This window comes from Typopeltis vanoorti, chromosome 11 (genome assembly GCF_054136105.1).
Source record: "Typopeltis vanoorti isolate ZY-2024b chromosome 11, IOZ_Tvanoo_1.0, whole genome shotgun sequence".
NCBI lineage: Eukaryota > Metazoa > Arthropoda > Arachnida > Uropygi > Thelyphonidae > Typopeltis > Typopeltis vanoorti.
This window is the reverse complement of record NC_143559.1, coordinates 4886675-5030853: the sequence shown is the minus strand read 5'-3', so window position 1 is coordinate 5030853 and position 144179 is coordinate 4886675. Positions and strand designations below refer to the sequence as shown.

General features: G+C 36.6%; 1 protein-coding gene across 1 annotated transcript; it reads left to right on the top strand.

The window, feature by feature from the left end:
• Positions 1 to 27836: 27836 nt before the first annotated feature.
• On the top strand, positions 27837 to 88891 carry LOC150101278 (uncharacterized). Its single transcript, XM_090400578.1, has 4 exons — positions 27837 to 27913; positions 57065 to 59428; positions 75780 to 76089; positions 87976 to 88891. Exons 2-4 carry the CDS (start codon positions 57098 to 57100, stop codon positions 88545 to 88547), a joined length of 3213 nt encoding a protein of 1070 aa, XP_090256704.1. The 5' UTR covers positions 27837 to 27913; positions 57065 to 57097; the 3' UTR covers positions 88548 to 88891.
• Positions 88892 to 144179: the final 55288 nt, after the last annotated feature.

Sequence of the window (144179 nt, the reverse complement as noted above, 5' to 3'; positions counted from 1 at the left end):
CTCTGGATTTCTCTCCGATAATTCCTCATGACCAAGAAACCCAGACCTGAGCACAGTAATCTAGATGTGGCCGTATCAAGGCTTTATAAAGAGGAATCATAACTCATTATCCCTGTCAGTTCGTGTCTTCAATGACAAAATTATGCTATCCTGGTTACTTTAGAAATATGTTCTCTAAACTTCAATTCTCTTTCTACTGCTATCCCCCACATCCCTAGCTGAAATGATTCCCTGGAGTGATCTCCCTCGGTGTGGTACACAGCTTGTAATCTTAGTGTCCCATAATGCATAACTTTACATTTTCCTCATTAAATCGATATCCATTTTGTTCTGCTCATACTTTCATCCTATTCATATCATCCTGCAAGCACACCGCCCCGAAGCACATTACTAGTCTCCTGCATTCTCCTGGATTCTGCTCCATCATATACTACTTATTGGTATCTGTCCATGAGCCTCCCTTTTATCCACATCGCCAGTTTCATATCCATTCCCATCTGTTCCAGTTTTTTTACAATAGGGTCCCGTGTGATATCCTGACAAATGCCCTTGTCAGCCATTCCCTTTATCCAAAATCAGTGGACGCCCTATTATGAAACGTAAATGGATTACTTAGGATTGAACCTAACCATTACTCGAGCCTGGATAAAATTAGGGGAGATAGAGATGGTACCGTACCTCCCGTAAAAGGGGCTCACGGACGTTGTATCATCATACGAAATAAATAAAGTAAATAAAACCTAACCTTCACAATGCCATGCTTCCCCCTCATAGAGTATCATATTATTATCCACCAATTCCTGAATTATCTTTGTGACCAACGATTCCACTACCCTTGTCCCCACTCCTGAAATTCTGCTTGGCCTATAATTTGGCCTATAATTTTTCAGATGACGTGTATTGCGCTATCTGAAACAATCAGTGCCGTTGACATCATCGGGCAAGCATACTCTTGCAGTTCTGGGACGGTCAGGCTAACATGAACGAGCTGAGCCGAGTCTTCTTCTATCTAGATACAAATCAACATCCATCCGTTTTTCTATTGGTTCTCTAAGTTAAGCTTCGAAGTCAGCTGAACAAATTATTCAATTATTGTAACACTGGAGCATTTGCGATAACGTCTACAACGGCTGTGTGAAGAATTTCATTACTGTACATGCGTTGATTGTGATGAGCTATCTGCTGTTCCAATATTTGTGAAAGTATAGTCCGATTTTCAAGAAAGGTAATTAAAAACATATACAAGATGTCTTCATTTTGTAAATCTATTTAACATTTAAATTTGTTTAAAAACTTTTTGTACATTTTTATCAAGGGACGAAAAACGTTTTTGCAAAAGGCACCTTACATGTTAGTGATAGTGCTGTGAATAGCAGCGGTACAAGAATTTATTCCTGGGTATCCCAGGAATAAATTATTGGACCATTGTTATTTATATTTTAAATCTAGTTGATTCTTGTATGAGGGTCTGCTGAAAAGTTCTCGTAATTCTCGAATTTTTTCAAACTTTTGACAGGTTTTCTTCTACATCCTAAAAGAAAAGAACAAATTATTATATTTGATAAAATATTGGGGTTAAAGGGTTTTTAAATGTTCTTTGTTCTTATGGTGATATCAGGTGCTTTAATATGATTTTTGTTCTAGGTGTTTATCAGACCTTTTCCGTCTCCCCTTGTTCCTATCCATTAGCCACCCACTTATATGTACAAGTCAATATTTTATGTTCCAATTCCATTTTTCCTGATTTATGCAACTGCCTTTCATGTGCTATCCTATCAAATGCCTTGCCAAAGTCTGACAATATCATGGTTTGTCCATTTCCTTTATTAACCTAAGCCGTATTATTTTTAAAGTAAAATATGAGCATTTTATTAAAAACATGATAATCTTTTGGTAAATCCATTCTGTTCTTTACAAAGCATAATTTCTCTGTCAATCCATTTCTGTATGCCAGTTCTTACCAATTTCTCTAAAATCTGCACCAATCCTCTAGAGCAGGGGTTCTTAACCTTTTCCAGTAGCGTACCACTATATTTAATTCACGATATTAGATGTACCAATAGGCAAATCTGTTTTCGTACCACCCGGCAGTAGCTCACGTACCACCAGTACGCATACCATAGGTTGAGAATCCCTGCTCCAGAGATATTGATAGAGCAGCTAGTTAGAAATATTGATTTTACTCCGTTCTTGTATAACGGAGTTATCACACATTCTTTCGATTGCATGTTGACCTGCTTGATCTTTTTGAGCCGGGAGATGTTATACAATCATCTTCAAGCGACAAGTCATTTCAGCTGAACGTTCTCTAGCACATGAGCAGATATCCCACCTGTTCTTCTTGCTGAATTGATATCCAGGTTAAACAGTAGCTCTTGAATCTCATTCTTATGCACATCTAACTCTTCATCTTGTGTTGTTGTAGCATTACGCATCATGTTACATACAACTAGTTGATAGATCTTAGCGAAGTGAGTGCTCATTATTTGAACTATCCAATGTGCTTCTGCTACAAGATACCATCTGCATTCACTGACATTATTCTTCCAGATTCCTTTTTTTTTTTACTTGCAGCATACTAATTAAATTCTTTTGAGTTGGCATTACGTGCACAACTAATTTCTTTCTATATTCCGGCTTAGCTATCTCAACTATACTCGTAAATTCTCTTGCCTGCTCTTTATATATTTCATAACGCCTCTGACACATATTTGCATGATATTTCTTCCAAATTCTTCTTATGGATCTCGAGATCTCGAGGGACACATTCGAATTCAGAACTATCAAACCTTCCAACGCCTTACTGATATCTATCATATTCACTTAGAGATAGTATTCGCTTGAATTTGGCACAATTTCCAGCTTTGTAATTTAACATTTTACCTGTCCTAATTGAAATATTCACACAGTTAGCTGCTTACCTTAAGTGCAAGTTAGACCCAGAGATGCCAAGGTTGAAGTAATGCAGGGCTTATAAATATTACCTATAGAAGTGGCCACAAGGTGCTTTGACCTTATTAAATAAAAATCTCAGGATGACAGAAAGATGTAGAAAGTTTTTCACCTTGGGTATACCATATGTTAAAGATACCAAGCAATTTTATAAACTTGGTTTTAATCCTTTATCCCAAGTAAGCAAACAGAGAAGTAAATCAAGTTTGCGTCTGAAGAATTTTCAGGTCTGAGGCAACTCGTGGTAAAGGTGGACGTATAGTATATCCAAGGTAAAAAAATTTCTCCATCTTTCTCTCTTCTTCATATTTTTATTTAATAAAATCAAAGTGCCTTGTGGCAACTTGTATAGGTAAAATTTATAAGCTTTGCATTACTTCAGCCTTGGCATCACTTGGTCTGGGTCCCACTGACGAGACCTCAATAAAGGTCAAAACCGGTCTGGTTAGTGGCCCTTTACTTAATGCATAGCATCGTACATCTCCGCAAGGAAATGTGCTTTGCATTAGGGGAGATACTAAGGGAAAGTGTTCAGAGCTTACTCCACCTTTACCACGAGTTACCTCAGAACTGAAAATATTTCAGGGGCAAACTTAACTTATTTTATTTGTTAAGTTTGTTATTGTATTGTGTTAAGTCATTAAAACTTTGTTATTTCATTAACAAAGTTTTAATGAAATAATACAACTAGTTTCGGCTTATAACAGCCTTCATCGGGTATTCATTACAGGAAGAGAATAGTAATAAACATTAAAGTATCTAAAAAACAGGTAAAATTTGCAACATATAATTGATACACAAAAAAAGCTGAATTTTTTCAAGTCGTTCTAATTGGCGTACCATTTTTTATTGCGTGTGTTCTTGCAGGCTCTCGTGAACGCCAATATTGAACAACTCCAGTATGGCAATCTGGGATGTTATAACTCAAATTGCTGTTTAAGTGTTCAGGATTCAGGGGAATTTCTCTGGATTCTACGATTTTTCTTTCGAATTCATCACCGCAGCGAAAAATATTTTCTGATTTATCCCAACAAACGGAATGAATTTGGAGATCATCGTTAGGATTGTTTGAAAAAAGAACATGACTGGACAACATAGTTGCACGTGATCTTTTGTAGGAGATGTCTCTCTTATGCACTTCTATACGTTTTTCAATAGATTTCTTGGTTTTTCCAAAATAAGGGATATTGCAATCGCACCATACTTTATATACACTGGGATATTTTAGGTTGTGATGATTAGGTTTTGGATGGCTGATAAGAGAACGGATTTTTGGAAGTGTGTTAAAGAACGTCCTGGTGTTGTATTTTTAAGGACCTTAGCCAATTTGTTAGAGACTGTGCTAATGTATGGGATGGAGATGCTACCTTTAAAATCAATAGTTTCTCTGGTGCACTGCTTAGGAGGATCCAGAAGAAATTTCTTAATCGTTTTTTCGGAGTATCCATTTTGTTTAAAGATAAGAGAAAGGTGATTAATTTCTTTTTGGAGCTCATCTGGTTCATTTAAAAGAGAGCGTGCTCTGTGTCCTAAGGTAGATACTATTCCAAGCTTCTGTGGTGGAAAATGATGAGATTGACTATGTAGATATCTATTGGTATGAGTAGGTTTCCTGTATATAGAGATTTTTAATCTTTCAGAGCATCGTCTAAGAATTACATCCGGGAATGGAAGGCAGTTATTTCATTCTAGTTCGGCAGTGAATTTTATATTAGAATTTTGGTTGTTAAGATGATGAAGAAAATCCATGAGAGATGTGTGTCCGTGACTCCATATAATGAAAATGTCGTCAACATAACGTCTCCAAAGTTTCGGCGTAAGTGAGTAGGACGATATGGCTTTCAAAATCTTTCAAAATCTTGCAGGATAATGTTTGCTAGAACCGGAGATAAAGGGTTGCCCATGGCTAGTCCTTTGTTTTATTTGTAAATGGAGTCCCTATATATCTGACGTAGCCAGATTGAATACAATGTTTTAATAAAGCAAACTTTTTTTGGATAATTTGTCCTTTAGTAGTACCTCGTCTGTAAGAACGTTAGTATTTCATAGATGTCATTTTCCATCTATGAAAATGACATTAAATATAATGTCATTTTCATAGATGGAAATATCTTTGATATAAGAAAACAAATCTGTGGAGTTTTTGATGAACGATGAGGATTTATTGGAGAAACACTTGAGGTACTTTGCTAGATGTTTGAAAAGTTTATAAGTAGGTGAAAAATCAATTCCTTCCACGATTGGGCGAAGAGTGGTGTTTTCCGCATGTATCTTGGGAACTCCATCTATGGAGCTCCCAAGACACATTCCCAACTCTGAAGGGAACACAAAACACATCTGGTCATACTAAAGCCCGCATTAATCCTGAAAAAGTTGTAGTGAACAAATGTTCTCATATTTTAACAGAGGTGGAAAAGATATTCTTAGCAAAGGTCTCAATTTCATTCCTTCACCAAGATTTACCCCTACAGAATCTCTTCTTACAAAAATAGAAAAGCAAGTTCACTCATTCCTAATCATTTGGCGAAACTTCTTCGAATTGAATTAATTTTCAGTATCAATAATGCTAAACCTTAAAACAGATAATATTTCTCCTGCTGAAAGACAAGCCCTGAAAAACTTAAAAGAACATTAACATTGTTGTTTTACCTTCAGATAAAGGAAATTCCACGGTCGTCCTCAACTCTGAAGAATATCATAGCAAAATGCTTCAATTACTTGAAGACACCACGACATATTCAATTCTTCAGGAAGATCCTACAAGGGAATTACAAAACCGTACAAACAACTTGTTAAAGACTACGAATGAACTTCCTCATAATGTTCGCCTTTCCTTTTGCTCTCTACATCCTTTTATACCATGCATCTATGGAGTTCCCAAGATATATAAGAAAAACACCCCTCTTCGCCCAATCGTGGAAGGAATTGATTTACCTACTTATAAACTTTCCAAACATCTAGCAAAGTACCTCAAGAGTTTCTCCAATAGTTCAATCCTCATCGTTCATCAAAAACTCCACAGATTTTGTTTCTCATATCAAAGATATTTCCATCAATGAAAATGACATTATAGCTAGTTTTGACATTATCTCTTTATTTTCTATCGTTCCTACAGACGAGGTACTTATATTACTAAAGGACAAATTATCCAACTAAATGTTTGCTTTATTAAAACATTGCATTCTTTCTGGTTACTTTAGATATCGGGCCTCCATTTACCAACAGAAACAAGGCCTGGAAATGGGTAACCCATTGTCCCCATCTCTAGCTAACATTTTCCTAGAAGATTTTGAAACGAAAGCCATATATTCCTTCTCTTTTAAACCAAAACTTTGGAAACGTTATGTTGATGATATTTTCATTATATGGAGTTACGGGCGTACATCTCTCATAGATTTTCTTCATCATCAACCAACATCCTAATATAAAATTTACTGCTAATCTAGAACAAAATAACTCCTTACCTTTCCTGGATGTAATGCTTACACGATGCTCTGAAAGATTAAAAATCTCTATATACAGAAAACCTACTCATACCAATAGATATCTACATAGTCATTCTCATTATTTTCCACCACAGAAACTTGGAACTATATCTACCTTAGGAAACAGAACACGTTCTCTTTTTAATGAACCAGATGAACTCCAAAAAGTAATAAATCACCTCTCTCTTATCTTTAAACAAAATGGATACTCCGAAAAAACGATTAAGAAATTTCTTCTGGATCTTCCTAAGCAGTGCACCACAGAAACTATTGATTTTAAAGGTAGCATCTCCATCCCATACATTAGCCCAGTCTCTAACAAATTGGCTAAGGTCCTTAAAAAATACAACACCAGGACGTTCTTTAACACACTTCCAAAAATCCGTTCTCTTATCAGCCATCCAAAACCTAATCATCACAACCTAAACTATCCAGGTGTATATAAATTATGGTGGGATTGCAATATCCCTTATTTTGGAAAAACCAACAAATCTATTGAACAACGTATAGAAGAGCATGAGAGAGACATCTCCTACAAAAGATCACGTGCAACTACGTTGTCCAGTCATGTTCTTTTTTTCAAACAATCCTAATGATGATCTCCAAAGTTACTCCGTTTGCTGGGATAAATCAGAAAATATTTTTCGCTGCGGTGATGAATTCGAAAGAAAAATTGTAGAATCCAGAGAAATTCTCCTGAATCCTGAACACTTAAACAGCAATTTGAGTTATAACATCCCAGGTAGCCATACTGGAGTTGTTCATTGTTGGCTTTCACGAGAGCCTTTACGCACACACGCAATAAACAATGGTACGCCAGTTAGAGCGACTTAAAAAAATTCAACGTTTTTTATGTATCAATTATGTGTTACAATTTTTACCTGTGATTTCCAGTTTTTTAGATACTTCAATGTTTATTACTATTACTTCCTTTAATGAATACCTGATGAAGGCTGTTATAAGCCGAAACTAGTTGTATTATTTCATTAAAACTTAATAAGTTATCTTGGTTTTAAGTCATTAAATCTATTTTTCAAAAAATTTCAAAAAATGTATCACAACAACCGAGTAGAAGCCGATGATTATATATATAAACACACACACACACACACACACACACACACACACACACACACACACACACACACACACACACACACACACACACACACACACACACACACACACACACGTTATTTCCCGTGATTTGTGTTTTTTTTTCTCGGTGGCAATACCGATTTTCGAATCGATTTTAGCGGAATTCTGTGCATTTCTGCTCTCAGATAGCGTTGCTTTCGGCTGTAGTTTCGTTTCCGCCATCACGGTGACTTGCGCGCATGCAGCAGTATTCTAGTGATGAGCGATACCGTGATTTTTCAATCACAGTACGAATTGATATTGCAGAATTTCTGCAACGTAATTTAGCGTGTGAAAATTGCTTTCAAGTTGCGGTGGTGGATTATCCATGTTAGTAACATGGAGAAAAAAGACAGAAAATATATTTCGGTAGAAGAAAATATGGCAATTCTGCGACGTGTAAATTGGCATGCCGGAATACGTGTGCATTTAGCATAAGATCTTAGACTCTCCGTGTCCACTTTGAACACGATAGTAGAAAAACAAATCAAGCATTAATGCAAAGCAATATGGCGCTAAGTCAAAAAAAAAAAAACAAAAAAAAAAAAAACGAAAAGCAAAAACAATCAACAATTAAAGATTTTTGTAAATAGATAAATGTAAGTACATTGTAAATTCATTTATTTTCAGTTATTAAATTTTGTAATCTAGTATGTAGACTCACACACTAGCAGTAAGTCATCTTTTAGCCTTTTTTTAACGGTTTTTTTTTTACATTTCCTGCTATTTACACTTTCCTGCTATTTGCACTTTTTCCCATCAGTCCCCTGAAAAGTGTAAAAAAAGTGTATATATATATGTGTGTGTGTGTGTGTGTGTGTGTGTGTGTGTGTGTGTGTGTGTGTGTGTGTGTGTGTGTGTGTGTGTGTGTGTGTGTGTGTGTGTGTGTATTGCTGAGCTTCTACTCGGTTGTTATGGTACATTATAAAGTATAAATATTTAATGACTTTAAACCGAGATAAAATATTAAGTTTTAATAAAAATGATACAACTAGTTTCAGTCTTTTACAGTCTTTGTCAGGTGTCCACTAAAGGTAGAACACAATAATAACAATTGAAGTTACAAAAAATTGAGAATTACAGGCAAAAAATGCAATACATAATTGACACAAAAACGTTGTATTTTTCAAGTTGTTCTATCTAACGCGCTATTGTTTGTTGCATGCGTGCTTGCAAGTTCCCGTGAACGCCAGTATTGAACAACTGCATCATGGCTATCAGGGATGTTGTAACTCAAATTGCTGTTCAAATGTTCAGGATTAAGGAGGATTTCCCTGGACTTTTCCAGGGAAATCCTCCTTAAATCCTCCTTATGCATGTGATCTTTTATAGCAGATGTCTCTATTATGCTCCTCTATACCTAGTTCAACAGATTTGTTAGTCTGTCCAAAATAAGGAATACAATCGCACCATAACTTGTAAACACCTGGATATTTCAAGTTGTGATGAATAGGATTCGGATGGCTTATAAGAGAATGGACTTTAGGGAGTGTAGTGAAAATTGTCCTGATGTTGTTTTTTTAAGGACTTTAGTCAATTTATTGGAGATTGAACTAATGTATGGAATGGAGATGCTACCTTCAAAATCAATAGTTTCTGAGGTGCACTGTTTAGAAGGATCCAGAAGAAATTTCTTAATCGTTTTTTCGAAGTATCCATTTTGTTTAAAGATAAGAGAAAGGTGATTAATTTCTTTTTGGAGCTCATCTGGTTCATTTAAAAGAGAGCGTGCTCTGTGTCCTAAGGTAGATACTGTTCCAAGCTTCTGTGGTGGAAAATGATGAGATTGACTATGTAGATATCTATTGGTATGAGTAGGTTTCCTGTATATAGAGATTTTTAATCTTTCAGAGCATCGTCTAAGAATTACATCCGGGAAAGGAAGGCAGTTATTTCGTTCTAGTTCGGCAGTGAATTTTATATTAGAATTCTGGTTGTTAAGATGATGAAGAAAATCCATGAGAGATGTGTGTCCGTGACTCCATATAATGAAAATGTCGTCAACATAACGTCTCCAAAGTTTCGGCTTAAGTGAGTAGGACGATATGGCTTTCAAAATCTTTCAAAATCTTGAAGGAAAATGTTTGCTAGAACCGCGGATAAAGGGTTGCCCATTGCTAGTCCTTGGTTTTGTTTGTAGATGGAGTTCATATATATCTGAAGTAGCCAGATTGAATGCAATGCTTTAATAAAGCAAATATCTTTTTAGATAATTAGTCCTTTAGTAATGTTAATACCTCCTCAGTAGGGACATTAGTAAATAATGAGATAATGTCAAAACTTGCCATGATATAATTTTCGCTGATTGAAATATTTTTTATATGAGAAACAAAATCTGTGGTGTTTTTGATGAATGATGAAGATTTATTGGAGAAACACTTGAGGTATTCTGCAAGATGTTTCGAAGCTTATAAGTAAGACCATCAATTCCTTCCACAATTGTGCGAAGAAGGGTGTTTTCCTTGTGGATCTTCGGAACTCCATAAATGCGTGGTAAAGAGGATGTAGAGAGCGTAAAGAAAGGCGAATATTGGTCTTTAGCAGATTGTTTGTGCGGTTTTGTAGTTCCCTTGTTGGATCATCCTGAAGAACTGAATATGTAATGTTGTCTTCAAGCATTTTATTGTGGTAATCTTCAGAGTTGATGACGACTGTGGCATTGCCTTTATCTGCAGGTAAAATAATGATGTTTTGTTCTATTTAATATTCTTTAAGGCCTGTCTTTCGGCAGGAGAAAGATTATCTCTTGGAGGTTTATCATTATTGATAATGAAGATGGATTCAATACGGAGAGGTTTTTGCTAAATGATTAGGAATAAGTGAACTGGCTTCTACTATTTTAATAAGTAGTGATTCTTTTGGAATAAACTTAGATGAAGAAATGAAATTTAGACCTTTGCTTAGAATATCTTTTTCTGCAACTGCTAAAGCATGTGCCGAATTATTTACTAAAACTTTGTCAGGATTAATACAGGCTTTAGTAGGAACAGATGTGTTTTGTACTCTCTTAAGAATCTCAAACTTTTTGATAAGATTGAGATTATTATTATTTTGTATCCGTGTTGCTTGCGCTTCATTGTTAAAGATAAAATCATGAAAATTATCATTATCCATAACCTCTCCAAGTGTATATATATACACACACACATTTTTATAAAGAATTGAATGACTAGAACCGAGATTTAAGCAAAAAGGTTTTAATATAAAAACACGACTAGTTTCGGCTTGCAACAGCATTCATCATGTGACATAATAAAAGAAAGAAAAAAGAAAAAACACTAAAATACTGAAGCTTAAATAAACTATGATTATAGAGCATCATAGAGAGTCTCTATACATAAGGGTGGTAAGAAAAGCAAAAGCGGATTACGAAGAAAATTGGCCATGCAGGCTAAAGAGAATCCCAAACAGTTTTTTCAATATGTTGCAAGTAAAAGGAAAAATGTTCATAGCAGAATGATTTTAAAAAATGCTGAGGGTAGGGAGGTAACCGAATCAGTCGATATAGTGGAATTACTGAGCGAGCACTTTGCAAGAGTATATCATCCAGGTGATGGCATTGCAGGAATGGAAGAACCAACAGCTTATACTGGAATTGTGATGAATGAAGTAGAGGTAACTAGTCTATTACAGAACCTCAATGTCAATACATCTGTGGCATTGGTTGGTATACCAGCTCATGTCGTACGTGAAGCAGCTAAAGAATTGTCAGTGCCGTTGACTATTTTGTTTAATTTGAGCCTCGGGTCTGGGTCAGTCCCAAGGGGGTGGAAAGAGGGGAAAATAGTTCCGCTGTATAAAGGTGGTTCCAAGGCTGCTGTTGAAAATTACCGGCCAATCAGCATAACAGGAATCATTATCAAGGTCTTGGAGAAAATAGTCAAGAGGAAAATACAAGATTGGATAGATGAAAATGGGATACTGTATCGGGGACAGCATGGTTTTGTGAAGGGTAGGTCATGCCTCGGTAACTTGCTCACGTATTATAACACAGTGACGGCTGAACTGGATAAGGGTAATGGGTTTACAGTGTTTCTACTGGACCTTGCCAAGGTCTTTGACAGGATACCACATGGAATTGTAATCACTAAATTGCAGCATAAGGGGACGATGGATAGAAGGGTGGTTGACAGAGAGATATCAGAGAGTGGTTTATTCAGGAGTAGAGTCCACAAGACGCCTGTGACTAGTGGTGTGCGACAAGGATCTGTTCTTGACCACTGCTGTTTAATTTGTTCATTAATGATATAGGAAAGGATCTGAGAGGAACAGTTCATTTGTTTGCGGATGATGCAAAGTTGGGTAGGGCAATAGTGAATGCAGATGATGTCAAAATTTTGCAAGATGATTTGGATAGATTGGAGGTCTGGGCTAAGGAAAATGGATCAATTTAATGTGGCAAAATGTAAGGTTATACATTTTGGGGTGAAAAGATTAGCAGCAGTTTACTACATTGGTGGAACTGTAGTCCAGGAAATTGATGAGGCACGAGATTTAGGAGTGTTGGTGGATAAGGAGTTGAAGTTTAGGGGGCACATTGCAAAAGTGGCCAAATCAGCTCATCAAATCATTTGGTTGCTGAAGAATATCTTCAGCAACCAAATGTTCCTCTGTATCGAGCCTTGATAAGACCCAATCTAGACTACTGTGCCCAGATTTGGTCACCTAGGTTTCTTCTTGATGGGGGAGGAGGTTGAAAGGATCCAGAGGCGAGTGACCAAGATGATAGCAGATCTGTGAAATGAACCTTATGAGAACAGGTTGAGGATTTGTGGGTTGCAAAAATTGGTTGATAGGCGGAGGAGGAGAGATATGATTGAGACATTCAAATTACTGAAGGGTTTCTATGAAATTAAATCAGAAGATATTTTTGAGAATAGGGCTGTTTGTGGGAGGACTAGGGGAACATCCATGGAAACTGGGCAAAAGTGTGGTTAGTAAAGGTGTTAGAGCTGGGTTCTTTACTTTTAGAGTGGTGAATGAGTGGAATGGGCTGCCAGAGTCTGTGGTGGATGCTGTGACAGTGGATGAGTTTAAGGCGAGGTATGATAGATACTGTATGAATGCCGAATAGTTGTGATGAATATGATTTGGGGCCTCCCTCGATGAGTCTAATGACTCCCTGGAGTTGCCCGTAATAATAATAATAATAATAATAATAATAATAATAATAATAATAATAATAATAATAATAATTGACATTAAATCGTTGTGGTTGTATTTAAAGCTGTTCTTTCGTTAGTTGTATTGTTGGGAAAGTGCGTGCTAGTAGCAACTCGTGAACGTCAGCTGAATAACAATCTGGGAGGTTGTAGCTCAACTTATTATTTAGATGAACAGGATTGAAGATAATTTCTCTAGATTCCACGATTTTTCTCTCTAGTTCATCATTGCAACGGAAGATGTTAGTAGATTTTTCCACACACACACACACACACACACACACACACACACACACACACACACACACACACACACACACATATATATACACACACACATATATACAGTGGTATCTCGCTAATCCGAACTAATAAAAACCGTGCTCGTTCGGATTATCGAATTTCCCCCCAAGAGACAACAATAACTAGCGTTTAAGACAAAAATAAATCAGATTCTAATGGTACATCAATTAAATTCTGTAAATAAATGAAGTAACTGATAGGAAAAAAAAAGCTACTGTATTATAATGTAAAATTACAATACACAATTACAAAAAAATAATACAGTACACGAGTTTATTTTAGTAAAAAGTTTAATTTGTATGTACCTGTATATTGTTGAGAATTCTGATTTAATAAAATTGCATAGTTCAGTACTTAACTTAATTTGCATAAAAAATTTCACTTTCTTTTACACAACACAAATCTTTTTTTTATTTCTTTGTAAAAAAGTCACTACTTTTCTTTTGCTTCTTGGAAGCTAAACTTTTTTCGAATGCTTCTTCTCGGAGCTGCATTAGCAATAAAATTTTGTGGAATGGCGTATCATTCTGCTTAGCCCTTGTTAAAACTGTCAACTGCCTCTTTATGTTTTACTTATTTTTCTTCGAGTTCTTCATCGTCATCATCATCTTCTAATTTATTCTGTATCGTCATATTTATAATTTCAGCATCTGATTTGATTTCGAATTCACTTTCGGTTCTACCTGTAATCCATTTCCGTTGAAATTTCACAAACATCTGTTTGTGAAATTTCAACATTTGGATTTATATTTTTAACCAAATTATGCACGTTTTGAATTTCCTCTTTTTGTGTATCACCGTAGTTATCTTGGTAAATTCCAGAAGGCCTCAGTTTTTTCCATGACGCTCAAATTGCTTCAGGTTCGACGGCGTCCCAACAGTCTTCAAATTTATAATTTTTATTGATGTGGTAACGTCATAATTTTGGAAAATTCAATTTAAAAGCAGGTCTTTACAATAAATCAAAATAGGCCTGCAGTATAACCGTACAATCGACACTATGAAAAAATACTGTACTGTAATAACAATAAAATAAATCATAATAGTTCAAATAATAATTATTAAATAAAAATAATAATAGTACACAAAATAATAATACGTAATAAATAAAACTTTTTTTTTCTTTCAAACCGCAATTCGGATCACTGGAGGGTTCGAACTAAACAGGTTCGGATTAGCGAGATACCACTGTATATACACACGCACGCACGCACGCACACACACACACACACACACACACACAGATATATATATATACGCACACATGTATATATCTACACACACATGCATATATATATACACACACACATGTATATATACACACATGTATATATATACACACACATGTATATATATATATACACACACATGTATATATACATATATATACACACACACACACACACGTATATATATTTATACACAGACACAGATATACACACACACACACACACACACACATATATATATATAGTTCGCCCACAGATTTGAGGTCCCTCGACACTTCTGCGCATGTCAGAAAAAGGAGAATCCATTCCGATAATAGGGTAATCAGTCTGTCTTCTGGGATGTAATAATAAACAAATTGAGTTTGTTTATTATTACAGGTCGGAAAATTTAGCTTTTCTTTTACTAACATTGCTGTTTTTAAAGTGTAACTAGTGCAACTGGTTGTATAACAGTTGGAAAAATGTACGTAGAGTGTTAATACCTGCAAATACTGCGTTCTACATAAAACAATGTCACTTCGCTCCATGATAAGTTTCCTTTTATTCTGGGACTTTTTAAACCAAAATCCGATTTCATGAAGTATTTTCCTTAAAGTTTCTCTTTTCCAAGGAAAATTAATTTTTTCTTTAAGCACAGGAATCAATTTCGGAACAGTTGGCACTCTTTTCTCGACCACGTAAAATTCGTGAATAGCTCTTCTTATAACGTCTACATCAAAATCATTCAAAGCTACGGTTTCGATGGTTTTCTTTCTCTGGCGCTTTTTTTAGGAGATTTAAATTTTAGCTTACCTTCACCTTTTGATTCCCTACGAATTCTTTTAACAGTCGATCCCCATACGCCCGCAATTGCACTTGCACGTTTTATGACTTGAGAAAGGTGAACAAGAAGACGGCCTTCTGACGATTCTTTTTCGCAGAATGTCAGCACATTATTCAATATTCTTTTGCAAGAGCTACTGAAACGTGTAACAATAGAACTTGTTGACTGTACTGGAGCCATCATACAAATTAATAATAAAAAAATAATGCAAAAAAGCGACAACAAAAATCAAGCTAGTACTAGTACAGCGACAGACAAGAAAGCACGTGATTTCGCATGTTGCCGACCAATTCGTACATCCTTCATTACTTTCTCCCCTTCAGCATGAATCGACTATTCTTGGCATCAAGCCAAGAAGGGATCTAGAAATGGTGGGCGAATATAAACACACACACACACACACACACACACACACACACACACACACACATATATATATATATATATATATATATACACACACACACAAGTAACAGACAAGTAAGTTAAGTTTGCGCGTGAAATATTTTCAGGTCTGAGGCAACTCGTGGTAAAGGTGGAGTAAGCTCTGAACACTTTCCCTTAGTATCTCCCCTAATGCAGAGCACATCTCCGCAAGGAGATGTACGATACTATGCATTAAGTGAAGGGCCACTAACCAGACCGGTTTCGACCTTTATTGAGGTCTTGTCAGTGGGACCCAGACCAAGTGATGCCAAGGTTGAAGTAATGTAAAAGCTTATAAATTTTCCTATACAAGTTGCCACAAGGTGCTTTGATCTTATTAAATAAAAATATGAAGAAGAGAGAAAGATGGAGAAATTTTTTTACCTTGGATATACTATACGTCCACCTTTACCACGAGTTGCCTCAGACCTGAAAATTCTTCAGACGCAAACTTGACTTACTTGTCTGTTTCTTACTTGGGAAAAAGGATTAAAACCAAGTTTATAAAATTGCTTGGTATCTTTAACATATGGTATACCCAAGGTGAAAAACTTTCTACAGCTTTCTGTCATCCTGAGATTTTTTATTTAATAAGGTCAAAGCACCTTGTGGCAATTTCTATAGGTAAAATTTATAAGCGCTGCATTACTTTAACCTTGGCATCTCTGGGTCTGACTCTCACTTTGGAGACCCCAATAAAGGTCGAAATCGGTCTGGGTAGTGGCCCTTTCCTTAATGCATAGCATCATATATCTCCGAAGAGATGTGCTTTGCATTAGGGGAGATACTAACGGAAAGCGATCAGAGCTTACTCCACCTTTACCACGAGTTGCCTCAGACCTGTAAATACTTCAGGCGCAAACTTGACTTACATGTCTGTTTGCTTACTTGGGAAAAAGGATTAAAACCAAGTTTATAAAATTGCTTCGTATCTTTAATTTGATATATATATGTGAAACATAGAGACGCTGAATGAAAAGGAAATTCAAAAATTAAGAACAACACAATTTAGAATGGAAAGAAGTATGCTTGGTATCACAAGATTGGCTCACAAAAGGAATACATGGATAAGAAATCAAACCAAAGTCTCTGACATCATAGGAAGAGTGAAACATCTGAAGTGGCAATGGGCTGTGCATATTGGTCGAAGACAAGATCAGCGATGGACAAAATAAGTATTGGATTGGATTCCACGAAAGGAAAAACGACCGCGACGCCGACCTAAATCGCGGTGAATTGTTGATGTCATCAGATTTGCGGGAGTGACATGGAAAAGTAGAGCCATGGACAGAGAATTTTGGAATAACAATGGCTGATGATGATGATGATCATATATATATGATCATCAGCCATTGTCGATCCACTGCTGGATGAGGGCCTCTCTCTATATATATATAAAATCAGGACTAAAAGAGTGTTAGAGGAAAAAATACTGTCATAGAAATTTATTATATACGTATATTTGTTGATCATGATTTAAAAGATAGTTGTCCTCTTTCGGTGACCCCGAGAGTGCGATAAGATTCGAATCGGAATAATAGCAACATTCTCTTTGCATCCTTCTGTGTTATTGGATGACATCAGAGCACAGTAAACTGTCAATTGCTTTGTACCGAGCCCTGATAAGACCTCATCTCGACTACTGTGCCCAGATTTGGTCACCTCGGTTCCTTCTTGATGGGGAGGAGGTTGAGAGGATCCAGAGGCGAGTGATTAAGATGATAGCAGGTCTATGGAATGCACCATATGAGAACAGGTTGAAGATTTGTGGGTTGCAGAAACTAGTTGATAGGCGAAAAAGGGGAGATATGATTGAGACATTCAAATTGCTAAAAGGATTCTATCGGATTAATTCAGATGATATTTTTGAGATCAGGACTGGTGGTGGGAGAACTAGGGGACACCCGTGGAAGCTGGGCAAGAGCGTGGTTAGCAGGGGTGTTAGAGCTGGGTTCTTTACTTTTAGAGTGGTAAATGAGTGGAATAAGCTGCCAGAGTCTGTTGTGGGTGCTATGACAGTGAGCGAGTTCAAGGCAAGGTATGATAGATACTGTGAGAATGTTGAACAGCGGTGTGAACATGATGTTTAGGGCCTCCCTCGATGAGTCTAAGGACTCCTGGAGTAGCCCGTGGTAATAATAATAATAATAATAATAATAATATTGGCTAACGCTAAGATGCTGTAAACTTGATTTCGAAAAAAAATCAGGACTAAAAGAGTGTTAGAGGAAAAAATACTGTCATAGAAATTTATTATATACGTATATTTGTTGATCATGATTTAAAAGATAGTTGTCCTCTGTCGGTGACCCCGAGAGTGCGATAAGATTCGAATCGGAATAATAGCAACATTCTCTTTGCATCCTTCTGTGTTATTGGATGACATCAGAGCACAGTAAACTGTCAATTGCTTTGCATGTCTGCTGTCATAAGGTTGTTCGAGAAGATGGAGCAAGATGTTCAGAAGAATACATTTCTTCTGAATGTTCAGAATGCAAGATGTTTAGCAGGATAAAAGGAAAAATTACAAAGATTTTTTAATCTCCATTTGTTTTAAACAACAACCAGTTTCCACATGGGCGTTATTGTCTATGGCTTGCATAAGTAAAACTGTGATGGCTGTTTTTTTTTATTTATTTTTTTATTATTTTTTGTAAACCCCTTTTTGAGTATTGATATAATGCATCAATTCTTGAGAAATGCGGATCGATAAATTTACCAATCTTCCTTCTGTAGTTTTTACCACATGAAATGATTCACTCTTTTATGGATTTCTGGTCTTATTGGTTCCTCTTATCAGAAATGAAATGAATGAAGTCAACATCAATAACGCCTTTTAATCCTGGTTAGGGAATAGGCGGAGTGTTTTAGTCCTATCTAACTTTTGGAAACTAGGGGTCAGTTCAGTCTCCACCGGTAGCTAATCAGAGATAGCTGGCCCAAGACTATAACTCATTATACATGGCGTCCGGTGAAGAAGGTCGACTGGCAAGTGCCGACATCTCGTGATCCCTAATCCTAACGCCATATATGTATTGTCTGAGATAGTGTGGTCGATGGGATTCTGCATCGATTTTCTTGAGTTTATGGGAAGAAAAACCTGTTGTCCGTGCCAGAGATCGACTAACTTGGGAACCAGTCGAAAAAAGGCTTAGTAAAAGTCCTAGAATCGAACTTACGACGCTCTCTCTTCGGGTAATTTAGTGCCGTGGAAAGCACATGTTATCTCCACTGAGTATATTTAGTTAAACAAATGAATTTAGATAAAAAATGAATACACGGCAGTAAAAATAAATACATCATATATTTACATATACTTTAACCTCCTTAAGGGTTAAAGGAGGCTAAACAGTGAATTAACAGTGAATAATTACATGACGCTAATTACATTTTTAGTTACATTCAGGTTTTAACTCTTAATACTTTTGTTTCACTGTTATTATCTATTTAATTGTTAGCTATTTTAACACACAAATATTTGCAGACTTCTGTGGCTAATTGGTTCAAAAGATTACAGAAATTTATCTTTTGAACGCAGATATTTGATTACACATTTTGATTTCTTAAAGTTCACTTAGAATTAATTGTCTTGTTAACTGATGCTCTCTCTCTCTCTCTAACACACACACACACACACACACACACACACACACACACACACACACACACACACACACACACACACACACACACACACGATATATATATATATATATATATATATGAATAGATAGATGAAAACAGGAAGAATATTTATTTATATATATATATATATATATATATATATATATATATATATATATATAAATAAATATTCTTCCTGTTTTCATCTATCTGAAAGGTAGCCTTTTTGATGTGAAGTGAATTCCTAAGTACTCCCATTCCTTTGCGTTCATCTTTTTCTAAAGAACAGAGTTCCTCATGACATCTTGGAGGTATCAGTGGAACTTTGTTTGGATATTTTCATCACCTGTTCTGTCATAACTGTATGTCCAAATAATATACATAGTTATAATAATTATGATTGTTTGTACTCTTCTTGCCGTTTTTCTCCTTTAGCCAAAATATTAGATTTTCATTTATTATTTGATTTTGTGGCATCCATTGTTTCACAAGAATCAAGATTTCTTCTGCTTTCCACTGAGCTACACAGGCGCTGGGAAATAAGTAATTAATAATATTATGAATTTCTTTTAAGAAATTTAATACAGCACGGCAGCATTTATCAGTAACTATAGATTTTCATATGATGGCGGAACTTTTCTTCCTGGAGAAAAAGTTGTTTTTCAGGCAGAATACTTAAAATTCTTAATTTCCTTATCTGTTTGAATAAAAATCAGTTAGTAATTTATTCATTATATATTTGTTGGGGCTTATACTTTTAATGGTCAAAGTTTCCAAGTTTTGAAGAATCATCTTTAATACCAGATAATCAATAACTTTATAGCCATCTTTCAGGTTGGGAAAGTTTCGTTTTGGTATCGAATCTTATTTGTACTCTATTAGTCTGTACTATTTTAACGTGTTATCTTTATTACAGTGCAAGCGAATTTTTCTTTTCTTTTATTTATTTATATTTAGACAAAAAATATTCCTATGTATTAGTCATAGAGATATAAAGATAGGAAAAACTGTGTGCAACACTCATATAATAATCTTTCTTTACTCTTATGCAGAGGCAAAATATTAGTTGCGTAGTCGCCATAAAACTGATCAGCATCACATGGCTAAAGTAGAATCTTTTACGAAGAATCTCTGAAGACTCGATGATTCGGCAATGAATCAAACAGTACGGCAAATAAATGATGATAAGTGATATATCTTAGATAATAATAATAACATGATGATGATAAAATAGTCAGGACGAGAAGTATACAATGTAATGCAATACAATACATTGCAATATGTAAATAAAAAATTAAAACACTAATATACCCGAGTATTGTATGAGGAAAATTCTATTTTCTGGACCCCTTTAAGTGGATAATTGGAAGTTACAATGCAAATGTTTAAAACAGTACAAATTAAAAATTTCTGATTTTACATAGCACAAAAGTTTAACAGGACGAAAAAATAGTCATCGGAGAATGCAATGACAAGATCAGTGGAGGCAGTCATCTATGGTAATATGGGATTTTGTAGGGTTTCTGCAATTTATAATATTTATAGCAACCACGTATTTTAGAGATGTGAGGAAAGGGGCGTTTCTGATAAAGAAAAAAACTAATGGTAACACATTTTTATTTATAAGTTTCATCAAGCAAAAAGTGACAAACTCCTATAGAGAGTGACCAAAATTTATGCGTAAACTGTTTATTCTTCGTTTTCGTCTAAACTCTTATTTAGTTTCACCGAAATATGATTAACACCTGTGATATCCGTGACTTCTCTAGATCTATCCTTTATTGTTCGTACCCACAGAATGAATTAAGCCTACTGGTGAAAGGTTACATTTCACAAAATGTCATTTTTCATTATTTCATTCATAATTAAAATTATTATGATCGATAATGATAGCAACCGTTACTGGCTCTGTAAAGAGCTTATTATTACCACTATTAACGCATTACTTCATCCTTAATTAGAATTAGCAGCGGACGTTTTAGGATGGGAGAGTCAGCACGAACAAACGAAGAAAAAAAAAAAAAAAAGACGGTATCATTAATGAGAATCTTTACAAGCTGTATTTTTAGGACGATTATAAAACCGTTTTTTTTCCGGCCGGCAGGATTTTTTACCGATTATGGAAATTGTCAGACTACAAAGTGCGCTTAGCTATGAATTTGCCAAGAGCGCTAAAAGCATAGCTACGCTGCTGGACAGCTATGGACACATTAATTTAGAAAATGCGTTGATATGCAACTGGAGGAAAGTATCATTCTTTCCGGCACTCTCCTGTCGTCTTTCCATTAGTGATTTCATATTTTAAAAAAGATTTAGGATGATTTAATTCTCTTGCAGTTGCACAGACTGATTGATGACTAATGTCTATGCTATGCTTGTATTGCTGACATATAGCGATTCTTCGCTCTAAGTCTGTTGGCTCATAACTATATCCTATTCCTGATATTGTACACTACAACAGTTGTTTAATATATTTCCTTATTCATGAGATGGCCAAGATACAATGACTGATTTGAAGTGCATTGTATGAAGGTTTAGGGCTAACGAGGCCTAAACCTTGGAAATCTAAAATGTAGATGCACTTGATGTTCCACGTTGTGAGTATGTGCTAAACTTATGTTATGTCAGATCATTATACAGAAATCAAATTGCTATTCACATCTTCAAGTTGGTGGATCTGTTAGCAGCAATATATACAGTATATACTGTATACATACAGGGTGGCCATAACATAACTTTTCCTCTTTGGAGGCATCTGTAGCTAAAAGCAATAAACGAAATGAGACCAAATTTTATATTGAAACTTTTGAAGGCATGGAGAGGTGATTTCCGCAAAAAAAAAAAAAGATTTAGTACCAAAAGTCGCCGATAGGGGAAATTTTGGCGCTGGCGAAGCCGAAAGCAGTCAAATATTTGCAATAAACGCAGGTAAAAAGGATTATGCAAATTTTACTGTGCGTACGTGACAGCAGCGCCACAAATTCCACTTAAAAAGGGATTGGGAATGTTCAGGCAGTTATTCGAATGACTGGCGAATTGTGCTCAATATGCATCCTACCTTGCCTCAGCATGCTTTACTTGTTAAGTTGTTTTACCTTAAACAGTGCAATGCCGTAGCGACCCTTCGGGAATTTAGAAGGCTTCATAACCTGCGTACAGGTCTTATGTCAGCTGTAGCACTGAGGGCTATGATTAAGAAGTTTGAAGAAACTGGATCACTAGGAGTTAGACCTGGCAGAGGACGGAAAACAGTGCAAGAAGAGACAGTAACAGACGTTGCCACGGCGGTGTTCGACGACACAGGGACCAGTACTGGTCCAAGCGGTCGTACTATAGCTCGAAAATTTGATACGGTTTATGGTACAGTCGGGAAAATCTTAAAGAAAATGCTTCACTTCTATCCGTATAAGTTCAGTCGTGTGCAAGCACTAACTACCGCAAATTATGATAAGCGCATGACTTTCGTGGTAACATTTCTTGCCCGAATGGAGGTCGACAATGACTGGCCTTGGAGAATATTGTCGGATGATGAGGCTCGTTTTTATCTGAATGGGTCGGTCAACACTCACAACTTCAGAATTTGGGCATCTGAACATCCCCAAGCGATCCAACAAGTACCACTGCATTCTCCTAAAGCAGTGTTTCTCAAAGTGTGGTACGCCTACCCCCGAGGGTCCGCGAAAGGTCTTCAGGGGGGTCCATGGCAATTTTCGGCTATGCCTCAATAACGCATGGAATAAAATTTAAGTTTGAGATCGTAAAACGTTCCTATTGAATAAGGTACAGAGACATCTGCAGGCTGTGTAATATGTTTCTCAACAAACAGTGCAATTAGAGACAACTGGCACTAACTAATGAATCGCATGACCCCTCCCACATAAAATGCTGTATAGTAGACAATCAAAACCATATGGTGCACCGGCAACATATGGTTTTGCTTGAGTGAACGTGTTAAAACTAAGAAATATATAGTGAATGTGTTTCAGATATTATATAAATAATTCGGTTGAAGAGAATTAGCATTTCAACTGAACTGTCGGCTTGCCTTTGTCAATTAGTAGCGCGATCTTATGTTAATACCGCACCAATCATATGAACGTCTTCATAGCTACTTTATCTCTGCTGGCCTGCCATCGCTGTCTGTTTCAAGTTCTGCTTTCACTAGCCATTTGTTGAAGGACTGTTCGTTAAATACGGTAATTTTTTTTAGCTTTCAAATTCTTAAGTATGGATCACTCGTTAAAGACTGGATTTTTAAAATGCGCAAAAGAGAGGAACATAGTAGATACAAGTTGCTGTCAGCAACAAGAAAATGTTGACATTGTATCTGGATCAAGTGAAATTGATAAGTGTGTGCCGTTTGACATCTCTAAAGAACCAACTAGGAAGAAGATGAAAAAACTTCGTAAGTACGATATAAATTACTTGAAATGTGGATTTTCATGGACGGGAAATGAAGAGGAACCTATTCCATTATGTGTAATTTGCGGTGAAACTTTAAAAAATGAAAGCATGAAACCATGTAATTTAAATCGCCATTTTGAATCGGGACATAATGAATGCAAGGACAAAGCTGTCGAAGTTTTTGAAAATAAATTTAAAAATTTAAAAGAATCTCAAAAATTGATGTCGATCGTGTCAGGAGGTGAAAATATGAAGGCTTTAGAAGCTTCATATCGTGTGTGGCTATTAATAGCAAAACATGGTGCAGCGGAAACAATTGGTGAAACTTTGGTCAAGCCTGCAGTGGAAATTATGATCGGAGATAATGCAAAAAGATCTTTTGATCGGATTTGCCTTTCAAATAGTACCGTTCATCGAATCCCTGAAATGGCTAAAAATATAAAACAAACATTGTTATCCGATATACGTAAGAGTCGTTATTATGCGTTGCAGGTAGATGAATCCACCGACATTACAAATTTTGCAAATCTTCTAGTGTTCGTTAGGTACGAAAAAAATCAAAAACTTATGACGACCTATTATATATTACCAACCCTTGCCAGAACATACAACAGAAGAAATATTCAACAGTATAAATACCTTGATGCATCAAAACAAGCTTGACTGGAAAAGTTGTGTTGGAATAAGCACAGACGGAGCGAAATCCATGGTCGGATCTAAAAAAGGGCTTGTTTCAAGGATTCAAGCTGTTGCACCAAATGCAAAGTCGGCACACTGCTGCATACACAGGGAGGCTTTGGCTACACATATGATGTCTACAGACCTAAGAAAAGTTCTTGATGAAGCTGTAAAAATCATAAATTTTATTAAAGGCCGTCCTCTAAACGCCAGACTTTTCTCTCAACTTTGCAAAGAAATGGGAAGCAACTATACACAACTTCTTTTCCATACCGATGTTCGTTGGCTTTCTCGTGGAAAAGTTCTTACTCGTTTATTTGAACTTCGGAATGAATTACAAGTTTTTCTTGATGAAAAGTTTGAATTGAAAAAGCATTTACATAATTGGAAATGACTCAGTCAATTAGCATACCTGGCAGATATATTTACTGTATTAAATAGTCTTAATTTATCTTTACAAGGCAAGGAAATTTCTATATTTCATGTCCAAGATAAAGTGAACGCCACGTTCGCAAAAATGAAGTTATGGCAAAAGCGGGTTGGTAATGAAGAATTTGATATGTTTCCATCGCTTCATGAATTGCTCGAAAGTTCAAATGAACAAATTGATGATGATGTGAAAATTACTATCATGCAGCATTTAAAAAGCTTGCAAATGAATCTAGAAAAGTATTTCCCTGAATTGGACATTAATATTGAGTGGATAATATACCCCTTCAATAAAAACAAATTTATGCCAAAGGGTCCATCGTCAATAGAAGAAGAACAACTTTTAGAACTAGCTTCTGATGGTTTCCTAAAAAATAAATACAGTGAGAACACGTTATCATCATTTTGGCTACAAATACAGAATGAATTTCCTGAATTGACAGATAAAGATCTAAGGTTCATTTTTCTATTTCCAAGTTCATATCTGTGCGAAATTGGATTTTCGGCCCTTGTAGATATTAAGACGAAGAAGAGGAATCGCATTATAGATGTCGAACCGCATCTGAGATTGAAATTAACAACTACAAAGTCAAATTTTGTTGAAATTTTATCTATTTCAAGTAAGTAAAACTTTATAGTATCTTTATAAAGTTTGTTCTATTAAAAATGAATCATATTTTTGTTTACATAAACATATAAATTCAAATAAAATAGATATTTAATTTTTTAATATTTTAAATTAATTTATTAATTTTAATTAATTTATTCGTTTTAATTGATTAATTTATTTATTTTTGTTTAATTAATTAGGGGGTACTTGGTAATAATGAAAATTTAAGAAGAGGTCCGCGGATATCTGAAGTTTGAGAAACACTGTCCTAAAGTAACCATGTGGTGTGGCTTCACAGCCGATTTCATGATAGGATCATACTTTTTAGAGCGTATTATCCTACAAGTCCTGTAACCTGCTCCATTACTGGAGATTTATCGACGAATGCTGGAAAATTTTGTAATTCCTGCATTGCAGTAAAGACAATGTTTGGACTCGATAATTTTTATACAGGATGGAGCACGGCCACACATTGAACGTTCAGTACAGCGCCTTTTTACGCCAGCATTTCAGTAATGAGAGGGTTATCAGTCAGTTCTTTCCGATGGCATCACTCCATGTGACTTTTGGCTGTGGGGGTATTTGAAATCCGTTGTGTATGTTGGTGGCGTTTCCAACTTTGCCTTGAAAGAGAACATTAAATGGGCTGTTATGAACATGCAATCCGACTCCTCACACTCAGCTGTACAACATATTGCACACCGGATGCAATTTGTTGTACACAAGAAAGGTCAGCACATTGAAAATTGTGTATGTGGTCCAGGGTACTGATGAATAAAACATTATTTCCTGTGAGTTCAATCACTACATTAATTTCTGTCTCTCTCGCAAGTTGTTATTTTAGTTTAATTATTATTATTCTTATCATTGTAACGCGCCACATATCCAGCTGGAATGAGTGACGCGGCTGTCGCTTACACCGTCGAAATGTTATTATTTCATTTTATCTGCCTTTAATGTAATTATCCGCTTGTTTTCGGCTCCGCCAGCGGCAAAATTTCCCCTATCGGCGACTTTTGGTACTAAATCTTTTTTTCGCGGAACTCATCTCCCCATGCCTTCAAAAGTCTCAATATAAAATTTGGTCTCCTTCCGTTTATTGGTTTTAGCTACAGATGCCTTCAAAGAGGGAAAGTTATTTTATGGCCACCCTGTGTATATATATATTATTCAAAATTAAGTGGACATTGAATACCACATTATTTCCACATTATATAATACCACAGTATTATATATATAAATGCTTCAGCGTACAAAGCACCACTGTCTCACAGCTCACTGTAATGCCACCAGTTAAGTTGTTGGCAGCGCAAAGTAGCTAAAAGAAATAACAAACAGTATATTATGACTCACAGGTAATGCCCACGGTTAAGTTTTTCCCTAGTAATTTGGATCAGGAAATATATTGCACAGTGGCATGATGTCTTATATAACTCTATCTATCTATATGTTCACTGGACATCCACAGATGCCGTATGGTCACTCCGATGCTCAGTGATGTGCCACACCAGGCCTCGCCATGTAGTCCTGTTGTTTGCTTTTCTGGAGACTTCAACTCTCTGAAGATTAGTTGCTCCACACACACCATCCATTCATCTCATTGTTGGTTTACCCCTTCCACTTTTTCCAGGAACTTTACCTTCTATTACTGTTCTGAGAAGTCCTCCTTCCATTCTTTCAATGTGTTCAAAATATTTTAACTTTCTTTTGTAACACTTTAAACTCTGAAAACTTTAAATTCCGAGTCACTTCATTACAGAGCGACTCAGAATTTTTTTTCAAGGAGACAGCTAAAACAATTATTCCACATATCCCTTCCCCAGATAATAATATTAACATGAATGAATGGAAAGTAATGGTCATACTTTAGAAGGAAGCCTGGTCAGCGAGTTTAGACTTGTCTAAACTACGATTTATCGAGGTGTATCGCGGTATTTTTTACGCGTGTTGCTTAGTAAAGAACCACTTTCTGTATATTCCTTCTCCTTCGCATTTCATCTTGCTATAAAGCAATACCAATGAAAGGAAGCAAAGAAATTCAGATGTAGAGGATTGTCATCATAGGGTGTCACCACTACCATCCTGTTGGCTGCTATTATGCAAATACATCCTGCCACTATGCAAATTACTCCTAGTGCTTTCTTCTCTTCTTCTTCTTCTGAAAACGTAAAATTTGTATACAATCGTTCTAAAATACCTTTTAAGAGAGCCCTCAAATTAAAATATTGTCTTTTGACATTCTTCGACTCGAAAGGAAAAAAATAAAATAAAAAAAGGAACAAAAAAAAAAAGAAGATAAATAACCAGCAAATAGGCATAAGACACCAACGCCCGACTGTCGCTATCCGCGAACCCATTTAAAATAACTGCTTATTATTTATGTAAAGAAAATATTTAGTTTCTCGTCTGCATGTTATTCGTATTTTAATGTAATTTAATTTTAATTAATGAGGTTTTGCTATGCCTCACGGTCATTAATTTACTCGTTTTACAATTGTTTGTTAATACGTATGAGCACGTGTCACTTCGTCTCAGGTTTTTATCCTTCAGCGACCTCTATCGAATTTATCGACGTGAAGCTTCAACAGCTGTTTTCCTCAATGAAACTTTGCATGACTGCTGCATTTAAAAAATGCAACTTCATTTCTGAGGTAAGTACTATTACTAGAAAGTTCGATTAAATTTCATATAACTGGAAAGTTTTAAACAACTATTGCATAATATTATATTTTTCAACTGACCTATATTTTATATATGTTATAACTTCATATAGCTCCTGTCCTCTTCTCTTCCTCAACACATTGGTTTAGAATGACTTGTTTGCCATTACATAATTAATTTCATACGGGGGAAAAGGTAAAGACAAATGCAGTATTTCCCCTTGCCATTGTATATATGCATACAAAAACACTTCTTGGTGAAACAGACCAGTTTGCTCGAGTGACAGCTGTCAGCATTAATTCTTTTCGAAATGTTTCTGATTTGTTCAGACGTATACTGTCATTCATAGAAACGATTAACAGTGATTTCTCGAATGTGGTATTAATCTTAATCGCGCTACAAAACTTCTTTAAAATATTCCAGTACGTTGTTCTGTGAGCGATAAAAAACAAAACTTCGTGCGACATTGCTTTCGGAAGGACAAAAATTCTTCATGCGACGTTGCTGCTTAAACCGGTTAGACAAGTTACTGCTCGTGCAGTCAGTGGGAGTGAATGGAAAAGTGGGTCATGGGTCTAACATACTTCAGTTAGCGCTGCTGATATTCGAAATTGTGTCTGATTTACTGTGCCTTTGTAAAAGAGGAATTGAATTACTTTATTTGTTTTCATTATTCATTCGGTTCCATTTGGACGTAACGTGGCAATAACGCCAGTGATACTAGGTAGAATCAACTGTTAAGAGAGATTACTTAATTAGCTGTAATAGACTATTTTTCTCTGACTTCATGAAATTCTTTAATAACTCAACGTTTTACTAACACAATGTTCATATGGTCTTACGCAATCCAAGTGTAATTGCTAATTTTTTACCTTCAAGCTTTTATCTTACAAACAGAAATTACCTTCCCCACCTTATTTTTTCTTGTCTTCTTAAATAACGGTATTAACAGAATGATGCAAGCATTTTCCTTATAATATCTTTTTAAAAAGACAATTTACTTAAATTACTTGAGGCATTTACTGTGTGTTGTAGATGAAGTCGACGTCTGAAGATAAATAAGTTGTCCTCCTTTTACAAAATTTGTGGCAGCGGACTTTCACTGCTTGTACTCTCGGTAAGTTCATTTCAGCAAACCATAACGTTCTCCAGCTTCCTACCTTCCCTGAAAGTTTTCGTACTCTTCACGTGCCGGTTTAAGTATCTTTTAGTAGGTTATACCTATGAAATTTTTATTCAGTAATTCTGTTGCAATTTTTATTTTCGAATGAGCTATTTTTGTTACTACTTTTAAAATCTAAAAGTTTATAATAAAAATTAAGTAAATCGATTATCTTTAAATAACATTTTATATATATTTTTAATCCAGACTTATTTAAATGTCAGTTTTATTACAAAACTGATTAGTCTTGCCTAGGGCAACGGGAAAATGTACAAGGACATGTCTTTCTTTTGCACATGTGCTTATATTATTCACATTATGGGTTGGAATATCTATCTACTGTACAATGAATTGCTGTAAATGTGAAATATGAGTCTCTACGTGTAATTGCTTAAGGAATTTTAGTGGGAAACGTAGGCAATTTTAAATCTACAGTTAACTGTCAGTGTAACTAACTTTTATAATCCACCTACCTGCTTATAACGCCCCTGATGTGTATTATCAGTTTCGTGAACCCTCGTGTGCAGAGTTAATTTTAAGTGTGTGGCAGTACATTTGCAGTAATAAATAATTTTTTTAATCAGTTCGTATATTGTCAACTCATTAACAGCTGGGTGGATTTTAATAGTATCTGAGGTATGTTTAAAAATCTGAGTAATCTAAATTTCATTTTTTTTAATTTGTTTATTTTTTAAGCCTGTGAAACATTTGTTTCAATAGTATATATATATTGCGGTTAGGTATTTATTAATAAAATTAAGTTTTGTTTGAAAATTTATAATTTGAGTTTCTGGAAAGTTCAATTTCGATAGGGGAGGGGCGTTGCCGATGATATCGGATGAACTGTAGCCAAAAAGAATAAAAGATAGGCGAGAGGGTGGCTATTCATTTGAAGCAATCTGGTGAAATTAAAGCCAGAAAGCAAAATATGCAGTTGGCTGTTCCTATAGACTAGGGAGTTCCAAGGATCAATCATCCGGAAGATATGCATTGGCAAATTAGTACAATTAATACAGGTCGAGTGATTATAATGGGCGTTCAACTATGGAGATATAGACTGGAATAAAAGATCATGGCAGGAAAGAAATGAAATTTATACACTTACTGAGAGATAATTACTTGAGGCAGTATGTGATGGAAGGGACTAGGGGTGGGAGAGTATTGGATCTGGTCATAGGATCAGAAGAGCTGTCCATAACCAAGGTGACCACATTGCTTCCAATTGGTGAAAGTGAATATGCAGTCATGACTTGGGAGATTGTACAACATGAGGAATATTCTGTCAAGAAAGGGAACTACAAGGCAGATGATTATGACAAGCTTTAAATCTGTGCCATAGCATAAAACATTGCAGCGTAAGGATATTAGTAGTGCATGGGAGATACTTAAGGATAATATAGAGAAAGCAATATTAAGTTGTATACCTAAGGTAAGGAGATTAATCAGCTAGGAGTTGGATGGATAAGCAATATCATCAAGCACGAGCTGCAGAATAAACTGCTGTGGACAGTATATAAAGAGAAAGGTGATCAGCAAACTCATGAACAATACAAGGCTCGGCCAAGAAAGGTGACCAAATTCGATTATGAGAAGAATCTAGCCAAGCAGGCCAAAGGAAATCCGATGAGTTCTTTCATCATGTGACAAGTAAGAGGAGGAATAACTATAGAAGATTAACCTTAATGAGTGATGATGATCACCAGGTGACAGAAACATTAAATAGTCGAGTTACTGAGTGACCACGTTGCAAAGGTATATCATCCTATTGAGGTTACTGCTTTAACCTATGTGACAGGCACTAATATGGGAACAGAGTTGGATGAATTGGAGGTTCTTAGGATATTCCAGAATCTCAATGTAAATACACCTGTGGAATTGGATGGGATATCAGCTCGGGTTTTGTGAGAACCTCTGACTAGTCTCAGCTCTAGTGCATTTCCAAGGGAGTTTGAAAGAGGGCAAAATAATTCCCTTGCATAAGGGAGGTTCTAAAACTGCAGTATCAAATTATAGACCAATCAGTATCTGGTGTGAGGTGGTAAAAGTACTGGAAAAATTGGTCAAAAACGGAATTCAAGAATGGGCAGATAAAAATATGATACTGTTATGAGGGGCAACATGGCTTTGTGAAGAGTCGGTCATGCCTTAGTAACTTACTAACTTTTTATAATACAGTAACGGCAGATTTGGATAAAGGAATGGCTATACAGTGATTCTGCTGGATTTTGCAAAGGCATTTGATAGAATACCGCATGGAACCCTGTTATGCAAATTAGACAACTGGGGGATGGATATGACACTTAAGTGATAAAACGGTAACTATTGGACAGATATCAAAAAGTGTTATATGGAAGGGCAGAATCGAAGCAAAAACAGGTGACTAGTGTCAAAAGGTTGAGTGCTTAGATTATCGGTATTTAATTTGTACATAAATGATATAGGAAATACTGTATTTTTTCCGTGTATAAGACGAACCCTACTTTTTCAAACCCAAAATTAAGAAATATATTTTTTAAACATAAAACAGAACACATTTGATATTTTTATAAATATTAAAAGGATACTTACTAATTAGGTAATATTTTTAAGATGCATTTTCTGAGCTAACTTGGTTCTTGTTCTCATGGCCAACCCTTCTCTCCTCATGAAGTTGAAGCACCATTTTGCCTTTCCTGTTAAATCAACAATGTTCATTTCTCTTGCAAACCTTTTTGCCTCGTATTGATTAAGCTTGGTTGACACACATCTCACTCTGGCGCTGCTCCATAATCCAAGTCTTAAGCCTTTGCTCCAAGTTTGGCCGTTTTGCTGGTTTTCCTCTTAAGGCCCTCTTCTTTTTTGGCATCTTGAGTAGTTGTTTTTTTCCTGTTTTATCCACTGTCTAATCATACTCTCAGTGGAAGGAGGTCTAAACTATTTCTCTGAAGCTTTATTTCCATGTTCTTTTGCGTAATTGAATACTTTTAACTTGAATTTTGAAAAATATGATAATGTTTTTTTTTTTTTTTTTTTTTCGGACATTTTTATGGGCTAATGCTCAAAATATTGTTAATGCATTAACTTACCCCTCCAACGAGTTGTAGACGTATTAATGCTTTCAGAGTTCTGATCGGTTTATTCAGAATCAGCCGTAATGACATCAATCGACAGAGTTAACAAAAGCTAGTGATTGGCGGATGCCTGTTCGCGGAGACACGGAACCGGCAGTTTCGCCATGGCAACCCCGGGTTACCGGTTACTCACCGTATGTAAGAGGAATCCCAATTCTTGGCCTAAAAATTTTAGAAAAAAGTAGCGTCTTATACACGAAAAATTACGGTAACTTGAAATATTCAGTGTTTGCTGATGATGATGCGCAATTCGGTAAAGCAGTAGTTAATCAAGCTGATGTGGAGAGCTTTCAGGCCGATTTAAAAAGGTTGTCTGTATGGACAAAAGATAATTAGTAGCAGTTCAATGTGGAGAAATGTAAAGTTATGCATTTTGGGATAAACAGGTTATGCGCTGTGTATCACATTGATGGCCATGTGCTATACGAAATAGAGGAAGCTAGAGATTTATGAGTGGTGGTGAAGAGAGTTAAAGTTTAGAGGACATGTTGCTAAAGGTAGTCCATAAGGTTACTTGACTATTGAAGAACACTAACAAGTAGAGATAAGGAGGTTGTTATTCCTCTTTAAGGCCTTGATACGTCCACATTTGAATTACTGTGCTGAAGTCTTGTCTCCTGGGTTTCTTGGAATGTGGAAGCGGTGGAGAAGATTCAGAGGTGACCAAGATGGTGAGTGGTCTGAGGAATGTTCTCTTTGAAAATAGATTGAGGGTGTGTGGATTGCAGAAGTTGGTTGATATGAGAAAAAGAGAGGATATGATAGAAACATTTAAGTTGCCTAAAGGGTTTTATAGGATTGATGCAAGGGAAATGTTTCAGCACTTGGCTGGAGCGGCCAGAACAAAGGGTGATCCCCGGACGTTTGAATAAAGGTGTGGTTATTAGAAGGTGAGGATTAGATTTTTTTGCTCAGAGTTGTAAATGAGTGGAATGGGTTGCCAGAGTCGGTTGTGAGTGCTTTGTGTGTTAATGGGTCGAAGGAGAGGTATCATACTGGTGCTGGATAGTTTGGGTTTCCGTCAATGAGTCTTCGGACTCCGTGCGGCCGCCCGTACAATAATAATAATTTGCGTATAAATGTCTCGCCAAATTCTGTTCCCTGAAAAGGGAACAGAATTTGCAAGACAACTTTAAAGGATATGAAGTAAAAATCCTTTTTTTAAAAAAATAATGTGTGGAGTCATTTCAGTTATGATTTCATCGTTGTTTCAGTGTAATAGGTGGCAAAATTTTTTGAAATCATACAAAGCCTCGTGCTGACTGAATAGAAATAATGTGGAGTTAACATTTCTATTAAAATTGGTTGTCTCAATTTTAATTTAAATCTGATAATTTCAATCATAATATTTTTCCACAAAATTCGAAACTATACAAAATTGTACTTTGCAGATTGTGTGTTTCTAAATTAAATATCTGCAACACGCATTATCGTTCTCGGACGTCTCTGGCGATTTCTGAGACGGTGAAATCTTAATGGCCAGGATCAGTATAAAAACGGACCTTCAAATTTAAAGTTATCGATCTTTGTCGAACTTGTCGATCATTCTTTACGTAAAACATCTTTCACTGATAACAAAATTGTGTACACACGTTAAAATTGGGTGGGAATAAAAGAAAGTTGAGTGAAACACCATTTAGTCAAAGTACCCTACATATATGCATTACATCAGCGTAAAAACTATTCTGCTTTGATAGTGGTAATAATTAATGTCATCACTATAGAAGAATATTTTTGCACTTCTAGAATAATAAAGTACGGAAATATTCGTTAATTCTTGTCTCATTCATGGAGTCTCAGAACTTCATTGAAGGTCGCTCTTAGTCGACTATATTTCACTCCGCAGATCACGACGCTTTAATTTTCCACTTTCAGTTTATTGCTTAGGTAAGGCTACATTACTTAGAATCTCATCCACTTAATGTCAGTTTCGGTTATGACGAGGGTGCTGTTCAGAAAAAACGTATATTACTTAATGTGATTTAGGAAGTGGAGTGGTGAATAAACTGATTTTTGTTTGGATATGTTTTCTCTCTCTCATATATATATATATATATATATATATATTTACTAATCAAGTTTACTTGTTATTTGCCTGATTTGAGAAAGAAAATGGAATTTATGAAAAAAAATCCCTCCACAAAGCAAGCCAACTTATTGAGCATTGTATATTCTAATGGGATCTCTTCACAATATCTCATTCAGTCTTCTAGATATTCTGTTATGAATTATGAAATTGCTAAAAGAGTGATGACTCAATCCTGAAGATAGAGATCCTCACTGGAATTAAGTCTTCACCGTTTCCATCTTTATCCGTCAGTTCACTGGATGGATAAAGATGCCGCAGTTGCCGCATGGTCACTCCGATGTTCGATTATGTGCCACACTGGGCCTCGCCATGTAGTCCTGTTGTATGCTTTTCTGGAGGCTTCAACTCTCTGAAGGTCAGTCACTCCACACACATACACACCATCCGTCTATTCATTTCATTGACTGTCTACCACTTCCTCTCTTTTCCACAGGAACTCGACCTTCTATTACTGTTCTGAGAAGTCCTCCTTCCATCCTTTCGATGTGTCCAAAATATTTTAACTTTCTTCTGTCAATATCCTTAAAGAGCCTTAAAATTCTGCTGATCTTTTCTAACATCAAAAGCAGCTATCCTTTCCTTATCTGACTCTTCAGATTTCAGGTCTCGCATCCACAAGTCGTTGTTGGAAAAAAAACTGCATCCAAAACCCTCAACTTTGTTCTCCATCCTTCCAGATTTTAGACAAGTCTCTGACTGTTGTTTTAGCCATTCCTAATCTTCTTCTGATGCCTTCTGAACAGCAATTCTTCACATTAATAATGGATCCTAGGCACTCAATTCTTTCTCCATTAAGGTACACTTGTTTCTTAAGAGCTTCCGTGTTTGTATTTGCTTCTAGAACCATAATCTTTGTCTTGTAAGGATTTAGTTGGAGTCCTCTGTTATTACTGATCTTGTTAACTTTATGAAGAATTTGTCCTAGTTATTTCTTGTCATTAGAGAGGAGTACGGTATCATCGGCATACATCAGATTACTGATCAATTTACCACTTATCCTAATTCCTGTCTTGACCTTATCCCCTGCTTCACGCATGATGTCCTGTGCATATATACTAAACAAGTGAGGCGAAAGTAAACATCCTTGCCTAACTCCTTTTCGCACGTCAAGCCAATCAGTCAATCCAACACCTGTTCTTACCATGGCTTCTTGCTCCCTGTACAAGTTGGCTATCAACTTGATAGTGTGTTGAGGAAAATCCATTCTTTTCATTACTTCCCACAGTTTCACATACTGACCACAGTCAAAAGCTTTAGTCTAAGAAACACATTACCAGTGGGAGTCTGAATTCTTTATATTATTCTGTGATCTGTCTAAGGCAAAGGATCTGATCTCTGGTGCCCTTACCTTTCCTGAAACCTGCTTGTTCCTCGGGCATCTCTGCCTCAATCCTATTTAGCATGATCTTCAATAAAATTGTGCTTGCATGAGATATTAAACTAATAGTTCTCTAGTACTTGCAAGCTTTCATATCTCCCTTCTTATGTAGTGGCATGAAAACCGACTTCTTTCAATCCCTAGGCCATGATCCTGTCTCCCATATCCTTGTAATCAATCTATGAGACACTTGTTCTTCCATCCCCTGTGGCCTTAATTAACTTTGCTGGGATTCCATCTGCACCTGGGACCTTATTGCTGTTAAGCTGCTTAACTGCTCTTTCAACTTCTTGCTTAATTGGAGGAGGTTCCAAATCGGAATTATCTTGGTGAGAGGGCTCCTCCAAAGTTTCTTTATCCACTGTATTGTACAATTGCTCACAGTATTCTTTCCATATGTTTTAGATTTCCAAAATCTTCTGTTAGCAATGCTCCATTTCTGTCTTTGATGGCATTCAACTTAGGCTTAAACTTGTGTTTTAGGTCACGAACTAAATAAAACATCCTTTTATAATTGTCTCCTCATCTGGAACTCTCTGTTCACATTTATTAGTATAGAAATTTCCTTGTCCAGCTTGATGGCTCTTCTGACTTCTCTATGTAATCTTTTATATTTTTCAGTTCCTGCATCTTTGTGTTTTTCCAACCACCTTTTTTGATTAGTTTCCATGTTGAATCTGATATCCATGGGTCTCCTGGTGTTCTTATTTGGCCGAGATATTTCTTGGCTGTATTCTGTATTATCTTGACTCCTTCCCAAAGCATTTCTGGTGAGTTCTCAATGTGAATCTACTAGGAATTTCTCTAACATCCAATCTGGTGGAGTTGAAAACCTTCAAGTCAGGCATGAAGTGTGCCTGACTTGGAGGTTTCCAGAGTCTTAGTCATATTTTGGCTCTTACTAGCTGAAGCTCTGTACCACAATCTGCTCCATCATGTGCATACATCTCTGACATGTATACACATCGGAGATGCTTGTCCTCCACTGCTGGAGAGCCAGAATGTAATCAATCTGGTACCTTTACCTGTTAGTGTTAGATATCCAAGTATAGGAAGGTCTTGGGTGTTTCTGAAAGCACGTATTGGTAATAACTAATCTGTTAGAATGGACAAATTCCAACAGTCTTTCACTACGGGTGTTACATTCACCCAAACCAAACATGCCACACTGTGGCCTGACTCTCATACTCTTTTCCACTTTTGCATTTAAGTCCCCTAATATGTAAAATATGTCTCTCCTTGGTAGGCAGTCTAAGTTCTCATAGAATTCTTCACTCTCTCTTCTTCAAGTCTGTGTGTGGGTGTATAAATTATCATGACTGATACATTGCAAAGCTGAGCTTTAAGTCTAATAGAAAGTATCCTATCATTATCTAGGTTATAACCAAGAAGGCTTCTTGCCTGAGTGGCATAACTAGAGGGGTATGGAGGGGATAGTCCACCCCGGGCGGCACTTTCAACATTTTTGAACTTTTGCAGTTAATTCTAAAAATACAGTCTCGAGAACTCGGATCCAAATATTTCAATACTATTGCGAATTTTCCTCACAATTCCAGTATGTGTTTTTAGTTGTGAAAAACTCTAAATAAAATCACATTTTATTTAGAGTTTTTCTAAATAAAATGTGATTAAGAATTACCTACATTACTATGAAATAGACTTCGCCAATGTTATCGACGATTTTGCTAACAGAAAAGCAGTAAAATAACATTTTAGAATGTTGAAATTAAAGTTTTACTTCAAAAATAAACATAGTAATTTAATATATTTCCCTCTACATTGTTTTGACTTTCTGTAATAATTTTCGTTTGTATTGAGAGGGGTGGAAAACTCGGGACCGCCACAGCTCTATCTATGCAACTGTCTTGTCTGAACTGTCTTTAGTATCACAACTATCCCATGATGCTTTGAGTCACCACCTGAGTAAACAACTAGCTGCCATCCTGTCTTTTAAAGTGACCTTAGTAGTATGCCAGGCACTAGTGGATCAAGATAAGATAAGGAATCATGACATGATTGGGTGTTCAGATGATGACGTCATTGTGTGTGTGACGCGATGCGTTTGGAATGTTTGGAATTTTTCTGGGGAACATATGTACCAGTTACTTCACGTTGTTAGTTTGGTTCACATTTGGAATTGTGGGTGATGGTTGGAAGTAAGAAATCATGTCGTGATTGGTGGGGCAGTATCAACAAAAATAGGGGTAGGGTGAATGGGGGAAGCAGCATCCATATCCTGGATGTGTATTGTTATCAGATGTAGATAAGTGATGTAATTTGTTAGTTGTAAATAAGTGACGTTATTGTTTTGAATGGAAAAGGGGAGATATATTGTGGATAAGGATTTGTGTTGTGATTGGTGGGGCAGTATGAACAAAAATAGGGGTAGGGTGTATGGGGGTAGCAACGTCAGTGTCGTGGATGTTTGCTGTTATCAGACGAAGATAAGTGACATCAATAATTTGAATGGAAAAGGAAGATGTATTAGTGGATAAGGATTGTAAAATAATCAAATTCTAACAGTCGTATTGTTAGAATTTGGTGCAACTGTTTTTTTTCTAGTCTGGTGAAGTTTTCTACAGATATAGTAACAAAATTGTCACTTTTCAGGTGAAATCTTCTCCACTAACATTCACTATTAATTTAATACCCGATTCATTTTGCTTTCAAGAGTTGACACAGTTTCTTGAAATATTGAGGGCTTGCATGAACAAATAAGACGTAATTTACTGCGTGGATTTTCAAAAAAAAGGCTCTGGCTAGTTTATGGCAAGAAATTTCACAAGAAAAAAAAATTCACTTGTACTTTATTCATTTCAAAAGACACAATTACATCATTAGCTATGACATCTGTCTTTTTTTTCATTCTCCTAATGGAATCGTATGTGTTAAGTTTTGAAAAAGTAATTATTTTTTTTAAAACCAATACATATAATTCTAATCAGAATAACTGTGGGAAAAAAAGAAATAAATAACTGATTGGCCTTCTCGGACTATTAATTTTACCTTCGATAAAATATCTACTGCTTCTCTGTAAAATAGCAATATTCTAACAGTCATACTTTAAGTATGAGTGTTTTTTCCTAGTACCATAGTAACAAAATTGTCTGCCAGTCATGTTTTTAAACATTTATCATGTACAAATATTTGAAAAGAAAAATGTATCCTTCTTTTCTACACCAAACGTTTTTTTAAGAGTTTTGGTAACGTTATGGGTTAAAATATCTACTGTCTCTGTAAAATAACCAAATTCTAACAGTTTTACTTTAAGTATGAGTGTTTTTTTAGTCTGGTGGAGGTATATACATATATAGTAACAAAATTGTCACTTTTCAGTTCATTGGTACTTTATTCACAAAACTACAATTCCATCATTTGCTATGGTCTCTGTTTTTAATTCCCAACACTAGAATCTATGCGTGGTAAAGTTGTGAAATAAGTTTTGACTTGCACTCATGTCACTTGATTTTTACTTTTATCATGTACAGATCTGTGAAAAGAAAAGTAAAACGTACCTTCTTTTTATTTTTGAAAGCAGCATAAATGTTTTCTGCCTATTTCTTATTGTTACCTTGCTACGAACATTCATTTATCCTGTCTTCTCACTCCCAAAAATTTGTATTTGGGGAGTTGAGAAGTTTTAGAAATGTTATGGGTTAAAATAGCAGCTGACTCTATAAAATAACAAAATTCTAACTATTGCATTGTTAGAATTTGGTACAACTGTTTTTTTCCTAGTCTGCTGAATGTATCTACAGATATATTAAGAAAATTGTCACTTTAAAGTTCATTTTTGTACTTTATTCAAAACTACAATTCCATTATTTGATATGGCCTCTGTTTTTGATTCTCCCAACACTAGAATGTATGGGTGGTAATGTTGTGAAATAAATTTCGACTCGCACTCAAGCCACTTGATTTTAACTTTTATAATGTACAGTTGTGTGAAAATAAAATAAAAATGTACCTTCTCTTTATTTTTGAAAGCGGTGTAAACATTTTCTGCCTATTTCTTCTTGTTACCTTGCTATTAACATTCATTTATCCTGTCTTCTCACTTGTCAACTCCCAAAATTTGTATATTTGGGGAGTTGAGAAATTTTAGTAACATGAGTGGTTAAATATCAGCTGTCTCTCTGTAAAATAATCAAATTCTAACAGTCATGCTGTTAGAATTTGGTACGAGTGCTTTCTTCGTTTGGTGGAACTATCTACAGATATAGTAACAAAATTGTCACTTTTCAGTTCATTTGTACTTTATCCACCAAACTACAATTCAGTTATTTGCTATGACCTCAGTTTTTTATAACCCTATACTAAAACAGTATGGGTGGTAAAGTTCTGAAATAATTTTCGACTTGCAGTCACTTGATTTTAAACTTTTATGTACAGATGTGTGAAGAGAAAAGAAAATGTACCTTCTCTTTATTTTTGAAAGGAGCATAAATGTTTGCAGTCTATTTCTTCTTTATCCTGTTTTGTCACTCCCCAAAATTTGTATTTGTGCTATCTGCACACAGTATGATACCTTTTTTTTATTTTCGATACCAAACTTTTAAAAAGTTTTAGTAACATGAGTGGTTAAAATATCAGTTGACTCTCTGTAAAATAACCAAATTCTAACAGCATGACTGCTAGAATTGGGTATGAGTGTTTTCTTTTAGTCTGGTGGAACTATCTACAGATATAGTAACAAAATTGTCACTTTTCAGTTCATTTGTACATTATTCACAAAACTACAATTGTTATTTGCTATGACATCTGTTTTTAATTTCCCTACACTACAATAGTGTGGTTGGTAAAGTTGTGAAATAAGTTTTGACTCACAGTCACTTGATTTTAAACTTTTATCATGTAGAGATGTGTGAAAAGAAAAGAAAATGTAACTTCTCTTTATTTTGAAAGCAGCATAAACATTTTCTTTCTATTTCTTCTTGTTACCTTGTATGAATATTAATTTATCCTCTCTTCTCAATCCCCAAAATTTGCATTTGTGTTATCTGACACAGTACGATACCTTTTTAAAACAGAATTGCATTAAGGTATCTAAAGTGATGGATTTATTTATCAAATTCTAAACAGCATAAGTGTGTAAAAATTTCACTGTGAAAACCACAACAACAATAACACATCTTTGTTCATTTAAGTTTATAAATGCATATTTTAATTTGCTGAAATATTATTTACAGAGAAATAAATTAGAAACATGTAATTACCTAAAAAAAATATTCAAAGACCTTTGTGGTTCACTCAATATTTTACTTTACTGGACCAAAAAACACCACAACACAATATGATAGCTGCTCTGAATGAACGAATTGGTGTAACTGAAAAGCCACTCGACTCTATTGTTTTTCCTTATAGTACTGTTTACCTGACCCTTACCCTGACCGTTCCTTCTAAAATGAAACATTCATGCAGATGATGGATGGACATGTTGTTGGATAAGATGTTGATGTGAGATTATCTTACTTTGTGACATCATTGGGCAAACCTTATCTCTGTGGCTCGAATGGTATTCTGTGTTATTTATCCTTACTAAGTATTTTATCATCAAATGGCATTTTTGATGTTAGACCATTTGAATATTTCTCTCACTCATGTGTCCGAAATTGTTGGGAGATGGGGAAAAAATATACCATCCGGTGGTGGTTGTAAAAGGGTAGTCAAGAGGGTGACAATGGTCTTCCCTGCAATACTCCTCACCCATCTCCCAACCCCCATTCGCCCCCTCCATCCTCCTCCTCCAGAAGATGTCTGCTCACCCTAGTAGAGATGAGCAAGCTCATCATCGTGGATGTCTTTTAGTGATGTCACTTCGAACTGATACTGATAACTTCAGAGCAATAAAACGCATTTTTTTTGCTCTGAAGTTATCAGTATCAGTTCGAAGTGACATCACTAAAAGACATCTGCAATAATGGGCTCGCTCATCTCACTGGGGTGAGTGGACATCTTCTGGAGGAGGGGGGAGGAATGGGGGTTAGTGGATGGGTGAGGAGTATCACAGGGAAGACCACTGTCACCCTCTTGACTACCTTTTCACAACCACCACTGGATGGTATATTTTTTTCCCATCCCAACAATTTTGGACATATGAGTGAGAGAACTAGTCACATGCTCTAACATCAGAAATGCCATTTGAGGAAAAAAATACTTAACTTAGTAAGGATAAATAATATAGAATACCATTCGAGCCACAGAGATAAGGTTTGCCCAATGATGTCACAAAGTAAGATAATCTCACATCAACATCTTATTCAACAACATGTTCATGCATCATCTGTGCAAAAGTTTCATTTTAGAAGGAACGGTCAGGGTAAGGGTCAGGTAAACAGTACTATAAGGAAATACAATAGAGTAGAGTAGCTTTTCATGTTGAAAGTTTATTTCAGGCGTAAACATTGTTTGCTCACATTTAGATAAAGGATTAAACTAAAAAAAAAAGAGTAGCTTTTCAGTTACACCAATTCATTCATCCAAAGCAGCTATCATATTGTGTTGTGGTGTTTTGTGTCCAGTAAAGTAAAATATTGCGTGAACCACAAAGGTCTTTGAATATTTTTAGGTAATTACATGTTTCTAATTTTTTTCTCTGTAAATAATATTTCAGCAAATTAAAATATGCATTTATAAACTTAAATGAACAAAGATGTGTGTTATTGTTGTTGTGTTTTTCACAGTGAAATTTTACACATTTATTCTGTTTAGAATTTGATAAATAAATCAAATTTAGATAACTTAATGCAATTCTGTTTTAAAAAGCATCGTACTGTGTCAGATAACACAAATGCAAATTTTGGGGATTGAGAAAACAGGGTAAATTAATATTCATACAAGGTAACAAGAAGAAATAGACAGAAAACGTTTATGCTGCTTTCAAAATAAAGAGAAGTTACATTTTCTTTTCTTTTCACACATCTCTACATGATAAAAGTTTAAAATCAAGTGGCTGCAAGTCGAAACGTATTTCACAACTTTACCAACCATACTATTGTAGTGTACGGAAATTAAAAACAGAGGTCATAGCAAATAACACAATTGTAGTTTTGTGAATAAAGTACAAATGAACTGAAAAGTGACAATTTTTTACTATATATGTAGGTACCTCCACAAGACTAGAAAAAACACTCATACTTAAAGTAAGGCTGTTAGAATTTGGTTATTTTACACAGAGACAGTAGATATTTTAACCCATCACATCACCAAAACTCTTAAAAATGTTTGTCATAGAAAAGGATACATTTTTCTTTTCTTTTCAAATTTGTACATGATAAATGTTTAAAAACATGTGACTGGCAGAGAATTTTGTTACTATATCTGTAGATACCTCTACGGGACTAGAAAAAAACACTCATACTTAAAGTACGACTGTTAGAATTTTGTTATTTTACATAGAGGCAGTAGATATTTTATCGAAGGTAAAATTAATAGTCCGAGAAAGCCAATCAGTTATTCTGATTAGAATTATATGTATTGGTTTAAAAGAATTTTTTTTTCAAAACTTAACACATACAATTCCATTAGGAGAATGAAAAAAAAAGACGTGTGATAGCTAATAATGTAATTGTGTCTTTTGAAATGAATAAAGTACAAATGAATTTTTCTTCTTGTGAAATTTCTTGCCACAAATTAGCCAAAGACCTTTTTTTTGAAAATCCACTCAGTGAATTAAGTCTTATTTGTTCATGCAAGCCCTCAATATTTTTGAGGGCTTGCATGAACAAATGAAAAAAAGAAACTGTGTCAACTCTTGAAAGCAAAAAGAATTGGGTATTAAATTAATAGTGAATGTTAGTGGAGAAGATTTCACCTGAAAAGTGACAATTTTGTTACTATATCTGTAGATAACTTCATCAGATTAGAAAAAAATGGTTGCACCAAATTCTAACAATACGACTGTTAGAATTTGATTATTTTACAGAGAGACAGCAGATATTTTAGCCCTTCAGGTTACTTAAACTCTTAAAAAGATTGCTGTAGAAAATAAAAAGGTATCGTGGTGTGCAGATAACAAGTGAATCAACATGCAAATATTGCTCGCCATAGGATGATAAAAACCAAAAGCATTATGACTTAATAGTCAGACCTGTTCTTGGTTTAAATGATACCAAATGATGAAAACAATATGGGTATGAATTTCAAAACTTTGAAAAGCTGATGAATTTCTTGCTTGCTGTGATCATAAATATTTATTTGAAGGTAAACCTCTTATTTTTCTTTAAGATTTTTCTTTCTTGCTTGCTTTCTTTATTTTTTATTTATTTATTTTTTGATAGTTCAGATTGTTTTCAAGAAACATGATAAGCCTACTTATAGACAAAATATATATAAATTTCCCTACTGTGAAAAAAATGTTGGGCTGAGAGGACAACAGTCAATTGGTACTAACAGAAATGAGTCAAGCAAGGAGTTCGTGGTAAATTGTTGCTTCTCCTGTAAAAACCAAAGTTAATCTTGTTTGGAAATGTCACATGGAGAAAATCACATGAATTACACATACTGTCTAAAGTTCCCATAGTCTGAAAGACTGGGGAAAACGAAGTGAGCAGAAATTAATGAGTAATCTTCAAGAAAGACTAATGACAAAATCTATAGTGTGTGGGGAAAAAAATTCCCACACATTTACTTATTTATTGCTCAGTTATTCTGGCTAGAAAATGTAGTTAACTGATTTTAAAGTAAAAACGAGAAAAAAAAATTACTAGTCCTAGTACGAAATCTACCCGAATTCCAAAAACAGGGAATCACATGTGGCCAAGGTTCCCATTATGTTTTACTAAAATCTGGGACATTTTGTAAAAAAACCAGGACATGTTAAAACTTAAGAAAACCAAAAATAAAACATATTATATATGTTGCACTTTAAATTAAATACTGCTATAAACATAGATTAACATTAAATCCACTTTAATAAAGGATTATTAATCACAAATATATTTAATTAGAAAAATATTTATCAGATTTATGGACCTATTCAATAATTTTGTTTTCTTTTGATATTTGATCATAGAATTCAGCACAAGAGAAATTCTTAAAATATGCCTTTACAATGATTAAAGCTTTTATTGTCTCAGTTTTAAGTCTGTTTTTTTCATCTGTCGAGAGCACATTTATTAATGAAAAAACACATTCAACAGCTGCATTAGTTTCTATCAGTGCTAAACAAAAACTAACCAGGCATTTAATACTCTCAGAATTTATACTCTGCTTTGTAAAATGAGCAAATATTTCCCACCATTTATCACTGACACTTTGATCCTCCTGTTCACTCCACACTTCAAATTTGCTTTCACAATATTTTTTCACACATACAAACTCATCAAATAAGTCCTCTTCATTCACTGTAAAATTTGGTGACACTGTCTGCATAAATATGTAGCTTTCTTGTATGTTCTTCCAAGTCACACGATCCTATCCCTTGAAATAATCCAATCCATAGACTGAAGAGGTGTGAGAAATGATGTACACCCCTCCTGAATATATATTCAATACAGTTGCAGTAGAAATCTACTGCATAGCTTTCAAACTTTTCACTGTTATGTATTCTTCTTTTTCTAATTCTTGCAACTGTTTTCTCACAGTAGTTGTAAGAAACGTTTCTGCCTTCCTACAATTTAACCTTTCCACCAATTTGTTTGTTTCATCCTTCACTTCAATTACTGTTATATCTTGCTTTTCAATACATTTAATGGTATCATAAAAGGTTTTTAACTGGCTGGCAAGGAAATGAAGGAGTGTAATTGAAAGTGGATTTTCAAAGAAATTTTTGCGACTGATAGGACATTTGTCAATAGAAAGAAAATACGACTTCAATGACGGGAACATGTGAATAATCCTCTGGATTGCAGGCAAAAGAGAGAGCCATCTTGTCTTGCTGCTACCCAAAACAGTTTTATACTCTGTGTTTGCGAATTCATAAAATGATTTAAGTTCCTCAACTCATACACAGTATATGTGGAAATGTTTGTAAATCTTGTTAATTATTAAATGAAGATCGATAGGTAAGCAATCTGAAGCATTCTGCATAGCATTATGTATCACATGTGCAGGGCAACCAATTCCAATTAAATTGTTGCATTTTGAAGTACAATTATTCTTTCCCTTTCTCTTCTTTCCACCAAAGTTTGTATTTGTGTTATCTGCTAATATAGAAATAACTTTTTTCAGGAGATATAACTTCTGTAATACTTCTAACACATAAGAAAATAAAACTTTTGAAGTTTCACCACCTAAATTAACTAACTCCAACACATTCACCTTCGCACCGTTTTCTGGATGATAATAACTAATGACCAAAGGCACTAATTTCATATCAAAGTGGTTTGATGAATTGATTAATACTAATATAAAACGAACTTCTTTTAGCTCTTCCTCAATCTGCTTTGTCGCCAACTGTGCAATAACATTGTTTATTATTGCCTTGCACTTTTGTTTGCAAACATCTGAGTTTATCGTTGAAAATGTTTTTCACGATGGTGGTTGTGCAGTCCATGGAGTTAAAGCTGTGGTTATGCATCGATGTGTGATATGCAAAGGTTGCTTCCTGCACTGCCAGTGATAACTCTTTTTCCCTTTCACTCTTGGTTTTATTATTATTATTCGTGACACCTCCAATGTCAGACGTATTTTCACAATTAAAAAATTACTTACACTGCAGTTAGAAGCCTTACTTCGAACAGCAGCGTTATTTGTTGATTTTCACGTGGTTGACTACATCTGACCAACCATCATGCGAAATGCAAAATTTACAGTACATTCCACATTTTCATCTACACACCTTAAATGAAAGGTAATTCTCTTCTAATATTATCATTAATACTGCACTTACATTTCGGCATTATAGGGGCAGAAAACGATAAAAATTATAACATGCAAAGTATTGATCAAGTAAGATACTATTATAACAGAAGTATGGGGAAAAAGAACATCGCCATTAGTTACTATTAGTTATTATTAGTTAGTTATATCATTTATAATACTAATGCTTATTATTATAAATAAAATTTATTATCAACAGTGTAATTGAAATTGGTACTAAAAACGAGATAATATTCGTTTATTCATTTTTTTCTGAAGGACACTTAAAAAAGCGAGACTTTTGGAATAAACTGGGGACATTTTTATAATAAAACGGGACGAATGGGAACCCTAACGTAGCCTCAACTCTATGATGTCATTTGGACAGAAAGCATGGGAAAACATAGCACGAGCACCGTGCGAATGCAATTAATCAAGAGAAACAAATTGACAAAAATCTAAAAGAAGAAATAGTCAACTACATTTCAGGTTATTTTCAGAAATTTCGTTCTTTCAATTCATATGTTTCGTGTGTGTGTGTGTGTGTGTGTGTGTGTGTGTTGGGCTGTGGATAAGTAATTCAACTATTTTGGAATATCTATTAGCATTAAGAAGTGCCATTCTGGAAAGACTGTGAGTAATTTAAATTATCATTAGAATTTCTAGACTACATACAAAAGTTGTTGTAATTCATTTAAGTCTCCGTTTATTTTAATTTAATTTTTTAAATGCCGTTTGGTTTTTCTCTTGACTGTAAACTAAAAATACCAATAGCCAACATTTTGTAAAAAAAGATAACGTTAATTAGAAAAAGTAATGAACTTTAAGATCTTAAATGTAGACAAATCAAAATATTCGGATATGTTATGTATATGAGAATAAAAAAGTGTGTTTGATGGGGACATCAGCATATAATTAATTATTCTGAAAAGGTTGAAACGCTGCCACCATCTGGACTCTACTCTAAGAATTCCCATAATCAGGAAAGAAATATCACACACTTATTGGAAAATTAGTACAGCCATCTGTAGACAACCAAAGACAAACCTTGATGACAATGACGGATGTTTGTCACCCTGGGAAATTCCAAGATATATTATCTCAAAAACATCACCCACAATTTCATAGGCAAACCAAAACACCATGTGATGTTACTGAAATTTATTTCCCATAAATTTCCAAACACATAATGTCATGACTCCTTATCTCTAAACATCACCTATAATGCAATATGCGACCGAACATACCACGTGATGTCCGTGACAGAAGCGGAGCCCCGAGCGAAGTTGTAAACATTCCAAACTTTATCTTATCACTATCCATCACCCATGATGCCATATGCAAACCATTTACTTATCTACATCTCACAACAGCACACATCCATGACACTGACGTCGCTTCTCCCATTCACCCTACACCTATTTTGTTTAAAGTGTCCCACCAATCATGAGACGAATCCTTATCCACTAATATATCTTCCTTTTCCATTCAAATCAATAACGTCACTTATTTACAACTACAAATTACGTCACTTATCTACATCTGATAACAACACACATCCACGACACGGACGTCGCTTCGCTCATTCACCCTACCCTTATTTTTGTTCATACCGCCCCACCAATCACGACACGCTTCCTTATCTCCGTCAGCACCCACAATTCCATACGCGATCCAAACTAACAACGTGACGTCAATGGCACACATGTTCCCCAGAAAAATTTCAAACATTCCACACTCATGACGTCATAATCGGAACAACCAATTACGTCACGATTCCTTATCTTATCTCGATCTTGTCACTAGTTCCAGCCATACCACTGACCTTCTCCATTCCATCTGGTCTCTAATTATGAGGATGTTAATTTTATACCTATCCATATCTTTACTGACAGTCTCAAGAGTACCCATCTGTAGACCCAGAACATTCCATGTGCCTATGCAAAATTCCCATCTGAGATTAATCCTATACCTTCTGTGTTGCTCATTCAGAATATCACTGATTTCTGTTGGAGACTGTAACATACTTCTCGAACAGGACCCTCTGCCTAAGCCCTGAACGTGGCTTTGATTATTCTGCGCGAAAGCCGATACAGCATAATATGTATTATAAGGCACAACCATATTAGGATTTTGGAGTGAAGTCACTACAAGAAGAAAGTGGTAAGGTTGTAGAAGCCCTTCCCACATAAGATGAGATGAAATAGCAAAATAGGAATTAGCCTTAGCTCTCGAATACTCTAATAGCATCGGGGGAAGGAGCGAGAAGAAAAGAAAAAAAGGGGAGGGACCAGTCTATGGACAATATAACAGATATATATTACATGAAGTAAGGCATGGTCCAGCATCAGGTACCTCGGGTTTGCCACGCCTGTACTCACTAAAGGGAGCCCTTGAGTCCAGTTTAAGAAGGGTAAAATTTAAAAGAAATTTACTTATAAGTAAACAACAACAAAAAAAATTACCGCAATATATCAAGTAGTAGAGAAAGAGGAAGGTGACTGGTGGAACGTTGATAATGAATTGGTTCTTTGCATTCTGTACAACGCTCCATCCATTCCAGTTTTGAAGAACGCACATTAATCGGCTGATCGACTTGGAAGCAGTACTGATTTACAGAACTACTTTAAACTCGAAGGTTATTAAATGTTGAATTTGATAAGTTACTGTTCTAGTCAAGTAATCAAACGGTATCTTATCAGCTTTCTTGCTCTAATCAAGCTGTTTAGGTATTTCATATATAACAAGTGTGTATTTCTTATCAGTGCAAAAGAGAATGTAATCACTATCTTTTATAAGTATGGCAAGGAAAAAAAAAAATATATATATATATAATGTCAAACATTAAGGCTCTTGTTTTGTTTATGGAACATTGTTATGTAAAAGACAAATAACACCTCAGTTATTGAGGAACTATTCTCGACTTAGCAAAAATTTTAAATGCCAAGACTCAAAAGGTATTTTTTGGAACATAATTTCAAAAGACTGGAAAGACTACACGAGAAAATTCCCATTGGGAACATTTCTACTTGTATAGGAAATTTCACGGTAACCAGTTGCCGAATGACTTAATAATAAATTTTAAGGTTAGAAATTCAATAAGACAGATAAAAGTTTAACAGAGATAATCAATTAAAATATATATGAAATATGCGTTTATAAAATTCCATGTGATATATTGCTCTCATACGTTGATTCCTCGAGTTCCCTTGAATTGACCATGCCATAGAATACAATGTAGCAGCATAAGTAAGTTGTACTGATTAAGAAACTCTGACTGTGAAGTCATAATCACATAAAACATTCACGTGCTAAAAATAAGACAAGTACTGAGGAAGAGGGAAGTAGGCTGTAAATTACAGCACTGCTTTCATGATATTTTTAATACTTACCATATTGTTGATGTATGGTAGTTCTCTAAAAACGATGTCAGCTATGTAGCATAGCCTAAATTGCAGCCAAATTCTTACACCTTTACTCAGTGCTCGACTTACATTTTTTACTTATGAGATGCTATTTATGAGATTTCATTTTAAGACAGAGTAGTAAAACAGTCCACCAGCGAGATATCCTTCTGTTATTCCCTCGAAACTTCTTCCTCCTTTTCGTCTAGTTGTACTGAAATTATTATCGGTACAACTAGACATACGAAAAACTCGTTCCAAACCGAGTCGAAAACAGTTGAGCGATGTAATCTGTTCAGAAATCGAAAACGCCCCCTGATCCCCAACAACCGTTGTATTTCGATTAGTCTGAATTTCCGGAAATGACTGTGCAAAGCGAGAAACAACAGTCTCAAAATTTGGTTGAAATTCGTCGGAGAATGTGACCCGTAAACGTGTTTGCAACCCACGTACACACACTTGCAACCTTTCTTCATTTTTAGTCCAATTGGGCTAAATTTTCAGTGAGTCTTAAGGAACGTCAGAAACTGACATTTTTCCATTTTGCAAGATCGGGAGGGTGAATTTAAAAGATACGAGTGAGAAATGACGCCGTCATTCCTTATTTTATTCAAAATACCTGCCCGCTGTCTTTTCCAACAAGTATGCCAAAACAGTTAAAAACCGATTTGACAAAAATTGCCTACATATGCATATCACTGTCTATGCCTATCAAGTCTTTTGCTGAAAAGACGAGAATATTCTTGAATAAATTGTACCAAGTCATTTGACCCTGATGGTATCCCCCCTCCCCCACGAACTCCTGAAACATGTGTCCAATAGCTAACATAAAACCTATATGTTATCCACACTGTCAATCAGCAAGTACCTTTATAGAATAAAAGCGCAAGCCTATATCCAGGGAAATCTTAAAAAAAAAAAAAAAAAAAAAAAGAAGATAACCATGACGTGAAGGCAATGAAATACCTTTTATCTCAGTTCTGTAAAAATAAATAACGGAGAAAATAACCAGTTATCAGTATCATCACTTGGACACCAAAGCAATCGTTGGAATTCTTCCACTCTCAACCCACAGCCAATGTTATAGTCCACATTCCCCCACCCATGCTCGCTCTAGATAGACACTGGAATCGCTGTTGATATTCAGAAAACATTTGATTGGGTAAGACAGACTTGCTTAGCAGACCATCATCATCTCGTCTACATTTTACGCTTTGGAAGCGGTGAGAAGTGGATCATAAATGTGGCTTTATCCCAGATTTCCCTACATTGTCAAAGCGTCGCATGATTCAGTAGTTTCGCTCATCCCTTCTTTCCTAACACAAATGGTCTTTCATTTCACTATAATCTTCTTAACAGCAGACTCTCCATTCGTTTTCTTCAATCGTCAACCATGATGTGCTCAGACATTCAGAGATTGAAGATCTATGTAACCATTGTGTTAAACACGAATCTATTGACAATTGTTGTGGATGGGTTTAGGGCAACCGTCAACTTAAATACCAAAACACAGGTCTGTCTTCTTTTCTCGCAAGGAAGAACTCATTTCACCTCCCTTTAACCATGGCGACTCCCAGAATCTTGAAATATGTCTCTTGTGCTGAAATATACCTATAGCATTTCCTTGCGCAAAACACATTGTATCCTTAGTGTTTATAAATCACGAAATCGTTTATTGTGTTACTTGCACGTACAACTGGCATCGCTATACAAATCAGAATTCCCGTAATGTTGGAATTCTATTTTTCAGCGTGATTCGTTTAGTGGACTGCTGTCCACTAAGCGTTGGGTTTTAATATCACCTTGTTGGGTTTCTAGTTAGGTTTTAATGTCATCTTGGATATGGACATTTGTGAACGTCTATGATAGAGGAATATCACCCTCCAGTCAATACCACCAGCATCCTGTTTATCGGATGTCTGACATGACTTGACAAATTTCAATACTCCGGAGCTGGATTTTCAAAATATTGGAATCTTATCCTTCCCAGGGTGCTAATAGTAATCTATTAGTTTTTTGGATCGGCAATGAAATCGTTTATCAATACGATATGCTTCGTTGTATGTGGAAGGAGAGTTAAATAAGAAGACTCGCAGACATATCCCCATACAGAAATAACCCAGTTTCTTTTCTAAACTTGGCCTCTTTTCAGCATACAACTATACTTGGATTCCAGTGTTAGAAGATGTGAAATTAATATTAATTAATAGATGCAACCTCTAGAAGTGTCTTCGAGTGACGCTGTCCTTTCACAGCAACCTCCACTTCAGTTTTGCCTGATGCAGCTCATATGAACAAAGTAAAAAAATAACCATTATAAGTATTTGCCAAATTGTATCCAAATCGCTTAAACGGTGCAGCTTATGGACAAATCTGAAGGAACTTAACTTCTCGTTAACGTGGGAGGTGGGGGGAGAGATCTTTAGAAACGTAAAAAAATTTCATTGCAATTAGGTAAATACTGCAATTATTTAATTAGCGAAATTTCTCTGTTTGAAAGTGGTGAAATTAGTTAAACTCGTCAGATCTCTTTTCAGCATTTTTCAGTGTTTTAACTTTTTAAACAAGTTTCTCTCTTCCTTTATCCATATCCGAGGTTAACCATACATCGTCATGGGATAAGAAAGTTTTTTTTTAACATGTTATCATATTCGAATATTTCCCTCCACTGGTCTTCCGACTTTTTGGTAGTGCCTTTAAAATTTCATACCTTCTCAGTAGTGTATTTCAAAAACAGACCTGCAACAAGATCGAAAATAAGATCCATCTATAAGTAAAGAGGACTTAAAAAAGCATGCTTAAATTTAAAATATATAGTTGTAGATCAAAGGGCTGCAAAAGGTAGCGTGTGTCGATTTGTCTTCCTGCACAAGGCTAACGGGATGGTATTTCGTTGATAAAACCACTCCTTAAAAATAAGAAAAAAACATTTCAATGTCTTGATTTTTTTTAATACTTCGTTTTCTTTTCTCTATTTCACTACCGCAATGATATGAAATAAGTTTTTTTTTTCCTCTAAATTGAACAGTTTATTAACAAGACGATCAAAATGGTAACAATTATTCCAGTATTCTTGGAATTTAAGGAAATTTGAGGCATTATGTACATCAGATCTGCACGCGAAAGGTTGCAAAACTAAAAGCATATCAGTGCCGTGTAGGCATTCAGAATCGCTATTAAATTTCTCATTAATTTAAATGATTCAACTATTAAACTAAATGTTAATACTTTTTCGATATATAACTGGTTAGTCCCATATATCTAAACAGCACTTGATTCAATTCCATTCCACTCGTGATCGTGCACGTTTCACTTATGTATTACAGACACACATTCTTTCGTCTAATCTAACTTTACTATTACAGTAAATAGACAGTCTGAAATAGCATTATTCAAATTTGCATTATTCAATGAACGCTGTGGAGTTTTTTAGGAATATGTCAAATTTATAGAGCGTTAAAGGCCTGAGTAGCTCAGTGGAATTGGCGCTTGCTTCCACTGCGCTAGAGACCGCACGAAGATAAACCTATGGTTCAGGTCTAGTAGCCAACTGGAGGAACTTTCTTAGCCGTTCTTCGACCGGTTCCCGAGTTGGTCGATCTCTGGCAGCGGTTTTTTTCTCCCGAAAAATCGGATTTTTCGTCCCGTAAACTCAAGAAAATCGACCGTAGAACCCATATTATTTCCTACAGTAACATATCCTGTTATGGCAGCACTTGTTTGCCGGTCTCTTCATCGGTGGCTGTCTATAATTAGTGATAGAAATGAGCCAGCTATCTCTAATTGGCTACCGGTGGAGATTGAACTGCTCAATCAGTCTCCAAAAGCTAGATAGGGTTCAAAGGACTTGCCTCTATTCCCTATACGGGAATAAAAGGCGTTAGCTTATTATTATTATAGAGAGTTAATGATATGTCAACCAGTTTTGGTCGTTTTCACACCATACATAATTTTCTTTTGCTACTACAAAATAGTCCAGTTCGATCAGGCGAAATTAAGTAGCGTACCATTATCATCAAATTCCCGCTTTGTACCCTCAAGGGGTGTACAAAATATGATAGTACCACATGAAAAATTAACATCATTACTAACTTCCTATCTACAATTTTCCTCCAAATCAGTCTGTTACCTGTCAATACTACAACATTATCCGATCTTATATTTCTGTCTTCTAAGGCAGCTTTTACCGTATCAATCCACCTATATGTTGGTCTTCCTCTGGATCTTTTTACTGCCAACCCGGCAGAGAACACTTGTTTTGCTAATCTTTCCTCTCCCATTCTGAGTAAAGTACCGAATTTTATTAAATGTCACGTACACACTGCAGAATTATTAATATAAGTTCAGTTCATTTTCAGCAATAAAAACGCTTCAATTAAAATACAAAATTGAAAAGCATTGACATCTTTTGGGTGCAATTCAAACTCAAATTTTTTTGCGTTCCATATAGTCAATATATAATTTCCTGTCGAAATTATATATTTCAGCTTAATCGAATATACATTATGATTTCGACGGGTTCTGTTCCACTGTGCCCGAAAATGCCCCGATTAACGAAATCTTGGAAGATTTCCAAGTACCTAATTTTAATAAAAAAATCGGCAGAGTCAGAGCGCAGCATAATTTGCGAATGGGAAAAAATGAATCTAATATTTGAACCTAATGAATCTAATGCTCACACATTTCACCATAATAAGAAGAAAATGTTGCAACAAAATGGGCTTAAAAGAGAGAACAACTAATTATTGCATGATGTATTGCATGATATTAGCCTCTTGTATATCACTGCTACGATTCAACATGCCTCTTCCACTTTTTCTTCTTACAGGCAGTTCTCATCCAGCTGATTCTTTCTACTTGTATGTTCTCATTTCGCTACTCATCACCTTTTTTTTTCTCTCTCTCTCTCTCTCTGGATTCCCGAACTGAGAAAAGGGATGTAAAAAAATGTAGTAAAGGATATTCATTTTCTTCCTAGCTAGAGACCAATCCAGTTTCACTTTAACCGTTTGGCGGATTTTTGAATAATATCGACACTTTTTTGCGATCGGCCGTATGTCTAAGTTTTGTTTAACCTTCTTTGCTCTCTTAATTCCCAAAATACTTCTTTCAATCGCTTTTTGGCATATTTTAAGGTGATTTTTTGTAAGGACAAAGTTAGATGCTATAAGTGAATGTGGGCAGAAATGTCAAATCGTCCTCTGTTCATTGGCTCAGTCTCCAGCAATTAATCCATACATGGTTATTCCTTTTTTTTCCCTCCATAGGTCTTGTCTATTAATGAAGGATGTTATTTTTAGCAGATAAGTAGACTCTAGCACTTATTCAATTGTGAAACCATCTATCAAGACAGCAATTTTTGAACTACTGATTTGTTTTCCTGTAAAATTCATTTCAAGGCCCCACCAGTTTTCTTTGTTCTGATAGTTTATTATCCCAATTATTTCAGTGAAATCTTATGAGAAGTAGGCAAAGTGCTCACTTTCTTTCCTAAGACATTGATGCTCTTGTTTTCTGAACACATGTTCAAGCGTAGGCTATTGACTCACCTTGTTTAATGCCTTTATTTATTGGCAGTCTCCATTTCTTTCTGCGCAAACACCTGCTTGATTTTTGATGTAAAAATAGTGGATTTGGTTTGATATGTTTAGCAATTATACTTTGTTCCTGTAAAGCGTTTTAGGGTAGCATGGGTTATGGCAGTCGAGTTTTGCCAATGAAAGTAAGGCACAGAAGTTTTTTTTTTTTTTTCATTGTAGGTATTTACAGTGCAACCACAGATGAGAGAACCCTAGACACTTCTGGGCATGGCAGAAGGCGAATCCATTCCGATAATGGAGTAATCACGGCGTTTCGTGGGATGAATGTTTATTATTACACGTCGGAAAATTAGCTTTTCTTTTATGAACACTCTAATTTTTAAAGTGGTTACTGTTTTGCTTGTATAACAGTTGTAAATTTTACATATAAAGCGCGTGATTTCGCGTGTTGGTGATGAATTCGTACATCTTATTCCTTTCTCCCCTTCGACATGAACCGACTTTTCTTGCTACTGTTATCTCAACTGGGCAGACAGTACTGCTGCATATAAAAATCACATAACATAAATATAGCAGTTTTTGCTAAGTTGCAGCCCCCCCCCCATGTTTTCTCTGCGTTTGGCTTTTTTTTTTTTTTTTTACATGAGGCTTTCATTTATCCCTTCGGAAATTAGCTTATCTTTGTTTATATTCAATTCAGATTTCGGAAAGTGACTTTGCATCTCTCCAAATGGATTCTACTGGAGCAACCAGTCTTTCTCAGTCTACTTACATTAGAAAATTCCACTCATTTTCTCTGATTAAGAAGGATTTACTTTTTATGAAATGTAAAAATAGTGGATTTGGTTTGATATGTTTAGCAATTATGCTTTGTTCCTGTAAAGCGTTTTAGGGTAGCATGGGTTATGGCAGTCGAAGTTTTGCCAATGAAAGTAAGGCACAGAAGTTTTCTTTTTTTTTTCTTTGTAGGTATTTACAGTGCAGCCATTTCATACATTTCATGAAATGTATCAGCACTGATAGTACTATTATTTCCTGTAATTGTTTTTGCACCGCGTCGTATATTACATTTAGAAAAAAGCGCTTTTGTTGAGTCCTCGAATGTTGTCGATATGTCTCAACAAAATAAACGATATTCCAAAAAAAAAAAAAAAAAAAAAAAATTCGTAAACATGCAGGATGCACTAAGAGGAAGTTGTGTTCTTCAATTTTTTGCTATAGTTTTTTACTCAATAAAACACAACTGTATGAAGTGGCTCCTGAAGTTTATTTTTGCACTGGTTGGAAGCGCTTGCATTCTATCAGGTTTGTCGGCAATCAAGCACGCTTGGCTTAGTGAGAACATGATGAAGAAATATTGAAAATCAATTTTTTTTTCTCCACTGGTCATCTCACTTCTAGTGTTCAAGAAATTAATTTCCTAATTAAATATTTGTTGGAAAGCGTTTCCTATTATGGACTGAATGCTTTGACCATAATTTAGAATGGAAAAGAATTTTAGCCGAAATATTTGTCTGTGATTAGCTGCTCTAAGTTTTTTTTTTTTTTTTTTTTTAAATAAGGCATGTATAATCAAGAATTGTTTTATTGTAATAGTGTTAGATTTTTATTTATTTTGTTATTAGTTTATTAACTAATAAATCCGTGATTTGTTTCAGATGGTTCCTGATCGACGTACATGAAGCTCCAAGATGTCGATGTTGTTCTGTATAATTTTATTATTTTATGGAAGTTCCGTAATATGCCAAGAAAGCAGTTCCAGTGCATTGAACGGAACAGTTCAAAAACCTTCCTGTCCCCGAAATAAGTTTCATTTATATCCCTGTAGGTGCCAAACGGAAAACGAGCAAGGACTTACGGTGGTGTGTGAAAATTCCAACTTGGCTTCCACTGCTGTAGGTCTGGGGCGTGTAACTCACCGTCTCGAGCTTCTTATAATCACGAAATGCTACGCAAAGAGATTGTTTGGCGACTTATTTCGTAATCTGACTATTAACAAACTTAATATAGTATACAATAATATCGAAGAGATATCAGAGGAAATAATGGATCCGGTGGTGGATACTTTAGAGAGTCTGAGTTTAGAAGGAAATCGTTTAGTTCATTTACCAGTTGATTCCCTTAATAAGTTGACAAAACTGAGATATCTAAATCTTGCTTACAATCACATTGAAATGATATCATCGAATACATTTCATGCCTTGGGAGGAGTAAAAGAACTCCGCCTAGACCACAATAAAATTAAACATATGCAACCAGGAGCATTTACGGGTGTCCTGAGGTCATTAGAAAAACTCCATTTGCAATACAATCAAATTCCAAAATTTGAGAAAAATGTTTTTCGACAGATGACGCGACTCAAGTATTTGGACATCTCCCATAACAATTTTACGAAGTTTGATAAAAAAGACTTCAACGACCTTACGAATCTTTTGTTTCTTAACTGTTCGAACAACAGTCTAAAGGAGATCCCCAGAGCGATGTTGGTCAGAAATGGGCAGCTGCGAGTCTTGAATTTATCTGCTAACTTACTTACAGAAGTCGATGCGTATTTACTGCGGGGATTAAGAATGCTTCGTGATTTGTATCTTCGTTATAATCGTGTAAAGTCTATAGCGAGGAGAGCTTTTGCATCACCCACGAGACTAAGGACTCTTGATCTGGAAGGAAACGTAATAGAAGACATAGGCTATGAGATGTTTAGCGAATTTAAGTGGTTAGAATTGCTTGATTTAAGTCACAATAGAATATACCGTATAGCAAGTTCTGGTTTTCAGCGAATGTATCAAGTGGTGATTGATTTAAGTCACAACAACATTAGTTACATTGGAAAAAGCGCTTTTGTCGAGCTGTCGAATGTCACGGTTTTTGATATGTCGTACAACAAAATAAACGATATTCCAATTGGAGCTTTTGAAAATAGTGACGTCAACATTTTGTTACTGAACCACAATAATATTACGGATGCCTCGAAGATACCGATTGCCAATCTAACAGGAATTAAAGTACTGAATGTTAGTCATAATTACATATATTCTATTAATAGAAAATCGTTTACGTCGAAGAAGCTTTATGAGTTGCATACGCTTGACCTTAGTCATAATAACATCACTGAAATAACAGGAAACTTATTCGAAAAATTTGCTAGCATTCGGTTTGTAATTCTGACATACAATCAAATTGCTAAGATTGGATATGGAAGTTTTGGATCAATACCCACACTTTTGGAAGTGGATATAAGCCATAACAACATATCAGTCGTGAGCTCTTCTGGTTTCTCGAGTCTTGTATCAGTCCGGACGCTGTGGCTTAATAACAATCATATCAATAAAATGTTTAATCTTCCGATTGCATTAAACGAGCTGCATTTGGAATACAACAGATTGGATCATATTCGTCCAGGATCGTTCCCAGCGATGAATTCTCTTCTTCATTTATATATGGACCACAATAATCTTACTCGTCTCGAAAGGGGGTCCTTTTCAAGTCTGATCACTTTACAGACGTTATCACTCGGACATAACAATATCAGTGCAATACCTTGGCAAGCTTTAGAAGATTTAAGCTCCTTGCAGAATTTGTATTTTCATGGAAACAATATAACTGAACTGAGGAAGAAAGCTTTCGGTCGCCTTCCTGTAGTATTTCACCTGAGATTAGAGCAAAACCGCATCAACAATATTAGTCTGAATGCCTTTCAAGGTATGTTGCAATTACTGATGTTAAACATGAGCTATAACAACATATCCTCCATTCCTCCAGAAGCATTTAAGGGATTAGTGTCACTTCGTATAATAGACTTGTCGCACAATCGATTGGCGAAGTTGGAGAACAAATCACATGGAGTTTTAGATGATCTGTTGTCCGTGGAGACGATTAATGTGTCTTATAATCGCCTGTCTTTTATATCAGAAAGGACCTTCCCTAAATCTCCTTATATTCCTTACAAGATAAAACATGTGGATCTTAGCCATAATTATATTCCTGTTCTAACCAAATCCTTTGATGATGGAATGAGAAAGGTATGCTGATTTATTATTACAGTTCATTTTGCTCTTAATAACATACTAGTAGAAAATAATTGATTTTAAGTTTTAATGGTTTGACGATTTAAAGTCTCCCATAATAATAATTGGTTCGGGTCTGTCCATTTCTCATTGATCACAGCTGATGCACATTGAAAATCGACCGAATTCGCAAAATGAGAATGCTCAAGTAGAGTACTTTAAGGATTGCCTTAGAACTATTCCCCCCCCCCATTTCCCCTCAAGGTATGTAATATGACTGTTTTCAATGTCCGATGGGAACTAGAGAGACCCTGCAGAATGTTCTTTGAACTGCTGGAGTACTATTTGAATCCTGCTAACGCAAGCAAGAAACAGTCCTTTTTCTACTAGGGAAAAAATATCACCTAAGCAGATGAAATTAGTTAGCAACAGTGCTCTGGGAAACAACGCTTGTTTCCCAGAGCATTGTTGTTTCCGTCCTTATAGAATTTGTTTTTGCAGCGGCTTTCTTTCTGCTAATGCTTACGGAATTATTTGTACCGATTTTTCCGTAGTATAAATGTTACTTTCGCGATTTGAAGATACATCAGGCTGTCGAACTAGCTTTAACTCGTCACATGAGCAGGTAGCTAATTTTTAATCTTATCAACTAACAATTAAAACGGATATTAAAACGATTTGAGAATTAAGCAATCTTACATATTTAAGAAAAGCAATACTTTCTTAACAACGGTTTTTCCCCCACCGACATAACATCGTTTCAGTAAGAACTCGTTAATCTTTTAGTGTAAATATTGGTTAATTTTGTAAAGAAATAATGTCTTAATGTGACTTTTGAGGTTAATAAATTGAAATAATTATATATACTGTTATGTAGATTGGGTATGTTTAAATAATATATGGAAATAAGAGAGTATTATTTAAATTATGGCATTTCCTTTTGCACAAAACCATTGTAATTAAGTATGGTGAACATTAATGAAGAGACGGAAGTTTGAAAAAGAAAAAAAATTCTGATTACCTGAGCTCAGCAGTCTTGTTTTAATAACGCAAAGAAATACGAAGGATAAATTCTGAAACCCAGTTAATTCAAATGTACCTTCACAAATTTACTTAATTTTATTAAAATTATTATATTAAAAAATATGAAGAATTATTAAAATTATAAGTCGTAACATGGGCACAATTACCTACGGTAATTCCGCAGTGCGGCTGGAAGAAACACGAGATAGCATTGCATCCTTCTATTAAGAATTGAGTTCTCTTCCCGTCAATGTGGGAGATAAAACTCCACGTGTGGACTATCTCTCCTCTTCTTTTCACTTTGAAGATGACTCAATGTCATGCGTGGTAGTTTTTCTTCTCCCGGAAACTTTCTCTCTCATTCCGTGTACAAGCAAATAAGCGAGAGAACGGTTAACAGGCAAAAGACTTTGTGGGTGGTTGCGTGATGTGAAGATGGAGGATTAAGCAGAGTAGAAGAGATTGTGTGGTGTAAGTGTTCTCCCGCCATGATTCCGTGAAGGTTTCTCAAGTAATAGCAATCATATGCGTGTTAATTCGAAGACTAAATTACATAATGAAAACGTGAGAGTTTACTTGAATGTATCAAAAATATTTATACCAATTACTTTACGTTTCCTTTTATAAAGGTGCAGCAATTAATAATTATGCTATCAAATAATATTCTCATTCACTTTACCCATATAATACTAATAAAAAATCGTGTTTATTTTTCCAACTTTTTTTAGAAACCAGTTAAAGAAGTTGAGGTAATTGGATAGTTAAAAGCGTTACTACTTTTTTACATGTGTTATTAATATGAAAAATGTCGGCCGTGTTAAGGAATATTATAATGTGCATTATAAAACTGCAAATCTTTTCATCGTTTAATTTCTCTCTTAATACTATTAATTGCAATTGGTGAATACTGTATGCCAGTTGATGTTATTCTGCGATCTCTCGCCCACCCAATTAGCCGTTCTGAATTTAAATCTACCTAACCAGAAGGCTAATTCTTTTCGACTCGAAAACGTTTATAATGTCATATCGCTGCTAAGTCTGGATTGTGTGCAAGAGAATTTGTTGCTTCGTGTTTAAGCAACAGATGACTTCAAAGTTGGGAGAAGGAAAAAAAAAACAACAACATGCGAACACTTCGTTACAACCCCCGGAAAACTCGCTGCGAATGTCAGCTAGAAATTGACAGCAGAATTTTCTAAATTTCATTTGATTTCTAGTGATGTTCTTCAGCTTTCTATTTAATCTTAAATCGTGCGACACGAATTCTTGCGGATATGAATTCTTACATTTTTTGAAAGCATATATCTGGGATCGTACGGCAACGGTACTGTTTTTATTTAAGGCCTTTGATTTACCTCCGAAAAAGCATTAACATCTTTTATATCTGCGAATTGGCTGAAACTCGAATTGCTCGCACACTTCAATAACGCATGCGCCGTTCTTTGTTCACGATCACGCAACACTTTTCTAGACATACCCTCCATTAGTCTGCGATAATGTGTCATGTATTTGATTCTTCCCTGAACATGAAATATATTTTCTATTTCGCTGTGTGGTGTGGGCCGCCGCCACTCTCCTTATTAGGTGTTATTACAACTGTCTTAAGAAATGTCCGTGTTTGGTTTCAGGAGCAAGCCTTTATTATCTATCTCTAAGCACATCCAAACTGTTAATGCACAACCTTCGCGGGTGGAATTCACCTAAAAACCGAGTCTCCTTGCAGTTTCTTGGCTGAGAAGGCGCTCTTCACTTTCCATCAACCGATTGTTTCCTACATTGAGTTGATGTCTTTCGCCGCTTTTGCGAAGTAGGCCGATTGTCATTCTACGATCATATTGCTGTAGAACTCGTTCTTCTGCCGAATAAGTCGAGAACGAGCTTCAATAATATCAATAATATGAGGAAGTAGTAATGGCTGTACGCAGCACCGTTTTAATTGCCGATGGCAATATTTTATTTTATCAATAATTAATTTTGAACTGCTTTGTAATTCTCTTGAAAGCTTTTAGGACAAGATATCTACACTGAATGAATCATTTTTGTATGGAGAAAACGTTGTTTTTGAACTACAATCCAAGGTAATTTTAATGGGAAGGCTTCATTTTTCCATTAAGCAAAAAAAAGCAATGAAGTCTCCCCAAGAAACGTCTTGTCCGAAGCTTTTCTAAAATGCTGTACAAGGTGTTTTTTTATTCATAATTAGGGTAAGATATCCACAGCGAATGAATTATTGACATCCACAGGTTTTCCTCAGAGGTTATTAAGTTTAAAATATATTCAATTCGACAGAAGGGACTAAAGAATACTAATGCAATTATTTAAAAAATAGATACAAGAAGCCTGAATATTTCAGAGAAATTAATTTTATTGAATGCATGCTTCAAAAAATTACAGACAGTAGAGAATATATACAGTACATAAATAATGAAATAAAAATAAATGAAAAAATATCTAAAAAAACTAATATTAAATCAAGGTATTACATTTTTATTTTATAAAAAATCAAGTAGAAAATTCAAGTAGACTTCTAGCAAAGCATACTTTTGACTTTGATTGATTAGAGAGAGAAAAATTCGTACGGGTCTAACAGTTTTAGGGTAACAGTTCCTCAGATGTTATTAAATTGTTTGATTAAAATATATTCAATTCGACAGAAAAGCCTACGTCGTGATGTCTTAGTTTCCAGGCTTGGCTTGTTTTTCGACCCGAGTCGCGGTCATGACCGTGAGACAAGACAGGTTTTAACCTGTCTTGTCTCATGGCTGTATGTGGTTAGGTCTTTTGGCTCCCTCAATTATAGATGAGGTTGTGTAGAATTAAAGACATAACATGTAACTGTGAAATTCCAATAGATCATAGAGTTTTTGTTTCGAGGTTCGTTTTCGTCCCCCAGCGTCGGGTTCACTTGTCGTAATCATTTCTCCCCCCCCCCCAGCTTTTAGGGTAATTATCAGTTCTCTTAAAAGCTTTTAGGATAAGATTACTGTCTATAATTAAATAATACGTATGCTGTGTGTTTATTCTTTTTAACATATCTAATAATGTATATCTTTTTTTACTTTATCAAATGTTTTTAGATAATCTATAAACAGGGATCAGTTTTCTAAATTAAAGTCTATATTTTCTCTATAAGCAGTTTTAATCAAAATGCTGCATCCACTGCATAGCGCCTGTTTTCTGAACCTATTTTTGAAGCATGTATTCAATAAAGTTAATTTCTCTGAAATAGTCTGGTTTCTTGTATATAGTTTTTAAATAATTGCATTAGTATACTTTAGTCCTTTCTGTCGAATTGAATATATTTTATTTAAAAAATTTAATAACCTCTGAGGACATGTTTCCAAAAAATTTATATAGTTTGGAGATTATTCCATCTTCCCTTACCATTTACGGTTTTTTCTTTTTGTAACCGTTTGATGGAAACTTATTTTAACTGATGGTTAACGATGTGTAATTTCTAGCTCTCTCTTAAATTTAACATCTATAAAGAGGTCTATTGTTTTTTTCAGAGATATACTGCTCTTTGTAAATTGTCTTCCTTATCTGATATTAACCTATTTTACCTGATGCTAACGATATTAGAACCTCTTCGCACAAGTGTCGCTACCTTACCCTAAAAGCTGGGGGGAAAATGATTACGACAAGTGAACCCGACGCTGGGGGCCGAAAACGAACCTCGAAACAACAACTCTATGATCTATTGGGATTTCACAGTTACATGTTATGTCTTTAATTCTACAGAACCTCATCTATAATTGAGGGAGCCAAAAGGAATACATGACCTAACTACATACAGCCATGAGACAAGACACACAAAAAAGCTTTCAAGCGGGGGAAAACACATGACGACTCGGGTCGAAAAACAAGCCAAGCCTGGAAACTAAGACATCATGACGTAGTCCTTTCTGTCGAATTGAATATATTTTAATCAAACAATTTAATAACATCTGAGGAAATGTTTCCCTAAAACTGTTAGACCAGTACGAATTTTTCTCTCTCTAATCAATCCAAGTCAAAAGTATGCTTTGCTAGAAGTCTACTTGAATTTTCTACTTGATTTTTTATAAAATAAAAATGTAATACCTTGATTTAATATTAGTTTTTTTAGATATTTTTTCATTTATTTTTATTTCATTATTTATGTACTGTATATATTCTCTACTGTCTGTAATTTTTTGAAGCATGCATTCAATAAAATTAATTTCTCTGAAATAGTCAGGCTTTTTGTATCTATTTTTTAAATAATTGCATTAGTATTCTTTAGTCCCTTCTGTCGAATTGAATATATTTTATTTAAAAAACTTAATAACCTCTGAGGAAAACCTGTGGATGTCAATAATTCATTCGCTGTGGATATCTTACCCTAATTATGAATAAAAAAACACCTTGTACAGCATTTTAGAAAAGCTTCGGACAAGACGTTTCTTGGGGAGACTTCATTGCTTTTTTTGCTTAATGGAAAAATGAAACCTTCCCATTAAAATTACCTTGGATTGTAGTTCAAAAACAACGTTTTCTCCATACAAAAATGATTCATTCAGTGTAGATATCTTGTCCTAAAAGCTTTCAAAAGAACGCTTACAAAGCAATTCAAACAAGGTCCGGGGGGGGGGGGATTGTAGACCTCAAAATAAACGAGTCAGGCTACGTAACTCCTCCCCCATTGTTTTTTCCATTGGTATTGGCTGAGATACAAAGAAGGTAGCCTATCACGATCTCGGGCAGTTCAAAATAGAGAGGTTGAATTTAATTTTTTTTTGATAAGGGAGGAATTAAAATTACGTTAGAAACACACTTACGGAGAACATTGACTGATCTTTCTGAGAGGAGAGAACTGAAGGAAGATTAGAGGGATAAGGATAAGTGAGAGTTATTTGAGAACATTTTATTAATATAAGAATAAGAAATATATATTGCAGATGCCAAAATTTCAGGTAAGTAGGTAAGGTAAAGATTGAGACAGGTGAGCACAAAGTAGAGTGATTCTGAATATTGTACAGCAAACTGCAGACTAGTCTTAATCATCATGAACAGTCCGTACGATGAACTAGACTTTAAGCAGCTGCTTGCAATTTTCCGACATGTAGGAACCCTGCTACATACCAAATGGCCGGGTAAAGTAGAGATCCATCAAATCACGGAAGTCGAATCTGAGGACTATCAACCTTGAGAACCTCTTCCCCCACCACTTCTCAAGATGACACAAGAGACAACAACCTAGCCACAGATACTCGGACCCCAGAAGAACCAGACGACTACCAAACGGTGAGAAAAAAGCGAGGAAAAGAGACGCCACCCATAGACCCAGAACACCAGCCAATGGACACAGCAGCACAAATCAAAGAACGAGTCCCGCCGGTAATCTTAAGAGACAAAAAACAATGGTCGACAATTTCAGAAGCCATGAGAAACTCAGATTAAATTCAAAACAACCAAAAATTCCGATGGAGTCCGTATCCAGCCCTAAGGGACATCAGACTACCGTCGGCTAACAAAGTTAATGGACGAGCTAAAGAACCCATACTACACTTTCGAACTGAAAAGCGAAAAAAACCTAAAAGTTTTCATCAGAGGACTGGTAGAAGAAATCACGTCCGAAGAAATAGCCATCGACCTTAGATCTCAAGGACTGGAGCCCATAAAAATATCAAGAATGTACCGAGCAGACAAACGTCCCATGCCGCTGGTTCTCGTGGAAATTAGTAAGGAACAAAGAGAGATTTACGATCTCAAAACAGTTTGCAATCTCAGGATTAAAACAGAACCACTCAGAAAGAAAGCAACAGCTGGACAATGCCATCGCTGCCAGAGATATGGGCATGCACAGAAACTGAGCGGAGTACAAATGTGTGAAGTGCGGGGACAGTCACCCTACTCACACATGCTCCAAACCACGCACAACTCCAGCCACATGTGCAAACTGCAGCGGCCCACACCCAGCCAACTATAGAGGCCGCACTCTCCACCCAGATAACCTGGCAAGAAACAGAAAAGCAGGTACTCCACCATCTCAAAAACGTGCAACACCCCTTGAAGAAGGAATCTATCAGCGAACATCACACAGCTCATATGCTGCAGCAGTTACCTCAAAGGCTAAATCAGCAGAACCTATGCCCAACAGTCAGAACACAGCTGCTATCCTAGCTGCCATCCTAGGGAAGATGCTAACGGCTTTCAGCAAGACCAACCCCAATCATAGTGATACAAACAAGTTCTTAAAAAACACTCAAGTCATCTTCACATGATAAGCAATGAATAATACACCTGGTTCGAACAACTTCATACAGATCGCATTTTGGAATGCCAACGGCCTAAACAACAAACTCCTGGAACTACAAGAATTTACAGCAAGACACAGAATAGACATCCTCTTAATCAACGAGATGCACCTTCGGCCCTGCGACAACCCCAAACTAAGGAACCACGCACTACTTAGGAATGACAGACTCAATGCCAGAGGAGGTGGAACGGCTATCTTTGTCAAAAAAGACATAAGATACAACGAGATCAAGAAGACAACGACTACACACCTGGAAGAAACTGGAATTGAGATACACACCAACAATGCAGGTAACCTAAAGCTATATTCACTCTACAACCATCCAGGCAACCCACTACTAGCCTCGGATCTCTCCCAGCTCCTCGACACAAACGAAGCAACAATTGTGGCTGGAGACCTAAACGCAAAACATCCTGCATGGAACAGTAGGAACTACAACAATGGGAAGAGCCTACACACGTTCGCTATGACAAGAAACATCATAGCAGGTCCCCGAACCAACACACTACGGACCGCTGGGAAGACCTGATGTGCTGGATATAGCCATTTTGAGGAACACCTCGCACCAATTCCAGTTACAGGTAGTCAAGGATCTTAGCTCCGATCACAATGCGGTACTACTAAGCCTAGGCGGGGAAACAGAAATCATCTCCAGGCAGTCCTCCACAAATTTCAAAAAGCTGAACGCTACTCTTCACAACCTCACAGGACCCGTTCCAACCATCTCCTCACCTAAAGAAATAGATACAGCGATCAGAAAACTGGAAAGCACAATCCAAGCTGGCCTAGCAGCAGCAGCAGCTTCCACCGTTATCACTCCAGCTCAAGCCAACCTGCTCCCAGAAGAGATTCTAAAGCTCATCCGCAGCAAAAACAGGATCAGACGCCGATACCATACAACACTATCCCCCCAGGATAGACAAGAGCTAAACAGGGCAACAAACCTAGTCCGATCATAGATCACAAGAACCAGCCGTGGGAGAAGCAAAGTTCCTTAAACACTAAAGACAACTCATTGTGGAAAATGACTAAGGCTCTTCGCAGCGACCGCCCCAACATTCAGCCAATCCAGGGAGAAAGGGGCATGGCCTACCGAGACGACGAGAAAGCAGAAGCCTTCGCGGACGCCCTGGAACTGCAGTTCAGCCCAAACTATGCGCATGCAGACTTGCACTTCATTGAAAAAATACATAAGCATGTTCGCTGTGCACTCCATCAAACCAGCAGCCAAGAAAACACAAGCTATGCTACACCAAATCATCAATAGCCTCAACAACAGAAAGGCCCCAGGTCCTGACGAGATTTCAAACCAAACTATAAAAGCACTCCCCCATAAAACAGTTATGCATCTAGTGGTGATCATCAACGCGATGCTAAGACTCAACTACTTCCCCACTAGCTGGAAACGGGCAGATGTAATCCTCATCCACAAACCTGGAAAAGCACCTCAATTCCCCCAGAACTACAGACCTAATGCCTCCTATCAAATCTGGGAAACATCGCGGAAAAGATAATTCTGAACCGCCTACAAAACGAAACGGACAAGATCGACCTAATCCCAAAATCACAAAGGCCACTGCACAACCCAACAGGTCCACAGACTTATAGAAATCATAACTACTGGATACAATTGGAAACAACACACAGGTGCAATCTTCCCGGATGTGGCGAAAGCCTTTGACAAAGTATGGCACAAAGGCCTCATCCACAAACTAATAGCTGCAAAATACCCACTAAACCTCGCCAAAATCATAGAATCCTATCTGAAAGACCGAACATTTCAAGTTAAGCTACGTGGCCTCAGATCCTCCATGAGAAGCATCACAGCAGGTGTCCTGCAAGGCTCCCTCCTATCGCCGCTACTCTTCAACATTTTCATCTTAGACTTACCAAACACAGCATCAACCACCATGGCTTTCTATGCAGACGACATGGCAATACTGACCAGATCACTCAAGCCACACAACGACTACAAGACGCAGCAACAAATCTTGAAGAATGGTTTCAGAAATGGAGAATAGATGTCAATGCCGACAAGAGTACAGCCATACTCTTTACAAGAAGGAAAGCAACCCACCACGGAGCAGTCATGATGTTCAACACTGATATCCCATGGCAAAAAGAAGTAAAATATCTGGGAATCAAACTGGATAACTGACTCAGCTTCAACCCCCATATCTCACATGCCTGCAACAAAGCCAACTCAACAATAGCTCAACTCTACCCGCTACTCAACCGAAGAAGCAAAGTCAGTACAGAAAACAAACTAACAATATTCAAAACAATCATCAGACCCATACTAACGTACGGATCGCCGGCATGGAGCCACACCTCCCCCAGCAACATCAAGACTACAGGTACTGCAAAATAAATGCCTCCGAATGATCTTCGACGCCCGTGGTTTGTTAGGAATGCTCTCCACCACCAAGACGGAAACATGCTAGACGTACCTTCGTATCTCAACCAGACTGCTGCCAAGTACTTCGCCCAGGCATCACTCCATCCCAACCAACTCATTCGTGATGCATCAAATTATGATGAAAACGACAGATGGAGACACAAACGCCCGAAGGCAGCTCTGATCATCGCTTCAAACGATTCTACATAGCCCTAATTCGGGCGAGCCACGCGCTCAAAAATTTCTCACTATCAATAATCACAATCTACCGATGAAGGGATAAAAATCCAAGGGATTGACGTCCATCTCGCCATTTAAGTTAACAGTTAACGTTAGAAACGATGGTGAAAGGGTTGAATTTAATCCCTTTTAGATAAGGGAGGAGCCCTCCAGAGCGCGACCTTGTATGACCTAATTAAAACATTGCCATCGGCAATTAAAACTGTGCTGCGTACAGCCATTACTACTGAGGAAGGGTTGACAGTAGTTTTAAGGGAAACGTAGAGCGTATGAGGAAGGTCCCGCTCCTTTATTTCTTCACACAGATCAGTGCAGCTGGATCATACGAAATCGGGTAAATAAATGAATATCCAAAGAAGAACCAAGGACGAACACGAGCATCTCTGTCTGTTGAAATAATTTTGAATTCAGTTTCTTTGTTTTGAATGTCATTGGCTTTCTGGACCTCTTCCATTGATGAAAATTATTATTGAAGCCGATTCAATTGAGAGAAGGTGAATCACCTCCTGTCGACGAGAACGGTTCAGTGCGGACTTGTCTTCATCGACACCATAACTCCTGGCACTATTATTTTTTATTTTCTGTTTGTTTCTTTTTCTGGGTTTGGCGCTTTTTGCTACGAAACGTGCACAGACATGAAGCGGCATAAATTGTTGGCAATCATGGCCGGGGAACTTCCGCGTAAAATATTCAACAGCGATAATATTTCATGAATGCGCCACTCTTAACTGACAGAACGCATTAACTCGCCAAATTTTCTACCGTTTCCATTTAGTTGTTTTGGAAATAATCTAATAATTATCAGAGCTGGTGAATGATATTACTACGCAGTGTACAGAAAATAAAAAAGGATAACGCATAAAAATACCAAGATCACTTGGAAGAATGGGTCATTTTCACGTTAAAAATAAGCGACAAATAAGTGATAAAAAACAAATGTCCCAAATTTTGCGTATTAAGGAATAGAATAGTATGAAGGAATAAAATGTGCCGAATTAAATGAAATAATTTCTTTCACTTAAAAATATGTTAGACGGAATGCCGACCCTCCCCATCCACCCACCACACACTTGAAGTCTTCTGACTTGCATATCGCAAACGGGTTTCATTTCGTATCACAGTCTAAATCAGTGGTCTCCAAACTTTTGGCCGTGAGGGCCACATTGGGTACATCAGCACTGTTCGGCGGGCCGTAGTAAAAAAAAAACAACTCTCGAACTAGATTTATGAGTTTTATTGAAAGCAGATAAAAACTGATTACAGAGTATGTGAGATTAAATTATCGTATATTAATGACAACAAACACTATAGTTCGCCCACAGATTTGAGGTCCCTCGACACTTCTGCGCATGTCAGAAAAAGGAGATTCCATTCCGATAATAGGGTAATCAGTCTGTCTTCTGGGATGTAATAATAAACAAACTGAGTTTATTTATTATTACAGGCCGGAAAATTTAGCTTTTCTTTTACGAACATTGCTGTTTTTCAAGTGTAACTATTTTGGTTGTATAACAGTTGGAAAAATGTACGTAGAGTGTTAATACGTGCAAATACTGCGTTCAACATAAAACAATGTCACTTCGCTCCATGATAAGTTTCCTTTTATTCTGGGACTTTTTAAAACAAAATCCGATTTCATGAAGTATTTTCCTTAAAGTTTCTCTTTTCCAAGGAAAATTAATTTTTTCTTTAAGCACAGGAATCAATTTCGGAACAGTTGGCACTCTTTTCTCGACCACGTAAAATTCGTGAATAGCTTTTCTTATATAACGTCTACATCGAAATCATTCAAAGCTACGGTTTCGATGGTTTTCTTTCTCTGGCGCTTTTTTTAGGAGATTTAAATTTTGGCTTACCTTCACCTTTTGATTCCCTACGAATTCTTTTAACAGTCGACCCCGATACGCCCGCAATTGCACTTGCACGTTTTATGACTTGAGAAAGGGGAACAAGAAGACGGCCTTCTGACGATTCTTTTTCGCAGAATGTCAGCACATTATTCAATATTCTTTTGCAAGAGCTACTGAAACGTGTAACAATAGAACTTGTTGACTGTACTGGATCCATCATACAAATTAATAATAAAAAAAATAATGCAAAGAGAGAACAACAAAAATCAAGCTAGTACTAGACAGCGACAGACAAAAAAGCACGTGATTTCGCATGTTGGCGACCAATTCGTACAACCTTCATTTCTTTCTCCCCTTCAGCATGAATCGACTATTCTTAGCACCAGGCCAAGAAGGGATCTAGAAATGGTGGGCGAACTATACCAGCAAATTTTTGCTAGTCGTTAGTTTTTCAACCGAATATACACCGACAAGTTACACGTGACTGTTTTTAATTTCGTTTACCTTCGAGTTTTTTTGTCAATGAATAGAGATCAGGAAATTTTGTTTTTATTTCGTTTTTTGCTCGTTAGTTCATTTTAACCGTGTTTTTACCGACTTTTTTAAGTGTTCTTATTTCGTGCGACATAATTTTTTTTGGTTGATAAAAAAGTTTATTCGGATGTAACTTTTTTATTTCGTTTTGAATTCTTTAAAGTTTTTTTTTCTACGTTAGTCCATTTTAACCGACCTTTTACAGTCAAACACCGAAACTTGGATTATGGTTACTTTTTGCTATTCGAGAATATATTTTGAACATAATTTTAATTAATGCATTTGAAATCTATCAACACCCCGTTTTTTTTTTTTTTCCTTCGGATTCTTATTGAAAAATTAGTCCAATTGGCGGGCCGGATAAAATCATATCGCGGGCCGCATCTGACCCGCGGATCGTCGTTTGGAGACCCCTGGTCTAAAGGAAAACTTGGAACATTCCTATTATCTACGTAATCGGCAACGTTCAAGGCAAAATTTTTAGCAAGCTACACGATACAAGAGAAGTCATACTTCAGGCAATATAATCAGAAAGTTAATTTTTTTTTCGCTTGCAATTCTAGAAAAGCATAAAAGGTCTTACCGCGGCATCGATTTACTTTGGTCGTGTCTCACATCTGGTATTGTGGAGTTATATAAACACACACATTAACCTTACACCAACACGTGACAAAGATAGTGTTGTGGGGAATATTTATTGTAAGTTACATAATTTAATGATACGTAGTAATAAGTTGTCATATATCAGAAATTCAGACGTTTATGTTTTGGTTTATTACTTCATTTGAAAGGGCTATGAAGAAATAAAGAATGCATCGCACTTTAAAAACATATCTTACCTTTTGAAGGAATCGTGCTCGTGCATCGAGGAACCGGATCTCAGTGTGCCTTATAAATGGACGGCGATGTTAATTATCTGTTTAGGCTTTCCATAGGAAATATTTTGCTGTGGATTCCTGAGCTCGGTACAATATTTCTGAGAAAAATGGCGTATTATTTTCAAGTTACCTAGTAACTAATTTTAAGTTCACACCATTTGAAAGGGAGGAGGAGGCTCTGCCATAGCGCTGACGTGTCACCGGTATTATTTTTAGAACAAAGCAATACCGTGTTCGCGCACGGAATAGGAGAAAAGTAATCTGTTTGTATTCTTTTTGATGAGCTGAAGGTTGGGGCAAGAATATTTCACAGAACCGACGTAAATGGTGAATGAGAGTGAAGGTTCGGCGAATTGACAGTTCAACGGTAAAAGAATGTTGAGCACTTGTGGCTTTTGTAATGTCTCTGTCCTAAGGGTGTGATCAGTACGAGCTCTTAAAATTATTCTGCGAAGTGTAGCCGAGAATTAGGTCAGATATAAACATGCATATCTACTAAATTAAAACTGCGAGAATCATGCTATTGGAGATGCTAATTTTGTCTGTGCCAACTGTAGATTCGCAGGTGTCGTACGTGTTGTGTACGTGTTGCGCAGTTGGTGTCCCATATGTGCAATATTTATTACTTCCACACGTATCCGAATGTCATTCGTCGTAGCACCAATACATGTGCGGTGAGATAAACGTACTTCGCTTTGAAAGAATTTTGTTTTCTCCATAGGAAAAATAGCCCTCGGATAAAATAATGGGGGATCTTATAATGTAAACCATAATACAAATACGTCACCATCGCGCCTTGCGAAATATGCCCGAGTGTGTGTAATAAAATGTAATAAAATACGGTATGCGCGACTGTATCATGTGACAAGGTCGGAACGCTGCGTACAAAGCCGGAAATTAAGCAAAGCATAGGTATGAGCTAGTCAACTTATAGAATGACGTTACCAGTTGATCAGTTCGTGCAATTTTACATCCAATAATATGAGATCGAACAGGCCATTGAAATATGATGAGGAAAAGGAAGTCGGTCATTAAGCTTATAGATACATAATTTGAAGGAGAGATAGGAAAGTGGAAATGTTGTCCGGTGCGTGTAAAGTAATCCAAAAGTGCAAACCTGGCATCGCGTAAATTTTCTTGTTTGGTAAAAGTGTAGTTTTCCGCCTTAGAAGGGAAAAAATGTGGTTTCTTTAAAAGTGACAAAGTTGTATTGGTGAATAAACAGCCAGCAGTGCATCTAATTCTGGTACTCTTCTATCACTTTCCTTTAGTCTGTATGTGGGGTGGCCCTTAAGTCGCGAAGGGAGTTTAAAATGTAATCAACTTCTTTGTTATTAATTTTTCATTTCATTTTTTTCCAGGTATTCTAAGGAACATTTAGGAAAATAATCATGAAAAAGTTCACAACCCAACAAAAAATCAAATTCGTGCAATTTTGTTTTGAAATTCTTCATGAAACATTTTTGGCGAGCGAATAATTTGGCGAAGATCTGCAATTAACTGGCCATCACGTTCCCCCGATCTTCTTGGCATCTGTGTTTTAGTACTCCACTTTCTACTTTTAGAATAAACACTTAGGTTCTAATTATTACTCTTTCTTGCATTTTGTTTCCTTACATTGCTTTATCTTAATATATTGGATAGAAACCACACACACACACCTGTTTAGTTTCTATATAAATTTAGTTCTTCAGTTTGAACAAACGCAGTGCTATCAAAGGTTTAAATAACCCTTACTTGCTGAGAAGATTTTTATTATTCAATAGCTGAAGAGTTTCCATCATCAAGGCATTGGCGAATAGTGATCTGATGTCAGAACTGTAAGATGTCCTCATTTCTAAGGCAAGTCTCATGTGAAAGGGAAGGGAAACAAATGAGTGTTTTTAATATGGTCCTTACTTGCCTGCTCATGACAATAGAAGACAGGCCAGATGGCAGTCCAGTTATTCGTCAGGTCGGATTGGTTTGGGTAAATTTCCATCACTGGATGATTTCGTTTTGCAAAAGCTTTGAAAGATGATAGTTTTAATTTATTTAGGATTAATTGGAATGGGTTACAGAATGTATTAGTTAAATAAAATAAAATATATCCATTTTATTTTATTTGAATTATTTGATTTTTTTTTGTTTTAAGGTATAAAATGTTACGTTTCATTTATTTTTATCTATTTTCATGGAAACAATTAAAAGCGAAACAAATCCTAACATTTAAATAATTCATGATTTCACTGTTCGATTTCAGGAACTGTCGCAGATTTAGACTGCTTATAAGTAAAAATTAGTTCAAAATTTTTTAATGCTTTTACAATGATGACAATCGGAAACAAATCTTCCACTTTCAGGCCTGTGTAGCTCTGTGGAAGTGACGCTTGCGTCCTCTGCGCTTGGTCCCTCGAAATTCGCCGAGTTAATCGATCTCTAGCACGGACGAGCGGGCTTTTTCCTCCTGGAAACTCAACAAATTCGACCGTAGTACTCACATTATTTCAGACAGTAACATATCCTGCTAGAATTAGATACCAGCACTTGCTGGCCAGCCTCTTCATCGGTTGCTGCTTATAATTAGTGTTAGACATAGGCCAGCTATTTCTGATTGGCTACTGGTGGAGATTGAACTGCCCACTCAGTCTCCAAAAGCTAGATAGGGTATAAAGGCCTCCTCTACTCCCTATAAGGGAATAAAAGCCGTTAGCTGATTTTTTTATTTTTTGATCTTCTACTTTCTTCCTTTAGATCAGTGGTTCCTAACCTTTTTCTAATTGTGTAAAACCATTTCTATAAATTGTAAATTAGTGGTAATGAGTTGGGAAAGGAAAACTACTACACTAAAAGTACAAACCACAGATTTCATTTTATAATATTCGTAACACACAAATAAGTGACGCATGAACTGTGCGTAATGATTGGTAGAAGAGTGGTTTGTGGGAGGGATTCATAAAAATAAACCCCTCTCACAAAATTGGTGACGCCCTCACCAATCATCATTCACTAATGTGAGCTAGTGTGGAAGCGTCTCCATTATGATTCAAACTTAACATTTATTGTTCCATAACTAACATTTTTGCATTTTGTTTACTTTATTTGTTTTCCCGCTAATACTAATTATTTACCTCTGAACCGATTCATTAGATGTTCGGACTACATGCTTGTCTTTATTTTCCAGGTGGAAATGCTGCACCTCCAGAATAACATAATTAATGAAATACGACCGGGCGTGTTGGCAAACCTCACCAGACTTAGATATATCGATATGTCTAACAACCAACTGCAGAAACTTCCCTCTGGAACATTTGGTACCCCAGAAAATTTGACCTTTCTCAGTTTGCGAGGTAATCTGCTCGGATCAATGAAGTCAGAAGAAATAAAAGAAATTCCTAGTTTAAAAGTCCTCGATTTAAGAGATAACCGGTTGAGTGCTTTTGATGAAAATTTTATTAAGATGCTGAAAAATGGAGGAAAAATTCTTTATTCAGGTAAGCAATGTTTAGTTAATAAAGTTATTGGAGGGGCATGCTCAGAACTTTCTTGCTGAGTGTCAGTGCTGATATTAGTTAATTAAATTGATTTGGAATATTGCTGTTTTATTGCTGAAAAAGGCGTTAGCTGATTTTTTTTTTTTTTTTTTTTTTGATCTTCCACTTTCCTCCTTTTAGATCAGTGGTTCCCAACATTTTTCCAATTGTGTAAACCCATTTCTATAAATTGTACCCCTCGTTTTCAAAATAGCTTTTTTAAATACTGACACTTTTGTTCAGTGCCTATCTTAATTTTTGCTGCGAAAAAAAAAGAAAAAACAAGTTGCAATTTTTCAGGATATTTATTTCATGTGTCCGCACGGTTAGCCTAGTGGCTGCGTGCTCCGCAACCATATGCCTGGGGAAGGAGTGTCCTAGGTTCGATTCCCTTCAGTGATGTGAGGAGCTAAAGGATCTTCCTCATCCATAATCAAGTTAGTTGGTCTTGGGCGTGGAGAGCGGGTTTTTTTCCCCAGTTTATCCTGGGGTTTTTTAATCCCGCAAAGCAGGCAAACTGGCCTTGAGAACTCAACACTGAGGACATAGGATACACCGCGGCATAGGGCTTGACCACCTTATCCTGTGAACGGTTTGAGTTTCGATGATTGATAAACCCTCGACACCGCAAGGTAAAAGAAGGAAAATGAGAGGAGATTTATTTTATGTAATTCTGTAACTCCTAAGTTACAGAATTCTACTCGATTCGTACCATTGGGAATGGTAGAATTAACGAGATACACCGAAAGGCTTCGAAGATGTACCAAGTTATTTGGAACTATCCACTTCCTTGCATGCTCAGTTATTGTTACATTATCATCGCAACTTATAAAACAAACTGACGAATGAGTGAATAATTTGCATTTCTGAATGAAATATTTCAGCGTCGACAGATTTTGAAAGTACTGTACGTACTAGAAAGCAAGTGCCAGCATTATGTAAACATGATCCAATAGAAGGCAGAAGACAACAGTTTACGAGTTAGCTTACTTGTACTGCATGATTACACGAATTGCAGAAGTATAACACGATGTTCAGGCAGCCATAATACGGCCAATACATCGAACGTCGTTGTGCAGCAACCCAATCCTTTGCATACATCATGTTGGTGGGTTTATTGGTAGCCATGGATATACTCCCAACCATTAAACCATCGGACTGGAGGAAACTATCTCGAGTTGAACCAACTAAGGGAGTGGCGGGTCAATCCGTGCCCCACGCGCGCCCTTAAAAGGAGATGTTAATTTCTGTGGTATTCGTCACCACAGAAACGTGGACGAGTTTCATTAATTGGTATAACACCACCAGTTTTAGTGGAGACTTAAAGCGACAAAAACGTTTCGGACTCGGTAAAAATCTGATTTACATTTTTCTTCCATCATCCACATGACTGATATTTTCAGAGTTCCCTTGAACATGAAGAGAGATTCATCAGTTCTCCTTTGGAGTTGGCCCGCCTCATACGAAGATGAGAGGGATTGTTTTTCCTCAAAAGATGCCGGCCTGGTTGGCGAATTGGTTAGCGTATCCGCTCTCCAACCAGCAGTCGCGGGTTCGAATCCCTCTGCGGGCATGTATATTTGTGGTTGTCTTACCTTGTGTAATGTTGTAAGCTTTGCTGTCCTTGCTCCATTAAAACCATAAATCATCACCACCTCAAAAGATGCAATTTAGAAATATAATGAATGCACTTGTTTTAGTCTTAACTGCCTAGCCGTAAATCCCAAGGATCAACCGCAGCTGACTTCCAATCTACAAAACCATACTACCTACTTTCCCTAATTGAACCAAAAATTTCAGGCTCTCCGATGTGACCACTAATCTCAGTTTTCAAAGTTGCATTCGTTGACTCTTTCGAACTGAAAGGTAGCAATCGCGCTTACGTTAGCAATGTCAGGGAGTTTCCAACTTCGAATTTCCTCTTCTTGGCTAAAATTTTCTCTGCATTCTATCATATTGCGATTTCTATCGCTCTCCTAATACTACCAGCCATTCTGAACATTTTGGATTTCTTTTCTTTTTAGAGTTAGTTTCCTCCAGTTCAACTCTTCTAATATAGGAGTCATGTTTCTTGGAAATTTTAATGGTCTCAATTTCAACAGTTTTTTCCAGCAACCAGACGTGCCACGGCTTTTGATATCTTCAGTGAGCTGTTGGTATGACTATCAGGAAACCAAGCAACCTTAACCAATTACTAAATAAAGTACTCTTTATCTCTTTCTCTCTCGGAACCATTCTGAGTATAATGTGAAAGTTCTATATTCTCTTGGCATATCATCAGGCCAAGATCTTGTGTTGCTTTTTTTTTTTTTTTCAGTGTAGAAATGCTCATCACGTTTGTTTTCTGGATTACTGAATTGTCTTCGGATTTCATTATTTGCACCGAAACACTTCCCATTGCCATTGAGACATCCAGTTACTTTTATACTTGACTGATTGACTTTCTTCGAAATTTCAGCTTACCTTTCTGTTTATAGTCAAGTTAATAACATTTGCGAGCATTAGAAGAACGCCTGAAACTGTTTTTGGAAAGCGTTAAAACAAGGAAACTTACATGACGTCTAAGTAATAATGATGCCGTTCCTTTCGAAATCAGTTGGCAACAATCGTTGTCCCACCTCACATCTTACACCTGTTTTTCACTCAGATGGTTTGTTGCATGTCAGCGGCCCCTTTTGTAAAAACAATTGTCCTCAAAATTTTGTGTCCCACAATTGACTTCCAGTCTAAGTCGGGTACGATTCTTTTCCTGCCCTATCAGAGCAGTAATCAGCTTTCGACGAAACCGAGTTACTCGGCCAATTGACAGGCATTTGAGTAGCACGCTATGGAGAAATGGGATATCAGTGTAAATCTTCTCTGTGATCAAATACATCATTTTGATGCTTACTCGTCTTGCAATGGCTGTTTTCTTGACTCTGAGCTGACTTCATGAGGGTTTCATTAGCTTTATTCGAACACAACTGAACATTTGTGCAAACGGATATTCGGGTGTATCGATCAGTGCTGTCGTCGCGCAGTACAGTGCATATCCGTCAACTTGAAGTAATACAAAAATATATCTTCATTTCCGAAAGATAAACGACATGTCAAAGCAAGCTTGTACATTTCTAATGCGTTTTAGTAATGATATTGGGCGCAGTAAGTTTGGTTCCTGCTATATGCGTGGCTATGGAAAAAAAAAAAGGTTTCTATTTTTCGAAAGATGGCGTTGTTCAATTATATCAGAGAATGCTATTATTAAATATTATAATAAAACTCATAAACAATTTGTAAATCTTATTTTATTTCAATAAGCTAATTATCAAAAGTAATATTAATTCTGAAAAAAAAAAAGATATTTACTTTTTTTTTTTTTTAAAGAAACTTTCCAACATAACACAGTGACGTTGAGATATGGAACCTCATCTCAAATTTCGCTTGAGTAAAAGAAAATGTAGCCCACACTCGCAGGAAGATTTTTAGCTGCAATATCACCAACAAATGTCTGAGGGGAAAGAGAGAGCAAAAAGGGGAAATGAATTTCTTATGCGTATAAGGTTTTTTATTGAAAGTGAGATAGTAGATAATTTCTTTCATGAAACAAGGAATTGAAGAAATAGTGAAAAAGAGAGCCGAAAAGCTTCACTTCGGCGATGCAAAATTATTCGGATATTGAATTAAGTGGATATTGAATCCAACATTATTTCAAAGCCGAATAGAAAAACTTTTATAGTTTCTATTTTCGGCACGAAACGCTTGTAGTTTCTTTATTCGGGTTTGAAATAATGTTGGATTCAATATCCACTTAATTGGAAGAAATTAAAGTTTTACTGGTGGTGTGCCTCTATTGATAGCAATTTGATATTTGTATGAAACTGCCCGACATTGTTCATCATTACCTCCAGGAGACTCAAAGGTAATGTTGGGCATGGAATCAAAGTTCAGGAGATTTTTAAAAAGGGGAGGGAACGGCACAGCGGATTTGGAAGGTGAAAAACATTGACAATTGAGAACAGAGAAGTTATTATCCCTCTTGAAGACCTCGATACGTCCACTTCTGTAATTATAACTGTGAGCTGATTTCATCATTTTTTTGGATATGAGTAAGTTAATACGATATTATAGAAGCATCTAAGATACAAACGTTCTTCCTCCTGTTAGTATATGAAAGAGTAAAAATACTGGTTACCATTAAAAGTTGGCTAAAGAGTGTCATGAGGAAATTTATTTTTTTTTTTTGGAATAGAATGCCAGAAATGGTAGCGAGTTATCCGTCGGTGAACAAGTTTGAGAGTTGTGATAGGTGAATGAAAGTTATTGTGGGCTTCCTTTCCACGGTGACTCCAATAACAAGAATAATAAATTTATTGAAAACGAGCCAGAGAGCTTGTCATCGGAGTTGGCTTCGTTAAGTCAGAGCCGGAGTTGCCAGCTCTGATTTAGCATTGCTATGACATCAATCATAGGATTTTTTCCATGCCTAGTGTCTGATGAATGCCAGTAGTTCGATCGGTTGTCAGATCAGGGAAACCAAATCCATGCATTACTTAAAGGCAAACATGTGGATTCCTGGGCAGAGCTCTCTTCGTTTAAGTTGTGCAAGACAAAGCAACTCCAATCCGCCCTTCTTTCATTCGACAATGAAATAAGGACGGATTTATATTATCCCCTATTTCTATTAATCAACTTGTGTTTTTCTAGTGCATACAGATCGGAGAACACGTACACTTAACAAAATTACCTTTGAAGTGGAATTCGGGAGATCTTCAGCGATAACGCATTTGCTATCGTAATAATAGTATCCCTAGCAACAGGATATTGTCCCATGTAACGAACACGCAGCATCACTAAAAATATATTAGAAGAAAAAAATATATATAATTTATATTATACTACTTGATTTATCTAGATAAAGTAGGTGGGATTTTGACGCATCCTGCGCTGTCATTCCTACCTCTGATTCAAGGCGTGCGATAAGATAAATCGCAATATCGAGGTCTACACTTGCACGATCGTCAGAAAACCTTGATAATGTTTTATAACTTTATGAAAAAAAAAAAAAATCGTGTCTACTGAAGATATGAGAATCGAACATTCTGCAATTTGTTGGAATCCACAATAGATGCGTTATCAATTGCGGTTTTTAAGATAACATGCTAGAAAGAAATGTGTTGTAATTCATCTAGAAAAATACTGTATTTTTCTATATATATATATATATATATATATATATATATATATAGTCCTGTGATGCAGAAACTATAAATTTCAGAAAAGCTAGCAGACATATTTAAAGCTTTTTCTTTTCTTTTTTTGAGAAAAAAGGGCCGATTACTAATATTTTCAATCTTCCTTTAATCATCAATTTCCTGATGTGTGCCTTCCCGGCAGTACAGGATATTATGGCAGCAATACATGGTTAAGTTTACATTATTAATAACCTCCTATCAACAATTTCCCTTCAAATTAGCCTGTTTCATTTCAGCACTCGAATTTGTTATATCTTACATTTCGGTATTCTGACACAATGAATTCACCCATGTCTTAATATTTTATCTGGAACTTTCTCCAGCCATCTTAGCATCAAACATGCTTTACTAGCTTTTCTCTCCCATTGTGTTTAAGGGATACTTGATAATATCATGACAAATTCCTTCCTGATATCATCATTTTTAACGATTCTACCATTGGTGCCATATGTTCACTCTTCCTTAGAATATTCAAATCTGCAGTCTCCACGATTTTGTCAAATGCTTTATTTCTCATCCTACTCTTATCCATAACTTAAAACTAGTTTGAACACTGTCTTGTATATTGCTAATTGTGTGTTTTGGCTAATGTCTGTCTTATTCCATATACGTTTATTCAGCTGGCTTCCCACCACACCAGCTTTGCTTATTCTGTTGTCTATTTCCCGATTTGAACTGCCATCTTCGCTAAAAACTGCCTAAGTAGCTGAAATATTCTACTTGTTCTACAGGCTCTCCATTCAGAATACATCTGGAAGTTTATTTGTTTCTGCCTATTTTCATAATTTTGGTCATTTTTATTGCTGATGTTCATACCAAATTTCTTACGGCTTTTGTTCAATTTAGTTATAGAATCCTGGAGACTTGCGCTGGATGCGTTTGAGTACAGCATCATCTGCGTAAAGGAAAGAACTAGGGTTGATATCTCCAATTCTAATAGCAAGCCTAATTCCACTTTCTTTCATAATGTGATCCATATAAATGATTAATAAGATTGTAGATAATGTGCATCATTGTTTTGCACTTGATTATATCAAAACCATCTTCCTGTAATCCCTTCAATTCTAACTGCTGACTTACTACCTAAATATAGACTATGCATTTTTCTGTATAATATTCCATTTATCCCATATAATTGGAGTGTTTTGGAAAAGCTATTCTGTGTACCTTTTTGTATGCGTTTTGCAGTTCTATCAAAGCTGAGTAATTCTTATTGTATTCCAACAATTACTCAACTATTTTTCGTAAATTGAAAATCCGATCCTGACAACCTCTATTTGGCCTAACCCCAGCTTCTTCGGCTTCTCCAAGATCCGCTTCTACAATTTTTACTCTCTTTTCAAGTATACTTGCATAAATTCTACCTGGAACATCAAAAAAAAAAAAAACAGCTAACGCCTTTCTATTCCCGTATACGGAGTAGGAAAAGTTAATCGAGAAATTCCTCTTTAATTCTCACATTCAGTTTTATTCTCTCCCTTCCTTTTATTTTATTATTATTTTTTTTTATTTAACTTGTTAAAATAAACATTACACGATAGGCAACAATGACTATTTACATATTATAAGTATATATTTACAGAGAAAGAAAAACATTTTCCTTTCGGGTGTACAATAGAGATATAAATGAATATTCAAAATTAACAGTTCAGTTTCAGTCTGAGTTATCATTCAGATGAAGCACATTGTCGTCGTCAATCCAGAAGAGGGTGCCAGTTGGATTCCACTCCTCTAGGAATTTCGCGACAGTTCTTGTTTCTTTGAAGTGCTCAAGTTCCAATAGAAGCCTGCTTTTTAGTTTCCGACGGAGGATGTGCATGAGGGTTTGTGCAGTTTCAGTGATGGATGGGTGCTGGTTACTTCTTGTCTGTTTTAGGTAAAAGCTGTAGATGACTGCCTTAGCGCAGATGAAGATGAAATTGCATGTTCTGTGTCTATTTTCTTCTGTGTGGACTAAATTCCAGTAGTCTTCTTGGCTGTGTGTGTAGTTACAGGTGCTAGAGGCGGTATTCAGGGCATAGGTGATTATCACTTTGTTTGCAGGGCAGGTCAGATATGTGTGTTCCAAGGTGCCTGAAACGTCACAGAATGGACACAGATCCGTTTCTCTTAGCTTAAATTTGTAGAGCTTTGAAGGAGTTGGCAAGATGTTATGCCATAGTCTCCACTGTATTTCGGAATCTGGTTTGGCACATTTTGATTTATATGGCAGATCCCACTGAAAACTGTGTGGTATATGCAGCCTTGTAGATGAGAGTGTTAAGGCTGAATATAAGAATGGTGAGGATGGGGACACTGACATGAGGAAGTGGTATATTTTCTTGTAGTTGGAGGGATGAATTGGAAGTGAGGCTTCAGATTGTATAAGATGAAATATTGGCCCCGAGCAGTTTCTAGAAGGAATACGGATTTCCTGAGGTGTAGCGATATCTGGATAGGCTTTTATAATGGAGGCTTGCAACTGTTGATATTGCTTTTCAGTTTTTGGGTTATTTATTGGTAGGCTTGTGAATGCTTTCCACTTTAGGGTGTGCGTTAGGAGGTCTCCTATGACTCTTATTCCTGCCCAGTTCCATGTAGGGAAAAGAAAAGGCTGGCCAGTTGTGAGACTTGTGATGTTTTTGTTTGAAAATAGTGGTTCTGTAAGTACAGCTGACTCTGTTGATCCTGTGAGTGTGTGATGGAGTCCTGTGTTTTTCCATCGCTGTAGGGCATCTTTGTAAAAAGGAGGTAGTTTAGGAGGAGATGGTGCAGGACTGGCCAGTCGGAGGATTGTGGAAAGTGTAAGTCCTCTGGTGGATGCTTTCGTGATGTAATCGAAGGTGGTTACATAGGTGTGATTGCATTGAAGTGTCTTTAGGAGAAGGATTATCCTGAAGGATCGAATCTTGTTTTCAAGGGAAATCAGGCCTTGACCTCCCTTGTTGAGTGGCTTGCAGAGTTGAGGGTATGTTGTCCAGTGAGTTTTGTTCCAGAGGAAACGTTTGATTTCCTTCTGAATGTGGTAGAGAAATTCTTCAGGAGGTGTGAGTACTTTGAGGGTATGCCATAAGACACTCGCAGCCATCTGGTTAACTATTAGTACTCTTCCTCTAAGTGAAGACATGGAACGAACGCTGTTCCATTTACCTAGCACCTGTTTAAAACGATTGTGCAGCTGTGTCCAGTTCAGTGTGTTATATATTTTGGTGTTGCCAAGGTGCACACCTAAGTATCTTTGTCCTTCGCTTGACCAGGTACATTCGATCGGAGAATCATTTCTAGACTTCCATCTGCCTGACCACAAGCCCGTGGTTTTGGCAGAATTTAATTTGGCCCCTGAGGCTTGTGCATATAGTCTGTGTGCTTCCTCGGTTACTGTCATTTCTTCTTCATTCCCTTCCTTTTATATATATATATATATATATATATATATATATATATATATAGATATATATAGATAGATATATATATATATATAGATAGATAGATATAGATATATATAGATAGATAGATAGATGGGTACTATGAGAGCTCTACGCTAATCATTGCGAATTCGACCTTCTGACTAGGCCCTCTGCAATATGCAGTGTAGCCACTGCAAAACTTTTATACCTCCATACATAAGCATATCTGGTCGAATACTCCTGTTTATATTTCTATTGAAAACTTTCTACTATGGTTCTGTCATTACTTGTTTTTTTTTTGTTGTTTTTTTTTCATTTAAGTCTTTCAAAATAATTACTTCAGACATCCAGGATATCCTTACATTCAGTTTTCATGTCACTTTTATAATTTTTGATTCCTTTTGCAGTACTTTCCTCTATTTCTGACCTTTTTCAGTAGCCTCCAGAACATTTTCCTTCTTGATATTTTCTTTAATATTCTTATCAAAGACTTTCGTTTAGCTACTTTTACACATAGCTTAGCTCTTACATTTTTCTCTGTATTCTTTTAGGGCATCTGCCGTCTTATTTGCAAGGAACTTTTGGTATGCTTTCTTCTTTTTCAGGACTGTTTCTTTACCTTCTTATGTCCATCATTATGTTCTTATTTTTCTGTCCTTGCAGAGAACTTCACTTCTTTTAATCATATTTCCAAGAAAAAAAAAAGTATGTTTGATTTATTTTCATCCAGCAACAAGTTCTTGAACTTGCGTTGAATGCGAGTTCGGATAGAATGTTCTCATCTCTCCTTGGCAATCAAGGCAAAATGGTTTTGAGGATTTAATTGAAAATTTTTTATTACACCAAATCCTTATGACGTGCTCATTGAATATTTGTAAATAAAAATTTTGCATCACGTTAGTTTAGAAGCAAAGAAAGAACCACGATCACTTCTCATAACTTGTTTGTTAGAGATACGGCTAAATTATTCTGAAAATATTTCGTCATCTCTTAGACGTGTGCACGCAATACTCATATATATTACGGAACTTCCGTAGCTCAGTCTGATGACCTTGGTTGGAAAGACCTGAGTATTGGGTGCTGTTATTAACGAGTACGTTGAAAATTCCTTCTGAAATTTCTGAAACAAGAAAGTCTGAGCCATCCACTTTCTTGTAAACAGGATTTCATACTGTTCATGAAAGGAAAAAAGTAAATAATGCTCTTTAATGAATTGAGAAGCCTATACTTTCCCCCTTTCTGGTTCTTAATGCTACGTATTTTTCCTAGTTCTTTGTGATATTGGGATCATAATGCGAAATATTTCCAAATTTAATTTAATTAAAAAAAGTCCCTCATTACATGAGAGTGAAAATAACGTATTAGTATTATAATAAAAATAATTTGGATCTCGCGGACCACAATTTGAGAAACGCTGGTCTCTATATGATCTATACGGAGTCGAGCAAGAATAACTTACGCCCTACGATCCCTGTACAGAACGAACTTAATTTACATATTTTGAATGCAGATAAAATGAATGAGAAACTTTTTTTTGAGTTGTGTTTAATAAATTTATTACTGCATTAATAAATTGATATTTATTAATGCAGTAATAAATTGATTTTTCTATTAAATTAATTTGCAATTTAAATAAATATTGCCTTTAATATAATTATTTAAAGTAATTGCTTAATAAATAATTACTTCAAAGCATTTTTTTACCCCAAATATTACCCCAAACATTTTTTTTTCAGTATTTTTTCTGTCATTGCTTTTATAATTCCTGTTATCTCGTGAGAATACTTTCACAACTAGTGAAAAGAAAAACTAATAACTTTCATTGTTTGCTATGAGATGGCGCCACCAACCAGCATATACAACCATCTTGAAAACAATGTTAGGTAATAAATAACCTTCGGAAAAGCTGTATGGCCACATAATGGCAATCACAAAACAAACCATGCTTGCGGAGGGGATTCGAATTCAGTAGGCTGGATGTTATGTAAATCCAGCCGACAGGATTCGAAACCGCATCCTGTCGGCTGGAGAGCGGGTACTCTAATCACTTGGCCAACCAAGACTTGACAATAATAAACTAAGTATTAATTTATTAAATAAAATAAATATTAAACTATTTACTAAAATAAGAGTCAAAAGGCTTCACTTCGGAGATGCAAAAAATATAAAAATCGAATAATTCGGCTTTGAAATAATGCTGGATCTAATATCTACTTGATTTTTTTAAATATTAAATTGAATGCACACTTTGGTTTGGTACGTGAATTACAGCGTCACTTAACCATCTTTAGCAAATTCTTTCTCTCCTGTCTTTCATGGGATTCCATTTTTCATCATCCCAACGTAACAAATTTCAATTGTATCAAATATCTCACAAAACACAAACCAACGGGGAGATACCTTTTTTGTTGTTGTACTGATTTTTGTCGTAGCTTTTATCCCTATTTCTCTGAAACTTTTGCAAATAGCACAACTACATGAAAGACACAGAAGGTTCTTCACTGCAACCCCTCAAACCCATAACCAATACGTCCATTGTTTCATTGCCATCACTTAGTTAATTCTTCAGCCCCTTCAATTCATTCCCACTTCGGTTTTCTTTTCTGTCGCCGCATTTGTAATGGAAGGCATTTTATTTTAATCAGTACGAAACAAACAGGCAAAATATTCGTTGCATATTTCTGTTATGTCTTTTGCATTAACAATCGAACTTTTATCTGCTTTCTTCTACTGGCTAAAGTTAAAATATCTCGTCACTCCTTGCTGGCATTTTCAAGTATTTCTTCCCTTTCTTTTAAACTTCTGCTTTATCGTAGGGAGAACTTGTTTTGTTATAGGGTGTGAAATTGGAAATCCTACAGCGCTGAGGTGATTCTGCACTGAAGTAAATATACAGCGCCATTTTTAAAGGCGCGCTCACAATGATCAGGATAGTCTGCTAATATTGGTATAGTTATGGACTGTCTATATTTTCGCTCTAAATTTTCGGTGTACCTGATACTTGCTTGTATTATTAAGTACACTAAAATTCCGAACTTCGAAAATATGGACGAAAGTTCTGCAAACTAAATAATGTAATTTGTGTAGTTTTTCTTAATGTAAAATCAAATTGCATCCCAAATTTTATATACGTTTTTAATGTCGCTTTAATTTTAAAGCTACTTTAAAAAAGTTTCAGACTTTTTTATTTTACTCTCATTAAACTGTTCTATTTTCCCTTTTAAATGCAGGAAATCCTTTGCGTTGTGATTGCAAGATTCAGCCATTGCGTAAGTGGATCAGTACCCAAACGAATCTAACGGATTGGAAAGAAGTGATCTGCAACGAGCCACCTGAATTGTCGACAAGCTCGCTCGTCTCAATTGATGATGATTATCCGATGTGCAAAGAAGATTACAAAAATTTCGAACTGAAATCTGACCTGCAGTTTCGAGGTAGTGAACGCATAAGCGATACAGAAATAAGAATTGTTTGGTTTGTGACCACCCAGGAAGACGTCGCCGGCTTCAGGTCCTCTCTTTATAACAGCAGCGAGGAGGCTCTTTTAGAAGTTGACATCCCATACCATCTTCGAGAACAATTATTTGACAATCTGAATCCGAAATACGTTTACCGCATGTGTCTGACAGCTGTGGATTCTAAAGGTCACATGAGAAAAGCATTTCCTTCGCAATGTATGAGTTTCGGGCCGTTAACTAGTGCAACTGCCTTCCCACCATCTGGCATTTCGAAATCCCTAAATGTTCTTGTTGCCACGATAGTAATGGAGTTAGTTTATTTGAAAAGCTATTCTTGCAGTTAAACTACATTCGAAAACAAAGTGATTATTTTTGCGCACCGAAGCTCCAGCAACTTGGCAGAATAACTTCGTTACTCAAAAGTGTAAAGTGATGGCGTAAACACAGTTCATTGTGGATTAATAAGTCGGTGGTGAGTTGAAATGCACGGGGGTATCAGGAAGAGGTTGAAGCTTATCGGTTGTCCTGAGATTTTACTCCACGTGCATTTTTAAGAAGGTGTAATGAGTGCCTAAAATATTTTATTTCGCAGCAGGGGGATGGAAACCTCTGCGATTTCCAACTCCTGGAAAGAAGTGCAAATAAATTTGTAGAGAGCTTCTTTTTTTATATAAAACTCATCTCCCGATTTATTTATCGCATTAAAACAAAATGGAATCAAAATGTTCGTAATGTAAGTTATTTCACGAGAAATTTGTAAAAATGATAACGATTGAAAAGAAAAATGGACTGATTTACTTTTTAATTTTTACTATTAAAGTTTAATAGTATTTTATTCATTCAAACGTAATTCATCATGAATGAAACGCATTTCGACTAAATAAATTTATTTTCATTCCATTTGGATTTAGTTCATTCTAAAAACCAATTGTAAATTTGGAAATTATTACGCTTTCAGCTACACTGCGACACTTTTTTTAAGCTTTCTAAAGTTTTATCGAGTCTTGAACGAAAGAGTATTTTATTTATCACTTTCCGCTACTTTCCTTAAAGCAAATCGAATGACATGCGCAAGCAGTGGTCAAGAGAAAAGCAATCAGTTGATTTTCTTCTTGAAGAGATGGATGTTGTGATCTTTGGGTAATACTTCATGCAGCGGGGAGGGATATTCCACAGTACTCAGATAGATGGAATAAAAGAAGACGGAATGGCAGGTTCCACGAGTCAACAGTTCAAATGCAAAAATATGCTGAACCGCTATTGCTCGTATCATTGTTATGTTTTGAGATTTTGTTGCACATGCTTTTTAAGTGGATATATCTATAAATATAAATAATCCGCTTACGCATTTTATTCGCCTAATTGAAGGGCAGTTCAATCTCCATCGATAGCCAATCGGAGAGAGATAGCTGGACAAAGACTGTCATTCTCTATACGCGGTATCAGGTGAAGAGAGGAAGCTGACATTGCTCTGAAGGTCCCTCATTCTAAGACAATATTTTGCCGTGTGAAATGGTGGGGATTTTCTAGAGTCAATTTTCTTGAATTTACGAGACGCAAAACCCGAGATTCTGGTAGAGAACATCCACTTGCATATGCCATCTGCATTCCATGGATCACCATACTCGGTGAGTGTGGCGATGACCTGGATGGCGCAGTTTGTCAACGATTTGCGAAACAGATAGGTCCATCCTATCACAAAGCCTTTTTCAAACTCTGTTAGTTACCTGTTGAAGGTAGGGATAGAGATGAGGGAGGGGAAATGCCTCAAATAATAATTCTCATCTTTCTAGCTCTGTGCCATCAGATCTTTAACTCTCACGGACAGTCTCACAGGTCCTCTGGATGTACACGGCCACGGGGGCAACCGGCGCCCAGGTGGTCTATCGTTCCTGATCGACCGCCTAAAGTTTGCCTTCGCTACCTGGGTTCGCATCGGAGTTGATTCCCATGGGATAACTAGAACTTGGAATGAACAGGCAGAAAATGTTGGGAATACCATTTGCTGTTATTACAGTAAAGGAGTAAATTCGATCACTCCTTCCCTTAATCTGCACAGGATGGGAGAAGAGCACCAGAATGACTTCAATTTCTGCTCGCCCGAGTCTCTCTCGATCATCAAGAATAGTCGTGTAGCTTCGTAAAAGCAGTAGAGCACGATCCGAGATTAATGTTTGCATGTTTTTTCCTCACATTCCAGATGTGATTCCTGATATCATGAATCAGGAAAAATTAGTAACCTCTACCTGTTATTTCTTGGTGGTGGAACCCGCAGGAAGATGACTTGATCTTGCGTTAAGAGTAAGATGTGGATCACGTCACTCAGCCTCCTCGAGATGTTTTGGGACACTGGCCACTCCATAGAAGGCAGCTCCACGGTATTCACACTCCGGCAGAATAGACACAAAAGGGGTTCTTCATGATGTGGAACCGCCAGATGTTGAAGTTGACTGGAAGGTTATGGTATGCTATCTTCTAAGCCAGGTCCTTTCTCCACGTATAGCCACGATCTCTTAGTGGCAAAAAAAAATGTTGTTGGTCCGTCGATGTTTGAAGATATTGTACCATTTAATGCTGTTCCAGATGTTGCTGATGTCCGTACACGCAGAACAGAGTTGTAAAATCTGCAAAGCTAAATGTAGTACTCTGGGACAATTTTTGCTTTGGATCCTTGGAGAACTGTAATTCCAAAGAGGGGAAGCTTGAAACCTTAGTAATACCGAACAAGACAATTGCTAAGACGGTTGGATTACAGTATCCTGTTCAGACAGAAAGAGGTATTGTATTTTGAAGTCTCAGAGGCTGAAGCCCCCAGCTTTGCTGGAAGTTAAAGAATCTTGGTGTCGACTTCCCGACGTAAGTTGTCCTAGAAGAACTTTAAGTGGTTCTTGTACAGCCGGTTCTCTTGACGTTCTGAGATATCTGTGATATTGACGACATATTGGTAAGCTGGGCACACAACGGCCTTGATTACTCTCGTTGGGAGGTAATCCTTGAAGATATCAAGGGTCTGTATACAGCGGTAGGGTGTGCCAAAAAAAAAGGCACCCCTAGGATGGTAATTGGGTATTCCTTAGGGACTAGACCCAGTGGCATGCTAACTGGATCCCAAGCTCCAGATGTCTTGAGCTGCGTTTTGTCGCAGCTTCGATACTTTAAATTTCCCTAGGATATTGAAGAGATTCCTGATGGAGTCTTTATCCCTAAAGGAAGATATAATGACTCAGCACTCTCATTCGTATAGAGATGAGAGGAATCCAATTGAGGAATCCAAAATAACAGCCAAAATAGGCTTATTTTGGATTCCTCTGTGGTGAGCAGAAGTGATATTCCTCTAACGGCACAAGAGTTGACTACTTGTGGGAAAGAGACTCAAGGACCAGAGCAAATAGAAGAGTGCTGAGAGGACATTCTTATTTAACCCATTTTCAGATGGCAATGGGGTAGGATAAGTATCTGTTAATTTGGAGGCAAGTTGAGCTGTTAGATCCACCCTGAAAGATGTAAACGATTCCCCCTGCTGAACCCCAACTTCCTGGAGAATGTGGGACAGGAATGTGTGTCGGACCCTGTAAACTCTTGGTTAAGATGAATTGAAAGCAATACGGAACAAATTAAATTCTATCGATCGGTCTGGATACCTTATGCACTTGGGTTTTTTTGGTGACGTATCTCACTCTCACACTTTCAGGCTATTGTTGACTCGGGCGAGAATCTTGTGGCCGATGTCAGATAGACTAATAGGCCGCCAGTTCTTGACCAGGAAGCAGTCCCTGTTGGCTTTGAGTATGAACACTGTATGCCAATCCACGAATTCGCCTGGCCGGGAAGATGTAAAGTGCCCGGAGAACAGGGAGTATAAAGTTCTAAGCATCAAGATAAAACTCCAGTCCGTCTGGACAAGGAGCTTCCTTAGCTTGGCTTTCCTTGAATTCTGTTTTTTCGGCCGCCGTAAAAGGACGATCTAACCCTGCTTGGATAGTCTGGAGCAACACCGTAATCTGCATATACGGTTCTGTATATTGCCTCTGGAAGGCTTGAAGGATGTCAGAGGTGGTGGGGATGTTCATTATGGTTTACTCCTCTCTGAACTTTGAAACGTGTCTATTGTAAAAGGCGGCCAATGGCCTATCCTTCGAGCGTGAGTGTGTTCGCATCTGTAAATTTCTTTCCTCCACTTGCCTTTGCTTTTTGGTGTCTATTTCGATAGCGATTTCCCGAATGATGTTATCACATGGTGTTCCTCGGCGTTGGCTTGATATGAAATCTCCTTTCTTTATAGAGGTCTCGGAGCCGAGATCTGTAGAAGTAGGTAAGTTTTTGGCCCGTTCTATCATTTTTTTTTTCTTGATGCTAAGTGTGAACTGCGTCCAAATGTCCCAATCCCAGCGAGCGTTGGTCCACTTGGAACAAAGATGAGGAAGGTAGCCTGAGAAAAGGAACGGGAATCTAATAATTTTGATGCTTTTCTAGAAGTTAAAACTATCAAGGTTGGTTTACGATATCATTCTCAATAAATAATGTGACAAATACCTTCTTTCGTTAACATAATTTAAATCACTTGTTGTAGCCAAAAATGTATCCGGAGAGTTAATCGAAAGACAATTCATCGAAAAGGCAATTAATCGAATGAACAATTCATCGAATGACAATCGTCGAAAATGCAATTCATAGAAAAAATCAATTCGCCAAAAATTTTAACTTTTCGAAAATGTTTTGATAAAAGTGATCCATTCAGAACAAAAACTGAACTGTGCAGAGCGAGATAGCAATGCTACTTGAACATGTTCATTGCCAATCGCGATATCGCGCGATGCGAGGCCTCACCAGACGGCCGATCACGCGTTATCGCGTGGACGTCGCTAACTAAATAATAATAAAAAAAAAAATTTGCCCACCACACGAAATTCCAATTTTCAGCTTGGCAATGAAAGTGTTAATGAGGAATAATTAAATTATAGAACAATATGGTTTCTTATTGTCTATGTTGTCCGATAACTGAAACAGTATCTGTTCATGGGACGGATTTGCCTGTTTCAGGGAGGAATAATAATGGAGCCAGCCTACGCAGGCTCCATTATTATTATTATTATTATTGTTACTCGTAGTAATATGCGACTTCAATACAGCAATTATTATGGGATGAATTTGAATCAGATTCGCTATTTGAAACTTTTACAAGAAAATGTCGAACCGTTCCAGTTTTCAGTTCAGCTATATTCGGGACAACAAAGAAATCACGTGTCCAAATTACGGATTACAATAACTCTCTGACTTAGCGGAATTAGAAGTTGTTGGTACAAGAAACTGTCTGCACGGTTCAGTTTTTGTTCTAAATGGATTACTTTTACCATCACATTTTCGAAAAAAAGTTCAGAAATTATATTAGCAATTCCGCTTTGGCTGGATGCAATTTAATGAAATTTTAGTAAAAAGTTTCGGTGAAATGATCATTCGATGAATTGCCTTTTCGATGAATTTTCATGGAACCTTCGTTTCTGTAATATGTCTATTCTACAAATATTTTTCCATGGCAAATGTTCATCTACAATAGCATCAATAATTCTCCCACGTGATAGTACTAAGCCCGTTGGAACACACGCAACTGCTGCTCAACATCCCTTCACAGTGCACCTTGAAACAAACAGCAAATTCTTCCTTTTCCTTTTTCTCCATCCCTGCTACTGCTGCATTGTGGAACATTCTTCCCCCTGCTGTTTTTCCCTAGGAATATACCATACAGGCACTTAAATCTAAACAAGTTTCTCCTTTCCCAACCCACTATCCATATACGATACCAATGTAGGAGTATAGGTTGATCAATCAATCTCTTGCTCAATGTAAAAGAAAACTGCATCCTTCTAATAACATGAACGTATACTTCAGGTAATTAGTAGGATACACTATCTACTAATAATTATCCGGACAGTTTAGCAATTTACAATTGATATCAGAAGGCGAAACCTAATATCAGGTATGTCCAAATTTGGCGTTGATCACCGCTTGCACCATTTGACAGCGGCTTTCCACCAATGTACGAAAGACATCAAGTCAGTGGCGACCGGTGAAAATTTTAATTGGGGTGCTGCATATACAAAATAAGAAAAAATAATTCATTTTATCCCAATCAGTAACCAATTTATTGAAAAGTAAATTTACATATTACAAAAATTGCTTTATTAAAAATATTTCACCCACAGAAATTACGCTCGCAAGCATACAATTTATCTGTAGCGATACCGCTCAACGAGCAGTGTCAGATTCACTTGTTACATGCAGTGACACGTGCAAACGAATATCGGTGAGTCTAGCCGGATGGCTAGACTCGCCGATATTCGTTTGACCGAACGTGATAATTCCGACACTGCGTTAGATCGCAGTGCATTTGTTTCGTATTTTAAAACGTTAATCGAACATTTCCAATTATTAACTATTCAATCACTGTCGAAACATAAGCTGTAACCTTTAACATGTTGTATTGCATTTATATAATGTATGCATCGTTATTATTTATAAACACAAACAAAATTTAATTTTTTCGTTTTTTCCTTTGGGGTGCTTCAGTGTCGCAGTGCTTATGTACAAGCCGCCACTGCATCATTTGTCTCCAAAGCAGCATTGAGTTCAACGACAGATCGAGGTCATGCTGCTCTGGAACCTCAATCGTCGCTCCAATTCGTCCCACATGTGTTCGATGTGGTTGCGGTCAGGACTCTGCGCAGGCCAAGGCTGTCGTTTAACATCCATCTCTTCATACCATTCCATAACAGCTGCAGCTTTGTGGCATGGGGTATTGTCAACTTGATAATGGAACCACTGACAAAGACTAGTGGTCCCACTCCAACCAGCTGAATACACCCCACATAATTACTCCTCCACAATCACCAAACTTTACTGTGGGTACAATAAAAAAAAGCTCTCTCAAAATGCTCGATTCAATACGGAGGATTCAATACAATTAGACTTATCAACGATCCATCCCTTACCAACTCTCTCCCCCCACATTCACACAGACGTTTGGTCTCTGCAGTAAGTATATTCTACAAATATTTCCATGGGAAATGCTCATCCGAAATAACATCAATAATTCCCCTGCTCAGTACTAAGCTCATTGGAACATGTGCAGCTGCTGCAAAACATCCCTTCACAGTACACCTAGAAACAAACAGAACGAATTTATTTTCCTTTTCCCTCATCCCTGCAACTGCTACACTGTGGAACAGTCTCCCACTTGCTGCGTTTCCCAACGAATACAATTTAAAGCAATTCAAATCAAATGTAAACAGTCTTTCTTTCCCCAACCCACCACCCATACACGGTACTAATATACTATAGGTTGACCAATCAACCTCCTGTGCATGGGCCCAACGTTAAAAAAAAAAAAAAAAAAAAAAATGGTAATAAGCGTTCACCAGGCTGCCCCACACCCCGCCATCACACTGGAAAGAGGTGAACCTTGATTTATCGCTCCAGAGTTCAATTTTCCTCTGGTCAATTGTCCAGTTCGCACGCTCTTTGCACCAGGCCAGATGGGCCGCCTTGTTCGTTGCTGTGATGTTCGGTTTGTGTGTGCCGCTGCTCTTCTGTGGAAACCCAGTAAATGAAGTTCTTTTCATACAATATTAGTGTTCACCATGGTGTTACTTGCGGGACAGACTCATCACTGATGGTCTGTCTCGATTGTCTGTCCCTGTCAGTCATTTTTGGCGGCCGCTCTGGTTGTTTTCCTGCACTGGTGGTGCCGAAAAATCTCCATTTGTTCATCATATCACTAACCGTTTATTTGAGATGCTCCTGTTGAATGGCAATGGACATGCACCAATGTGACAGCCCACGACGACGACAACTCTCTCTTAGTCACTGATTTAATGTGGTGTTGCCATACTACCTGCATTCAATTGCTACGATGAAATACTGTTTGCTATTATCTGTACACCGGTTTTATATTATTAACAAACTTTGAATATTCGATAACTTCAAATAACAGGAGTGTTGGGATAATTATTGGTAGATAGTGTTCATCATAAAGAATTTCAATTTCTATAGAAGTGCTGCACATAGACATCATTAACCAAGATAATCAGTAGTACAAAGGATATCGTGATAATGTCTGATTCGTGCTGGGTCGAAAATCCTTGATATGAAGCAATGAATCATTTTTCTAGCGTATGGACGAATGCAGGCCTTGTAGATGCCTGGGAAATATTTTATACTTCAATGCATTATCCAAACTCTGAAGTCTAGCAGCCAGAAACCACTCCATACAATGTATGGAGTGGTTTCTCCTATTATGCACTCTGTCTTTGTATGCATTGCCTAGAAAATGAATATCCGCTGATTATCTACAGTTCTGAACAATGCAATTCTTCTATCTGAAGCGATTTTACGAATTAGATTAGACCCGTGTTTTCTTTCATCATGACAATATACCATGTCCAAGTACAGGTGATATTGCGACAGTTTTTAGGAAAATGATGTGAAAAATATGAATGGCTTCCAAGCCCCAATCTTAAGCTAACAGCGCATCTTCTGGACCGAATGAATTGGTCTGGTCATGGACCGGTGGCCATATTGGAGAAAGATTGGTTCAAAATACTTGCAGTTTGCGATATATCTACTGGTGTTATCACTGACTGACGGAGAATATGTCTAAAAGGATAGTGAGATGCAATCATTTCCAAGGTTATTGAGTTGCGTGTAATTTAGATTTCTTAGAAATATGGTGCGCTTCCAATGATTTCCAAAGATATTTATTCCAATGAATATTTGGGACAAACATTTCAATAGAACTTGGATCAAAAAAAAATCTCGTCAAAAAGAAACAACGAACGTTCTTCAGATACTCAAAATTAAAAAATTTAATTAAAAATAAATAAGTAAAAAAAACAAAACAAAAAAAAAAGCAGGCCCATATTTACTTCACCAACATTTGTGGCTTTAACACCAATATAAACGACGAGTGCCATTATTTTAACCAGCCTGTTAATTTTAAGACCGTTAGCTCGCATCGTCAATGACTACTGTTCACCTCAACTTTCCTTCCGCCAGATGGTTGAATGTGGGCATTTGTTACTGACATCCTTTGTCAGAGAATGAGAAGTCTTGGCCTTGCCCAAATTTCCTTTCAGCACTTTTGCATTCATTGGCTGTCTCTATTTGGTTTTGATCAGAAAAACACGCCTCCTTCCAATTTTGAACCGTTTGCCTTCTATATCCCGGTGACAAATTAAGATCTTTCTAGGCCGTGAAGTAGGTGCCACCCATGAACTTATCCGAGTGTGTACGCATTTCTTAGTAAATAAGGAATTAAACTGTTACAGCTGAACATTTGTAGAGAGCCTCGTTGGCCGAGTAGAATGCGTATCTCCTTTCCAACTACCGTTCTCATACGTTCGCAGTGCAAGGGCTTTGTTTCTTCCTGCCGGAAATTCGCAGTTTTCATCTGGCAATAAAGAGAAACCTGACAGAAGAATACGTGCAATTTACAGACCCTGCCTCAGTTGTGTCTGCAAAAGAAGTTCATTTTAAGATAACGCAAGTTGCAGTGTTGTAACCAAATTAATACATATCTGTAGATTTTAATTTTTGTTTGATTGATTCTGAATAAAGTAGAATATCCCAGACAAAGAAGTGTTTATCTTGCACGGAATATATTATTGATAGTTGAGTAGGACATGAAGTATGCAGGCAAGGCGAACGATTGCTTTGCTTTTTTGCATATGTGTATATGCAAAAAAGACTGATAACAATAAATCCAACAAAAGTGTCGTGTAGCAAGTACTTTTAATTCTGAAGTCAATCATCAGTCTCTCTCTCTCTCTCTCTCACACACACACACTCACGAAATCATGAAATACGATTTTCTACGACGAGAAATTGGAAAGCATGTTAAGAAGAACTCCCCCCTTCCCCTCCAAACAGTAATAGAGCGAAAATATTAATCCAGTTCACTTATTTAAATATTTGAACTGCATTCATAAGAGGGCAGTTGTAAAGATTTTTGTCACAAAGACTTGCGAATTCTCTTTAAAACTGTGTACTTTGGCGAGGAGGCGCTGCAGTCGTGACAGAAGCAGACGACGCTTAGGACTTGATTAGCAAAGTTTCCGCTGTGTGTGGTATCCATTTTTTTTAAATGTGCCCGAAGTGAAAGAATAAGTACAACATTAGTGTTTGAAGGCAAATTATAATGTTTTTGTAGTTTCAAGAATCTTGTAAAGCAAGTTTGTGTCAAGTTTTTCAGAAATAAATAACATCACTAGAGTTACATCAGTGAAATGCGTATGAATGTGTTCTAAAAGTATACGTATAAGCGAGCATTCATTCTGCGTAATGATCAAGACTTTCACCAGCTTTACCACTCATCACAAGTCCGAATTTTACTGGCGCAGTCGATAGGACCTACAAGGTGAGAGCAATTCGTTATGTAAATGCATGCTCCCATGTTTTAGAGTTCTATTTTGATTATTTGGGCGAAAGTCTGTTTTAATACAAAACAAAAAAAAATAGTGTTCGGAGTTTGTTCCATCCTGGAACAGTAGTAGTTTTGATTTTCGCCAGAGAAAGAATACGTCAGTATTCAAATTTTGTTCCATCCTGGAACAGTAGTACAACAGTTTGGATAAATGAAAAACACGCCAGTGTTCAAGCTATATTTTCGTCCCAGATAGTTCAGAATAGTTGTTTTTTTTTTTCATTTTAAATTTATTTTGTTCTGCAGTTACCGATTTGTCCTGTTTTGAATGTTAGTTCCATCTTGGAACAGTCAGAACTTGTGATTTCTCGCCAGAGAAAGAACACGACAGTGTTATCATAGTTAATTTTTGCATACTGTTTTGATAGTTCTGTTTCGAGATTTCAGTTATTATATAGTAGCGGTGTAAAATCGGAACTATTTTTTTGTTTTTGTTTTGTTTTTATATATCCACACACACATATATATATATATATATATATATATATATATATATATATATATATATATATATTTGTGTATTTGAAAGTGTAGTAAATTGTGTAGTTGAAGTTTTTATCTGATAATATTGTAAGATTTATCTATGTTTACAAATGATATGTTGAATTTAATTATGAGTCCCATAATCGCCAAATGTATACATCTCTTTTTGGGCTTTTCAAAAAAAAAAAAAAAAAAAAAGTGCAATTGATTCTTTTTTTTAGGGTGATTTTTTTTTTATCAGTAAAGAGAGTTATTGTTTAGCACCATGACTTATTTAACCAAAGGTAGAAAGGAAGATTTACGTAAATTGGCTGAAGAATTGGGAGAGAAGCCAACTGTTGAAATGAAAGTGATAGATCTTAAAATGATTATTACGGGAAGTAAATTTTAATGAAGAAGAATTTGTTAAAGGGATGTTGGAGACGATTATTAGTACCAGACTCGAGGAAGAACTGATGAAGAAAGAAGAATTAGAAGCTCAACGGCGGAAGGAAGAACTAGAAGCCCAATGCCGGAAAGATGAATTGGGGGCCCAACAGAAAAGAGAACAAATGGAGTTCGAGTTGAAGAAACTGGAAATTGAAGCGCGTGTTCAACCAACCTCAACTCCAGTATCCAGTGACAATAAACCATATTGTCTTGAACTAATTAAGCTAATGCCTAGGTTTAGATTACAAGAGGATGACATTGTGATATACCTATCCCTGTTTGAAAGACAAGCTAAGAGAACAAAAATAGATGTTAAAGACTGGATATCATGTCTCTTGACTTTGTTACCATTTGAGATTGTCCAATTAATTGGTAGAGAGTCAGAAGAAAATTGCGAAGATTATGAATATATTAAAACAATTCTACTAAAGAGATTTAGACTGAATCCTGAAAGTTTCAGAAAAAAGTTTGTGATGCACCAAAAGGTTGCTGAAAAATCTTGGAGGGATTTCTGTTATGAAATAACTAATTATTTCGAAGAGTGGATTGGTGGCCTTGATATCAAGGATTTTGAAGGGTTAAAAGATCTAATTATTACGGATCAACTGAAGAAGAAAGTACCACATGAAGTGAGAGAACATCTCTTAGACGACTGGACAAAATTCGTTTCTCCAACCAAGTTAGCTGACAGATTGGACGAATACGACAGTGTTCGTAGTACATCAAGGAAGCCCATCGGAGCTATTCCGAAGGACAAGGTTACTGAAAAGTTTAGACCTTATACTCCACCTGCTGAGCGAACATTCAAAAATAAGTTATCTCCCTCTCAGAGTCCACCGAGATGGTACCAGCCGTGGCGAAATGATGATTCATACAAGCCTCACTACAAACCAACTTGTTTTACTTGTAGAAGGGAAGGTCATATTGCCAAGTTTTGTATGAAAAATAGTCAATCAAAAGGTACTCCTACTACAGCACACAGTAACCTAGTTCAAACGTCTACCACTGGGAATGACGATAAATCAGGTGTGTTGACTGCCAAAATTTCCATTCCAGTATCCAAATCAGTGGACATTGATCGAAATGTAGATGATTTGAAGGTGGTCAAAATCAAATGTGGAAGTAGGGTTTTAAATGGAATAATAGATACGGGAGCGCAAATATCGGTAGTGCGCGAAGATTTAGTGGCAGATACGCCCCATGATGGAGAAAGTAAGATAGAAATATCTTCTGCTTTCGGAGAAAATGAAATAACACCCTTAAGGATTTTTGAAATGAAAATTGATGATAATTTACATGGTAATGTTCCAGTCACATGTGCTGTCTCAAGAAAACTGGTTACCGATCTGCTACTGAGCTCCTCTGCCTATGAAATGCTAGTCGAAAGCGTCGAGCTACATGAGAGTAGTCATCATTGGGAGACACCGGTTCTGAAATCAAAAGATTTAAGCGATAAACGGTCAGAAGATGATGAAGATGAAGACATGCCTTCGAAAATAACCAGTACAGCATTGGCAGTAAGTACGATAGAGTCCCCACCAGGTGAAGAAAATGAGTGTATACCAGAAAAAACAAAATTCGAATTCGGCAAACTTCAAAAGGATGATGAGACGCTTCGAAGGTGTTTTGAATGGGCAAAAAGACAGAAAAATTCCTATGCGTTTGACAATGGGGTTCTGCTTCATAATGAACATATTTGTGGCGAGAATATTAGACAACTAGTGCTACCGCGTGTGAAACGAGAGAATGTCTTAAAGATGGCACATGAAATCCCTCTTGCTGGCCATCTCGGCGAAAAGAAAACCCGTCAGCGAATCAAGTACTCATTCTTTTGGCCTACCATTAAACAAGACGTGAAAAAATATTGCGAAAGCTGCAAGGAATGTCAAATGAGAAGGACTGCTACATATAGAGATAGAATCCCCATACGACCTATCGTCAGACCAGAAGCTCCGTTTGAGGTATGGAGCGTGGATTGTATCGGACCGTTAGAACCCCCATCGAGAAGCGGACATCGATTCATAATATGTGCTGTTGATTTATGCACTAGATGGGCCGAAGCCATACCTGTCAAGGAAATAAGTGCTAAAACTACATGTAACGTTCTAATGAGGATTTTTACTCAGACTGGATTTCCTAAAATGGTCTGTACCGACCAAGGTACGAATTTCACATCTAAAATCACTCAAGCTTTTGAAGATCTGCTAGGCATAGCTCCACGTTTTTCCACTCCAGGACATCCTGAGAGTATGGGCGCTGTTGAACGTTGGAACAGAACTTTAAAAGAGATGATGAATAAGAATATACAGGAACATGGAAGAAACTGGGATTTACATCTTCCCTATCTTTTATTCGCATACCGAGAAGTACCACATAGCACTACTGGGTTATCACCTTTCCAGTTGGTATATGGAAGATTACCTCCAGGCCCCTTATCTTTGTTAAAAGAAATTTGGACTGGTGGACGAGTCATCCCAACTGCTGCCTCTCGCTCGGTTGAAAATTATTTACAAGAGCTTCTTGAAAATCTAAGAAAAGCTCATGAAATTGCATCCGAGAATGCCAAAGGGTCTCAAGAACAATACTCCTCCAGATATAATCTTCGTTCCAAAGAAAAATCCTTCATGGTTGGTGAAAAGGTTTTAGTATTGTTACCTTCATCCTCTCATAAGCTTCTAAATACTTGGACAGGACCTGCTACAGTCGTCCAACTTACTAGACCACATTCTGCGAAGGTTGAGATGAAGGATGGAAGTATCAGGGAGCTCCACATAAATAAGCTTCGACCATATATTCAAAGAATTAATCATGTCGGTCTAGTTTTCGAACTAGATGAAGATTTCGGAACACTCCACTATGCACCTGCTGACAAGATGAATAAATCAGTTGAAGATATTAGGAAACACCTTGAGGATATGAAAGCTCTCTTGAGGGAAGAACAAAAACAAGAACTTTTTGACATCCTCCGGAAATATGCAGATGTTTTTAGTTCCAAACCTGGTCATGCCAAAGTTGATGGAAACTCCATCAAAGTTACAGAGAACTGTTCCCCTAAGAGACTCAAACCCTATAGGGTGCCAATCACTCTACAAAAGGAAGTAGATCGACAAGTCAAAGAACTGTTAGATATGGGTCTCATTGAGCCAAGTGTCAGTGAATGGGCTCATCCCGTTGTTTGTGTGGCTAAGAAAAATGGAAGTGTCAGACTATGCATTGACTTTAGATTGCTGAATAGTTTTACTATTCCAGATGCTTATCCAATGAAAATAGCTAGAGATTTATTATTTGAGGTAGGACAAGCAAGATTTATCACTGTAGTTGACCTCACCAAGGGATATTGGCAAATCCCTATGGAAAAGGAAGCAAAGCCCTTCACCGCATTCGTGACGCATTCTGGTCACTATCAATGGAATGTCTTACCGTTTGGAATGAAGAACGCTGGAAGCACATTCCAGAAATCATTAGATAAAGCACTAGCTCCTCATAAGGCATATTGCCGATCTTATATCGACGATTTGGCTATATTTTCTAAAACATGGTCTGAACATCTCACCCACATAGATGAAGTCTTCAAAACATTAAGAGAGGTGGGTTTAACAGTAAACCTAGAAAAATGCGAATTCGGGAAAAATCAAGTGAAGTTCCTAGGTCATTTGATTGGATCCGGTAAACATTCTCCAGACCCAGAGAAGGTCGAGGTTATAAAAGGTTTAGCGACACCAGCAACAAAGAAGGAAGTAAGAAGTCTACTTGGACTGGCTAGCTACTACCGTGACTACATACCACGATTCTCCCAAATTGTATTACCACTGACAAATCTGACTAAGAAAAGTGTCCCAAACAACATTCCTTGGACTACTGATGCTGATGAAGCTTTTACGAAACTCAAGGAAGAGCTTATAAAAATGCCTTCTTTGCATACTCCAGATCTCGACAAGCCGTTCCAGTTGTATACGGATGCATCAGCAACAGCAATTGGCGCATGTTTAGCTCAAAACAACGAACAAGGAAAAGAATTGCCCATTGCTTTCTTCAGTAAGAAACTAAATTCCTGTCAAATGAAATGGTCAACCATTGAAAGGGAAGCTTTTTGCGTCTTGGAGGCGTTGAAAAAGTTTGACACATGGGTATTTGGTGCTGAAATACAGGTAATTTCAGATCATAACCCTCTGACCTATCTAACTAAAAGTGCCCCTCATGGTGCCAAGTTGTCCCGATGGGCTTTAGCCCTACAACGTTATAATCTAACTGTTACATATAGAAAGGGTAGTCGTCACGGTAACGCTGATGCCCTTTCCAGATTAAAAACTGATATAATTAATTAATGTTATTGGCTTGTTTCTTAATAATGATTATATATTTTCTTGATGTTTAGTTAATGATAATTATATAGTTTTTTTTTTTTGTGTGTGTGGGAGCTGCATCGCACCATAAAGCTCTCACCTCATTTCTTGTATTTTAGAGTCAATTACTCGCCTGAGTTTTTTTTTTTTTTAGATGCAACATCGACACTCCTGTGACGGATGTGCTTCCCCCAAAGGGAGCTGTAAAGATTTTTGTCACAAAGACTTGCGAATTCTCTTTAAAACTGTGTACTTTGGCGAGGAGGCGCTGCAGTCGTGACAGAAGCAGACGACGCTTAGGACTTGATTAGCAAAGTTTCCGCTGTGTGTGGTATCCATTTTTTTTAAATGTGCCCGAAGTGAAAGAATAAGTACAACATTAGTGTTTGAAGGCAAATTATAATGTTTTTGTAGTTTCAAGAATCTTGTAAAGCAAGTTTGTGTCAAGTTTTTCAGAAATAAATAACATCACTAGAGTTACATCAGTGAAATGCGTATGAATGTGTTCTAAAAGTATACGTATAAGCGAGCATTCATTCTGCGTAATGATCAAGACTTTCACCAGCTTTACCACTCATCACAAGTCCGAATTTTACTGCAGTGATCTTTAAGTTTGCGTTATCGTCAACACTGACCGCAGCGGAGCAAAGCTGCTGACTTGACTCTGTTGGTCTCCGTTCGATCGAGGAAGCAAAAAAACAGTTCTTGAAGTAAACAATAACGAAATGAATCAAAAGTAGTGACTGTTGCCAGCTGACGCATCCAGTCAACTAAGAAACTACCTCAGACGTTTCTGCTGCTTTTGGAACGAACCGACAAAAAAATCAATCTCTAGATTACAGTTATATCAGTCGACTGGTGCTGGAATACCCTTAATAGTCACAGCGCAGCATTTCGCTCGAAGAAAATGGAACAATATAACTTTTGATTGGGAACAAGTTCAAAAGGAAATTCCTTGTTGTGTATTGCAAACTGAAGTGTGAACCGTCTTTGCGTAATTGTTCTTACAAGCTCACCATCTGTCAGAACGAGTATTTCTTGTATTTCTTCCTCTTCTTTCTTTTTACTTGTGATCATTCTGTCGAAAGTGGAGCGCGCACGTGTTCACATTACCAATACAGAAGTACCAAGAAACCAACACCGATTAGGAAACGCCGTTCTCTTGTTTGAGGTTTATCGAACGATTCTTGTTCTTATAACAGACAACATCGTCTCGAGTAGAATTAACAAAAACGGACATAAAATAAAACCAGATAGTTTCTTTTATTTGCGACACAGTACCTTTTACTGCTCAACCGCCCACGGTCATTTATTTTCACCTTTAAGAAAGATTATGCACGAATGCTGTTTAAGTGCAATCCATTGATTTGGGACGACAAACTACAGGGGCTAATTACGGGCGCTTATGATAATCTGAAATGGAAAGACACGTTTACTTCTGTTGTATATAGAAGTTGTTTTTTTTTAATGAAAATATCATCCACCAAAAGGTTGCAAAAGATATTGCACATTTGGATCTCGAGTAAAGTAAGGGTTCAATGGCCGAGTTTCCGAAATCTTTATATACATTTTTTTTATTATTCAAACGAAACATCTGCTTCGGTATAAAATGTGTGCTGTGATTTTGCTGTGGTGGAATTACTCTCAATTGGCGGCGAGGCATTTCTATTCAGCGTTCAAGTAATAATTTATCTCTTTGGGGGAGGAAGTAGAAGTCCAAAAATCTTGTCATCTACATCGGCTTTAGCTATGATTGGAATGAAAATCAACAGGACATGAAAAGTAAGGAAATCGAATTCTTACGAGCATAATAAAATGCTTCTGTTCTCTTTAAGGCACAAAAGCATCTTATTATGCTCCTAAGAATTTCATTTTCATACAAATAAGTCAAAAGCTTGGTATTCGTAAGTATATTGGGTCAGATTGTGAGACTTCATATTCCATCAATGCTTTGAAGGGTCACTCGATATTAAATAAAAAGGTAATGTCTGATAGCACAAAATTAGAATACTTTTTACGTGGTTCAAAATATTAGAATATTCCAAATTTTTCCGATTGGTTTTGAGGAGAGCATATATGTCAGTAGTTGCGGGACTGACTCCTGTGTGAGTAATTCTCATTGCGTGCGGATTTCAGTTAATCATTTGCTAAACATGGGGCGAACGAGTGACATCGGAAGCTAAGAAGTTTGTTATGGTGCCTCTACACAAAGAAGGCCAAATTCAATAGTTTATAGCTAAGAAATTGAAATGCTCTCAAGCAAGCGTGAGTAGAGTAGTGAGACGGTATTCTAATAACCGGAGGTTTCGAAATAATCGCTGCAATAACGGCCGAAAGGTAATAACCACATTAAGAGATGGGAGGAGATTGAAGAATATCGTGAAGAAAAACCGCTTCTGAAGTGTAAAGTATTTTCACAGCAGACGGAAAGAACTAGGTGTGAATGCGTATAAATCTATGACGTTAGGACGACTTCACAAATCGGTTTTTAAATCACGTGTGCTTGTTTACGACTTCAAAGCAAACGAAGCTAGAATGCGATGGTGTAAGCAAAGACTGCTGTAGGGTCAAGAGGACTGGAAAAGGTACTTTTTAGAGGTGAAAGTATGTTTTTTGTGTCCCCATAGTCATCAAGGGACACGGGTTTAGCGTCTGAAGCAAGAAGCATTTGATGAAGAATGCATGAAACATTCGGTGAAATTTGCAACCTGTATGGACTTGCATGACTATAGAGGATCCAGGTAGGCTGTGTATTGTGTACAAAAGAGTCAATTCCAAAGTGGCAAGAAATTCTTGAGCACTTTGTTACCAGCGTCGGAAGATTTATGTGATGGTGGTTTCCTTTTTCAGCATGATTCAACTTCTTGTCACATTTCCAAGACCACTATTAGATGGCTTAAAGAAAGGCAAATCAATATAATTCCTTGGCCGGCAAACTCACCAGATTTAAACCCCATTGAGAAATTGTGGGAAATATGAAGACATCTTCAAGAAGTTGCCCCAAGAGACAAAAATAAACTTCTTTCTAGTCTGCAGACCACATGGGCATGTTTTAATAAAAACAGACTGTGAATCCCTAGTAAATAATATGCCCAACCGTTTGCAATGGTCATAAAAGCTAAGAGGTATGTTACATCCTTAGTGTTTACATGGCTCTATCAAGTACTTTGATTTAGATTATGCTAATTCATATTTGGTAATAATTATTTTCTATCAAAGAAATTAGAACTGCAAATCATTCAACACATTTTTCTTTGATTATTATAATTTTTAGATTCGGAGGTGTAAAATAATAAGACTTGTTATGTCTTGAATGGGAGATCAGAATAGCGAGTGACATCAAGTATATTTCAAAACTCTCTTTGAGATTTCTGTGATATAAATTATTACTCGCATTTCTGATTTACCATCGGAAGAAAAACCTACATATCTGGAATGCAAACAGAACAAATCGTTCATGTGAATGATCGACAGAAAGAAAAAGCTTTTTTTTTTTTTTAAATGAGAACTCCATTCATAGAAACCTATAAACTGATAGATTTTTACCTTTTCCTGCATGGAATATACGATAGTACATTATCGTATATTCTTGCCGTAGAGTCCAAACATAGTCCTTTTTCAAGTAAATTGAGGGCTCCAATAAGCGAAGTGGTGGTCTCAGACCAAGCCAAGAAAAATCGTGTTCCACCTAAAGACTGTCGGAACATCATACCACCAAGGAATTCGAACCGCTTATCTTGTTGAGAACGGATACACCAACCACTGGACTAACCAGGACTGCTCTAGAAACGTAGGATCCTGAGTGGTATTAGTACCCAAGCAGCTGAGATGCCTCAATGTTTATTCTGTGAAGTTTGTATTCCAAGGCTAGTTTCTTCTTTTTTTAGTTTACAAAAAGAAATTCTTTCTTTTCGTCCTCTCCGAGTCTGGATAAATCACCCTCGTTAGCAAAAGCCTAATGAATATGGATGAATTCCAGTCAGTTTTTCCAATCGAGTATTCTCTCTCATTTTGAGTGCAGTACGCAATAAACATTCTTCCGAAAGGTACATTTAATCGCTTACAAAGAATAAAATTAAGACATACATGAAACTGCAAAAAAAAAAAAAAAAAGACCATATAATATTGTCAATGAATTGTTAACGCCAGATTTATCAGTAAGGTATCAGTAGATTTCCGATCAAGGGAATCTCCAGTGGGTTAGTTTCGCATTATCTAAATACAATCAAGAGTAAAAAGATATTCTATTTACTTGATTAAGAATGAAATTTATATCGATCTGTTGAGGAAAGCTACAGATTGCGGAATCAACCTAAAAGAGGAACGATATGATGAGAGCAGCCCATTTCTTCAAGCTGCTTCATAATTTTCGGTAGCATTTTTAATTTACAAAGAGGAAGCCTTCTTCAAAGATAGAAAGCTGATTATCAGGAAAGCATTTCAGCTCAAAGCACGACTGCATTATAAAGGAAATATTCGGTGCAACTGTGTTATTCAGGATGTAGACTCATTCAATTTCTTGTAAGAAATATGATTTAATTGGCAGCATTATTGATGGTTGCGAGCGTAAAGTATGTGAAACTTTTATGAATCGTACGTTCTTCGACGGTCGCTTGGAAGATTCTGAGCTGTTCAAATACGGCGACAAGCAACAGACCAAATTCCTTCATTTCTGTGTTTTGTTCATTTCTTGTTTTGTTTTAGTTATCACTGACATTTAATTAACCGAGACAAAGGAAATCACCTTCCCAATAAATATGTATTAAAATACGTTCCAAAAAGTTTTATATAATAACGAGGACTAAAGAAAGATTCACGAACGAAAGAAACTACTCAAGGTAAGCATGTGCCCTTTTGAAAACGAAATTAAGTTTCTTAAATAAAATGGCAGTGTTGAGCAAAACACACGCGGTTCCGTTATTAGTAACCAGAATATCGCATTAAATTAAAACACCGATTAACAAAATGTGCGTTTATTCGAAGAACTGACGCGCCAGAAGACAACAGGAGACGGGAAGCAGTTCATTGGGTAAATGGATTACTGAATCGGATTACTGAATGAACTCATATGAGTAACACATCTTATGCAGCATATCATCGAGTCTGTTATGAGAGCGATGGCATATCCTTTTTCTGCGGTGCAGGGCCACTATTCTTTTTGGGGTGAGAGAGGAGAGATCTGAAGTAACAAAAGCCATATTGGGACTCCTGTCTTCTTTACCCTCAAAACATGAACAGAATCTTTCTAGTATGCTGCAGGAGGATATTGCTCTCTATGCTAAACAGAGTACGGTACCTCCCCTATTCAAGAATACAATGGTAAAGTGGTTACACAGGAGAGAATACTTGATAGGAAGAGTTTTTTTTTTTATGATAATCTCACTCATCAGATGTTATTCACGTCTAGATTCAATCGCTGTAATAGTAAATGAAGACGATCTAAAAAAATTCAATATTTCCGGAATGCGCCTTTTTTATGCATGTCTGCGACTCTTCGCGTTTCGTTTCGATTTCATTTTCTACGTCAAAAAGGCAAAATCTAAGTTTGTACGTAGCCTAATTAAGCGAAGTGCCGAAGATCTGACAGTCGCTCATTCTTCCATTCGAGCTGATTCGCCCTTCGGGGTTTTCATCATGCATACAGACAAATCGGCCAGGAACATGCATCCTTTATAGAAAAAAATTACATTTCGACAACTAATAGTTTTATATTGGTTTCACAAGATGAGGCCATCGATGCCCGAATGAGCCTCACTGCTGTTACAATGTAATATAAAAAATAACTAAAATTCTTCACTTATTAAAATCCACACGTTTTGCGAGCATCTCTAGTCTGTATTAACAGGTGAAAATTTCATGGACTCTTATATGGCAATCTCTATAAGTGAACCAAATAAATTTATAAATTAAATCTAACTTCTTGAGATGTGCTACATAAAAATATCATAAAAATAAAGATATGCTACAAGGTTTTTGTAGGTTTTTGCATATTATCATCAGCGTCGTTATTTTACTAATGAAAACAAATATAAGTTTCATTAATATATTCAAAGTTAGGCATGGAGCAGTGTTTCTCAAACGGTGTTTGTTCAAAATTTATTGAATTGTGATCAACAGGAAAAGCGTCGCCACAGATTTTGATTTGAGTTTTTGATATCTGCCAATTAATTTTGACAATTGAAATGCTAATTAATCCAGATAAGGTAGAGATTAGAGAAGTCGTTGAGCATATTTGAAACAAGAGTGACCTTTTTATGAGCTTAACCTTTGTGGAGGGAATTCAGAACGGATGAAATGCAGAAGATGGGTCAAGGAGCGTCTTTTTTTTGAGATATTGTATGACATTCATTGGATTATAAAAGGTCTAATGTAACTACTCTTAAGTTTTAGGGGGAGAGAGAGAGAGAGAGAGAGAGAAACTGTCATTCCTAAAAAAAATCCTCTTGTCCTGCCTGCTTCGGCATGCACTTCGTCCTGTTACTTAATACAAGATGATTGTGAATGTCTTTAGGTGGGAGATGAATTTCATCACCAGGGTGAGACCACCACCCTGCTTACTGGAGGCCTGAAGTGGCTTGAAAAAGTTTCATGCGAGGTCCCTAGAGCAGAATTTCCGGACTGTGTAAAAAACAAATTTTAAAATTTACAAAAATAGAAAAATATCTTTACCCCGCCCATTGAGTACGATTGGACTACAGGTTCATAAAAGAAGTCTCTGATGAGAGGATCCTCTCATCAGAGACTTCTTAAGGAAATTCCACGAAAGCATTTCATTTAAAAAAGTGCAATTATGATTGCCAGACAGACCACATGACGGTTATCAGTCGAGTAGGATATTTATTTTGAGGAACAGCGAGCGATTCGGTCTCTCTTTCTTTGAAATGAATAAAAAAAAAAAAAAAAATTTCTGAAATCTGAGCTTAATCAACAGGCATTCTTGAATGTCTTATATTAAGGATAATTATTATTGCATTGTAGTCTGTTTTCGTTTCTTAATTTCAATTTAATGCCATTTTAGTTGGAATGAATGAGATCAAAATTTAGATTTATTGATGCTCATCAACAGGATGCAACGTTTACATCTGATGTTTGCAATAAAAGTGTAAGGTAGAGATATATTTTCTATTACATTAAAGAAAATTTTACATGTAATGCATCGCACTGGTTGCTTCTTGAAAATTACATCAAGTTGAATGCAGTCGATGAAATGAACTTGGCATCGAATCTTCACACGCTTCATTGATCCTTCATTCACGATAGTATGGATGAATTCGATCTTCAATTTCAGTTTTTGTAACGTGGCTTATAAGTCTGCAGTCTTCAGCAATCCCCCAATGGGGAGAAATTATGGGCAGATATGAAGGTCGGGGTGGCCTGACTTGAGCTAAGAGGTGGTCCTCTCTTCTCAACGTTTTCCTAAGAACAGGTCGGACATTATATTGGTCACTAAATCATGCACCGATTATGTTATGATCATGTGTCAGTTAAGGGTCATGTTTGCAAATGCTACTTTTCAAGTTTTTGAAGAAATGGAAAATCGGTTTCATCAGAGATCGTGTAGATAGCTTCCGGTATTGAGAGCCCATGCTTTAAGAAAAATAAGTTTAATAAAATATAACCCTACAAGTTTCGTGAGTCGTCAGACTTGCATTGTCAGGGGAATTAGAAAAATTTGTTCAAGAGAGAGAGAGAGAGACTAAAAACAATTAATTGCACATATTAGATGTTATCAGGAATTCGCAATTCATACATTCCTACATAAATAAATGACCAGAAAAAAGACTAATTAATGTATACGTGTTAGAACAATGCTAGTTGCTGCTGTCACGTTCTGTACTAGCAGCGCGAGTGTCGTATCCTTGGCGAGTGACAGTTAGATTTTTAATGAAAGCAGACCAATCCTGGTGTGGGATTTACTCTTGATTTTCGTTACATTGTGCTGGGATCCGCAGCATTTCAGAAGCTTCCTTGAACTTTCTTGTGAAACAATTATAACCAATATAAGGCATTTTTGTTTGTTTCCAAACTACTTGATGCCCTGTGGTCGTTGTATGGAATGACAAACTTGATTTATGCGGTCTTCTTTTTTCGACGTCTCTCACGTGTTCAGACATGCAGTTCAACCCCCCCCCCGACCTTTCCGTTTGGCCTACATGGCAAATACCACAAGAGCAATGAATCTTATAAACGCCTTTTTTCACGGGATGATGTGGAGGTCCTGGTGGATGCAAGAATCTGGAGATTTCACGGAATGGTAAAAAAAAAGCCACTTTAATGTCGCTCGCGAAGTAACTTCGCCACTTTTCTGTAATATTCTTGACGTAAAGCAGCGTGATTATATTCTTGAAAGCTTGTTTAAGCACAGGACTTAAACTAGGTAATCTGGGATGTTTTTTTTAAGATTAACGCTTGTACTGTACCTTCACAAAATATTTTAGCCATAGGCGGGGTATTACATGACGATCTCTGCATTAGAATTCCTTTGATTAGTATTTAATAAATAAAAAGAATCGCGTAATGCAAAGAGAAAGCAGCACTGTTTTAACCCTAACATTTTGGAAATCGGTGCGAAGAAGGTTTTCAGTTTTCTTATTGCTCTAGTTCTGTGCATTTCTTCAGCTTGCTATAAGGAAGGAAATATTGCTAGTCCTAACTAATATATTTATTAGTTTTTACTCATTTATATTCTATGGACGATTACGCTGAATTGTGAACCTTAAACTCCAGTTCACGAGATTAAAAAAAAACCCTACTCAACAAAGTTTGAACTAATTCTGAAACAGGCTGAAAAAGTTCTGGTCGATGACTAGAATCGAAAATGATTAACAGTTTTAGTCCGATTAGCGGTAGTAGCTTATTACGAGATTAAGCAAGTATCTTAGCAACGTTCTAACCGTCTGTAACAACAAAACTATATTTTAAAGTGAGAATGAGGTCCAAAGTTTTCATTCATGGTGGCACGTAATGATTCTCATTTAAATATTTTGGGAATTTCTGAAACGGACACACACACACAAATTGCTGGAACGTTTTACTCTTAGAAATGTCAAATACAAATTTGTCGTATACTTATACATCGTATATCACATGAACGACATTAGAACGCGTGGAAAATGTAATGTAATGTAATATGCTAGGAATTTATAAAGACTTACTGAGCACGTATAACATTGCAATTGTAGTGAATTACTTACGCGTTCTGATCTGACGAATGTCTCTAAAAGTCAATTTCAAAAGCAGAAACGGTTGTCGTGCCACCAGATTTTAACGCTGAAATAGCAGGTCATTGAAACGATTAGCATTTCTGGTGAAGGAAAGGAGCGAATAACAAACGATTCCCCGCTTCCAAATGCATTCAAATTAACCTCATCTTACAAGCTCGCCATCCCCTCCAGTATTCAGCAGACAGAATTAGAAATTCGCTTATCTTACTTCACAGAGAGGTAAGGCGCGCACTCATCTTAAATAAGTGGCCGCCTCTTGTTGCCAATGTGTTCTGATCTTAGTGCATTCCTAAGTTCTTGTTATGGTTCTAATGTACGTTTCGGTTTCACATTTCGAATTTTTCTGTTATTGTGCTTCATTTTGAAATAATAAAATCAGTTTAGCCGAGTTTAATAATTTAAACGTTACATTACAAACGTTTAAATTATTAAACTTTAAATTAAATTAAATTAAAAAACGTTACGCAAGATTACAGCAACGAAACCAGCAATGAATGTAAGTACCACTATTTAATTATTTCCCCTTATTTTTACCGGGTATTAAGTAAAAAAAACTGGCACATCTTTCTACTACAATAATAAAGAAATAATTTCGTTAGAACATCTTTTCTCGAGGTTTATCAACACCTGATAATTTTGACGCAATAATTCTGAATATCGTACTGCGGTCATTCTTACACTAAGTTTTAAGAACAGAGCATCACTCTATGCTCCTCATTGATGGTTTCGTCGCAGTTCGTAAGCACATCATATTTAAGTGGAGATGGCAGCATTTCTTACGAAAACGGTCTAAAATTGTAAGCATCAAATCAAAGTTTTTTTTGGCAATGATGCGATCTGCATGAAGGGCGCAGTGAAAGTGGAAGCAGAAATTTCTCCACTAAACAGACGTTCAGTGGAGAAATTTATTTTATAAATTTATTTATTTATTTATTTATTTATTATTTATTTATTCGTATGGCATAAATAACAAAACATGCAGTACAATACACTGTCATTTTAAAAGCAAATAAAGCTCAAAGTCATTTTTTAAAAACCAATAAAATTTAAAGGTTATATCCATATTAGTCAAATAGTTGATAGCTTCGGGAGTAGCACTTAAAAAGTCTGATTTGTCTCCTGAATATGCTCTGAGATAACATTGGGTCCACGGTTTGTCTTCGAGCTCCACAATGTGGGACGTCGTTTACCCCATTTAAAAAGCAAATCCGCACATAACCATGACCAGTTGAGAAAAAATGTTGTGATATCATCTGCCTCGCTCTCCCTCTGCTCTTGCCACTTTTGCTTCAGGTCGAAGTTAGATTCATAATAGCAAGGAATGCACGAGATAAATCCTTGCACTCAGCAAGAACGTAAATCCTTTCTGAATGAATGCTTCTTATTGGGCATTACCTTGCCTTACGAGAGGAATTACTTCGGCCCAGTTAAAATATTTAAATATGCATTTTGATTTTAATTCTCAGTGTCATAAATGCATTAATTCTGCAAGTACATTTTATAATTATGAAATGAAGTTCTTATTACACATTTTGGATGGAAAGATGTGGATTCACGTCTGTTTAGGAAGAAAAGAAACTTTATAAGGTAAGAACTTTTTAGCTGAAGTCAGTTCAGTCGGTCTCGTCCCCCCCCCCCCATCCTTCACACACCACAGAACTGTCTGAAAACACTCAACTTACCACACACTGACCTCATAGCTTTAACTGCTTCGCCCATAAATTTAATCAACACCGGCGGCACTTGAAACGGAATGCAGCTTTCTAAGTTTAAAGAAAATTCAATGTATAAATGTGCTAAACGCATACGCGGTTTCAGCAGTGGATCCAAGAGAACCCGGCCCACATAATGGCTACAAATCTCGTATCCTAGTTATATTAAGAATATCTATCCCCCCCCCCCCCCCGACATGTCGAAGATTAGTTAGAGAATATGACGGGAATATAAAATGATGAGTTTTATATTCAATTTGCTCCGGTGTCAACGAGAGTCAAATTTCCGAGTGGGAGCACTCGAAGAAATGTTTCTATTGCATTCTGAGAGAAACATTGGTGCTTTATACATGTAATTTGTAAACAATGCTTATTATTTAACCGCATTCAGCTTAGAAGGCAGAGGTCTCATGACCGACTCACCCAAAAATAATGAACAATAAGAACTGTGGGCCACAGAGGGCGAAACCATAGTACGTGATTCTGATTCTAGTGAATATGCCACATCATTGGACAAGCATCTTTGTTTTGATGGCTACATGTAAGAAAATATTTATTTCGAGGAATAAGGGTCCGATAGAGAGAGACTTGGTCCTGTTTCAAATGAGCACATCACAGTAGTTATTCACAGAAAAAACTTCGTTGGTTGAATTGCCCAACCTAACGGAGTGGATTCGAATCCTACAGTATTACGGATATTTCTGGAAGCAACAGCATAAAGCAACTTTAAAAAATACCATGTTGGGTTTCTAGAGTACTGATCGTAGATCTTACCTCCTCACGCGGAGAAGAACTCTCATTTTGTTAATATGTAAGAGGCTTACAGCCTGCTATAAAAATCTAAACAGATTGTTGTGAGGAAAAACATTTAGGCAGGCTAGAGGACTACGTAAAATCCACCCAAACAGGGACTGTAAAAAGAGCAGATGGAATGGACCACATCTTTATCATGATAGAGTGAGGATAGGCCATTGAGACCCCTTCCCCAGAATACCGAAAAACGAATTGACGCTCGTGATGGCAGTCAATCAGTTCATGCGACGCGATCCAAATATTACATAAAAGGGAAAGAGAGGAACTAGTCCAGAAAGTTAAAATAAAATAATTTCCAAGCTGTTCATTGTGAAGAAGTCTTGCATGCTTTTAGATAATACACAAATTATTTAAATTTATATTGTAAATATTTAAATCTACAATTTAATGATTTATCATATATCTTAAATTACTCCCTATCAGTGCTCTTCAATGGCTCACAGGAGCGTACTGAAACAAAAAGCTGCTCGTGATATGATCTGATTCCATCTTGTTCAAAGACTAGTTCCCGGGCGATGCATTGCATGTTTGTTGCCAAATTTAGAAATTAAATTTTACGTTGTTTTTAACTGCACGTAGCTCTCATGGTTAACGAGGAGGAATGTGTGCGTTTTGTATTTCTTCTGTTAATTGAGTGTGCTTAATCCGAATTCTTTTCCCTTGTGGTATTTTTGGCGCTCTTCCCTTCGCTTGGCAGATTCCTGGGAATTTCGTTTTGTGCTCGTCTCTTGGCTTACAATTTGTGTATGTTGAACCCAGAGAAATGAGGGACGAATTGCTAAAAAAAACATCGCTGCCTGCTTGGCCAAATTACCTATTTCTTTCTTTTGTATTTTTTTCAAACAAATATAAGGAATATTTCAGAAACCAAGCGATTTTCTAAGATTTTAAGGTTTTCTCGCGTTCACCTTGGTCAGATATCCGCGTATGTAACGCTCCTGAAGCCAGCAACTTTCATTGTCGAAATATTAATACCACATCACCTACGAATGCGCGGAACATTATCAACGCACCATTCTTGATGGAAAATAAATTAAACTTTGTTTAATATCTTTTTCTTTGGGGAAATCTGTTCTTCTGGAGACATGACTTAACTAAAAATCGATACTCTCAATTAAAAACCATCTTGGGGATCCTGCACTTGTTAGAAACTTGTAGCTGCTGCGCGATTTCTTTTCTTACACCCAAACTGAAGTTATTTTCTCGTACGGAAATTTGCATGCTTCTGCAGCAGACGGAACACACGGAAGGCTTTCAGGCACAGCTGTCAGCGAATCAGAAACAGAAATAATGCGAATGTAGCGGTTTTCGAAACAAATATTCTTATTTAATCTCTGAAAGAAATCCTTCGGGAAAAGTTTCATCATTCTTAATTTTCTACTTCAGGGTGTATTAAAGCTGAAAAGTGCAAAGTAATACGTCTTTCTTTCGCTATGCGTTTCTTATTTGCACTAACATCAAAAGAAGTTAATTAACCTTCTTGTTGTTTATCGTGTAGTACGCATTATTAGTTTTCCGCTCATTTTTCTTATTCCCGAATTGATTTTGCAACGTGATCTCGAAAAAGCGAACTTTTTTTGTTCTTCTTGTAGTAACAGCGAAAAATCAATTAAAAATAAAAAGTGATTTATAAATTAAAAGCAAAAACAAAATACTGAGCACGTGACAACGAAAAAGAAAGCATTTTGTGGTGACTTTTTTTTGTCTTCGCGCGCTCTTTCATTTATAATTCTGAGCATTAAGTTCGATGTTTTTTAAATAATCGCTTTAATGTTTGGCAGTTCTTGAAAAAATTAATTATTTTCTCCATTTAATTTCTAAATTTCAGAACAAAGGTATCCAACAAGAGACATTTTTATTCTGAGAGATTATTCTGTAATGGTCCGTCTCATCTCAGTAGGAATTTCCAAGTTGTACAAAAAAATAATAAGTACGTTATTCCCCCCCCCCCCTTCCTTCCTTTTTAAACAATTTGAGAACAACAAAAATTCTGAAAAAACGGCTGAAAAAATAACAAAGAAAAGCAATCCACTTTATAGCAAACTACTTCTTTATATCAGCCAAAAAATAAAAATAACAACCAAGCCTTATTGTTTCTGCCGACAGCCCTTCATCTTCGACTTGAGAAATGATGCTGGAATTCCACAAGTTCTTTCTCCTAATCTGCATAATTATTTTTGAAGGAAAGCCGTAATTTGCAAAATTTGGTGAACGGTGGGTCCATCCGTTCATGCGACGTGATCCAAATGTTACATAAAAGGGGAAGAGAGGAATTAGTCCAGAATTCGAAAGTCGACACATGGTATTTCCGTTAGGAAACGTGGACGCCGTAAAACGTTTTTAGTAATAGCAGTTCTAACGCTCTCGAGGTATAAACTAAGCTTTGAACACTGCATAAAATGAAGCTGTCTAAAACGTGACTTCCAGTTACGATATTTTCATAATCAAACGAAGTACTCGTAGGATAATACCCTTACTTGGTGGATCAAGACTGTTGGACAACATCTAAACCGACCACAATGGAAGGAACCTTTTATGCCACTTAAGATAGGAGCTCTGTATGGGAGCCCAAGATATTCGCCTTTTATTGGAGCCTTTGATCAAGGTTTCACTATCGTGCTAGCTGTTTCTAAGTGCTGGTTCTCATCAAGCACCACGCCGAATCCTAAAGTGGACAAAAACCCTCTACTCAATTCCCGAAACATAATGTCGGGGAGTTGTATTCTTCATAAGTGAAACAGTTTATTCATTTCACTTATTCTGTTCATTTATTCAAATTAGGCAGTGACTTGCTATAGTATTTTTTTTTTTTCTCAGATGAATCCCACACACGAAAGGTCGTAATTGTATAGTACATCAGAGCTGTGAGAAGTTGATGGTTAAATAATCAGGAAATCTGCTCTACTGAACAAACAAGGAATGTCTCGACCATTAAGACCTACAATAGGCAGGGCGATGCGATGTAATTTAATCTGCTACTAGGATATTCACAACCATTTCCACCACGGCGTGACATGTTCGACATCACCTGTTGGTCGGAGAGTGGATAGCATCTTTCTTGACCAACCAAACGAGAAAGAACCTCTGGTGTGACTCTTGATAACATACGCTACGCTCTGTTTTTTTTTTTTTTTTTTTGTTGTTTTTAACTGCATTTTCTTTGGGTTTTCTGTAATTTTCTCATACAGGTGGCATCCTAGTAAATCTCTCTGCGTGCAAAAATGCATTTTCTGGCTGCACTCAGTAACGCTTGACAGTGCTTATTAGTGGAACTAGCATCAGAATTTTACGGAAGACATCCAGATGCAAATCTGGACGATTTATGTATAATTCTACGGTTGCTGAGTGCAGCTAGAAAATGAATTTTCGCATGATTTTTTTTTGCATGCAGAGAGGTTTATTAGATTGCCACTTGCATGGGAATATTACAGGTGATCCCAGGAAAGCAGGTGATATTTTTACAGATAATCGGATTTTACACAAAATGTCTTATGTGCGAGATTGCAAAATTCTCCATGCATTCTCAGCTGGTATTGTCTCATGTGCCGAGCATAATATAATACAATGTAATACAAAATTATATGAACACCGAAGTGTTTCACAAATCCTTCATTACCAAATGGATGTTTGAGATTGTCTTTAAGGAGTGTATTTCATCGTTCGGAGTGAGACCACCGTCTTGTTTATTGGAAGCCTACAGTGGCTTGAAAATTTTCATGTTTGGGCTCTTTGAGTGTGGTTTCCCGTAAAATATAAATAATAAAAATACAAAATATATATATAAATTTAGAAAAAATCCATCCTTAGTACTAATGTACTATAGATCTACAAAGACTTGTTGGGCGGAAGTCACATAAAAATTGATAAATGGATATTTCGTCCATTTTTCCAAACGGCCATCATTTCCTGTAGCGAAGTTGGACACGAAAGTCTCTTTCATCTGACGTTACAACCCCTCCGTTTAAAATTCTACGTAGTTCAGATGTTGACTTCTGACGAATGTTAGAGTGGCTAGTTAGCCACTCTAGCATTTGCACTTTCACTGAACTGCCTCGTTTGAAGAGCAAACACAGCAAAAAAAAAAAAAAAAATGTCCAAAATGCCGATATAATATTCGCTATTCGTATTTTTTTTTCTTGGTTAGTACTTCACAAAGAGACCTAGCAAGAGAATCCGAAGTATTCCAACACCGTAACATAACGCTACCTCACTTAATAGATTGCAAGATTCACTCTGACAAAGTTCTTCTGGTATTCTGCCTACTTGAACAAAAGTGCATCTGATTTGAAAAGTTTGTATTTCAATTCGTCACTTCATACCATAATTAATTTTTCTACTTTCTGGTCGCGGAGAGCTTTGCTACTCATCGAAGTCGAACTGAGCATCTCTTCGGGCATTGCTTGAGCTATCAACAAATCGAGATTGAGATCGTCAAGTTCTGTCAGCCACAGTAGTAGACATTCTGCATTCATGCTTGAAAAAATCAAGCGATGTGGATGGGAAGAATGCCCGATTTTTATCAGCTCTCTCTCTCTCTGTGTCCTTTCTGTTGAGTTATGCAGTTTGCATGTTTTTTTTTATTTCGTTTTCCATTCTCATTTCCATTTTTTGATTACGTCAGAGTCGAACACGGTTTCTCCGACTGTACAGGAATCACACGAACTGGTTAATTACAAATATGCACTTAGATCTCGGCGAGAGTCGCTGAACTCTAAACCCTTTCCGGTACTTTGCCCCTAATACTGAACTCCTAGGAAAAAGAGTTAAAACATTTTTTTCTCCATCGAATTCTTATCACTGAATTTTCTAAACACACACAAAACGACGAATCCTGTCTATTCATCATGTTTGTTCTTATTTCGTTACAACTATTTATTTTCAGTGTCTTGATTTTGCTGATTTAGTTAAAAATTCTTTCATTCTGTCCTATCCTATTCTAATTAGTGCCATGTACGAAATATAATCGTTTAATTCAACAAATTCCATGACTTAAAATAAGAAATTTTGACTCTAATCCTATTGCAACAAAAGAGGGGTTGCTTTTCTTGAAATTACTGAATTTATTGATGAAACTGAGATGACGTTTTTCACTTATGGGCAGTCCACTGTTTCTCAGGAATACGCGCAATTGGCACAAAACAAATTCACCTGAATTCTTTAGACAGTTGCTCATGTAGCCTTGTGGCATTACTTCTATAATGCTAGAAATAAGAACACTTTTATAAGAAGACAGGCTACCAGAAGAAGAATTTTATAAGTCGATTCTAATAGTCAACTTAAGGATCTTTTCTAGGCCTTTTTCGGCCGGGGTTCAAGATTAGTCGCTTTTAGAATAAAAATATGTGTTTATGCCAAGAACGTCGGATTTTAATCCCGTCGACTCAAAATAATAAATAATAAATAAATAAAATAAATTGTCCACAGAACTTATTGTTTAACACAGTAATAGTGGTTTAGGGATCATGATATAATTGTAGTTGTCTGGCTAATACCGTGATCCGTAAAACTATGAATGTCGGTAACATGAACTGTACTACTGGTAACGAACAAGGATGGTACCGGCTGCCCACAGACTTCCAAAAGTTGGGACTAAAACGATTTAATCTGAAAACTGCTTTTGAAGATTATATTTTATTTTAATTCTTTTGAATATGAATACAACAGAAACAACTTTGAAGTTCGAGCAGATTTAAGGAAATATCCTCGACTTTCTAAACGATGCGATTAACATCGATAGCCCAGTCTATTTTGAAAGCTAAAACTCTCGAACTGCTCCCTTTTTTATATTAATTCCGCCCACAGAAGGCTTTAAATTTATTGTGCATTACTGCCGTCTACGGGCTAAGAATGACATAATTTGAAAGCCCTCCCCCTATCAAAAGATCAATCGCGGAGCTCTTCCTGGCCATTTCATTCTTCCGATATGTACGGTGGTAGACCGACATGTGTCGATGAAAATACTTAAATAATTTATCTGAAACCACTAATCCTTAAGATATGCCGATTATATTTATTGGCTGCCAGAGTGAAGATTTGCTAGTGATTTTTTTTCTTGTAGTAATAAAAATCAAATCAGGATTAATTCATTTGAAAATAAAACAAATATGAATTACGTCAATGCTATTTAATGGCCTTTAGATGAAATGCGTCGATGAAACCACTTTGTCTCTTGCACCTGCCACTCCTTAAAAAGCCACTTACTTAAAATGGTCGTGGAAACTCGGTACCACCATCCTATAGAGAAGTAAACTCCAATATCAAATGAAAGACAAACAGCGATTTTACGCTGAATGGGTATATACAGTCGATGCATCTCTTTAGGAAACTTTTTTCGAAAAATGAAAAAAGTGCATTGACTTCGTTATTCATAAGCAAAGTAATTCGGATGAGCAGCTTAGTTAGTAATTTAATTTTGATGGATAAAATTCCGAAGGAAACAACTCTCATTCCACAATAACTCATCTCATTTTCGATGAGTTAAAATAGCAACAGTCTGATAGCCGAGGAATTCCTCAAAGAAACACATGAACGAAATATTGAAATTCCTCTTCCAGGAATGGAAGAATCCCAACAGACCTCGCCATTTCTTCCGACTAACAAACGAAACGAAAAGAACTCTGAATTAATCATTGCGTTAACTTAAACAGTAGAGATTCTTGCGAGTTCATCTCACTCGAGAAGAGAATGGGATCGATTAGACTGATGTGAATTGACTCTGACAGATTTAATGTGCGTGTTTACATTTCAAATATTATCGTTCCACAGGCCATTGCAATACTGACGCGAATTAGGGTGGTCATTGATTAACCAAGAAAACTTGCTCTGCTTTGTAAAATTTATAGGGTATTTAATAGCTATTGACTGTTAATGTTTTCCTAACTTACATCGACATGAACTGTTACTTTATTGCTTTTGTAATAATAATAATTATTATTAAGAGAGACCTCCAGGGAGTCAGGAACTCGTCGAGGGAGGTCACATACCATACGCAATCATACTTATTCTTGAATTCATTCACACTGCTTGCACTCACAACATCCAATGGCAATCCAATCCACTCACGCACTACCCTATGTGAGAAAAATCTAGCCTCACTCCATTCTTAGCAGCATTCATTCTCGCCTTCCAAGGATGACCTTTTGTCCTTTCCCCACCTTCATTAGATTGAAAAATTCCATCGACTGAAATCCTGTATGACCCCTTTCAGAAGTTTATGTCTCAATCATATCACCCCCCCCTTTCTCCTGTTTCTAGTGTGTGCAGTCTACAAATTCTCAATCTATCTTCATAATCAGTATTCCACAATCCTCATATCATTTTTAACACTGTCCTTTACATTCTCTCCAATATACCAGAATCACAACGGAGACCAGACCTGCGCACAATAGTCCAAGTGAGGTCTTATCAAGGTCTTGTAAAGAGGCAAAAGGACATCCTTATCTTCACTTGCGAACGTTCGTGTCAGCATTGCAATTATCTTTTGAGGTTGTATTTGCAATATTTGTTACATGGCTCCTGAACTTTAACTTCCTATCTACTAACACTCCAAGATCCCTAGCCTCATCAGTTTCTTCAAGCATCATCCTACCAATATAATATCACATTGGATATCCAATCACGCCGAAGTGCATGACTTTACATTTACTGACATTGAACTTGCACCCATTTTCCCGTGCTCACAATTCCAGCCTATTCAAATCATTCTGCAAGAATATCAGCAGCATTCGTGATTACCCCACCTATCTTTGCATCATTAGCAAATAGCTGTATGTCGCTTGTCAAATCCTTCCCACCATCATTAATGTATACATTGAATAACAGTGGACCAAGCACTGATCCTTGTGGTACAACACTGGTTATTATTTTTATTATTATTATCAATCATTGTATTGGTTATGGGCAGTACTACCCTTACATCACGTCCAGATATCTCATCCAGACTTGACATAGGCCTAAGCCTTAACAAGTGTTTTACCCTATGCCTGTTCTAGTTATCACTGAAGTCATTCTCTAGTAGCAACGCCAAGCCACCAGTGTGCCTGCAGGACCCTTAAGGAAAGAACTTTTATATCCTTCTGCGTAAGCCCAAGCTCTTAAGTCCTTACAGTTGTCTACGCTCAATACGCCTCGTAAAGAGATGGTGGCACTAGTAAACCTCGGAGTTGCGCCATGCCCCCCCTGTATCTTACTAACTAGATCTTGGTTATTGTTATAATAGTTTTCTTTATTATTATTATTATGGCTATAGGCTAGTGGGTACCCTGTTCCCACCACGTGGGCATCAACTACCCAAACGTCACCATTTCTTTTAATCACTAAGTCTGGATTATGCAAACCAGCGGAGGTCCTATAATGTGGTTCCACCGCGGTCTCCCAACCTTTGTTCTTAAAGTGGTTGTTCAAAATGGAGACCATGGCATCATGCCTCTGCACGCGGATCCCATGGGTGCGGAAGCAACACTGTAACTAGATAACAGTTACAGTGTTGCTTATATGAGATAATGTCTCACTGTAGTGGCAGCCAGCCTACAGTTTGAGTCGTCACTACCCCATCGAGTTGTGCGGCTCGAGTGGACAGGGCATTGATTCTCGTTCTGATAAGGTCAATATACTCGAACTCAGGAAGGAGTCTGGTGACATTCCTTACCCAATCATGCTAGGCACCAGATATGACTATTTTAAAGGAGCACCATCTACAGAACAGTGCAGCAGAGATGCTCATCTCGTGTTCTGCGGGTGCTGACTCAATTAATTGACTACCTTGATAATGGGACCAGCCTTTAGCCCGCCTAAAGTCTTCTTGCAGACTCGCATCCCTCATAAACCACTTTTTGATATGTCAGTCAGCCATCCTCCTCTCCACCTAATATTCTATAAACTCATATTCTCCAATTTATGCAGCAGTCTACCATGCCGTATTCTGTCAAAAGCCTTAGCAAAATCCAAAAGTATCATGGTGTATCCATTCTCCTTGTCTACTTCAATGATACCATTGTTATAGAATGTGAGCAAGTTGCTAAGACATGACCTTCCCTTAGTAAAGCCATGTTGCTCATTGCAAAGAAGAGATTCACTGTCAACAATTTCTGAATGCGTGCCTTAACCAATTTTTCCAAAATCTTCACCTTCCTGAGATACTAATTGGTCGATAGTTGGATACATCGGTCTTTACACCATCCTTGCACAATGGAATTACCATACATTCTTTCCAATCCTGCGGAATCTTCCTTGTTCTGAGACTCATATTAAACAACCTAGTCAAAGAAATAGCTAGTTCAGCTGAACACTCTTTTAGCACATGTGCTGATATCCTATCGGTCTCTATTGCTGAATTCCTATTCAGTTTATGTAACAGCTCTAATACCTCATTCACCTGAATTTCTTCATCCAGTGTAGAGGTAGCAGTGAGCTCAATGTCATGTACACCAGGTTGATAGCTTTAACAACCTCCTCTGCATCTGTAACCCTCACGCCATCTGCATTTAGACGAGTTATTCTTTCATGTTCATTCTTTCGTTTACTTGCAGCATATCGATAGAATTCTTGTGGGTTCTGTTTATCATGCAGAGCCAGTTTCTTTTCATACTCAGACTTTGCTTTCCGTACAACAGTTGACTATTCTAGCATGCTACTTATAATTTTCATAATGCACATCATCTTTGTGCACACGGTATTCTTTCCTTATCATCCTTTTCTTATGAATCTCTTGCTTAATAAGATTACATTCGTTTGACTCCTACCCTATTTATTCTTCGAACTCTCGGGACACATTCTGATATCGCAGCATTTAAGTTGCTTAAATGCTTCCCATGCTCTGTCGATCTTCTTCCCATCCATCAACCGATCCCATTCCACTGAACTTAGTATACTCCTCAGTTGATCAATTTGCTGCTTTGAAGTTCAGCATGTAACCTTTTCTGAATGGAACATTCATAAACGTAGTCATTTCCCAAGTGAGTACCGCATGTGATCACTGTCACCAACCGGAGGCAGAATAGTGCATTTTCATTCTCATCATGAGATTCTACTGTACCCAGTCAATATTTGGATAATTAAAGTCTCCCATTATGATTACTCTTTTATATTTGGTGATGCATTTCATCATCACTAGCAACCTATTCACCAGGTCTGTAACAACCTATTCACTAAGTCTGTAACAACACTACACTATGTAATTGATCTGTTAGATTCCACCTCACACCAGATGGCTTTAAACTCACTGCCATGAAATACTGTTAGTAGTAGTACTACAATCATAGGTCTCAACTCTAACTAGATTCAAGTCATCCGACATCATTAGCAGCATGCCCCCTCCTTTTTATCCTTCCTAAAAATACTGTACCATTTACACTCAATACCAGTTAGTATGTCTGATTTTGATAACCCTGTCTTGCTAATGCCTACAATCTGAGGTCCCAATATATTGACTAAGACAACAAACTCCACCCCTTTGTTTCTGATACTCCTAGCATTTCTTCGACTTTTAGTCAACTTTTAGTTACGGACTTCTCTGCAACATCCACTCATTAGATACGAAAGTTGATTTTCCTAGCCTGGTTGGCTAACTGGATCCAAGCATATTCGCTGTCCGACCAACTACTGTAGTTCAAATCCTTCCGTGCAGTGGATGTTTGTTAAAGTCATTACGAGGTGGACAATTTACATTTCACACTGTTAAACCCACACTATTTATTAGAGGCTTGGTTGGTCCCTACAGCACGGGACCCTGATTATTACCCTGATTACCCTTAGTCCTTCGACTGCCAACTTCCTCCTGGTTTAAGTACTTTCGTGGGTGAAGTGAAGACCTTATTTATTTTTTCTACAAGAAGTAGTAGACAAGTGATATTTTAATTCATTTGTGCTTAGAACAATGCCGATCGAAAAATAAAATTCTTATATCGCAATACTTCTTAACAAATTAGGAAAAAAAATGTAATGAAGCCAGAGTGATAAAAGTACAGTAAGTAGCAATTTAAATTTAGTTATGTTTCCACTATTTCACACAGACAAATACAATTATCTATATTGAATCATTACGAACTGAATGTTAATTGAATCATAAATACAAACCCCAAGTTTTTTTCCCTACTTTATTAAACGTTCAACGAGGAATATCAAAACTGCTAATCGCAAGCTAAGTAATATAGTGAATAAATAATTCTGTTTATATTCTTTCTATTCGTTCTTTATTTTTAACAAACCGGGGTGGCATATCGGATAAGCTCTTCAAGGAAGGCTAATAAGAAAATATAAAGAAGTAATCCTGACAAATGATAGGCATTGGTTTCATAAAGAATATTCGAGGAAAAACGCCAATAACGTCTCAGGTCAACGCCCGCTGACGAGTTCTTCTCTCTGTGGAACAACGGTAACATGCAGCACTTTTCGTAACTGCAAAGTGTGCGACCTGCCGACGGGGATTTCTTAAAGAAAGAGGAGCTATTATTTAAAAGAGTAAGATGACGAATTAGTTCCAGCAGCAATTTATCAGAATTAGCGTCCATTAATTTCATATTCTAGCCTTGCAGGATTTAATTTGTGACACCGTATTTATTATGAGATTTCTATGCATAAATCTGAAAGTTGTAGGAACATTGCCGATTTTTTAATCACTAAAATGACAAACTCTTAAAACTTTAATTTGAATTTCTGTAAAAAATAGAAAAAATAGGCAAACAGAGAAATGCGAAGATAATTGTGAAAGATACCTGCCATATCTGAGAAGAAAAATAATGTTTTCTTAGTTAAAAAGCCAGTTGTGAACTATCGCGTTTATCTGCCGGAATTACCTACAACTCGAGTTAATTCTTACGATTTCTTTTTTTTAACTCTTTAAATGATCCATATTAGTTAAGTTTTTTGCTCCTGTAGATATGAATCTACGTGGACTTTAAATCGGATCTTCGGCTCGGTCGGTTTTGACGATGCCTTTTGGTTGAAAGGAATTTCAATCCCGTCTAGGAAGCGAGGAACCTTCGTCGGGATTTTCTGCTGAATGTGCGGTCTTATATGATACGGGGTGCCAGAGTTTGCACCTTCCGGAAACTCTGGTGTTTCATCTCAGAACCAGCCGGAAGATCATCACACGCAATTGACATCCGTAATAAAAATCACAAATAGGATTAAGTGTTCCACCACAGCGTTAATTAGCGTTCGAAGAAGCGAAGGCTACGACAGGCCATCGAACCTAAAGGGCAAGGAAAGTGGAATGTTTGGGGGTTCAGCCGAGTACGTGGTCAGAGCCGCAACTCTTAATTTCTTCAACGAAAATAATAAAAGAAAAGTAAAAAATATTGCAAGAAATGAATAAAATAAAAATATCCTTAATTAAATCTGAGATAAGCAGTAATCGTTAAGGCGTAACAGGATTGTTTTCACTCGAGCTTAGTCCTTTTATTCGTTTGGGATTAAGACCCAAGCAAATGAGTTGAGGACAATTCGTTATGTCCGTTAACTGCGTTTGTTGTTCTGGAAGATTTGTCTGTTTTCCAGGACGTAACCTACGAACCTATTTCTTTAACCTAACCTATAAAAAATCCAGTTTGTTTTACATACACAAGGATGTTAATAACTTTCGTTAATCTTCAAATCCACTTCAGTGGATTTCAGCATTAAAAAAAATAAATATGTTCGCGAAGGGGGGGGGTATGAGAGTGACAAACATTTTTGCTTTTTCTGGGAGGGGAGCCAGTGACTCGTTCTTCCCTTCATTAAAACATAAGGCCATATTTCGTATCTGATCAGCTGTGTTCCTTATGTGCGTTTTTGTACTGAAAAAAAAAAAAAGTTGGACATTTGTTAACAGGGATTCGATTTCTAAGTGCACCGCCCCTGTGTACGCGCGCTTAATATTTTTGCTTTTATAAAACATTTCGTTAATAAGTATTTCTTGTGTAGGTGCATAACTAATCTCGATCCCGACTGATTTTTTTTATAATCTTTGGTACTTCAAGTTTTAAAATTTCAGTACAGAGATAATAAAAAATTTAGCAGACAGTCATTTTTTTTTCATTGTATGAGCAATAATTTCTTAATAGTAATGCCATGAATTCGACTTCTTTCTGTTTACAGGGGAGTAGGGTAACCTTGGTCAGCGCGATAGAAGTGCTTTGTCACAATAATAAAATCGGATAACATTCGCAGTTAAATCCGCACCACCAAAGCCACTAATTAAAGTCTGCTTTCACACGTCATATTGTGGACAATGTCTGGAATGAGACTACGCTGCAGGGACCTGCCAGCATTTATTGTGGCAAGATTTATCGTTAGGATGAAATGTAAGAACATTTCACTCCAATTGACTTTTAGGCCAACTACTTTGTTATTGGCCAAGCAAGCTTGGTTTTGATCACTCTAACCGTTTGAAGAATTACTCACATTATGTTGTCTTATGGTAACTACGTCTGAAATTTGAGTTATTCTCCAGTCACTTTTCTGTTTGTGAAGAGAAAGAAAGAATTATCCCTCAATTTCGGTTGAAAGTCTCTTCTGAATGTTCGTCTTATGCCATTTGGGATTCCAATGAGGAGGCTCTCGAACAACGTTTCGAGTTAAAAGCCCAATAAGATGCCAAAATCTAATTGACGAACCTTCAGGTAAATCAGGATGTAAGTGAAAATACTTGAGGTCATTGTTAAAAAAAAAAAAAAAAGGAAAATCGTCAGTTCACCTCCGCTTTCAAATCAGCTTTGGATGGAGTTGCGTAAAATTTCACTCATTTTTGCTGTTGTAATTGGGTAATTTTAGAGGGGCAATTACCACATCTATCATTAAACAATTGTGTTAGAAACAAACCTATTTTTTTAATTTGAAATTTTATTTGAGATATTAGAATAGTTATTTATCTTCGAGGTAGGTAGTTAAACCATCACTGTTAAGCACGCGCGCAAGGGTTGATATCTTTTGATTTAGTTGTACTGTTTGCCATTATTTCTTTCTTTATTGCGTTTTCTTGATCCTTAACTTCCGAGAAGTTGCGTGATTTAATATCTTCGAGCAAACGGTTGAATTGTATTTTTATTTCCCTAAATGCGAGTATGACCATTCACTAATTTCCATTCATTACTATTTACGTTAAGCATACGTCACCTTTCCAGAGGAGTTTTTAAGATCACGGAGTTCATTAAGAAATGATTTAACGAAGGAGGGTTTGAAATGTATTCGAGAAACATTATGCCTTACGTAAGCTGTTTTTAGCGTATCTTTTCTCTCGTGTGACTTGCATTTAGCTTGTTTAGTGTGTTAAAAGAAATGAACTGCCCGTTAAATTTTAATTTAACGTCCTTCTACTAATGTTTGATGCAAAAATAATTGACTTTCTTTGAAATTCTAATGGCGTTAATTATATTCACGATTCTCAACTGTCTGGTCTAATGGGAGTTACGGTTATACGTCAAATTGATAATCGCTTACATAATATATAATTTAATTAAATATTTCATATTATCTAAGCAGATATACTTCGGTTCCCTCCTTTGAAGGCTGAATGCAGTTTTAGATCACCGAGGGGAATAAATTTGAAAAGGAGTTTAAGGTATTTATGACTCAAGAAAACGACACAAATACGCATCTCGCACATTTTAGATGTGGTGTGTGCTATTTAAATTCGGAACGATACCGATTGTGCATCTTTATGCAGTTGCTACTTGATCTAAAATGTACTTTGAAACTTTTTGCTGCACTCATACAAATCGATGTTAATAATTGTCACGAAGTCTTTCATCAAACTCATGTCAGAACCACCAGCAAAGAAAACGTCTACTGTAATTTTTAACGTAGGACGAAAATCGATATATCAGATTAGATGCTTGATTTAATATATATTGTTATATATTTATTTTTTTATATAAGGTTGCATCCATCCTACAAGATCTATCAATGATTTGACGAACATTGTGAAGAATTCAGAAAGAATTGGGAACGTATTTAATAATATTAACATAACAATCGCAAAAGACTCGAGCACCGTTTCCTCGGTTGAGTTCTGTGTACCTGGAAAAAAATTCGACTGTAATTTAATCTGCACAACACAGTTTATTTTTAATCTTCACTGTTGAAATATCGATGACCTTTCGACAAATGTTTGAGTGATTATTCAAAGAGACGAGATCCCGCTGAGGAATGAATAATTATAATAACTGCTGCAAGGCAAAGTTGGACGGTTTCCAGACGTCTGGGAACCCATCATGGCTTTAGATTATGCCTTCAAAGGAAGTGCTGCACACGAATTCCTGAGACCTTTTTGATTAGGAAACCTTTCAGAGGACAACAAGTTGCATATTGATCGCGTTTAAGTAGCGGTAATTTGAAAGAAACATACTTTAAGATGCTGCGTTCGCATTTTTTAAATTGAAAAAAAAAAAACTTTATAACTGGTCTTACTAGGTGATATTCTAGTTATGTCCGTTCCGAAAGAAGCATTAAGAATCGAGCATATTTGGACAAAAAAGTTAACGATGGAAAAACTTGAATCTTCGGATATTTCAGATGGTTCTTTCTTCCCCTTGTTCAGGTGCAAACGCGATCGTAATCACAGCATGGGGCTTATCGGATTGGGGACGGATGGGAAAACACGTCTTAAATTTTCTTCGCGTATTCCTGTCAAAAGATGTATCGGAGAAAAATATCTTTACTAAGAAAGACTAAACACAAATTTCTTATTCATCTGTTGCCACATACATATTTCTGACTTTTGATTTGCGAACATGGATCACCATCTCACTCCTTGTCTTCTTTTAGCAGTTATAATTCCACGTGGATTTCCTTTATGTTGTCCACCGAAATCTTTTCGATGCCTTCATCTTCTTGTGCATTAACTTGTTCATTAACTTTCCTCAACATGCTTTCTTTTTTTTTTTCTCTCGCTAATTCATCTTTAGCAATGAATGCTTTTAAGGAGCATTCTGTCTTTCGATTCTCTAAAACGTCTTATTCGTCATCATGCTGTCCATGGGATTCTTAACAGCCTCTCTACATCCACAATTCAAATCAATCAATTTGCTTTCTTCTTGATCCACCCTTCATATCAGTGTCACCACTGAAAAGCCCCATTGCTTTAACAGTTTTACCTTTCGTGCATTACTGACATCTCTATATTTCCTAATGTTCAGCATAGCTTTTCGCATATCATAGCTTATCTAAATGAGCAATTATCACACCATTCATCACAAAGATAGGGCGGCATTTATACACCCTTTCTGCACCCCTTTTCCACTCGAACATTGTCCATTTCTCGGATGTCTTCGTTCACTGAAGTTTCTTGGTTGTCATGCAGTTCTCGGATTAAGAGAATTAAATGTCCAGGTATTCCCATTGCTCTCATCACTTTCTGCAGTCTGTTATGATCAAATAAGTCAAATGTTTTAATCAATAAAACAGATAAATTCTTCAAGTTAAGGGGATAATAAATCCCTCATTATTTTAAAGCCGGATACGAAACTCGGAGATCGAAATCTAAGAGTTTCATGCCGAAGAACTATCGGCGAGTCCAAGCGTAAGTCATCACCTGGGTAGTACAACACTAGGGCAACTCGTTGCAAAGGTGGAGCAAGATCCATCACTATCCTTAATATTTTCTCATAATGTAAAACGCAGCTTCTAGATATGAGGGATTTATTATCCCCTTAACTTAATTTACGCCGCCGGAAAAATAGCCTCTTGGCTCTTTATCGTAGATAAATTCTTCCTTTCAAAATTCTCTTCATGTTTGCCCTCTGGTCTCTAATACTGCCCCCTCTTCTAAAACCTGCCTGTTGTTCTAGCATTTTCTATTTACATATGTCTCCAGCCTTTTTTTTCTTTTTATTAGTTTCAACATACCTTTACTTGCATGTGAAACGAAATCAATGATTCTGTAATTCTCACCTTCTCTGGGATTTAATGTTTTTGGAATTGAGATGAATACTGTTTTTTACAATTCTAGCCAAATACAGTTTCTTCCAAATCTGTTAACAGGCTTCAATTAATATATTTATTACTTAGTCCCCGGCTGTTCTCATCAGCTCCAAGAGTTTTTTGGCCGCTGATCTACTGTCCTTATAACTGTCCTGAATTTTCATAATATTAGGCCCTTCTCTCCTTTCGAATTCCCCTTCAATATTAATATCTTTCTTCTGTATATTATTGACATGTTTTTCACCTCTTCGTCTTCTTCCATGCAACTTTTTCCCGATTACTTTTTTTTTCTACTCCCGTTCTAGGGATAAACTTCCGGTAACGTCATTTATCTTTCTAAACAGTTCTTTTGTTCTTCCTGTCATGTTACTTTCTTCAGTTTCTTTGCACCTTTTGTTTAAATGTTTAATTTCCGTCCTGTTTCTAAAAATCTGCACTGAAATGTCTAACCCTTTCTTTGTTTTCCTGTAGCTTTCGTGTTTCTTCTTTTTTCTGCTATTTGAGTAACTTCTTTTGACAGCCATTTGCAATTTTTCTTTTTTTGTTGATTTAATCAGATTCTTCTTTGCTTCCTCTCTTACTGTATGGTTTTTTCTTTTTTGTCTTTCTGTAATAACATTTTATGGAAAGAAACGAACTTTTTTTCAACTTCTGCTTTAAATGCTTCTCTTATATAATTTAAATGAAATCTGGCAAAGTCCCTTTGGTTTCTTCTGGGTGCTTCATTTCAATTTTCACTTTGCTGCTTTGATAGCGCTCTTTCACCTTACGGCATACATATATATATATATTCTGTTCAGGACACAAAACTCCAACGACATCCTTTCTCTTACTTTATTCCTTAATCCTCAACTAAAATTTCCAGTGATGCCTCGTTCTTCTTTTTCGCCCACTTTTGCACTGCAATTATCCATTTCTGTCCATCTAAGTCCACTAATTTCTAAACTCTTAACTTCAGTTCTTCTCATTTGAGTCATTTTGAAATTAAGTAATCAGAAGACGAACTTCACAAATGTTTTAATCCAGCGTCGTCATGTTTTTTTTTTCTTAATTTTATTTTAATGCACCCATTTTTATTCCTTCTGACTTGAGTGTCCTATTTTCCTGCACTGCATCATACCTCAATAATTTATGTTAAAAAGATTTTCTTGGCCAAATCTATATAGAGGCGGTTTGCCATTCCTTCTTCAGCGTTTGCGGTACACGTTAGCCTTAGGGATCACTATCAGTCTGCCATGGGAGGCCCACCCAGGAGAAACTTGTGATTCTCTAGACAGCTTTGTCCTAAGTTCGCCTCCTCTACCGTGGTTGCGTATATTTTGTGATGCTTTTTCAGACTAACTGTTTGCAAATTTAAATATGCTAGTCGGGAAAATTTCATTCTTTTATATTGAACCCAAACTCTAGAGTATAAAACCAAAGACGTTTTGCTGTACTTTGCAAACGTTTCCAAATGGTTCTTTCTCTCCATATAAAAAGAAGTTTCGATTGATAATAGAGGGATGGGAGGTAATGTTTCCATGGCAATCACAGGCATGATTTTCACTAACTGAAGATACTTATTACTACTTCCAAATGTTCTGCGTTCAAACCCAACTAATACTAGAAATATTCTTTTGAATAGATAGGGGAAGGGTGACAACGGTTTAGTGCACTGAAAAAAAAAGCGAGAACTTGTTATTTAAATAATAACGGAAAACATTTACATGTGGAAAATTTCGGCTAGGTTTCCTAGCGAGTGTCATATCAAAAGAGATAAATGAATTGAAGCAACATATGGTTTATACAAAAACCGGTTTTCAAATTCCAGTATTTCCAAAAAAAAAAAAAAAAAAAACTGGATAAAACGGATTTCAAATTTTCAGAAAACAAAAAAAGAATTAAACAGTAAAAAAAATACTTCTTTAAAAAATTTTCAGTTTATTTAATTTTATGGAACTAAAAAAAATAAAATAAATATACTCCATACAAAAAAAAAAAAAAATCCGTACAAAATATAAATTTTTATTTCATTTAGTATTTTTCTTCAGGAAATATGATTTCAAAAAACACATAAAATGTCCACTGAATGATTACTTAATCTTGTTCTTATTCTGGATACAAAATTGCTTGAAATAGAAAATACTCTCTCACTGGCTAGTGAACTTGGTTTTCTTGTTTTCAGGGCATCAAATAATAAATCGAAATTCTTTCTTCTTGGTTGCCTCAATGTGAAAATTACAGAGGTATTTCCCTACTGAGTGTTCCTGGCAAGATCTATGCAAGTATACTTGAGAAATGGTTGAGAAGGATTGTGGAAGAAAAGCTTGGTGAAGAACAAGCTGGATTCAGGCCAAATAGAGGCTGTCAGGATCAGATCTTCACTTTACGACAAATAGTCGAGAAAGCATGGGAATATAACAGAGATCTGTATTTAAGTTTTGTCGATTTGGAAAAGGCATGTGACAAGATGCCAAGAGAGAAGCTATTCAATACGCTGCAGTTATATGGTGTCAATGGGGCATTATATCAAGCAATACTTAGTCTTTATTTGAGTTGTAAGTCAGCAGTTAGAATTGAAGGAAGTACAGGAAGATGGTTTAATGTTAAAACTGGTGTGAGACAAGGATGTACATTATCCCCTCTGTTATTCATTATCTATATGGATCACATTACGAAGGAAAGTGGTATTAAACATGATATCAAAATTGGAGATGTTAATGTCAGCTTTTTGCTTTATGCGGATGATGTTATACTTCTAAATAAATCTGCTACAAGTCTGCAAGATTCTCTGACTAAATTGAATAACTGTTGTAATAGATATGGTAGGAAGGTCAGCAATAAAAAGACAAAGACAATGAAAATAGGCAGAATCATTGAAAATGTCAACTGTGTTGTGAATGGAGAACCTGTGGAACAAGTAAAACATTTCAGCTACTTAGGCACGATTTTTACTGAAGATGGTAAATTAAATATAGAAATAGACAACAGAATCAGCAAAGCTGGTATGGAGGGAATTCAATTGAATAAATTCATATGGAATTTAACCTGCAAGGACTTATCGCGAGAGGACATTCCATTCCACTTAAACACAGCTCGCCGTCTCCACTACTTAATTCCACAGATTCACACAACGACAGTACTACTACGATCAGCACACAACGCCATCTACCGTGCACCATTAACAATAGTTTTTTTTTTTTTTCTGTAACTTGCTTGTTCTCGTGGCAGATTTGCCTCTACACGGGATGAAAAATCCGAGTTTTAGGGATTCTAGATCGGAAGATTCCTCTCGCCACGACGAGCTGGATCTCTTGAACTAGCGTCTCTTTCAAATGAGGGGCGAAATGGCCCGTTGTTCTTCCAAATAAGGCACAAAAAGATTTCAGATCAATTTGGCAAAGAAGTGTTGCGCACCATTCCCTTTACATATGGGTTTGCATGAAGGCCCTAATTATTAATAATTTTGTTGTTTATTTTGGGGCTATTACAGAAATGAAAGTTGCTCTGATTAAGGACAGTCTTTATTTAAAAGAAAACCAATAGAACGTGGTTTATGCGCGTGATGAAAGTTTTTTTTTTAATCGAACATATTTCTGATAAGGATGAAGATGTGATGCAGCATTATTCTAGTTTCCAGCATGGGTTGTTTTTCTGCCTACTGAGAACTGCGGACTGCTATTAGGTTGTGGCGAAATGAACGTCGAAAATGGGAGGCTAGTTTTCTTCTACTTCCGGAGTAACCTTTTATTCCTGGGTTTACTGAATTAATTTTCTCAACAAATTTATGAAGCTCTGATAAGAAAGAGTTCCACAGAGCATGAACCTCAAATGTTTTACCACAGAGATGGTTTAGGAGAAAAATATTAAGTATATGTTGTTGAAATCGTTCATTTTAACAATTTGCTAAAGTTGGAGAAATAGGAGACCCCATTGCAGTTCCTCACGCAGTCAAGTCTTACACAGAAGTTATTTTCTGCTTGAAAGAGTATACAAAGAAAGTTGCGAAGCCCATGTTCACAGACCAAACCCCAACAACCGTCTTAAGCTTTCCCAATTTTGGGAAATCATCCGAAGCCGCACTCATTATTCCTGTGTTTCGATAATTATTTAAATTTAATTAAATTGAGGGGATATTAGATCCCACATTGTTTTAAAACCGAATAAGAAACTCAAGGATTGGAATCAGAGAGTTTCATGCCGAATATAGTATAAAAACCTATAAAAGTATCGGCGAATACTAGCGTGAGCTGAATGTAAGTAGTCCTAGAACGTAGTACAAACACGGACAACTCGTTGCAAAGGTGGGGAAAGTTCTGATCGCTAATCTTGGTATTTTCCATCATGTATGCTGTTATTACATTATGGTGGGAGGTCACTACCCAGACCGGTTTCAGCCTTTTTTGAGGCTTCATCAGTGAGTAGCTAATATTTAAATTTATTTCTTTATTTGAATTCTAATAGTTAGATGGAGCTATTTTCCTGCAGTGATTATCATATATTGTCACGCGCTGACGTATTATATACGTCAGCGCGAGATTATCATATATACGTACATCAACGCGTCAGCGTTGATGTACGTATTGACAAAGGCTAGGAAACCTAATAGAAAGTATTGCATATTTATTTTTCCATACGCAAGTGTTTTTTTCCATTATTGAATAATATCGTATCCTCCGCTTACGGCTCTGTACTTCGCTCACTTAAATAATATTTATCGCTCTATTTCCAATGATGTAATTAGCTCGCTATTTCACCAGTCAGAAGAAAAAAAAAAACATAAGTTATTGTAAAGTTTTATTCAAAGCAACCGCTTATTAATTTCGCGAGCTTTGATCTGAACTTATATTTTAAAATACATCACTTGCTTTCTTGAACAATCGTCAGTTGTGCGAATCGCATTTCTGTGGCATTCGTGTGTCTGCATGTTTTGTAGAGGTTACTCGAAAATTTGAATTCTTTGCTTATTCTTATAAGTTTTCGGCTTCTTACTTATTAACGAGCTAATGTGAATTTATTGGAAAGTTGATTACATAAATATTCAGGTATTTCTGAGAGGCATTCTCCATTTTTTTCCCCTCTACCTTTCTATACAAATCTCTTCACCGCATTATTGATTTATCACCGCTGAATAAGATGACTCAATTACTTTCGACTCACCTTTCCAACTTCATTACGCGAGTCAGTTGATTATCATCCTTCAACCAGTTTGTGAATACAATATGATGAGTGGACTAATTCGCTTTGTGCCTAATAAGGAGAGGGCGACTACATGAATTAAAATGTAATGTTCCATTTTCAGTGCATCTCGGGCTATGCATAAGAGCAAGTGTGCGTAATACTAGACTGGCAGCAAATGCGTACACTTCGAAGGAAACTTCTGCTTGGCGAATGTTACCATTTAGTAGGGAAAAAGTCAAATTAACGTTGTTTTCCATATTAAGTGGCACGGGTGCTCCATGTTTAAAACGAACATTGCATAACTAGAGCTTATACAGTTATGCAATAATTAATATCCACCGGTCATTCTTTCAATGATAGAAGATACGACAAAAGAAATACTGAAACCGATGGAAATGGACGTGTTGCCTTTTTTTCGCTCTGCTTTTTTTTAGCTTATCATATTCATGCACTTTTTGGAGATTATATTTTACTGTTAAAATGTTATATCGACAAGTCTTAATAGTATCATAACGGAGTGATGATCGGTTTATCAATATACTTAATCCTTCCTCTTCTGCCTTCACGGTGTCGAGGTACGTATTCTTGTAACCGTAACCCGAGGATAAGGTGGTTAGCCCTATGCCTCCCGGTGTGTCCTATGTCTGTAGATGCGTGTTTTCACGGGGCAATTTGCCTGTTCTGGGGAATGAAAAAAACCCTGCCTCCGTATGAGACCGGCTAACTCGCCTTTCGTCGAAAGAGACCAGATAAAAGTTCCTCCCGTCACTGACGGGAATCGAATCGAATCCAGGTCTTGCCAACCAAAGGGCTTCGTTTATACAGACTGAGCTACGGAGACTCGGTTTTTCCATGTACTAAACAAAATGTTTACTGCAGTTATGCATCGATAGACGAGTACGTGGATTAAAACAAAGGTGTTTATTAAAATTGTAAGAAATTGTCGATGTTCTTGATTTCAGTTATCCTTCGTTGAGTTGTCATCAGTGCTATGCAATGCAGAAATGACTCGATATAATGAAAATAGAATATGCACCGTTATTGACGGAGACACTGCCATGAACATCTCTCTATAGTAGGCGATAGCTCAGTTTACATACACAAGATTGAGTGGAAAGCTATCTACAGAACCGTGCAGAGGTTCTGTTGAAATACCCTCGCCTGTTGAAACTACATACTACAATGAACAGTAGGGGGTGGGGGAGATCCATCGTGTATCATGATCTCATCTAACATACATCATATACGAGATTCTTGTCGTGCCATTCACATACGGAGGTGAAATGTTTTCATCTCCCAGAAAAACTAGCTTGAGAACACACACAGTTAACTGACATAGCCTTAGTTATATTGCATAATTACTATCATCATTTACCTGGATCACCCTTAGTTAACATGGTTGGTATTAACTTGTTAGCAAGTTACTATTCTTTTCCTGAAAGAACTTGATAATGTGTCCCGAATCGACCTGCATATTCTATTCTAAGCAATGCAATAAATTATCCTCGTATTCCCCTATCGCTCCCTCAACTGGTCTTGACAATTCGAGTGGATAAGGCACCGCTCTCTAATCAGAGGCGGGGAGACTACCGCCTCGTTTATTGGAGGCCCGAAATGGCTTGATGAAGTTCCATTTTTGGTCGGAGTTTCAAGATTATGTTAAAAAAATAAAAAATAAAATGTTTAATTATTTAAAAATAATTAAGTCCTTATCCCGTCTGCGGTACTTTAGGTTTAGAGCCTTTCGAGGGTGAAGTCACACAAAATGACCAAGAATGAACTTTCTGAATTGCTATTCCTAGGAATGTATTACGTCCATTATTCACGTGATCTTGTTTTGTGTAATCTAAAGAACTGCACTACAGAGACAAGGATAAATGAGCAAAAGGAATGCCTCTAGTATCCTTAAAAAGAATCCTGATTTTATCTATAAGTCACTTGATGCAAAACACTGGTCCGATAGAATCAACTAAAGTCGATTATATAAAACCCCCTATAACTTTTGGAATTTTTTAAAGGGAAACCTAAGAAGCATCTTAGGAAGAATCTCAATACACCAAACGTGATTAGAAGAAAAGCCTTAAACGTCTCTTAAATTTTTTTTGTATTATGTATTATTTTTTGTATGGTGAACTCGCAACAAACCTAAAAGAGAAACAGTATATCCATCTGTAAAAAGACAATATCAATAAATACGCAAACTGCAGACCAATATCTGTTTTAGCAATTCTCCCAATCCTTGAACGCGCAATAAAAAATAAATATTATTTTTTTTTTAATCCAAAAAACTTCTTCAGTAAAAAATCCCTGCCGATTCCTTGAAGAACTAACATTGAACAGGTTAGCCTAAAATTTTTGAACTCATCTATAAGAGCATTGATAACGGTAACAAAACAGCAGCTGTTTTCATAGATACACAGAAGGCATTTGATTCTTCCGATCATGCTAGACTATTAAAAAAACTGCACCCCCGTCGGAATTAGAGTGAAGCCTCACTGAGCGTTTCAAACTTATTTAGAAAACAGATGGCAAGCAGTTCAGATAAACGGTGCCTTGGGCGAATACCAACTCATGAAAACTGGTGTTCTTCAAGACTCTCTGGTCTAGGACTCATCTTATTTCTGATCAATATAAACGACCTCTGTTCGATAGAATTGAAAAGGAACTTTCGATCAGCCGATGATACGGCAATAGTTTCTCATCGAGCGACATGCCCGCTTTAAAACGTAACATTGAATCTGATTTATTAAGTCTCACACATGGGTCAGTGAAACGAGAATCAAAATTAATATTCAGAAAACTAAATTTATCTTATTTGAACTAAAAGGGTAGAAAAGAAATCCCACCAATTAAACATCATACCACTTCCTGCGGACCCCCCCCCCCCCCCAGAAGTGGTTGCAGTTGCGAAACCATCCGGAGAGTCCACACTTAAAATATCTTAGCATACGTGTTGATCATAATTTCAAATGGAAACCTCATATCCAAGCAGTTACAAACAAAGGTACAGATTGCATAATGCTAAACGCATAGTACCACCTAAATTTTTGCAGACTCTATATTACTCACTGACATTCACGAATTCGGCATGGAATTTGTAGCTGGTTGGGGAGCATGCAAACATATCCTTGACAAATTACACAGTCCACACTACAAAATATAAAACAAAAATTTCAGTCCCAATCTTACTGCAGTTAACAACACTAACTTAATCCTCCTGAGCGTCAGGCAGATAAGCTATTGAATTAACCCCAATGACCAGCACCGTATTATCTCAGAAATGAGAAAGCGGAAGCAACCTTTACGAGAGGATTAAGACTATTTATTGGTCTGACGCTGAAACATTGCTAACACACATGGTTCAGTGAAAAGAGAATCGAAATTAATATTCAGAAAACTAAATTTATGCTATTTGAACTAAAGAGTAGACAAGCAATCCCACCAATTAAACATCATACCACTTCCTGCGATCCCCCCCCCCCCCAACTGCAATCACTACCAGAAGTGATTGCAGTTGCGAAACCCTTCAGAGAGTCTACACTTACCATTTACTTTTAATACAAATGTTTATTTATTGTAAATTTTTAATACAAATGTTTATATGTAAATAATATTTTCATTTACAAAAGATGTCATTATTATACAGCATAATAATTATTCGGTTTTTCATCATTAAATTGTTACTATTATATTATTTAATTAAATATTATATTAAATAATATTTAATAAATAACATAAATAAAATAAATATTAAATAACATAATAATATTATATCAGCTAACGCCTATTTGTTCCCGTATAGAGAGTAGGCGGGGCCATTTACCCTATCTAACTTTTGGAGACTGAGTGGGAAGTTCAATCTCCACTGGTAGCCAATCAGAGAGATAGCTGGCCCAAGGCTATCACTGATTCATCGGTACGCAGTGAAGAAGGCGGCAAGCTAGTGCCGCCATCTCGTGGTGGCTAACCCTAACACAATATTTTAAATGTCTGAAAATAGTGTGGGTTCGACGGTCGATTTTCTTGAGTTTACGGGACGAAAAACCCGAGTTTCGGGGAAAAAAACCCGCTAGCCCGTGTCGGAGATCGACTAACTCGGGAACCGGTCGAAAAAAGGCTTAGAAGAATTTCCTCTAGTCGGCGACTAGATTTGAACCACCAAATCCTTTCTTCGTTTTTGATTTGCTGATAATATTATATTAAATAATAGCCGGGTGGTTAGCGTATCCGCTCTCCAGCCAAAAGGCTGTGGGTTCGAATCCCGCCGTGGGCATGGATATTTGTGATTGTCTGTAGAAATACTAGTGGTATGCGGTAGATGGCGTTACTGTAGATGTTGATGGTAGTTACGGCTGCTGGAGGCAGAGTTGTAGAGTAGGTGCGCCCTCCCTCGATGAGTCTTTGGACTCCCTGGAGGTGTCATGTAATAATAATAATAATACTCTTATGAAAAGCCACTGCCTACTCAAAGTGAATACATGCATGAGCATAGCATATGAATCTTGGAAGGATCATTTGATTCCTTAGATTCATACTGTAGTACAGAAGAGTACATATCAAGATGTATTGCGGTAATTAGCGTAGAATTCTTTTAGGAAAAAGCAAATTTATATAAATATACGTACATTTAATGTAAGAAAAGCAACTTAAATAGTACAGAATTTGTGAAACAGTAATAAATATTATTATTATATCGAAAGTTCTTTGTACTTATATGTATCATCATCATCCTTTCAGGGATTTAGGCCCAACAGCCTGTTCCAGTCCTTTTCTATATTTTCCTTGGTCGTCCCCGACTTCTATCTCCTCCAACCGGTGGTGTCAGAGTATTTTTTGGGGTAGTCTTGAACTGTCCATTCTTTAGATATGTTCAATTCACTTCTTTCGGTGTTCATATACTTTGTCCATTAAAGAGTCTATTTTTAGTTCCTAACAATTCTGTGTTTCTTCTTTTTTCCCAGAGAGTTAGCCTGCTGCCCAGCGAAGGACAGCAGGCTATCACACATGTAAAACATAGTTAAACGAAGATGCATGTAATCTGTATGTACTTGTACTCTCATCAGTATACACACGCAGAATGTAAACAGCAGATATGAATTATGAAAGGTTTCTGACTTGTAAAAAAATGATTTTTTATTTTATTTTTTACATAATTCGGAAACACCGATGACGATGGTGGGATCTGAACACGCAGCCGGTTGGTTGAGAGCGAGTGCGCGAACTAATAGGCTGCCGGTTCGAATCCCACCGCTGCTCGAAGAAGATCTCCTTCACGAAAATGACACTGATCGTCATTTTGGTGGAGAAATCGATAAAAAGAAGTGTGCATCTATGAATCATCATTTAGTGGAAAGTGTACTCAGAACAGTGGCATTTGTAATAACTCGAAGATCGGAAGCGACAACAGCGTATTAAGGTCTCGGAAAATAAAGGGCTTGGAAAACCAGTGTGTACGTATAACTGTTTGCAACGCAGTATGCGGAATAGAGAGAATTCGCCCACAAAGCTGTTTCTGGTCACATGTTTTCAGACATGAAGATTTATACATATTTTTCCTTTCTAAAGCTAAGAGCAATGTCGTCATCAGAGAAGGAGTGTCGAAACAGGGTTCTAAGATAAGAATAGTTTTGAAAAATTTACACGTCCGTAAAAGTTTTATGTGGAACAAGTTTCAGGTCTGAACTCTCTAATGTGCTCGTTTCCAGTTATCCGACTTACCTTGGCGTTCCTCACCAGAAATGTTTTGATGAAAATCCCATTCGCAAAGGATTGGAAACGTAACATTTGATTACTGGGCGAGATAAAAGTTGGATAATTCAGAAAGTCTGATCTTGAGCCAAAAATACACATTTCATTTGTTTTCTAAGCTACGTGCAGAAATTAATTCAGTTATCTAGTTTAAAATGAATATAAAGGAGTTTTATGGGATGGATAAAAATAGCTTACTGCTATATGATTAGCTGTAAATTATAAAGGTGTTAATTAAGTATAGAATGATTTACTTAAAGATAATTAAAAGAAACACACGTATTAACTACAGTGAAAATTATTTACTTGTAAATATTTCATCCTAAGTATCTTAGGACATCATCAGTACAGCAGTTTAAACAATAATAGGAATAACATAGAGTTAGGGCGCGTGATTAAATAGAATCTCATTAAACGTGCGTAACGTGTTACAGATGTAAAAAAAAAAAAAAATATTATTATTATTATTTTACACAATTTTGTATGACAATTTCCCATACATTAGGAATAGTAAGAACGTCGTTGCGGTTTAAATTTGGTCTGTGTAGTAGGGCTTCGGAACTTTCTTTATATAAACGTTCATGTTTATATAAAGATCTATGTAAAATAACTATAACACTTTTTTTTAAAGGTTAGTCAAGTGAGTTTTAATTTATCGTCCTACATGTTTCACCGAGTTTTGCTATCGGCATCT

Coding starts and splice junctions, on each gene's coding strand:
- LOC150101278 (XM_090400578.1), top strand. CDS start 57,098: ATGTCGATGTTGTTCTGTATAATTTTATTATTTTATGGAAGTTCCGTA. Junction 59,429..75,779: donor TTGATGATGGAATGAGAAAG/GTATGCTGATTT, acceptor TTTATTTTCCAG/GTGGAAATGCTGCACCTCCA. Junction 76,090..87,975: donor AGGAAAAATTCTTTATTCAG/GTAAGCAATGTT, acceptor TTTTAAATGCAG/GAAATCCTTTGCGTTGTGAT.